This window comes from Oncorhynchus kisutch, linkage group LG10, assembly GCF_002021735.2.
Source record: "Oncorhynchus kisutch isolate 150728-3 linkage group LG10, Okis_V2, whole genome shotgun sequence".
Lineage (NCBI taxonomy): Eukaryota > Metazoa > Chordata > Actinopteri > Salmoniformes > Salmonidae > Oncorhynchus > Oncorhynchus kisutch.
The window spans coordinates 39,227,339-39,371,517 of NC_034183.2; the positions used below are offsets into that span (position 1 = coordinate 39,227,339).

Below are 144,179 nucleotides of genomic sequence, written 5' to 3' on the forward strand. Positions count from 1 at the left end.
TGACAGCCCAGCCACCTCACCCACGTCTGCTGCACACTGTAATGTCATTCCCACAGGTTCGAGGCACAGCCTGGGTCTGCGAGTAGCCTACAGGCTGCAAGAATCACATGGTGTTATTATATCATTCCACAGGTGACTAAGTCAATATACAACCAAATATAATGGTTCAGGATGGCAGCTCCTGGATCTCCTAGAACTGTCCGTCTGCAAACCCTAACCTGTTTTCTACTGCTTTTGACCAGGGAAAATAGACGAGGGACCGCGACACACATTAAATATCATTCTGCCTTCTACAGCAAGGGATAGTCTTCATTTTATTCAAAATGTACATTCTTCCATCAAATGTATACCTAGCAATAGCTTTTTCAATAGCAAATGGCACGCAATGAAAATAGATGGCACATTTTTTTACATTTCGTAACACAGTTTCAAATACAGTGCAAACAACGAAGAAAAGCTACATTCATTTTTTGAGGTTTCAGTCAGCGCAAGTGCCGATCTGAACGGCAATTCTCCACAACAGTTACGGTAAATGTTCCAAAAGCATCCAAATTCACCAGCATCATGATGATCATCATTTGTGTGCCACCAGTCAAACTATTCAGTGCTGCTTTGAGACAAGATCCTATCACGTGCTTGTATTGCGCTCTTTTTTTAATGGCGTTCCCTTCATCACAGCATAATAGTCCCTGAATGTGTGCAGCACTGGATAAAGGAGTCTCCTCTCCTCAGCTCTGATACATGATAGAGCTGGCCTTCTGTGGACTGAAGGTGCAGTGTAGCAGTGTGCCACTGTAGACAGGGAGGGAGCATGCTTATGAAATGGCACCCTATTCCTTATGATGTGGGCAGAGGCTTAGCACCTAGTAAGCCTAGCCCCCTCGGACACCTTGTCCCTGTCTTCTAAATTTCTGATACAAGTGCACTACTTTTGTCCAGGTCCCATAGGGATCTAAGTGCACTATACGATATAGGGAATAGGGTGTCATCTAAGACACAGCCAAGGTTCAGTGGCTGAACACCGGCCACGGAATATTGTCTATGTCTCTCCTGAGTGCTGTCCCTCCGGAGGGACTAAACAGCAGCATTAGAGTAAAACAACACATTAGGCACTACCAGGTCTTACAGCTTGGGGGTGCTGCCCTGTGCTTTGAGTGGCCTGGAGGGAGCAGTTCTGAACTGGGGAAGGTAGAGGGGGACAGAAATCATCCCTATCCCTACCATCGCCGCCTTGTCACTGGACTCACTAAACATAGAGTCCCGACACCCAAGTAGAGGGTTGGACTCAATGGATGAGCCCTCTCTCCGCAGAACCACCGCCTCTTTCAGCAGCATAGCCTCTGTGTTTTCCTCCCTCTTCTCCTCCTCCTCCTCTTCCTCACTCTCCTCCTGGTAGCCCATTCCCAGGTAATACAGGTCCTTCTCCTCTATCCCCCCATCCCTCTCTCCTCCCAGGGCCTCATCCTCCTGTTCCGACGTCTCAGAAAACTCCTCCACATAATTGTAAGAGCATGAACACTGTGGATCCAGATCCGACCCTCCGGCTCGGGAATGGGAATTCTCCAGCTCCCACAGGCCCCCGGGGAAGGAGCCGGAAATGTCAGAGTTGTTGGCAGAGAAGTTGCCCTCGTCGCTGGAGCGGCTGAGGCTGCCGTTCTGCTTGTAGCGCCGGCAGGGGTCGTCTGAGAGCAGGACCATAGCATAGGTCACTGTCGACTGGGATGAGCTCTCCACACTCCTGGGGAGATCTGGGGGCTGGGGGGTCTCCTCCTCCTCTGGGACCTCAGGCACCTCTAAGTCCAAGAGGGATAGGGTGGAGGCTGGGATCAGGATGCTGTCCTTGTCTGGGGCTGGGTGACAAGTCTTCTCTACGATGGTGGCCTGGGAGATAGTCTCTGAGATGAGGAGTGGTGGCCAGGCTGGCAGGCCCTCTGGTTGGCGGAACAACTGCTCCATAGTCTCAGCCTGGACAGGACCACAGAACAGTAGTTAGGAACACAGCAAGGTAAACTGGCCTGCCAACTGCCATAAGTAAGCTATAGAGTTCATGTAGTTTATAGAATAGTTGATCTAAATAGCAGCCCTATAGGGAGCCTAGTGGTTAGAGCGTGGGCCAGTAACCAAAAGGTTGCTGGATCAAATCCCTGAGTTAACAAGGCAAAGATCTGTTGTTCTAAGCAAGGCAGTCAACCCACTGTTCCCTGGGCCACGAAGAAGTGGATGTTGATTATGGCAGTCCACAGAAACTCTCTGATTCAGAGGGGTTGGGTTAAATTTTCGGAAGACACATTTCAGTTGAACGCATTCAGTTGTACAACTGAATAGGTATCCCCCTTTCCCTACAGGTGATCTTAATTGGATCACCCTGTTGCAAGAGAACTTTTAAAAGGCTTCTGAAGTTCGTCATTTCCACTTTGACATTTCAGACTTGATTTTTCCTGATGAAAAAAATGGATCAACCCCTACAAAAATCTCCATGAATTATAATTCACATTTCCTGTTGCTGCAGTATTATTTTCCTGTTGTATCCAACAAGCTCAAATTAAGGTCCTACATCTGTATGTAGAGTGTGTTGTGGTAAATGTGCTGTGTTTTTCATGGTCGCTGCTATTTAGAGATAGTATGATTATATTCAAGAGTAAATGGGTTTGTTGTCCATCTCACCTTCCTGAAGTCCACCCCCTGGGCCCAGGAACAGTTGCTTGGGTTGGGAACATCCTTCCACATGAACTTCTTCATGCTGGGATTCAGACAGAATAGGAGTTAACAACAAGGCAGGGAGCCTCTCAGTCTCCAATCCAAAACCTCTCTCTCTCTTTCATCTACCTATCTCTCCCTTTCCCCTTTCTCTCTCTGCCCCCTCTCACACCCCCTTTCTCCATGTCTCCCTCTTCGTCAGAACACATTCAGCCAATCACGACAGTAATTGAACCCTCAGGACATTCTTTCTATTGTCGAAATGTCATGTAGACTCTAATTACATTCCTGATCAGTGTGTCTGACACATTCCTCAGATCAATAATCACCACCTAGAATGACCACTTTAGTCTTCACCACCTACCCAGAGGCCAAAACCATAGGTCCTCTCTTTCTTAGTGACAGACCCACTACACATAGTATCTGTTATGTACTTATTGAGTAATGTCCTTATGTAACAGAATACACCACTGCTATTGAGCAGTAAACAAAGTGTTTGATCAATTATATGAGATATAATCTTACTGGTTTTGGGATATGACCAGGGTGACGAAGAGGACAATGGCAAGGAAAGCGATGATCATCATCAGCATGTAGGCAGCAGGCCCAGCGTTGGGCCCCCTAAAGGCTGGAGGACAGGACAACACCATGGTAAGGCTATCAATCAATCCATATTGGATCACATTCAGAGGACCGTCAATAAATACATATCCCTAAGGGATATGCTGCAATGTACATATAATGTCTTATGTCCTACTGCCCAATATACATAGACTTGAAATCACTGGCCACTTTAATAATGGAACACTGGTCAATTAAAAAAGAAATTTTTAACTAGGCAAATCAGTTAAGAACAAATTCTTATTTACAATGACAGCCTACCAGGGAACAGTGGGTTAACTGCCTAGTTCAGGGGCAGAACGACAGATTTTTACCTTGTCAGTTCAGGGATTTGATCCAGCAACCTTTCGTTTACTGGCCCAACGCGCTAACCACTAGGCAGATATTACTTGTTAGATATTACTGCACTGTTGGAGCTAGAAAAACAAGCATTTTGCTACGCCCACAATAACATCTGCTAAACATGTGTACGTTACAAATAAAATACAATTTGTAGCCTACAGAAATATTGGTGCAAGGGTGGATTGTGTTGGTTGTATTCATCCCTGAAGGTAGAGTAGAGCTTACCTTTAGTATACACTGGCTCTCCTTCTCCATCTGTAAACACTGGATACAAGATGAACACATACTCCTCAGAGCCATAGAAATCACCTGGAAAATAAAGGCAGAGAAATAGAGATGCTCAGATTAGTCCGACTGAAGCATGAATATGTACTGTCACTAGAGGGCGCCAGATATTCACAGCCAACAATCTCTCAAACTGGAACTCAAAGTGGACTGAAATATTCACCTCAATTTGACTATATCAATTGTCCTGCAGTGGTTGTGTGGGTTTATTTAGGCCATTCTAGATCCATTTAGAATGAAAATGTTAAATGGAACTGAGTGTTGCGAAAGAAAAGGAGACCCAGAGAGAGAATACAATGGCGCCGGAGGGGATGGCTGCCGTTTTACGGCTCCTAACCAACTGTGCTATTTTGTTCATTTTTTCACATTGTTTATAACTAATTTTGTACATAATGTTGCTTCTACTGTCTATTATGACCGAAAAGAGCTTCTGGACATCAGAACAGAGATTACTCACCTCGAACTGGACAATTATTTTTTCTTTAATGAGTCCAATGCAAACGATATACTGCTTTGTCAAGACAAGGCCAAAATCCTCGTCACCAACGTGAAGAAAAGGGGGAGGAGGATTGGGTACCTTGTAAGAATTCGCTAACAAGTAGGTAAACCACCACAAACTGGACGTTCTACGATTAAGACTATCCTACCAACGGCACATTAAAAACTGTAATATCTTATGTTTTACCGAGACGTGGCTGAACGACGACACCAGCATCGGCAGGACAGAGCAGCTACGTCTCGTAAGACGAGGGGCGTGGGTGTGAGTCTATTTGTCATTAACTGCTGATTTGCGATGTCTAATATTAAAGAAGTCTCGAGGTATTGCTTGCCGGACGTAGATTACCTCATGATAAGCTGTAGACCACACTATCTATATTATTCGTAGCCGTATATTTACCACCACAAACCGATGCAGGCACTAAGACCGCACTCAACAAGCTGTATAAGGCCATAAGTAAACCAGAAAATGCTCATCCAGAAGCGGCACTCCTTGTGGCCGGGGACTTTAATGCAGGCAAACTTAAATCCGTTTTACCTTATTTCCACCAACATGTCACATGTGCAACCAAAGGGGGAAAAAACTCTCGACCACCTTTACTCCACACACTGAGACGCATACAAAGCTCTCCCTCACCCTCCATTTGACAAATCTGACCGTAAATATATCCCCCTGATTCCTGCTTACAAGAAAAAACTAAAGCAGGAAGTACCAGTGACTCACTCAATACAGAAGTGGTCAGATGACACAAATGATACGCTACAGGACTGTTTTGATAGCACAGACTGGAATATGTTCTGGGATTCGTCCAATGGCATTGAGGAGTGTATACAATGGGGCAAAAAAGTATTTAGTCAGCCACCAATTGTGCAAGTTCTCCCACTTAAAAAGATGAGAGAGGCCTATAATTTTCATCATAGGTACACTTCAACTATGACAGACAAAATGAGAAAGAGAAGGAGAACTTGCACAATTGGTGGCTGACTAAATACTTTTTTGCCCCACTGTTTATATATGAGTGCATCAATGACGTCATCCCCACAATGACCGTACGTACATTTCCCAAACAGAAGCCATGGATTACAGGCAACATCCACACCGAGCTAAAGGCCAGAGTTTCCGTTTTCAAGGAGCGGGAGACTAAACATCAAACAGGCAAAGAGTCAATACAGGACTAAGATAGAATACCTACTTTTTTATTTAACCAGGCAAGTCAGTTAAGAACAAATTCTTATTTTGCAATGAAGGCCTACCCCAGCCAAACCCTCCCCTAACGACACTGGGCCAATTATGCGCCACCCTATGGGACCCGGGATCAAACCAGGGTCTGTAGTGATGCCTCTAACACTGAGATGCAGTGGCTTAGACCGCTGCGCCACACAGGAGCCTCAGCTCTACACTGGCTCTGACGCTCGTCGGATGTGGCATATATTACGGACTACAAAGGGAAGCTAAGCCGCGAGATGCCCAGTGACGTGAGCCTACCAGATTAAATAAATGCCTTTTATGCTTCGCTTCAAGGCAAGCAACACTGAATCATGCAACAACACATCTGCCATGCTGATCCTCAACACTGGGGCCCCTCAGGGGTGCGTGCTTAGGCCCCTCCTGTACTCCCTGTTCACCCATGACTGCGTGGCCAAGCACGACTCCAACACCATCATTAAGTTTTCTGACGACAGTGCAGTGGTAGGCCTAATCACCGACAACAATGAGACAGCCTATAGGGAGGTGTTCCGAGACCTGACAGTGTGGTGCCAAGACAACAACCTCTCCCTCAATGTGAGCAAGACAAAGGAGCTGATCGTGCACTATAGGAAAAGGAGGGCCGAACAGGCCCCCATTAACATCGACGGGAAGGTAGTGGAGCGGGTCGATAGTTTCAAGTTCCTTGGTGTCCACATCACCAACGGTCCAAACATGGTCCAAACACACCAAGACAGCTGTGAAGAGGGCACAACAACACCTTTCCCCCCTCAGGAGACTGAAAAGATTTGGCATGGGTCCCCAGATCCTCAAAAAGTTCTACAGCTGCACCATCAAGAGCATCCTGACCGGTTGCATCACGTCCTGGTATGGCAACTGCTCGGCATCTGACCGTAAGGCGCTACAGAGGGTAGTGCGTACTGCCCAGTACATCACTGGGTGCAAGCTTCCTGACATCCAGGACCTATATGATAGGCGGTGTCAGCGGAAGGCCCTAAACATTTTCAAAAACTCCAGTCACCCAAGTTGGGCGAGAGACTATACTCTCTGCTACCGCATTGCAATCGGTACCGGAGCCAAGTCTAGGTCCAAAAGGCTCCTTTACAGTTTCTACCCCTAAGTCATAAGATTGCTGAACAATGGCCACCTGGACTATTTACATTTACCTGCCACCCCCCCACCCTTTTTTGTTTATACGTTTTTATACTGCTGTTTACTGTCTATGCATAGTTACTTTACAAATAACCTGTACCCCCACACATCGACTCGGTACTGGTTCCCCCTGTATATAGCCTCATTATTGTTATGGAATGAGAAAGAGCGACATGAGAACGTACCATGTAGGTAGAAGACTTGGTCAGTAGGGGGGACCCTGGTCCACCTCTCCCTGCCCACTGTGGTCTGACCCTGTCTGTTCTGGTGGTTCTGACCCGACCACTCTACGACCAGGGAACATGGTACACTGCTGTTGGGCTGCAGAGACCACGACAGGACCACACAACTACTGTTCACACGGGACACACAGAACGAACGCACACACTGGCCTGGAGAGAGGGAGGAAGAGGGAAGGGAGAGAGGGAGGAAGAGGGAAGGGAGAGAGGGAGGAAGAGGGAAGGGAGAGAGGGAGGAAGAGGGAATGGAGAGAGGGAGGAAGAGGGAAGGGAGAGAGGGAGGAAGAGGGAAGCGAGAGAGGGAGGAAGAGGGAAGGGAGAGAGGGAGGAAGAGGGGAGGAAGAGGGAAGGGAGAGAGGGAGGAAGAGAGAAGGGAGAGAGGCAAAAGGAGGGAGAGTGATAGAGGGAAAAAGAAAGATAATAACATGTTTATATTTTCTGTCCGTGTCTAACATTTTCTGTTACTCTTCTTCTACTACTGTGTGTTTTCTGCTACTTCTGACATGCGAGGGAATTAGCACAATGACGAGTGTTCCCCTCATGTCCTTGACTATAAAATAAACTGATCAGCAGCTTTTTATTTTGGGCCCATTCATAGTCTGTTTTTTTTTCTTCAATAGGAAACCTAATAGAACCAGCACTACTTGTATCACAGTTAATGGTTTCCTCTCAACTAATTAGCTATTAATGAAAATATGAATAACAGGAGAACACACACACACAAAAAACACAAACATCCCGGTGTGTCACAGAGACCTGTGCTGAGAAGAGCTCCATTTTACAATTAATTCCATAACAGCTATTAGACCTCGGAAGACGACATCCCAAGCCAGAGATAATGGCTTTTAGTCCACTCTCAGGCTTTTAACTGACATTAACATGCCTGCTATGTCTCCCTGATGACTGTAATGGCAGCACACCTAGCATTTCAACTGACGTCCATGACATGAACCAAAAACACCAACTAATAAAAATAAACGTGAAAACAAACAACCAGTTCTTAAAGATTTTCAAAGAAAATTGTATTTTCAGATCCAGTGGGGAGAACAAGTATTTGATACACTGCCGATTTTGCAGGTTTTCCTACTTACAAAGCACGTAGAGGTGTATTAATTAAAGTGTATCAAATACTTGTTCTCCCCACTGTTATATGTTTCCAACTACTAACTCTTAATTGACTGACTAGTAATCTGTGTATTGGGTATAACAATTATTCAGCCCTATTCAAATACATTCCCTTACGTTTTGGGTGTCTCTCCAGGGTCATGTTGATGTTCCTAGTGGAGTATCCCTGGCTGTTCTGAGCCTTGACCGTCACAGAGTGGACCTCCTCTCGCCACTCAAAGCGGTAGGAGGACACCAGGCCTATCCGCTCCTCAGTCACAATGCCCCCAGAGGCCTGGTGCTGTACTACAAGGCCCTCCACACAGTAGGTTGGCTCCACTATGGGGAAATGCTATGGGGAAGAGTTTAGAGACTATCAAAGACTCTAATGAGGAATCATTATCCAATGTGCTACTTCCTTATACTATTTGATCAGACAAAACAAGACAAGTGTTGGGGAAAACAACTGAATAGGTTTTTCGGATTAAACTAAGGACAATAATGTAGTAGAAAGGAGAGGAGGCAACTTCACACGCCTGTTCAATTAATGTAACTATTTGATGTTGACGTTTAAACCACATATTGTGCAATCTTTAATGTGTTCTCTGTAGGCTATGGACTGTACCTTGAAGAGAAGAGTGACGTTAGTCTGGTTACTTGCTGGATCCTCCTGAAACACTCGCCAGAAATCAGGACCCTGGTCAGGAGCTGAGAGAACAGAACATAGATATTACAGCTCTGTGTGTGTGCATGTGCATGCTAGCATGCACGCCTGTGTGTGTTTATGTACCTATGTCCTGAGGCTTTCATTTTATATCAGATCTAAATATCAGAGAAGCTCATATTAAAGTGCTGGCTGTAGCACTCAATAACAGTGATTAGACAGACACCACGCAAGGTCACTGTTAGATCAGGGTCAGAAAGAGCTTATACCACACAACAAACCATGGATAATGACGGGTTTGAAATGACCCATCCATTGTGGTTGTGAGAGTTAATGTGCTCTACATACACAGTAGGTCAGACTTGATAGTTGTGGTGTGCTGGCGCAATTATAAGAGAACCTTCAAGACAGCAGCTTAATTCCCCACAAAAGTGTATTGCTGATGCGTTTTGTCAAAGCAACTTTGTCAAAACTGTTATGTACAATACATGTGTTATCTTGCTGAATAGATTTTTTTTCTTCAATGAGACTAAATTGTATAAATGCAGTTTCAATTACATAGATGAGACGGAGACATACTGTACACACCTCTGCTGTTGTGAGGGGTGGTGTATAGAGTGTGGCTCCAGTCACTCCAGGTCCCAGACCTGTTGATATGCATACAGCGGACCTGCACGTTGTACACCCTACATACATCTGGGTCAGGGACCTCAGCCCACGACTCTGCCTGAGAAGCCAGGACCTGCAGTACACATCCCAATTAAAAAGCACATGTTAAATCACATATCCCATGATAATGTGAAACATTTTCCCCTCAGGGACGTTAAAGTCTATTCTATCCTATCCGAAAATATATTTTACAGTGATTGAACTTCGATATCCGGCATAAACAGCTACATATTTATCCATCAACTCAAAAGCAAAATAATTTTAGGGAAATAGAGGTCTTAATAGATATGAATGTTATGTGACCCGAGCAAGCGAAGGAGCATTTTAAAATGGCAGGAATATTTCCAAAAAAGTGGGCACATTTAAAAAAAAAATATGTTTTAATCAGATAGGCCTATTCCTTTTCATATCCTTTTAGGCAATGATGCCACCCCCAGATTAGAGACAGACTAATTTATGCCAACCATCTGAGAAAAAATCCATAATGCAAAAAAAATATTTGTCAAGATATTTTACCTTAAAAAGGTCCAATGCAACTTAGCTCAATATCAAATAAATGTGTAACAATGAAGTACCTTACTGTGATTTGTTTTCAATTAAACCACTTAGCTAGGTCTGAGAGTGGTCTGAGTAGGGGGGACAACTGAAAACGAGCTGTTATTGTCACGCCCTGACCTTAGTTATGTTTGTTTTCTTTATCATTTGATTTGGTCAGGGTGTGACAAGGGCGGTGTGTTTTTTTTTTTTGTATTGTCTAGGGGTTTTTGTATGTCTAGATTTTTTTTGTATGTCTAGGGGTTTTTGTATGTCTAGGTGGTTTTGTATGTCTAGGGTTTTTTCTAGTCTAGTGTTTTATATGTCTATGGTTGCCTGGATTGGTTCTCAATCAGAGGCAGCTGTTTATCGTTGTCTCTAATTGGGAACCATATTTAGGTAGCCATATTCCTTGGTTTATCTGTGGGTTATTGTCTGTGTAATTGTCTGTTTCAGCACTTGTTTAAATAGCGGCACTTTTGTTTGTTTAGTGTTTCTCTGTTAATAAAAGAAGGATGTATTCAAATCATGCTGTGCCTTGGTCTCCTCGTTACGACAAACGTGACAGTTATTGGCATATATTTAGACTTGCTTAGATTTCACATTTTGCAGTGTAGGGCTCTGGTAAAAAAAACGTATGTGAAGGGAATAGGGTGCCATTTCAGACACAGCTTCAGTCTCTGTGTGGTTGCCCCTTATTTACCTGCCAGTCTGCCACCACATGTCAGAGTGTACCAATACCAGTTAGGGCAATAATGGCACTGTCAGATCAGAGATAGTAGATAACAAATAGACTCAATTAGTCCGACCAACTGATGCTCATGATGCCAGGCGATTGCACCCATTGCTCCCTCCCTGCCACTCTGGATAAGCTCAAGGCTGCATCTGAAATGGCACCCTCCCTATTCCCTACATAGCGCACTATTTTTGACCAGAGCCCTATGGCCAGAGTCTTACGTACCTGCCAGAATGGATGGGCCCTGCCAGTGGAGAGGGCATAGCGAACCTGGTACTGCATATCGTAGAGGGGCAGTTCTGGGGGCACCCACGCCAGCCTCAGGACCCCACTTGGCATGCTCACTGCCTCAAGGCCCGAGGGAGGGTGGGGCTTCACTGGAGGGGGAGATGAGATGGAGAGGACAGTCATTATCTTGCATGGTCAAGCAGACTGACCACTATACATGTATTTTTTTTAAAGGACTTATTATTATTATTGACACAATGCTGCTGTAGGTTCCTAAAAGCCACAACAGGTAAGAACATAAATGTTAGAAAGACCAGAACATCTAAAGATGGCACCCTACTGTATGGTTGCGTCTTGTGAACTCCGACCCAACTTTTCTATTTTGTGATTCTTTTGGCTTTTAAATCGTAACTTTTTTGGCACTAAATGTATCCGCTAGAATTTCTTAGGATCGACCAGAACTAACCTCAATTTCTGATTCAATTTAGACTTTGGCTTTTTGTGTACCAGGCTCCGACCAAATATTCAGGATACCCAAGACGAAACCCTGGCAAATAAGAGTCCGGAGAGAGGGCGTCCTGGTGAGACTAAGGATTAGGGAAAAGCGGCCACCACTTCCCTCCATTCTATTGGCCAACAGTCACTTGATAATAAGATGGATGACCTCCAATCGCAGATTTGCTACCAACGGGACTCACATAACTGCAAAATTCTCAGTTTTTCTGAAACATGGCTTTCAGACAAGATACCCCCCATGGCTATCCAACTCTATGGATTCTCCATTCACTGAGTGGACAGGACATTGGATTCAGGGAAATACATAGGGGAGGGGTTTCTCTTCATCAACAACAAATGGTGTGCAGACTCTACCGCAGTTCACCCATCATGGAATACCTGATGGTCAAACACCGACCCTTCTACCTCCCGAGAGATTTTTAATCTGATATCATGACTGCTGTATTTATCCCACCTTAGGACAACAACAAGCTGGCACTTGACAAACTGTTAGGAGAAACGGCCATGTCCGTTTTGGGGATGTTTTGTCCATTTGCAATAAGCAGCCATGGAATTTTCCAGTACAGTGGAAAAATGTCCCAATATTTTACATTCTATAAAACAGAAATCAAATGTCAGAGAGAATTTATTTGATGATTTCCCAGAAGACCAGGCCCTGGGGATCGACCTGAGGCCGTAGCCCTATTTTATTAAACCCCACGGACGTCTAGTAAGGGACCGTACTTTTGCAATATGGAAATCCTCATATGGGAAATGCCACTCCCTTACGTAGGCTATAAACAAGTACGAAACCATGCACTAAGACACGTGATGTCCAACTTCTATCAACACGTCTCCTTCGCCATTAGGGGCGATAAAGTCCTAGACCACTGTTACTCAATCCACAAGCATGCATACAAGGTCCTCCCTCGTCCCCCCGTTCAGCAAATCAGGTCATGACTCTATACTTCTGCTTCCCCACAGGCCCCAGAGGACTGGATGATCTTGCTCTCCGACGCGAGTAAGGCTTTTAATCTGGTCAACGCTCGCAAGGCCTCAGGCCTGGGCGGTATTCAAGCTTGGCACCATGGGATTGAACATCTCCTTCTGCAACTGGATCCTGACGGGCCGACCCAAGGTGGTGAGAGTAAGCAACAACACATCCGCCACACTGACCCTCAACACGGGGAGCCCCCCAGTGGTGTGTGCTTTGCTCCGTCCTGTACTCCCTGTTTACCCACAACTGTATGGCCACGCACGACTCCAACTCCATCATCAACTTTGCTGACAACACGACGGTGGTAGGCCTGATCAGCAACTGTGATGAAACAGCCTACAGGGGGGAGGTCAGAGACCTGGCAGTGTGGTGCCAGGGCAACAACCTTTTAAAACCTCAATGTCAGCAAGACCAAGGATCTGACCGTGGACCACAGGAAACAGGGGGGTGCACACTCATCCACATCAATGGGGCAGCAGTGGAGAGGGTCAAGTTCCTCTGTGTCCACATTACTGCTGACTTGATTGATTTTATTTGCAAGCTAAAAAAACATACTCACAGTACATACTTTTTAAAAACAACACATGGATATCACAAAAAAGTCAGACTTATTTCCATTGTGGTCCCTATTTAACATGGTACTCTCACAGCAGCACAATCATGAAGAAGGCACGGCAATGCCTCTTCCTCAGGAGGCTGAAACAATTTGGCATGGCCCCTCAGATCCTCAGGAACTTTTACAGCTGCACCATCGAGAGCAGGTTTCTTCAAACTTTATCATCCTTCTTGTGTGTTATTTTATTATATTTTCTATTATTATCTATATTATTACCGTCACTGCATTGTTGGGACAGAGCTCAAGGTAAAAATGTCACTGTAATGTTTTACACCTGTTGCATCCTGTGCACGTGGCGAATAAACTTGAAACTTGGAATTCCTATACTGCACATGTCCTAACTCACCGTGGTCCATAGGTGTGATGTACACAGGATGTGACCTCGTGCCATTGTCTGTCTTGGCCTCCATCCATAGCTTGTAGCATGATGTCACTCTGATTGGCTGCAGAGTGCAGCTCTTCACTTCTCTAGATCTGCTGGATACACACACCGCTTCCCTGACCACACCCACTGCCCCGCCCACCTCTTCCTCTGCCTCCGCCTCCTCCATGACATCGCAGGATAGGTCGGCCACCCTGGAGAATATAAACACACACACGCACGCACACGCACACACACAAACACACACGTTCATTTTACAATCCTTGTGGGGACCAAACAATTGATTCCCATTCAAAATCCTATTTTCCTAACTCCTAACCATAACCCTTTCCTAACCTTAAGCCAACCTTAACCCGAAACAAAGGATTTGAGCAGAGTAGAGTGAGGACCAGATAACATTTTTTGGGGAGTGTTGGCCTTCTCTCCCCCTCCAATTTCGCTCTGGTACCACTCAGCTCTGGGCATGCTCTGGACAGCATTTTTTTCCCCCTTTCATCGTTGTTCTTTTAATTAGGCCTATTCTGTTTTATTTAGTTAGCCCACCCCACCACTAATGTGCAGAGATGTTGATATGAGTCGATCAAGAAATAGGTCACACAGCCTGTGTAATTGATGGCAAGAACACCAATTAGCCCATGCAGCAGCACCGGAGACGTTTTGATTTCTAAATAGGCTACCGTTAAAAGAAAAGGAGTCTAAGTTTGTAACAGTGCTTAAGTTGACTAACAACTGTGAGCGCAACAGAGCACCTTACAACTGAAGTATCTGATCATCAATAGATTAGAGAAAAAGCCATTTGTTTTGTAACACAGCGGCCGCATATCATCATGAAGGTCTTGTTAAATAGCCTACTTCAAAATCAAATGGTACAGAGTCACATTAAACCTAACCCTAATCCTAAACCTAACCCTAATCCTAAACCTAACCCTAATCCTAAACCTAACCCCTAACCTAACCCCTAAACCTAATCCCTAACCCTAATCCCTAACCCTAATCACAACCCCTAACACTAATTCTAACCCTAATCCTAAACCTAACCCCTAACACTAATTCTAACCCTAATTCTAAAATAGCCTTTTTCCTTGTGGGGACCAGCAAAATGTCCCCAACTCTCCGAATGTTCATTGTTTTACTATCTTTGTGAGGACTTCTGGTCCCCACAAGGGAAGTAACACACACACACACACACACAAAGTATTTCAGGGTGAAAACGCCTTATGGGTATGGTTTCCCTATGATGCCATAGCTCTTTGTTATGCAACAAGTCTAAACTTCCGTTTACTGCCTTAGTTTTGAAATCGTGGCAATTTACCAATAATTACATACAGTCATTTGAGTTGCTTGAGGGGTCTAAATCCATTCTGTATTGTTCTACGATCTTGAACCAGTTCCTGTCCCGTATTTCTTAGGAATACAACACAGAGACACCAAGCAGAGACACCGAAAAGGTGTCAATATTGCACAGGAATCAAAAGTAATGTTGTGCTGTATTCCATGCTGGGCTTCTATTGCAAAGACTCTTTGATTGATTGGACTCATAAGATAACCAACGGTCACTGTAACAATACAGTACAAGTGTATGTGTAGGTTTTACTAGTGTATGTACAAGTATATGTGTAGGTTTTACTGGTGTATGTACATGTATACAAGTGTATGTGTAAGTTTTACTGGTGTATATACATGTATACAAGTGTATGTGTAGGTTTTTCTGGTGTATATACAAGTATACACGTGTATGTGTAGGTTGTACTGGTGTATGTACAAGTATACACGTGTATGTGTAGGTTTTACTGGTGTATGTGCAAGTATGCACAAGTATATGTACAAGTATTAAGCTATATGTGTAGGTTTTACAGGTGTATGTTTGTGTAGGTGGTCCAATGCTGTAAGTAAAAGTAGTATTGACCTGGACAGGAAGTTGATTTTAGTTTGGATGTTGTTCCACCTACAGGTCATGCTGTCCAGATCCCCATTGGTTACACAGCTGATATCTATGACCGGATCTGAAACACAGACACAAATAGAAGAGTGGAACCCTTACCCTGACATCAATATGAACCTTGAGCTTGAAACATGACCACAGCCCATTGACAGACAGACAGGGGTCATAACAAACACATGAATGTGGACTGGGTCTTTTACCAAATAGGGCTATCTTCTGTATACCACCCCTACCTTGTCACAACACAACTGATTGGCTCAAACGCATTAAGACATTCTACAAATGAACTTTTAACAAGGAACACCTGCATTACAGGTGTCTACATCATGAAACTGGTTGAGAGAATGCCAAGAGTGTGTAAAGCTGTCATCAAGGCAACGGGTGGCTACTTTGAAGAATCTAAAATATTACATCTATTTTGATTTGTTAAACACTTTTTTGGTTATTACATGATTCCATATGTGTTATTTCACAGTGTTGATTTCTTCACTCTTATTCTACAATGTTGAAATAGTAAAAATAAAGAAAAACCCTTGAATGAGTAGGTGTGTCCAAACTTTTGACTGGTACACACACACACACACACACACATATATATACACATATATATATATATATATATATATATATATATATATATATATATATATATATATATATATATATATATATATGTGTATATATATGTGTGTGTGTGTGTGTATATATATACATATATATATATATATATATATATATATATATATATACATACATACATACATACATATATACATACACATATACATATATACATATATACATACACATACATATATACATACATATATACATGTACATACATATATACATATGTGTATATATATATATACATATATACTGTATATTACTGTTGATCCCTTAATCTCATGACCCATCCTTTTCCTGAAGTCTAAGCCTAACCATTCTCCAATCCCAACCCTACAGGACTTAATCTACCCATCCATCCACCCATCCATCCATCCATCCATCCATCCATACCAGCTCACCTTTAATGTATATCGTTGCGTAGCGGTAGTTACAGCTATACTTCTCCCCTGAAGGCTGGCAGCAACGCAGGATGTCGTACAGTTTCTGCTCAGACGGTTGAACCGTTATCTTACTGACACGGTCGTTGACAGCAGTGTACTGGCTCTGTGGAAGGCGGTCAAGGTTCAGAAACCAGACTGCCGTGCTGGCGTTCACCCTGCGGTCGTTGAACACACAGTGCACAGTCACACTGTCTCCAAGGCTGGCCGCCACTCTCTCAGGGAGATATGTCACATCTGAAGCCAAGCAAAGGGAATTCAGTCAGAAAAGCAAGATCAACTGACTGGCAGTTGACAGTTGAAGTATTTTTCTGCGAGAGCATCGTGATTGACATGATACCCTGACTGAGTTGTCTAAATTTGTTGTTTCATGCAGCAACCTAATTAGTTACCATGGCAACAGGCGGCACATTTTTTGTCTTTCTTTCTGTGAGTTAAAGGACCACGGTAAGAAGAAAATCTATGTCAAAGATGTATTTTTTAAAGTAACCCGAGGAACTCAATTTCATGTAGCATTACCCAACCTCCAGACATAGTCTGAAAGAACAGAAGCAAAACGGCTTCTGGAATATGATCACAAACTTCCTTCCAGTTTAAATGATTTGCTATTCATCCATGAGCAGACATAATATATTGACTGACAGCTAAGGAGCCATAGCCTGGGTGACTAGCTGAATGTAATAGTCTTACTCAGGGCAAATGGGACCTCGGTAATAAAAGAGTGGATGAGAAATAGAAGTACACTTCATTTGTCACATGATTCATAAACAACAGGTGAAATGCTTCCTTACAGGTCCTTTCTTAACAACGCAGAATTAAAGATTTAACAAATGTAATGGTGACAAAGGGAATAAATACACAGTGGACAACAATGAGTAAAAATAACATGGCTTCAACACTGACTATACCAAACATGAGTTGTACATTTCTGCAGAATTGAAGGTCCCCAAGAACATAGTGCCTCCATCATTCTTAAATGGAAGAAGTTTGGAACCATCAAGACTCTTCCTAGAGCTGGCCACCTGGACAAATTGAGCAATCGGGGGAGAAGGACCTCGGTCAGGGAGGTGACCAAGAACCCGATGGTCACCCTGACAGAGCTCCAGAGCTCCTCTGTGGAGATGGGAGAACCTTCCAGAAGGACAACCATCTCTGCAGCACTCTACCAATCAGGCCTTTATGGCAGAGTGGCCAGATGGAATCATCTCCTCATTAAAAGCACATGACAGCCCGCTTGGAGTTTGCCAAAAGGCACCTAAAGTACTCTACGCATGAGAAACAAGTTTATCTGGTCTGATGAAACCAAGATTGAACTCTTTGGCCTGAATGTCAAGCGTCACGTCTGGAGGAAACCTGGCACCAAACCTGCTGTGGTGAAGTTTTTCAGAGGCATGAACTAGTCAGGATCGAGGGAAAAATTAACAGAGCAAAGTACAGAGAGATCTTTGATGAAAACCTGCTCCATAGGGTTCAGGACCTCAGACTGGGGCGAAGGTTCACTTTCTAACAAGACAACAACCCTAAGCACACAGCCAAGACGACGTAGGAGTGGCTTGGGGACAAGTCTCTGAATGTCCTTGAGTAGCCCAGCCAGAGCCCAGACTTAAACCCAATCAAACATTTCTGGAGAGACCTGCAAATACCTGTGCAGCGACGCTCCCCATCCAACCTGACAGAGCTTGAGAGGATCTGCAGAGACGAATGGGAGAAACTCCCCAAATACTGGTGTGCCAAGCTTGTAACGTCATATCCAAGAAGACTCAAGGCTGTAATTGCTCCCAAAGGTGCTTCGATAAAGTACCGAGTAAAGAGTCTGAATACATCTGTAAATGTGATATTTAAGTTGTTTATTTTTTGGAAATTTGCAAAAATGTCTAAAAACCAGTTTTTGCTTTGTCATTATGGGGTATTGTATGTAAATTGATGAGGGGAAAACAATTTAATACATTTTAGATTAAGGCTGTAACGTAACAAAATGTGGAAAAAGTCAAGGGGTGTGAATACTTTTCGAATGCACTGTACATACACAATCCATGTCTCAAGGCTTAAAAATCCTTCTTTAACCTGTCTCTCCCCTTCATCTACACTGATTGAAGTGGATTTTAAGAAGTGACATCAATAAGGGATCATAGCTTTCACCTGGATTCACCAGGTCAGTCTATGTCATGGAAAGAGCTCTTAATGTTTTGTAAACTCAGTGTACAGGGAGTACCAGTACTGTGTATATGTGCAAGGGTACAAGGTAATTGAGGTAGCTATGTACATATAAGTAGGTAGGGCTAAAGTGACTAAGCAACATGATAGGTAATAGACAGTGGCAGCAGAGGGTAGCCATTTGATTAGCTATTTAGTATTGTTTAGCAGTGGAGGTTTGAGGGTAGAGCGAGAGAGAGAGAGAGAGAGAGAGAGAGAGAGAGAGGAGAGAGAGGAGAGAGAGGAGAGAGAGAGAGAGAGAGAGAGAGAGAGAGAGAGAGGAGAGAAAGGGAGATTAACTACACTACACTAAAATGCAAATCAGCCCTTTGACGAAGAACTAAATAATGTCCCCTTCATTTTCATTAACTAATATTATCTTAATATTGTTGGGTTCTTATTTTTCAGAGTAAATAACTCACGGACACTAGAGAAGCTTTAACCAGGTTTATTCTTCCCACAGGTTCTGTACAGCTAAAAACAGACAGCAAAAAATGTCAGACATCACAGTTTATATACATCCTACTAAAGACACTCCTCTTCCTTACAGTTTATGGCTCCACAGGAAAGAAGGTAACCAGATAGCAACCCTGATCACTCCCTTAGGGGAACTGACCTCACCTCCTGACTCACAGATATCCATCTGTCTCCCCTATATCAACACATCGCTCTCCTCTCCTCCGTCAAACACATTCCAAAGCCCTTCTGGCTTTTTACAAACTCTTTCTATTCAGGGCTTTGTCTCTATCATTTATTTAATTAATTTATATCTCAATGTTCAAAGTTCAGCCGATTCCAACAATATAATCCATCTGGCTCCCTCATCTCCACCCTGCTCCATTCTGATCCTCATCTCCACCCTGCTCCATTCTGATCCTCATCTCCACCCTGCTCCATTCTGATCCTCATCTCCACCCTGCTCCATTCTGATCCTCATCTCCACCCTGCTCCATTCTGATCCTCATCTCCACCCTGCTCCATTCTGATCCTCATCTTCACCCTGCTCCATTCTGATCCTCATCTCCACCCTGCTCCATTCTGATCCTCATCTCCACCCTGCTCCATTCTGATCCTCATCTCCACCCTGCTCCATTCTGATCCTCATCTCCACCCTGCTCCATTCTGATCCTCATCTCCTCTCTGCTCCATTCTGATCCTCATCTCCACCCTGCTCCATTCTGATCCTCATCTCCACCCTGCTCCATTCTGATCCTCATCTCCACCCTGCTCCATTCTGATCCTCATCTCCACCCTGCTCCATTCTGATCCTCATCTCCACCCTGCTCCATTCTGATCCTCATCTCCACCCTGCTCCATTCTGATCCTCATCTCCACACCCTGCTCCATTCTGATCCTCATCTCCACCCTGCTCCATTCTGATCCTCATCTCCACCCTGCTCCTCATCTCCACCCTGCTCCATTCTGATCCTCATCTCCTCTCTGCTCCATTCTGATCCTCATCTCCACCCTGCTCCATTCTGATCCTCATCTCCACCCTGCTCCATTCTGATCCTCATCTCCACCCTGCTCCATTCTGATCCTCATCTCCACCCTGCTCCATTCTGATCCTCATCTCCACCCTGCTCCATTCTGATCCTCATCTCCACCCTGCTCCATTCTGATCCTCATCTCCACACCCTGCTCCATTCTGATCCTCATCTCCACCCTGCTCCATTCTGATCCTCATCTCCACCCTGCTCCTCATCTCCACCCTGCTCCATTCTGATCCTCATCTCCACACCCTGCTCCATTCTGATCCTCATCTCCACCCTGCTCCATTCTGATCCTCATCTCCACCCAGCTCCATTCTGATCCTCATCTCCACACCCTGCTCCATTCTGATCCTGTCCTCATATTTGACATTCCATGCGGTAACTTCACAGTTCAAACATCCAGCGTTTCCAAATCTGCTTGCTTAGTAACCCCGTTTATATTTAATTGAACCTTTATTTAACTAGGCAAGTCGGTTACGAACAAATTCTTATTTACAATGACGGCCTACTCCGGCCAAACCCTCCCCTAATCCGGACGACGCTGGGCCAATTGTGCGCCGCCCTATAGGACTCCCGATCACGGCCGGGATCGAACTCAGGTCTGTAGTGACTCCTCTAGCACTGCGATACAGTGCCTTAGACCTATGCGCCTTAGACTAGTCCCCCTATATTGAGTGCATGGAAATGCAATGCCTATCTATGAATCATTCATCGTCACTAACAGTAGAGTACGCAGCAGGTACAGACCTATCCCAGTCTTAATACTATAATAGCTAGGTGTGTTTGTGCCCACACAATCTGTCAACCACAGATGATTTATGACTTCATTGAAAAGTCTCCTCTTAAAGTGTGCTAGGGAAAAAGCGTATTATTTTGTTTCAATCATGGGTGAACAGCCACTGACCCTGGAGATAACCTCTGACCTCTAACATCTCAACTCTGTTTCCTACATACCATGAGCAGATGAGCAAGTTCAATTGGTTTGCTTTGGTGTTCAGGTTTTTGCACCCTATCTCCCCTTGGAGATAATAGAGGTCAGTAGTTGAATCACACACACACACACACACACACACACACACACACACACACACACACACACACACACACACACACACACACACACACACACACACACACACACACACACACACACACACACACACACACACACAGGACAATTGATGAGACATTTGTCCTCCACGACTCTCTCTAAAACAAATGCCATTGTATCACTAGAATAACAAAACTTGACGGACAAAGAAGCTAATTCTATTGTTTTAGTTCCCACAGGGCACAGACGTCAATTGAACGTCTATTCCACATCGATTCAACCCAAAAAAAATTAAATGACGTGGAAACAACGTTGATTCAATCGGTGTGTGCCCAGTGGGTTTACTGGAACAAATAGCACCCTATTCAATATAAAGTGCACTACGTACAGAATAGGTCCCCTTTTGGGAAGCACGCTTTTAGTTTACTGGAATAACAACTTGCTACCATCTAGAGCTGTGACACAAGTGTTGATGCCTTTGTGCCAGAGTAGCTCGCCTACAGACTCGCAGACTCTCTCACTCCTACTGCGTCAATTTCAGAAACATTCAATCAGGCTTCTGTAGATGAGTGGGAGCAGTAGAGGGAGGAAAATGGACTTGAGTGCAGGTAGTAGCTGTCCATTGAAAACAACCTCTTTCATACACCTAAGTGTCATGCTCAATACTAAACCCATGACAAAAGACAGTGAGAAAGCCAACCCTAGATGTACACTGCCTACAGCCTAGTTAGATGATCTGGAACTTAGAAAAACTTGTTTCTGCTTGCCATTAACCACGTTCTAAATAAGCTTTCTAATCACACTGGTTTGAGCGTATGCTGCAAGGACCACTGTAGAATAATCACACCCCTTTGTTGATACATGTTAAAAGGTTCAGGCAAACAGTAAAGCTAAGCATATGTGTACATTGCTGTACAGCCAGAGGTCTTACTGTGTAGTATACTGTATGTGAAGGGAATATATCTGAATATCTGTATGTTTATTGTATGTAAGTAGAGCACGGCAGAGGTGTTACTCTGCAGGTAGATGTGAGTGGAGTATGAGTGGAGTATGGCGGCAGGTAGCCTAGCTGTTAAGAGCGTTAGGCCAATAACTGAAAGGTTGCTGGTTTGAATCCCGAGCCGACTAAGTGAAACATCTGTCGATGTGCCCTTGAACTAGGCACTTAACCCTAATTGCTCCTGTAAGAAGCTATGGATAAGAGCGTCTGATAAATGACTCAAATGTACAATTATAAGTTAACTCTATGTTAAGGGTGTTTCTGTGCAGGCAGTGGTCTCACCTTCCAGGTAGATGTGGTGTGGCTGGCTCCAGTCACTCCACAGGTGGGGCAGAGCAGGGTGGTGAGAGTGGATCTGTACAATGTAGTGCAGACCTGACCTCAATCCAGTCAGAGACACCCACTGGTCTCCAGTCACCTCCACATGCTGAGCAAGAGGAATAGTGGAGAGAAACAAGATGTTACTCTACCTGCAAATGCAGAATTTGACACAAATACACAATGCCATTGGGATGACTAAGAATATGACTAATAAAATATGAGTGGTCTTAAGAATCTCACTTAACGTGTTTGCTCTTGTTCTCTGATAAATGATGTTTGTCTGTATTTGTTGTAGGACCTATACTTAGATATTGTGTTTGCTCTGAGGCCAGTGTGTTCTTACCTTCCAGTTGGGGTTAGAGGTGTTGTGGGAGGTAATGTATCGGACCTCATAGCTCAGTGGGACAGGGCTGGCATGGGGCAGTGGTTTGCTCCAGCTCAGAACTAGCTCTCCGTCTGCGGTCTGGGTGTGTGTTAGGTTCACTGGTGGGCTTGGTTTACCTGCATATAACACACACACCACAAGCAATACTTACTAGATAAATCATCATTGGTGATTGTTAGCCAGAGCATCATCACCATCCTCCAAACTATGTAACATCATCATCGTAATGCCATCCAATACGCCGACACATTGTTCCCTCTAACTGTTTTCATCACTGAGCAAATGTATTGTCTGTGGAGCGCAAACTTGAACATTTTGAAAAGTCTGTGCAACTTCCGGTGCGTGTTTACTGTGAACACTGAGGCTGTGCCAGCTTTAAGTTAGTTTTAACAGTGGTCATGTAGTGCTACCCTCTGCCTATTAGCTACTTAGCTTGTTCAAAGCCTCTCTCAAAATACAACACTGCCCCATTAAGACAACAATAAAAATCTCTTTTCAGAAATGTCTAGAAATGTACACGTTTTGTGCTCTTGTAGGAAACAATCACTCCCCCATTGCAGACTACAAATGATCTATAACTGGGCTAATTACCCACTAACTAGAAAAGGATATGAACAAATGTACAAAATGTGCACACATTGCTACATGTATCTTTCATTTTGATCTCAAAACAAGCGCTACTACTCACGAACGCTGAAACTGTAAACACAGTCCAGTTCAAAGTGAATGGCACAGATCCAAATATGCCAATGGTCTATTTGCATATAGGCCTACTGCAGTTCTTATTGGTTATGGCGCATAGGTCTGTGTAGAGTCCTGCATGTCAATGCAATAGAATCCTACTCCGATGCGTTCTGCCGACAACAGAATCTCTTGTATAGTTAGTTTTTCATAATAAGTCTTGCATACTTCATTTTGTTTTCGGTATGATGCATTAGAAGTGGCTAATATTGTATTGATTCGATCACAATTCCCACTGCAAAGGGAAATGTTGATAGTGTTAACTAAATGGGAAAAGCATGCTGACATTTCTTCTGCGTGGCAGTCCCAGGGAGCTGCAGGCCCGCACACACGAGCAGCTTAGAGGGAACATTGCTCCTACAATGATCAAATATCTCTATAATGCAGCGTCAACAATGGCCTCAGGCACATACAGTAATGTAACAGCCAATGGAGACACATTGGTTATAGAGTCCCAGAGGCTTCATACAGGGCAGCCAGATAATGAAATCAGCAGAAACATACAGTGCCAGTTGTCATAACCCCATGACTTTTTCCACATTTTGTTACATTACAGCCGCCTTATTCTGGGTAGTGAGCACCCCCCACCCGGGTTCTGTCTAAGGGGGGCACCACTGGTCATTTTGGAACGTTTTGAGAAAATGTTCCCGTAAAACGACAGAGTCCGCTCTTCTCTGTTCATTGCACTGTTTGGCTGTGCGCCTGGTGATTGAGCGGGTTACCAGGCGTAGATTTTCAAAATGCTTTTTAATCCATTTAATTCAAATGGATGGGGAAAAAAATCTTCAGTAATCTACACACAATACCCTATAATGACGAAGTGAAAATAGATAAGTATTCAGACCCTTTGCTATGAGACTCGAAATTGAGCTCAGGTGCATCCTGTTTCCATTGATCATCCTTGAGATGTTTCTACAACTTGATTGGAGTCCACCTGTGGTAAATTCAATTGATTGTACATGATTTAAATAAAGGTTAAATTACAATTTTTAAAATAAAGTCATGAGGTCAAAGGAGTTGTCCGTAGAGCTCCGATACTGGATTGTGTCGAGGCACAGATCTGGGGAAGGGTAACCAAAAACATCTGCAGCATTGAAGGCTAGAGGAAGCCAAAATACACAAGACAGCCAAGCGTCACATCTAGAGGAAACCAGCCCTACGGTGAAGCATGGTGGTGGCAGCCTCATGGTGGGGGATGTTTTTCAGTGGCAGGGAATGGGAGACTAGTTACGATCGAGGCAAAGATGAACAGAGTAAAGTACAGAGATATCCTTGTTGAAAACCTGCTCCAGAGTGCTCAGCGCCACAGACTGGGGTGAAGGTTCACCTTCCAACAGGACAACAATCCTAAGCACACAGCCAAGACAACACAGGAGTGGCCCAGCCAGAGACATCATCCCAATCAAACATCTCTGGAGAGACCTGAAAATATCTGTGCAGCAACGCTCCCTATCCAACCTGACAGAGCTTGATAGGATCTGCAGAGAAGAATGGGAGAAACTTCCCAAATACAGGTGTGCCAAGCTTGTAACGTCATATCCAAGAAGACTTGAGGCTGTAATTGCTGCCAAAGGTGCTTTGATATAGTACTCAGTAAAGGGTCTGAATACTTATGTACATTTGTATAAATTAGCAAAAATGTCTAAAAACCTGCTTTTGCTTTGTCATTATGGGGTATAATGTGTAGATTGATGATGGGAAAAAATGTATTTAATAAATTTTATGGTCTCTGGACGTATACTGATTACCGATCAATAAGGCCATGCTCATGTCAGGAAAATCAATACCTCAAAATTGATTTAGTCACTGAAATCGCAATCCATTAACAGGGCAGAGTAGAGTTATAGTTTATAGAAGAGAGCCTCTCACAATTTCTTCCTGGTATTTGAACAAATATGAAAGTATTTGACAATAAGATGTAAACTCAGCAAAACTCAGTCCTTTTTCAGGACCCTGTCTTTCAAAGATAATTCGTAAAAATCCGAATAACTTCACAGATCTTCATTGTAAAGGGTTTAAACACTTTCTCATGCTTGTTCAATGAACCATAAACAATTCATGAACATGCACCTGTGGAACAGTCATTAAGACACAAACAGCTTACAGTCGGTAGGCAATTAAGGTCACAGTTATGAAAACTTAGGACACTAAAGAGGTCTTTCTACTGACTCTGAAAAAAACCAAAAGAAAGAAGCCCGGGGTCCCTGAACAGCTGTGTGAATATGCCTTAGGCATGCTGCAAAGAGGCATGAGGACTGCAGATGTGGCCAGGGCAATAAATTGCAATGTCCGTACTGTGAGACGCCTAAGACAGCGCTACAGGGAGACAGGATGGACAGCTGATCGTCCTCGCAGTGGCAGACCACATGTAACAACACCTGCACACCTGCACAGGATCAGTACATCCGAACATCACACCTGCGGGACAGTTACAGGATGGCAACAACAACAGAGTTACACCAGGAATGCACAATCCCTCCATCAGTGCTCAGACTGTCCGCAATAGGCTGAGAGAGGCTGGACTGAGGGCTTGTAGGCCTGTTGTAAGGAAGGTCCTAAAAATCACTGGCAACAACGTCGCCTATGGTCACAAACCCATTGTCGCTGGACCAGACAGGAGAGCAAAAAGTGCTCTTCACTAATGAGTCGTAGTTGTGTCTCACCAGGGGTGATGTTCGGATTTGCGTTTATCGTCGAAGGAATGAGCGTTACACCGAGGCATGTACTCTGGAGCGGGATTTATTTGGAGGTGGAGGGTCCGTCATGGTCTGGGGCGGTGTGCCACAGACCACATCATCATTGCAGGCAATCTCAACACTGTGCGTTACAGGGAAGACATCCTCCTCCCTCATGTAGTACCCTTCCTGCAGGCTCACCCTGACATGACCCTCCAGCATGACAATGCCACCAGCCATACTGCTCGTTCTGTGCGCGATTTCCTGCAAGACAGGAATGTCAGTGTTCTGCCATGGCCAGCGAAGAGCCCAGATCTCAATCCCATTGAGCACGTCTGGGACCTGTTGGATCGGACGGTGAGGGCTAGGGCCATTCCCCCCAGAAATGTCCGGGAAGTTGCAGGTGCCTTGGTAGAAAAGTGTGGTAACATCTCACAGCAAGAACTGGCAAATCTGGTGCAGTCCATGTGGAGGAGGTGCAGTGCAGTACTTAATGCAGCTGGTGGCCCCACCTGATACTGACTTACTTTTGACCCCCCCCCCCCCTTTGTTCAGGGACACATTATTCAATTTCTGTTAGTCACATGTCTTTGGAACTTGTTCAGTTTATGTCTCAGTTTTGGAATCTTGTTATGTTCATACAAATATTTACACATGTTAAGTTTGCTGAAAATAAACGCAATTGACAGTGAGAGAACGTTTCTTTTTTTGCTGAGTTTATCTTCCTGTGGTGTTGTAGTACTCGAGACAAAGTCCCGGTCTACATATTGAGTGAGTGTCTCAGGCTCGTTTTGGTGGATACATTTTTACTTGGTCGTGACTCGGTCTTGGACAGTGGAGTAAAAACCTCCTATATTCAGGTTCCGTTCAGTCAGCGCACAAAAGGCTTCACCAGGCCAGAGACATGTGCTGCATTCTTGAAAAATGAACATCTTAACCATTTGAAACCTGGGATTACTACTTTACTCGTAACATTACTGTCCTTTACTTTCATTGAAAAATATCCTCAAACTTTGTCCGAATTTCTTTTACTTTCATTGAAAAAAATCCTCTGACTTTGTCAGAATTTCCTTGACTAGCTGGCAGGGAAGAGTGGGGGAAGTAAGGAGAGACAGGGGGAAGTTGTAACAGTCTTTATATCTATTTTAGACATGTTTGTGCAGTGGTGAACCTATTGGACCTAGGCTTTTAGTGTGACAGGCTCGTGATGCTAAAAGGATAGTAACCATAATACATTAAAGTGATGGCTTTAGGGCTCCCGAGTGGTGCAGCGGTCTAAGGCACTGCATCTCAGTGCTCAGAGGTGTCACTACAGACCCTGGTTCGATTCCAAGCTGTATCACACCCGGCCATGATTGGGAGTCCCATAGGGCAGCGCACAATTGGCCCAGCGTCGTCCTGGTTAGGGTTTGTTCTTAACTGACTTGCCTAGTTAAATCAAATAAATTAAATGTAGGAGAGTGCACTTTTTGTAAAACACTAAAGGGCCAGTGGTGTAGTAGAGGCTGTACGCAGGTGTAAGCCATATACCCAGTGGGCAATGCCTATACTCACTTAATAATCCTTTTTGTTGCATATCAAAGTAGTGTAGTGGAGGTATACAACATATTAACAATGTAGTACAATGGAGAAATCATGCACAAAGTAGGCTACACAATCACAAAGCACGTGAAATACATTCACATGCACACAGCACACATACAGTGCCTTGCGAAAGTATTCGCCCCCCTTGAACTTTGCGACCTTTTGCCACATTTCAGGCTTCAAACATAAAGATAAAAAACTTTCTTTTTTTGTGAAGAATCAACAACAAGTGGGACACAATCATGAAGTGGAACGACATTGATTGGATATTTCAAACTTTTTTAACAAATCAAAAACTGAAAAATTGGGCAAAATTATTCAGCCCCTTTACTTTCAGTGCAGCAAACTCTCTCCAGAAGTTCAGTGAGGATCTCTGAATGATCCAATGTTGACCTAAATGACTAATGATGATAAATACAATCCACCTGTGTGTAATCAAGTCTCCGTATAAATGCACCTGCACTGTGATAGTCTCAGAGGTCCGTTAAAAGCGCAGAGAGCATCATGAAGAACAAGGAACACACCAGGCAGGTCTGAGATACTGTTGTGAAGAAGTTTAAAGCCGGATTTGGATACAAAAAGATTTCCCAAGCTTTAAACATCCCAAGGAGCACTGTGCAAGCGATAATATTGAAATGGAAGGAGTATCAGACCACTGCAAATCTACCAAGACCTGGCCGTCCCTCTAAACTTTCAGCTCATACAAGGAGAAGACTGATCAGAGATGCAGCCAAGAGGCCCATGATCACTCTGGATGAACTGCAGAGATCTACAGCTGAGGTGGGAGACTCTGTCCATAGGACAACAATCAGTCGTATATTGCACAAATCTGGCCTTTATGGAAGAGTGGCAAGAAGAAAGCCATTTCTTAAAGATATCCATAAAAAGTGTTGTTTAAAGTTTGCCACAAGCCACCTGGGAGACACACCAAACATGTGGAAGAAGGTGCTCTGGTCAGATGAAACCAAAATTGAACTTTTTGGCAACAATGCAAAACGTTATGTTTGGCGTAAAAGCAACACAGCTCATCACCCTGAACACACCATCCCCACTGTCAAACATGGTGGTGGCAGCATCATGGTTTGGGCCTGCTTTTCTACAGCAGGGACAGGGAAGATGGTTAAAATTGATGGGAAGATGGATGGAGCCAAATACAGGACCATTCTGGAAGAAAACCTGATGGAGTCTGCAAAAGACCTGAGACTGGGACGGAGATTTGTCTTCCAACAAGACAATGATCCAAAACATAAAGCTAAATCTACAATGGAATGGTTCAAAAATAAACATATCCAGGTGTTAGAATGGCCAAGTCAAAGTCCAGACCTGAATCCAATCGAGAATCTGTGGAAAGAACTGAAAACTGCTGCTCACAAATGCTCTCCATCCAACCTCACTGAGCTCGAGCTGTTTTGCAAGGAGGAATGGGAAAAAAATTCAGTCTCTCGATGTGCAAAACTGATAGAGACATACCCCAAGCGACTTACAGCTGTAATCGCAGCAAAAGGTGGCATTACAAAGTATTAACTTAAGGGGGCTGAATAATTTTGCACTCCCAATTTTTCAGTTTTTGATTTGTTAAAAAGGTTTGAAATATCCAATAAATGTCATTCCACTTCATGATTGTGTCCCACTTGTTGTTGATTCTTCACAAAAAAATACAGTTTTATATCTTTATGTTTGAAGCCTGAAATGTGGCAAAAGGTCGCAAAGTTCAAGGGGGCCGAATACTTTCGCAAGGCACTGTAGCCTAGTTTCAGCAGAATATAATATTCAGGCAGCAAGAGTGCTCAGCTCTCAACTGGTTGTTGCATGGAGCAGATAGGTAGGAAAGACGTTTCAACTGATGATATTTACCAGTAAATGCTAACTAAGCCAACAATGGGTATGCAAACCAGGTATTGAAAAGGTTTTGTCTTTAGTCTTGGTTAGTAGGCTATTTGCAATCATCATGCTCTGTTTGCATGGACATTTCTAAAGGCTGTCCCAAAAAACCTTCCCAATTATATGTTGATTGCAATGTAGACCTACCTGACAGAATGATATCATGCTGATTTGTAGCAATTTGGAGGGCGGCAGGGTAGCCTAGTGGTTAGAGCGTTGGACTAATAACCGGAAGGTTGCAAGTTCAAACCCCCGAGCTGACAAGGCAGTTAACCCACTGTTCCTAGGCCGTCATTGAAAATAAGAATTTGTTCTTAACTGACTTGCCTAGTTAAATAAAGGTTAAATGAAGGTAAAATAAAAAAATAAAACATTTGCTCAATTGAATTAAAATGTAACCACATCCTCCAAAAAAAATGGAGAAAAAAAAAGGATGTTTCCTTCACACAAGACCCACTACATCACTGCATAGGGCCGATGGAAAGACAGCAGCCTGTTCACTCGGACATAATAAGCCAGTAGGCCCCAATCATAAAAATACAACAATTAGGCTAAGAATTTCTCAACTGAAATGTACAACTATTACTTCCGATAGCAAAAAACATTACACGTTTAGCACACAAAGTAACCGGTGATCTAAAGTATAAACGCAACAATGTTTTACACACACAATATATATGTATGTGGACACCCCTTCAAATGAGTAGATTTGACTATTTCAGCCACAGCCGTTGCTGACAGGTCTGTAAAATCGAGTAGACAACCAAATAATCTCCAGAGACAAACATTGGCAGTAGAATGGCATTAATGAAGAGCTCAGTAACTTTCAATGTGGCACTGTCACAGGATGCCACATTTCCAACCAGTCACATTTCCAAATTTCCACATTTCTGCCCTGCTAGAGCTGCCCCAGTCAACTGTAAGCTCTGTTATTGTGAAGTGGAAACGTTGAGGAGAAAACAATGGCTCAGCCACTAAGTGGTAGGTCACACAAGCTCACAGAACGAGACCGATGAGTGCTGAAGTGCGTAAATATCGTCTGTTCTCGGTTGCAACACTCACTACAGAGCTCTAAATTGCCTCTGGGAGCAACGCCAGTACAAGAACTGGTTGTCGGGAGCTTCATGAAATGGGTTTTCATGGCCGAGCAGCCGCACATAAGCCTAATATAACCATGCGCAATGCCAAGAGTCGGCTGGTGTGGTGTAAAGCTTGCCGCCATTGGAAACTCGTTCTCTGGAGTGAAGAATCACGCTTCACCATCTGGCAGTCCAATGGACGAATCTGGGTTTGGCAGATGCCAGGAGAACGCTACCTGCCCGAATGCGTAGTGCCAACTGTAATGTTTGGTGGAGGAGGAATAATGGTCTGGGGCTGTTTTTCCATAGTTCGGGCTAGTCCCTTTGTTCCAGTGAAGGGAAATCTTATTGTTACAGTATTCAATGACATTCTAGATGATTCTGTGCTTCAAACTTTGTGACAACAGTTTGGGGGAAGGCCCTTTCCTGTTTCAGCATGACAATGCCCCTGTGCATAAAGCGAGGTCCATACAAAAATGGTTTGTCCCTGCACTGAGCCCTGACCTCAACACCATCAAACACCTTTGGGATGAATTGGAATGCCGACTACGACTGTGAGCCAGGTCCAACAACAGTGCCCAACCTAACTAATGTTCTGGTGGCTGAATGGAAGCAAGTCCCCGCAGCAATGTTCCAACATCTAGTGGAAAGTCTTCCCAGAAGAGTGGAGACTGTTATAGCAGCAAAGGGGGGACCAACTCCATATTAATGCCCATGATTTTGGAATGAGATGTTCGACGAGCAGCTGTCCACATACTTTTGGTCATGTAGTATAAGTTATTTTGATTGGACATGTCTAATAACAGGATGCGAGCTGCAATAAAAAGCACAGTTCAACTCACCAGATGATGATCATTTGAAACTTGCTGAAAAGGGAGACGCTAACAAATTAGCAACAACATCCTCTTCGATAACACCTGATGCAGTCGCTGCAAACTAGCCTAAAACAAAATCTAGCTAGCTAGACCATGGGAAAACTACTGCTCGCTATTGCACAGTGACCTGTCGGCCTTCGAGAAGGCAGAAGTTTCCATACGTTTTTGTAAAAACGGTCACACCCATTACAAGCCAATGTGATTGGTTGATTCCACCGTTACTCCAAAATGTTGCACTAATACAGTTGAATGACACGTGCCTTCTATCAAGCTTCTGAAGGCCTAGCCAATGGCTGACTTAGTTAGCTAGATTTATCTCCCCAGAGGAAACCAAAGAAAATATCCTAATTGGATTAACTAAGATTAAATCAAAACATAATTGAAGATAAAAATTAAAATAATTATTATTTGTATTATTTTATAAATCCTTAGCCTTTCTCTAAAAGCGTAGAAGGCCCCCACTGTGTTAGGCTTAGTAAACATTTGTAGAGTGGCTCTATTTGCCCTCAGAAAGCATGTTTCCCCCATTTTGAATGTCTAAAGAATCCATATGTTGTTCTGAAATATGAACACAGAAATGCTGGACATTTTGAACTCTTATTATGGTGACAATTTGACAAAATTACAGTAATGGTTTTGAATTGGACTCGCATCTTTCTGGTATTGGTCTAGACTCAGTCTCGTAACTCTCGTCCCTCTCCCGGTCTCAGTCTTGACTCAGTCTCACCCCCCCTCCGGTCTTGGTCTTGACTCGGACCTGATTCGTTCCGGCCTTGGTCTTGAATCAGTCTCGCTTTAGGTGGTCTCGAACACAACACTGTCTTCCTGGTATTTCAACAGCATTTAAATTGACAATTAAACATATTTCTCTGCCTGGTATTTAAACAGCTTTGTTCTTTTGAGTTGCTTGTGTTTACTCCCAGTGATTGACTTGACACAGGCGTTGTTTGTAGCCCATCGAATGAAATGGAAACGAGACATGTCATCGTTATGAGACGCGTTGATGATGATTGGCAGGGGGGATAATTGAGTATTATAATGACAATGCCACTGCCTAGCCGACAGAAAGAGAGAATGGATTAATTAGCATTATCTTTTGTTATTTTCTGTTTTTTTCTGTGTTTCATTATAAAATAAATTAGCACGCTCAGACATTCATGTCTCAATAAACAGGCTGTGAATGTGAAATAACTTTTTACTGTAGATTACGGAATGAATGTCAATTACCTTCATGTTGGTTGGACAATAAGGGGACTATTCAGAATTGAGATACAGAGCTTTCGGAAAGTATTCAGGCCCCTTGACTTTTTCCACATTTTATTATGTTATAGCCTTATTCTAAAATTGATTAAATGGTTTTCCTCATCAATTGTTTTCCTGATATTTCACACAATACCCCATAATGACAGAGCAAAAAATATTTATAGAAATGTTTTCCAATTTATTACAAATAAAAAACTGAAATAACATATTTACGTAAGTATTCAGACCCTTTACTCAGTACAATGTTGAAGCACCCTTTGCAGCAATTACAGCCTCGAGTCTTCTTGGGTATGACACTACAAACTTGGCACATCTGTATTTGGGGAGTTTCTCACATTCTTCTCTGCAGATCCTCTCAAGCTCTGTCAGGTTGGATGGGGAGTGTCGCTGCACAGCTATTTTCAGGTGTCTTCAGAGATGTTCATTCGGGTTCAAGTCTGGTCTCTGGCTGGGCCAATCAAGGACATTCAGAGACTTGTCCCAAAGCCATTCCTGGACTGTCTTGGCTGTGTGCTTAGGTTTTTTTTCTTCCTGTTGGAAGGTGAACCTTTGCCCCAGTCTGAGGTCCTGTGTGTTATGGCACAGGTTTTAAATCAGGGATCTCTCTGTACTTTGCTCCATTCATCTTTCCCTCGATCCTGACTAGTCTCCCAGTTCATGCCTCTGAAAAACATCCCCACAGCATGCTGCTGCCACCACGCTTCACCGTAAGAATGGTGCCAGGTTTCCTCCAGACGTGAATCTTGGCATTCAGGCCAAAGGGTTCAATCTTGGTTTCATCAGACCAGAGAAACTTGGTTCCCATAGTTTTAGAGTCCTTTAGGCGCCTTTTGGCAAACTCCAAGCGGGAGTTAGTCAATAACTCTCTAGTTTCATTATGGTCCAAATGGCTCCCTAGATACCGCTAGCCTACATAATAAACAGTGCCAGCCTGCCAGGCAGCACGCTGGTACTTTGCAAAATGAACGCACCGATTCCACGTGTTTCTCTGTTGCTCATTAAGAAAAATTCAATTTCAGTCTTGGGGTTGTGGTTTTATTTGCCAGTTAATGATGTTTGTCCCGCATGAGACACCAAAGGGACAAAGCCACTTACTTCCTCAAAATAGTAAGAATGAATCTAAGATAACTCAAGAAATCTGTCATTCATTTGAGGTTAACATATAGCAAAGGTGTAGGGTGTAGTATTTCTCAAGTAAAAAATGTGCTGTCTTATGTGTTGTCTTATGCAAACAAAGTCAGATCCACTTGCGCTCATGGGCAGGTCTGAACGCAATAACCACAGCTTCAGATTCCGTGTTAGTGGGCAACTGAGAATTGTCGAATTCAAAACCCAATCCAATCAACCCAATCAAGTATGTCATGACGAATTCACTAACAAAAATCAGTTTTGGACAGTCCTTACAGTGAAATGCTTATTTACAAGCCCTTAAGCTCGAGACCCTGGGTCTCGACCCCGCCCTGTGCAACTGGATCCTGGACTTTGACGGGCCGCCCCTCAGGTGGTGAGGGTAGGAAACAACATCTCCACTCCGCTGATCCTCAACACTGGGGCCCCACAAGGGTGCGTTCTCAGCCCTCTCCTCTACTCCCTGTTCACCCATGACTGAGTGGCCATGCAAGCCTCCAACTCAATCATCAAGTTTGAAGATAACACTACAGTGGTAGGCTTGATTACCAACAACGACGAGACGGCCTACAGGGAGGAGGTGAGGGCCCTCGGAGTGTGGTGTCAGGAAAATAACCTCACACTTAACGTCAACAAAACAAAGGAGATGATGGTGGACTACAGGAAACAGCAGAGGGAGCAGCCCCCTACCCACATCGACGGGATAGTAGTGGAAAAGGTGGAAAGTTTTAAGTTCCTCGGGGGACACATCACGGACAAACTGAAATGGTCCACCCACACATACAGCGTGGTGAAGAAGGCGCAACAACGCCTCTTCAACCTCAGGAGGCTAAAGAAATGTGGCTTGTCACCAAAAACTTTTGCAGATGCACAATCGAGAGCATCCTGTCGGCCTGTATCACCGCCTGGTACGGCAACTGCTCCGCCCACAACCGTAAGGCTCTCCAGAGGGTAGTGAGGTCTGCACAACGCATTACCAGGGGAAAACTACCTGCCCTCCAGGACACCTACACCACCCGATGTCACAGGAAGGCCAAAAAGATCAAGGACAACAACCACCCGAGCCACTGCCTGTTCACCCCGCTTTCATCCAGAAGGCGAGGTCAGTACAGGTGCATCAAAGCTGGGACCGAGAGACTGAAAAACAGCTTCTATCTCAAGTCGCTCACGGGCAGGTCTGTGTTCTGGTCTGGTCTGTGTTCTGCGGTAGGACTGGGTAGAACGCAATAACCGCAGCATCATCGAATAACAGCCTACTTCAACTTCGCCAAACAGGTGATGATTTAAACAATAGCGCATTCGCGAAAAAAGCACATTCATTGCACAAATGTACCTAACCATAAACATCAATGCCTTCTTAAAATCAATACACAGAAGTATATATTTTTTTACTTGCATATTTAGTTCAAATAAATGCATGTTAGCAGGCAATATTAACTAGGGAAAGCAGAGTCAGGGTATATGCAACAGTTTGGGCCGCCTGGCTCGTTGCAAACTGTGTTTCTTCCTAACAAAGACTGTAATTAATTTGCCAGATTTTACATAATTATGACATACCACTGAAGGTTGTGCAATGTAACAGCAATATTTAGACTTAGGGTTGCCACCTGTTCAACACAATACCGAATGGTTCCGTATTTCACTGAAAGAATAAACAGTTTGTTTTATAAATAACAGTTTCCGGATTTGACCATATTAATGACCAAAGGATCGTACTTCTGTGTCTTTATTATAATTACGTATATGATTTGATATTTGATAAAGCAGTCTGACTGAGCGGTGGTAGGCAGCAGCAGGCTCGTAAGCATTCATTCAAACAGCACTTTACTGCGTTTGCGAGCAGCTCTTAGCAACGCTTGAAGCACAGCGCTTTTTATGACTTCAAGCCTATCAACTCCCGAGATTAGGCTGGCAATAATAAAGTGCCTATGAGCACATCCAATAGTCAAAGGTATATGAAATACAAATGGTAGAGAGAGAAATAGTCAACGCGTCATAATTCCTATAATAACTTCAACCTAAAACTTCTTAACTGGGAATACTGGAGAACTGGGAATATTGAACCACCAGCTTTCATATGTTCTCATGTTCTGAGCAAGGAACTTAAATGTTAGCTTTTAAACATGGCACATATTCCACTTTTACTTTCTTCTCCAACACTGTGTTTTTGCATTATTTAAACCAAATTGAACATGTTTCATTATTGATTTTAGACTAAATATATTTTATTCATGTATTATGTTAAGTTAAAATAAAAGGCTTCATTGTTCATTCAGTATTGTTGCAATTGTCATTATTACAAATATATATATAAAAATTGGCCGATTAATCGTATCAGCGTTTTTTGGTCCTCCAATAAATCAGTATCGTGTTGAGAAATTGTTATCGGTAGACCTCTACTTGAAACATGTTGGTATTAGACTCAGACAGGGAGAGGTTGAAAATATCAGTGAAGACACCTGCCAGTTGGTCAGCGTATGCTCGGAGTACACGTCCTGGTAATCCGTCTGGCCCTGTGGCCTTGTGAATGTTGACCTCGGCAACATCGGTTGCGGAAAGCGTGATCACACAATCGTCTGGAACAGCTGATGCTCTCATGCATGTTTCAGTGTTATTTGCCTCGAAGCGAGCATTGAAGTAATTTAGCTCGCCTGGTAGGCTCGTGTCACTGGGCAGCTCTCCGCTGTGCTTCCCTTTGTAGTCTGTAATAGTTTGCAAGCCCTACCACATCCGACGAGCGTCGGAGCCGGTGTAGTACGATTTGATCTTAGTCCTGTATTGATGCTTTGCCTGTTTGATGTATAGTCGGAGGGCATAGCGGGATTTATTTTAAGCTTCCGGGTTAGAGTCCCTCTCCTTGAAAGTGGCAGCTCTACCCTTTAGCTCAGTGCAGATGTTGCCTATAATCCATGGCTTCTGGTTAAGGTATGTAAGTACAGACACTGTGGGAACGACAACATCGATGCACTTATTGATGAAGCCAGTTACAGATGTGGTGTACTCCTCAATGCTATCGGAAGAATCCCAAAATATATTCCAGTCTGTGCTAGCAAAACAGTCCTGTAGCTTAGCATCATCTTTATCTGACCACTTTTTTATTGACCAAGTCACTAGTGCTTCCTGCTTTAATTTTTGCTTGTAAGCAGGAATCAGGAGTATGGTCAAATTTGCCAAATGGAGGGCGAGGGAGAACTTTGCATGAGTCTCTGTGTGTGGAATAAAAGTGGTCTAGAGTTTTTTCCCTCTGGTTGCACATTTAACATGCTGTTAGAAATTAGGTAAAACGGATTTAGGCTTCCCTGCATTAAAGTCCCCGGCCACTAGGAGCGCCATCTCTGGATGCCAGCATTGGTTTGTTGTGGTAAATAGACAGCTACAAGGAATGTAGATGAAAACTCTCTCGGGTAGATAGTGTGCTCTAAAACTTATCATGAGATTCTCTACCTCAGGTGAGCAAAACCTCGAGACTTCCTTAGATATCGTGCACCAGTTGTTGTTTACAAATATACATAGACCGACACCCCTTGTCTTACCAGAGGCTGCTGTTCTATCCTGCCGATACAGTGTATAACCTACCAGCTGTATGTTATTCATGTCGTCGTTTAGCCATGACTCGTTGAAACATAAGATAATACAGTTTTTAATGTCCCGTTAGTAGGATATAAGTGTTTTTAGTTCGTCCACTTTATTATCCAGTGTTTGCACGTTGGCCAATAGTACCGATGGCAAAAATATTGACCTAACACAAGCATATTTAGCTAACTTTCAGTTGACAGAAACCATAATATGAATTAGCTAATAGAAATTAGTATTTATAATTCATCACATCACAGGTGAGCTCACCATTGATCGAAATAATTGAGTCAAACACTTTCTAAAAATGTAAATTATTCCGACGATGGGTAGTTTGTATGCGCCGCCATGTTTGTTTTTTCAGGGTCAACCAAAGACAAGAGGAGACAAGATGAGTTTGGCCTTTTTTCAGTATGCATGTTGAAGGGGGTGTGTCGTCTACCATCATTCACTTCTCTAAATTCACTTCCGGATGTTTACTCCGAAAGATGAGTGAACCATCCCTCACCTCATTTGTTATAATATCTTTGGTCTGACAGACGTTTACGCGACACCCAGAATGCATTGTATGATGTCAACACACCCAGCTTGCAAATAGCTTAGCATTAGCTCATCATAATCAAGCACAACCTTCATAAAAGTATTTTACACACATCATACGTGTCCATTACAATAAAAAATTTTTTGGAATAATTGTGAATGAAACAGTAAATACATTATGCTCTATACATACATACAGTATGCTAAAGTAGAAACGACAACATACAGAAAATAAGGAACTTACTTGGACTGGAACGCACACATGTCCTAAGTTATTACTTGTAAACAACAATGAAGGCAATGCGAACATCAGCCAGGAGATGTGCCAGGGGGAAAAAGTTTGTGCTAGACTACGCAAATGTCTGCATACATGATCTGGGGAAACACTGGGGAGGTTTGTTGGGCTCTCATCGAAGAGAAAAGTTGTTGGTAAAGCCTCACACATAAATTGTCTGCAACAGTGAAATGGGCTACTTCTATGTGAAATTATGAGAAGGTGGAACACAACTCAATTAAATCCTCTAAGAAAATAATTTCAAAATGACAAGTTGAAATATAGTCTATAGATAATTGGCAGGCAGCGTGTGTCTTAGTTTGAGCACAGCGCAGGTTCTGTCCTGTTGCGTAACAATCACATTTTGGAACAGCGAGTGCATTCTGACATCACGATCATAAAGAAAAACTCACGCTGGGGCGACCGTTAGACACATTTGGAACTCATATATGAAAAGGTTAAAGGAATAATCGATTCAAAAACGATAAAAAACAAAAGCAAATTGTCACTTGCCACATCATGATGATGCATGACAATTTGCTTTTTGTAAGTTCTATATCTTGATAACTTGATTGCTGACATGCAAAACATTTTGGGATTGTATCAACAGTGGACTAATGAAAAAAAGGTTTAAGCAATATCCTTTAGCCTCTGAATTTGAGGTCCAGATAGATAAGCCACCTGGCCATTAAAACAATTAACATCCTCTATCATCTTCAGACAAGAGGGTGAAGGAGGGATCAGATGTATTTACCACTCCTTACCGAGACGCGGAGGGACGATAAGAACTATCAGGGGACCTGCTGTGGTGTTTGACACGTTGGCTGTTACAACGACGATACTGCTGACCGCGAGGATGACGATAGAACAGGTGATGGAATCCTTTCCCACACAGTCCATGCTGTCAGTCCCATGCGTGGTGTTTACCTCTCTGTCAGGCTGTGATCTGAAATAGACAGGGAACAGGTCTTACTTAAACCAGGTCTGTGTCCCAAATGGCATGGTATTTCCTACAGTTGAAGTCGGAAGTTTACATACACCTCAGCCAAATACATTTAAACTCTGTTTTTCACAATTCCTGACATTTAATCCTTGTAAAACTTCCCTCTTTTAGCTCAGTTAGGATCACCACTTTATTTTAAGAATGTGAAATGTCACAATAATAGTAGAGAATTATTTATTTCAGCTTTTATTTCTTTCATCACATTCCCAGTGGGTCCGAAATTTACATACACTCAATTAGTATTTGATAGCATTGCCTTTAAAATGGTTCAATTGGGTGAAACTTTTCCGGTAGCCTTCCGCAAGCTTCCCACAATACTTTGGGTGAATTGTTGCCCACTCCTCCTGACAGAGCTGGTGTAACCGAGTCAGGTTTGTAGGCCTCCTTGCTTGCACAAACCTTTACAGTTCTGCCCACAAATATTCTATATGATTGAGGTCAGGGCTTTGTGATGGCCACTCTAGTTTGTTGTCTTTAAGCAATTTTGCCACAACTTTGGAAGTATGCTTGGGGTCATTGTCCATTTGGAAGACCCATTTGAGACCGAGCTTTAACTTCCTGACTGATGTCTTGAGATGTTGCTTCAATATATGCACATAATTTTCTTTCCTTATCATGCCATCTATTTTGTGAAGTGCCCCAGTCCCTCCTACAGCAAAGCACCCCCACAACATGATGCTGCCACCCCCGTGCTTCAGGGTTGGGATGGTGTTCCTCGCATTGCAAGCCTCCCCCTGTCCGACCGAGGGTAGCTCCCCTTCCCGTTCGGGTGGCGCTCGGCGGTCGTCGTCACCGGCCTATTAGCTGCCACTGATTTTCTTTCCTCCCCCTCCATGATTAATTATTGTAACCTTCGTGTATGAAGTAGACGAACGTGTTTGTTCCTGGTCGTGTATTTCTGCTGTACTGTTTTCGTCCCTCGTGTTTGGGGCATTTGTTTTTGAGCACCCAGTGTTGCGTGAGTGCATTAAATAGCACAGTATTGAACTCTCTGTTTCCTGCGTCTAACTCCACACCAACGACACCCGGATCGTTACAGAATCCCGCACCTGAAAATGGAGTCAGCAGGAGCTGCGGCCAACCCTCTCCCATCGATGGAGGAATGGGTTCTCCACCACACCACCGTCCTCCATCGGATCGGATCTTGCTATGGATCAAATTATGGAGAGAATGGACCGATGGGAGAGGAGTGGTCTCCTCTCTCCACCTTCGGCACCCCCGGCTCCGGACTCCCCATCTCCCGACTCCAGCACTCTCCGTCTGACGCTCCCGAGGGCTTATGATGGAGCGGCGGCGGGGTGCCAGGGGTTTTTACTCCAACTGGAGCTATACCTGGCCACCGTCAGACCCACTCCCTCGGGAGCGGAGAGGGTGAGTGTCCTCATCTCCTGCCTCACGGGTCGTGCTCTGGAGTGGGCGAACGCAGTCTGGAATGGTCCAGACTCAGCGAAAGAGCACTACCCAGAGTTTTCCCACCGCTTCCGTGCTGTGTTTGTTCACCCTCCAGAGGGCAGAGCGGTGGGAGAACGACTATTTCATCTCAGACATGAGAAGAGGAGAGGATTACGTGCTGGAGTTCTGGACCTTGGCAGCAGGATCTGGGTGGAACGACAGGGCCCTTATTGACCACTACAGGTGTAGTCTCCGGGAGGACGTCCGCAGGGAGCTAGCATGTCGGGACACTGCTCTTTCCCTGGATGGGCTAATCGAGATGTCCATCCGATTGGACAATCTACTGGCTGCCCGCGGGCGTTCGGAGAGGGTCCTGTGTGTTCCACCACCCAGCCCCTCCGCTCCCATTCCGATGGAGTAGGGAGGGGCCGTGCCGAGGGGTACCGGAGGAGGAGTCCCCCCCGCACCAGCTATGGTCGGAGAGGACACACGGCCGATCGGTGCTGGGGGGGTCCGTCTGGGAGTAGAGATGGCGCCCAGAGCGCCCAGAGTAAGGCTCCTAGGCACCTTCCTAGAGGGAAGTTACAATCCCTCCCAGTTCCACAATGGCCATGTTCACATCTATCCGTAGATTCCTGACCGATCTTCCCCCGTCTCAGGGGAACACCACGGTTCTGGTGATTGTGGATCGGTTCTCTAAGTCCTGCCGTCTCCTCCCGTTGCCCGGTATCCCTACAGCCCTACAGACTGCGGAGGCATTATTCACCCACGTCTTTCGGCACTACGGGGTGCCGGAGGACATCGTTTCTGACCGGTCAGCCTGACCTCCGGTTATCACCACGAGAGTAATGGCAGGTGGAGAGAGTGAACCAGGATGTGGGTAGGTTTCTGCGGTCGTATTGCCAGGATCGGCCAGGGGAGTGGGCGAGATACATTCCCTGGGCTGAAATGGCCCAGAACTCACTATGCCACTCCTCTACTAATGTGTCCCCTTTTCAGTGTGTGTTGGGGTACCAGCCGGTCCTGGCACCATGGCATCCGAGGCAGACCGAGGCTCCTGCGGTGGAGGAATGGGTACTGCGCTCCAAGGAGACCTGGAGGGCTGTCCAGGAATCTCTCCAACAAGCGAGTGGACGGCAGAAGAGGAGTGCTGACCCAAAACCTGCCCCTCCGCTTGCCCTGCCCGGAAGCTGGGTCTGCAGTGTGTAGGGCCCTTTAAAGTCCTGAGGAGAATAAACGAGGTGTGTTATTGATTACAACTCCCTTCCTATTATCGTATTAACCCCTCGTTTAATTTCTCTCTCCTCAGGCCGGGGGTAGCTGGTCCCCTGCAGAACAGTGAGGTGCCGGAGGTCCCCCCCCTCTGTACATCGAGGGGTCCCCGGCGTATACGATACAGTCCATTCTGGACTGAAGACGCCGGGTGAGGGGCCTGCAGTACCTCGTGGACTGGGAGGGGTACGGTCCGGAGGAGAGGTGCTGGGTACCGGTGGGGGACATCTTGGATCCAACAATGTTGAGGGATTTCCATCGCCTCCATCTGGATCACCATGCACCTCGTCCTCCGGGTCGACCTTGATGCCGGTGTCGGTGTGCTGCCCGGAGCCGCGCGTCAGGGGGGGGGGGGGGAGTACTGACTCCACACCCACAACGCCCGGAGCGTTAAACCCCCTTTTTCCTCCAAACATATCGATGGTCATTATTGCCCAAAAGTTCAATTTTTGTTTCATCAGACCAGAGGACATTTCTCCAAAAAGTACGATCTTTGTCCCCATGTGCAGTTGCAAACCATAGTCTGGCTTTTTTATGGCGGTTTTGGAGCAGTGGCTTCTCCTTGATGAGCGGCCAATATAGGACTCGTTTTTACTGCGGATATAGATACTTTTGTACCTGTTTCCTCCAGCATCTTCACAAGGTCCTTTGCTGTTGTTCTGGGATTGATTTGCACTTTTCGCACCAAAGTACATTCATCTCTAGGAGACAGAACGCGTCTCCTTCCTGAGCTGTAAAGATGGCTGCATGGTCCCATGGTGTTTATACTTGCGTACCATTGTTTGTACAGATGAATGTGGTACCTTCAAGCGTTTGGAAATTGCTCCCAAGGATGAACCAGACTTGTGGAGGTCTACAATTATTGGCTGATTTCTTTTGATTTTCCCATGATGTCAAGTAAAGAGGCACTGAGTTTGAGGGTAGACCTTGAAATACATCCACAGGTACACCTCCAATTGACTCTAATTATGTCAATTATTCTATCAGAAGCTTCTAATGTCATGACATCATTTTCTGGAATTTTCCAAGCTGCTTAAAGGCACAGTCAACTTAGTGTATGTAAGCTTCTGACCCACTGGAATTGTGATACAGTGAATTATAAGTGAAATAATCTGTCTGGAAAACAATTGCTGGAAAAATGACTTGTGTCATGCACAAAGTAGATGTCCTAACCGACTTGCCAAAACTCGTTAACAAGAAATTTGTGGAGTGGTTGAAAAACTAGTTTTAATGACTCCAACCTAAGTGTATGTAAACTTCCGACTTCAGCTGTAGTAGTGCACTACATAGGGAATGTGGTGCCATTTGGGACGCAAACATGTTCTCATCACAAATGTCAGCCTAAATAAATGTACATTCATACAGTAAAGATAATAGGCTAGTGTAATGTGGAAATCATAGACAAATCACAGGTCAGGGTGCAACCTAGCCTGGTCCCAGATCTGTTTGTGCTATCATGTGAAATTCCTTGTCATGCCATGTTCGAAATGATTGCACAAACATCTGAGACCAGGCTATGTGCAATCCACATGAAAGCAATGAGTATGTAAAAGCACTTTGGTTGCATTTACACAGGCAGCCCGATTCTGATCTTTTGCCCAATTATAAGCAAAATATTTGATCTGATTAGCCAAAAGACCAATTATTGGCAAAATATCACAATTGGGCTACCTGTGTTAACACAGTCATTGTGACAACTGCTGATACATCTGATTGATTGACAAGTTGACATTGAACTATTCAAACATTAAAACATCAAACACAATTCATATACTGTTTGAGTATGGAACAAAATGATCCTGTTTGAATGACTGTATCATAGGCTTATTGAGTGACAACAGTAGTGTGTTCTTGTTGTCTATTTAGCCCGGTGCCAGCAATCCCAGTTTTCCTGGTGCTGGTGTGTTATCAACCAGCCGATAATTGATCTGCTACCTGCACCGCAGTAGATTCACCTACACACACATGCTTAACCCTGCTGTGGGAGATGAATAGGCTCATAGCAAGCACGCACACACGCGCACGCACACACACACACACACACACACACACACAGCTCAAACATCCACCTGTGCTCTTATCGCCTCAGGTAGGTTTTTGGGCCAAGGCCAACACTAGACAGGGATAACACAAAGTAATGAAAGAGGAGAGAGACTCTAGAGAGGAGCAGCAAGTTATAGTAACTGATCAGTGAAAATATCACTTTTAAATGTTAATATTCTGTTAACTCATACCCAAGCAATATTGTTGACTCATCTTATACTTGTATTTGAGCATACATTGAATAAAAAAACGGTTAAAAACCCCCACCTCCATCTTGTATCTCAAATGGACCGTTCCAAAAATGCTTGCTCTTTCCTCATAGAGGATGATGTCATCCTATTTCACTCATAATGTCATTAATTATAGGTCATATTTAATAGAAATCTAGTAACACTGGACTTTAAATTGAACTTGATACTCACACCAAGCGCTGCAAGCAAATTGTCACCAACCCAGGAGTGGAGGTGTCTGAAGAAGTGGCGCGGTGCTTTAGATCACATATGACATTTTCCCAGGTCTCATCGACACGACACAGGATGTCCCAACAGGTGGCTGGAGAGAGATTTAATTAGCATGTTTGCATCAAGACTGTCTGTCTGACTGTCTGTCTGGTCGCTGTAAAACCCAATATTCTCTCCATGACCAAAAGTATGTGCACACGTGCTCGTCAAACGTCTCATTCCAAAATCATGGACATTAATATGGAGTTGGTCCCCCCTTATCTGCTATAACAACCTACACTATTCTGGGATGGCTTTCCACAAGATGTTAGAACATTGCTGCGGTGACTTGCGAGGTCGAGCACTGATGTTAGGCGATTAGGCCTGGCTCGCAGTTGTCGTTCCAATTTATCCCAAAGGTGTTCGATGGGGTTGAGGTCAGGGCTCTGTGCAGGCCAGTCAAGTCCTTCCACACAGATCTCAACAAACCATTTCTGTATGGACCTCGCTTTGTGTACAGAAGCATTGTCATGCTGAAACAGGAAATGGCCTTCCCCAAACTGTTGCCACAAAGTTGGAAGCACAGAATCGTCTAGAATGTCACTGTATTCTGTAGCTAACGGGCCTAGGCCGAACCATGAAAAACAGCGCCAGACCATTGTTCCTCCTCCACCAAACTTTAAAATTGACACTTAGCATTCGGGCAGGTAGCGTTCGCCTGGCATCCACGTTACCCAGATTCATCAGTCGAACTGTCAGATGTTGAAGCGTGATTTATCACTCCAGAAAACGCGTTTCCAATGCACCAGAGTCCAAAGGCAGGGCAAGCTTTACGCCACTCCAGCAGACGCTTGGCATTGCGCATGGTGATCTTAAGCTTGTGTGCTGCTGCTCGGCCATGGAAACCCATTTCATGAAGCTCCCTACGAATAGTTATTGGAGTTACTGAAACAGCCAAATAAACTAATTTGAAGGGGTGTCCACATACTTTTGTATATTGTCCCACCAACCCACCAACCCCAAGCGCGCGCGCGCACACACACACACACACACACACACACACACACACACACACACACACACACACACCTAGTTAAAAAAATAATAAACCCACACCTAATTAGGACAGTCATAGCAAAACCACCATGGAATATATTCTGAAAAATAGTCCTTGAATCTGGCCAACGTTATCTCAGGATCCACTTTGATGAATTAAACACACAGTGAATGGGAAGATGTTATTCCTTCATTCACCCCCTCTTATCAAAATAACTCTGTCTGACGCAGGTATTGTGTACCTCCGGTATAAACTACTGTTCAAAAAGTTTGGGGTCACTTAGAAATGTCCTTGTTTTTGAAAGAAAAGCACATTTTTTGTCCATTAAAATAACATCAAATTGATCAGAAATACAGTGTAGACATTAATGTTGTAAATGACTATTGTAGCTGGAAACGGCAGATTTTTAATGGAATTTCTATGTAGGCGTACAGAGGCCAATTATCAGCAACCATCACTCCTGTGTTCCACGTTGTGTTAGCTAATCCAAGTTTACCAGGCTAATTGATCATGAGAAAACCCTTTGGAATTATGTTAGCACAGCTGAAAACTGTTGTACTGATTAAAGAAGCAATAAAACTGGCATTCTTTAGACTAGTTGAGTATCTGGAGCATCAGCATTTGTGTGTTCGATTACAGGCTGAAAATGACCAGAAACAAATTCATTTATTCTGAAACTCATCAGTCTATTCTTGTTCTGAGAAATTATGTCTATTTCATGTGAGAAATTGCCAAGAAACTGAAGATCTCGTACAACACTGTGTACTACTCCATTCACAGAACAGTGGAAACTGTCTCTAACCAGAATAGAATGAGGAGTGGGAGGCCCCGGTGCACAACTGGGCAAGAGGACAAGTACATTAGAGTGTCTAGTTTGAGAAACAGACGCCTCACAAGTCCTCAACTGACAGCTTCATTAAATAGTACCTGCAAAATACCAGTCTCAACCTCTACAGAAAAGAGGGGACTCCGGGGTGCGGGCCTTCGAGGCACAGTTCCACTGTCCAGTGTCTGTGTTCTTTTACCCATCTTAATCTTTTCTTTTTATTGGCCAGTCTGAGATATGGCTTTTTCTTTGCAACTCTGCTCAGTTGTGCACCGGGACCTCCCACTCAAATCAAATCAAATCAAATATTTATATAGCCCTTCGTACATCAGCTGATATCATCAGCTGATATCTCAAAGTGCTGTACAGAAACCCAGCCTAAAACCCCAAACAGCAAGCAATGCAGGTGTAGAAGCACGGTGGCTAGGAAAAACTCCCTAGAAAGGCCAAAACCTAGGAAGAAACCTAGAGAGGAACCAGGCTATGTGGGGTGGCCAGTCCTCTTCTGGCTGTGCCGGGTGGAGATTATAACAGAACATGGCCAAGATGTTCAAATGTTCATAAATGATCAGCATGTTCGAATAATAAGAAGGCAGAACAGTTGAAACTGGAGCAGCAGCACGGCCAGGTGGACTGTGGACAGCAAGGAGTCATCATGTCAGGTAATCCTGGGGCATGGTCCTAGGGCTCAGGTCCTCCGAGAGAGAGAAGGAGAGAATTAGAGAACGCACACTTAGATTCACACAGGACACCGAATAGGACAGGAGAAGTACTCCAGATATAACAAACTGACCCTAGCCCCCTGACACATAAACTACTGCAGCATAAATACTGGAGGCTGAGACAGGAGGGGTCAGGAGACACTGTGGACCCATCCGAGGACACCCCCGGACAGGGCCAAACAGGAAGGATATAACCCCACCCACTTTGCCAAAGCACAGCCCCCACACCACTAGAGGGATATCTTCAACCACCAACTTACCATCCTGAGACAGGGCCGAGTATAGCCCACAAAGATCTCCGCCATGGCACAACCCAAGGGGGGGCGCCAACCCAGACAGGATGACCACATCAGTGAATCAACCCACTCAGGTGACGCACCCCTTCCAGGGACGGCATGAGAGAGCCCCAGTAAGCCAGTGACTCAGCCCCTGTAATAGGGTTAGAGGCAGAGAATCCCAGTGGAAAGAGGGGAACCGGCCAGGCAGAGACAGCAAGGGCGGTTCGTTGCTCCAGAGCCTTTCCGTTCACCTTCCCACTCCTGGGCCAGACTACACTCAATCATATGACCCACTGAAGAGATGAGACTTCAGTAAAGACTTAAAGGTTGAGACCGAGTTTGCGTCTCTGACATGGGTAGGCAGACCGTTCCATAAAAATGGAGCTCTATAGGAGAAATTTATTTATTTAGTGCTTTATCCGGGTAGCCGGAAAGTAGAGCATTGCAGTAGTCTAACCTAGAAGTGACAAAAGCATGGATACATTTTTCTGCATCATTTTTGGACAGAAAGTTTCTCATTTTTGCAATGTTACGTAGATGGAAAAAAGCTGTCCTTGAAATGGTCTTGATATGTTCTTCAAAAGAGAGATCAGGGTCCAGAGTAATGCCGAGGTCCTTCACAGTTTTATTTGAGACGACTGTACAACCATTAAGATTAATTGTCAGATTCAACAGAAGATCTCTGTTGGAACACAGGAGTGATGGTTGCTGATAATGGGCCTCTGTACGGCCTACGTAGATATTCCATAAAAAATCTGCCGTTTCCAGCTACAATAGTCATTAGCAACAATGTCTACACTGTATTTCTGATCAATTTAATGTTATTTTAACGGACAAAAAATGTGATTTTCTTTCAAAAACAAAGACATTTCTAAGTGACCCCAAACTTTCTAACGGTAGTATATACAAAGCATCTCTGAGGAGGAGTGCTGATTAAGGAGCAGGTCCCCACTCCTATTCATTATTATTTAAAAGGCAGAACTGATCCTGGCTCACCACTGCTACTCTAAGATCCTTTGTGAATACGGGCCCAAGACTAGCAGAGAGAACTATCACCCAGGTAACTGTAATGTCATTAAAACAGGGCATGACTCTGACCTCCACTGGGATTTGTCTCCTGGGGAGGTATTAGTGTGCTTGTGGAGTTCCTAAACAGGCACTGGGGTGGGTGTCCCGGATCAGATGGTGCCCTCCTGGACCCCGCAGACCCCTCGTCAACTCCCTCTCCCCAATGATGATGCTGGGCTGGGGGTGATGCACAGCAGAGCTCTGTCTGCCAGGGAAGTTCTAGAACGTCTCCATGGGGGGTTTCTTGCATAGGCTCCACAGACAAAACACCTTAGGCAGAAATGGGAAGTTAACATGGTTGACAGGAAATGACATCAGACACAGGGCAGAAGCTGTGGCATGATGATGCTGGTAACACCAGAGTTGTGGGTTTGATTCTTCACATGGTATTCCATCCCCACAATATTTATTTCCAACCGTTACAATAGCATTTGTTCCTAGGCAGAATCTAAAATATTTAAATGGAGGTCATTGACGTAAATTGACAATAATGATACATTAAAAAGATCAATAATTCAAGACATGTTCATGAAGTTGGCAAAAGTATTATAAAAAGGCAATACTATTGTTCAGAGAACATCAGTAGAATAAACTCTGGTAACCTCACTCTTTACCAGAGGGATTCTATAGCTTAAGGATACAGTTGAAGTCAGAAGTTTCCATTCACTTAGGTTGGAGTCATTAAAACTCATTTTTCAACCACTCCACAAATTTCTTGCGAACAAACTATAGTTGTGGCAAGTTGGTTAGGACATCTACTTTGTGCATGACACAAGTAATTTTTCCAACAATTGTTTACAGACAGATTATTTCACTTATAATTCACTGTATCACAATTCCAGTGTGTCAGAAGTTTACATACACTAAGTTGAATGTGCCTTTAAACAGCTTGGAAAATTCCAGAAAATTATGTCATGGCTTTAGAAGCTTCTGATAGGCTAATTGACATCATTTGAGCCAATTGGAGGTGTACCTGTGGATGTATTTCAAGGTCTACCTTCAAACTCAGTGCCTCTTTGCTTGATATCATGGGAAAATCAAAAGAAATCAGCCAAGACCTCAGAAAAAAAATTGTAGACCTCCACAAGTCTGCTTCGTCCTTGGGAGCAATTCCCAAATGCCTGAAGGTACCACGTTCATCTGTACAAACAATAGTACGCAAGTATAAACACCATGGGACCACGCAGCCGTCATACTGCTCAGGAAGGAGACGCAGTCTGTCTCCTAGTAATGAACTTACTTTGGTGCGAAAAGTACAAATCAATCCCAGAACAACAGCAAAAGACCCTGGGAAAATGCTAGAGGAAACAGGTACAAAAGTATCTATGTTCACAGTAAAATGAGTCCTACATCAGCATAACCAGAAAGGCTGCTCAGCAAGGAAGAAGCCTCTGCTCCAAATCCGCCGTAAAAAAGCCAGACTACAGTTTGCAACTGCACATGGGGACAAGGAGTGTACTTTTTGGAGAAATGTCCTCTGGTCTGATGAAACAAAAATAGAACTGTTTGGCCATAATGACCATTGTTATGTTCGGAGGAAAAAGGGGGAAGCTTGCAAGCCGAAGAACACCATCCCAACCCTGAAGCACGGGGGTGGCAGCATCATGTTGTGGGGGTGCTTTTCTGCAGGACGGACTGGTGCACTTTACAAAATAGATGGCACCATGAGGGAGGAAAATCATTTGGATATATTGAAGCAACATCTCAAGACATCAGTCAGGAAGTTAAAGCTTGGTTGCAAATGGGTCTTCCAAATGGACAATGACCCCAAGCATCTGCCAAAGTTGTGGCAAAATGGCTTAAGGACAACAAAGTCAAGGTATTGGAGTGGCCATCACAAAGCCCTGACCTCAATCCTATAGAAGATTTGTGGGCATAACTCAAAAAGTGTGTGCAAGCAAGGAGGCCTACAAACCTGACTCGGTTACACTAGCTCTGTCAGGAGGAATGGACCAAAATTCACCCAACGTATTGTGGGAAGCTTGTGGAAGGCTACCTGAAATGTTTGACCCAAGTTAAACAATTTAAAGGCAATGCTACCAAATACTAATTGAGTGTATGTAAACTTCTGACCCACTGGGAATGTGATGAAAGAAATAAAAGCTGAAATAAATCATTCTCTCTACTATTATTCTGACATGTCACATTCCTAAAATAAAGTGGTGATCCTAACTGACCTAAGACAGGGAATTTTTACTAGGATTAAATGTCAGGAATTGTGAAAAACTGAGTTGAAAATGTATTTGGCTAAAGTTTGTAAACTTCCGAATTCAACTGTAAATACTGAACATGGTCCTATTTCAACAGGTGAAATAATGTGATTGACACAATATGAAGGCAAGTCATAGGGATACAATGCCTCAGGGAGACATTACAGTATTTTTGATATTTGTTTTACCTTTATTTAACTAGGCAAGTCAGTTAAGAACAAATTCTTATTTTCAATGACAGCCTAGGAACAGTGGGTTAACTGCCTTGTTCAGGGGAAGAACGACAGATTTTCACCTTGTTAGCTAGGGGATTCAAGCTTGCAACCTTTCAATTACTAGTCCAACGCTCTGACCACTAGGCTACCTGCCGCCCATGACGAAGGAAGAGAATGACAACAACTATCCTCACCATCCTCCATCCCACCAGACCCCCTCTGCCCAACAAAACCAAACCTCTGCAGGCTCCTCCAAGACCATGATTCATTCCACCCATTAGAAGGATTGTTTCCTTACACATTAGATGACGTCCAACATTAAAAGGATGGGTAACCGCAGAGAACAGCGCACTTCTACTTAGATCACACAGTGTCACACCAATGAAATGCAACACTCAATGGCCCTTTTGATTTTTGGCAATAATGGACTGTATTGTAAGTAGCTAAGGGGCGTGATAGTGTGTAATGCAGTGTTCCCAAACTATGTCTTCGGGATCCCATGGGGTGCACGTTTTGTTGTTTTGCCCTAACACTACACAGCTGATTCAAACGATCAAAGCTGGATGATTAGTTGATTATTTGAATCAGCTGTGTAGTGCCAGAGCAAAACAACTAAACGTGCACACCATGGGGTCCTGAGGACCGAGTTTAGGAAACCCTGGTGTAGTGGATGTGAAAGTATAGGAAGAGGCCCTGTGTTTCTGTGTATACGAATACAAGTACACCGTACTCTATTTGCTGACATGACAAGGCCTAGTTCTGGCGAAAAGCCGCTAGGGAACTACACGTAACATGTAACTGCATGTGGCGTTGCTTCTGAAATGTTTGCTATTCATTATTCCAGGGTAGAGTGAGTGAAATTGTACGATTACAGGCAGAACCCCCTTTGCGATCCGTGTGGGCACACGCACAAAGCACTCGAGGCAAAGCAGATTAAGCACTGCCTTCGCCATATCCGGAACTAATGCTGCTCTGATCTAAGGCATCCCATTCAGTCTTGGCAGATTCTCTCGGTCTACGCAAAGAAATCTGCCCACGGGAGGTTGTAGGGGTGGTAATGTGGATGGACGCAAGTGAGATTGTTACGATTCTTCTAATGGGGAAGGAACTCAACTCACCATGGTAGATGATGAGGATATGCACCAGGAATGTTAGCATTGCAGACAGGATCCTGCAGAGATAGAGAGAGAGAGGAGGAAGAGGGAACGAGAGCGAGCGAGGGAGGGAGGGAGAGATAAAATGTTTAAAATGTTCTGTAAGTGATGAGAGATGGTATGGGGAGGAATTTAGAGAGGGAAGGGGGATCAGGAAAGATGTACAGGTGAATAAAAAGAGAAATGGATGAATAAAGAAAGACAAGTGAGAGTACAGAGAGAGAGACAGAGAGATAGATGAAGAGAGGAAAGCAGAGAGAGTCTTGTCAACCCAATGCTAACTCAACCCAAAACTAGTTTCACAGGAGAACAGGAGTGTTTTACAGTAGGTACTAAAGTCAGCAGTGTCACCAAGCTTCATCAGGGCCTTTAGTCACAACGTTGAGTCACTGATGTGTCCTTCCTGTCCGGTTTTGCATCCCCTCGGGCTAGTGCGGTGGGAGAGATCTTTGTGGGCTATACTCGGCCTTGTCTCAGGGTCTGTTGATATCCCTTTGGCAAAGTGGGTGGGGTTATATACTGCCTGGTTGGCCCTGTCCGGGAGTATCTTTGGACGGGGCCACAGTTTCCCCGAGTACCTATGCTGCAATAGTCTATGTGCCAGGGGGCTAGGGTCAGTCTGTCCTATCTGGTGTAATTCTCCTGTCTTATCTGGTGTCCTGTGTGATCTTCGGTATGCTTCCTCTAATTCTCCCATCTCTCTCTCGCTCTCTCTCCCTTCCCGGAGGACCAGAGCCTCAGGACTACCTGGCCTGACGACTTCTGGCTGTTCCTGTCTCCAGTCCACCTGGTCGTGCTGCCTGTTGTCCTGCCTGTGGCTATAGAACCATAATCTTGTCCCGGACCTGCTGTTTCGACCCTCTTCCTCTCTCTCCCTCCAACTCTCTCGCTCTACTCTACCACTGAATACTCGGCTATGAAAAGCCAACTGACATTTACTCCTGATGTGCTGACCTGTTGCACCATCTACAACTACTGTGATTATTATTTCACCCTGCTGGTCATCTATGAACATTTGACCGGCCACCCCTCAGAGCCTCGTTCCTCTCTCTAAGTTTCTTCCTGGTTCCTGGCTTTAAAGGGAGTTTTTCCTAGCCACATTGCTTCTACATCTGCATTGCTTGCTCTTTTGGGTTTTAGTCTGGGTTTCTAAATAAAGCACTTTGTGACATCTGCTGATGTAAAAAGAGCTTTATAAATACATTTGATTGATTGATTGATTGATTGATTGACCACACCACGACCACAGTATTCCACAGTATTCTGCTGTAAAGGCCTGGGTGTTGCCCACAATCATACTTACATTGTCTTCATGAGTTAGTTGGCGAGCATGGCCTCCACTGCAGTTGTGATGACTCTCACTGAGGAGAGAGCAAAGGTAGAGAGGACCTAAGGGACTATTTGGGAAGACACAACACATTTTACATTTGAGTAATTTAGCAGACCGACTGATCAAGAGTGACTTACAGTTTGTGCATTGATCTTAAAGGAAAAATCCACACAAAAAAATCATATGATGCAAAACGCATCAAAACTTGACTGCTGACATGCAAAATGTTTTGGGACCGTATCAACAGTGGACCAATGAAAACATACCAAAGGATCGTTTTTGAGTGGATTTTTAGTCTGTACTTTAATAAATAATGTTGATTTAAAAATGACATGTCACTGCGACTCAGATAATAACAACAACAATAAGAAATAATAAAATATAATATGAATATATGAATATGAACATAAAGTAAATGGCTCAGTAGAATAGAATAAACATTTTAGCATAAGTATAATACAGGAATCACAATTAATTGTCCAATATTTACTCGTGTTTTGGGGAAGGGAAGGGAAGATTGGGCAGGAAGTGTTTGAATTGTGCAGTATTTAGCAATCATAACAAGAGTCTGGTAGCATGAATGTATGTGTCTGTGTGTGTGTGTGTGTGGATATGTGTTCGTCTGTGTGGATATGTGCGTGAGTGAGTGCATGTGTGCTATGGTAATGAGAATCAGAGCAGGTGGTCAGTCCAGTTCAAGTGTTCAGCAGTCTGATGGCTAGTACAATAGATAGAAACTGTCTCTGAGCACGTTGGTATGAGACCTCATGCTCCGAAACAGTCTGCCTGACAGTAAGTGAGTGAACAGCTCGTGGCTGGGGTGTGTGGGTTCCTTGAAGATTCTGCGGGTATTACTCAGGCACCATTTCGAGTAGACGTCCTGGATGGGCGGGAGCAAGGGCCCAGTGATGTACTGGGCTGTCTACACCACACAATGGAGGGCCTTGAGGTCGTGAACATAGAAATTCCCATATCAGGCCTTGATGCAACTGGTCAGGACACTCTCGATGGTGCAGCAAAAGTATTTGGAGATGACCCAGGGTGGCACGCCTTAGGAAGTAGAGATGCTGTTGCACCCTCTTTGTCCACGTCAAGTCCTCTGTGATGTGGACGGCGAGGAACTTAATATTGCTGACTCTCTACTAGAGGTTGACCGATTAATCGGCATGGGTGATTAATTAGGGCCGATTTTAAGGTTTCATAACAATCGGTAATCAGCCTATTTGGATGCCGATTATGGCCGATTACATTGCAATCCACGAGGAAACTGTGTGGCAGGCTGACCTCCTGTTACGTGAGTGCAGCGTCAAAAGGACCTTGTGGCTGCATGTTATACGTTATAATGTTATAAAAAACAACCAATCTTCACATAATCACCAGTTAACTACACATGGTTGATGATATTACTAGGTTAACTAGCTTGTCCTGCGTTGCATATAATCAATGCGGTGCCTGTTAATTTATCATCGAATCACAGCCTAATTCAACTTCGCCAAACGGTGTTGATTTAACAAAATCGCATTTGTGGAAAAAAGCTCATTCGTTGAACAAATGTACCCAACCATAAACATCAATGCCTTTCTTAAAATCAATACAATATACATAAGTATATTTTTTTACACCTGCATATTTAGTTAAAATAAATGCATGTTAGCAGGCAATATTAACTAGGGAAATTTTGTCACTTCTCTTGCGTTCAGTGCAAGCAGAGTCAGGGTATATGCAACAGTTTGGGCCGCCTGGCTCGTTGCAAACTGTGTTTCTTCCTAACAAAGACCGCAATTAATTTGCCAGATTTTACATACAGTGCCTTGCGAAAGTATTCGGCCCCCTTGAACTTTGTGACCTTTTGCCACATTTCAGGCTTCAAACATAAAGACAGTGGGACACAATCATGAAGTGGAACAACATTTATTGGATATTTCAAACGTTTTTAACAAATCAAAAACTGAAAAATTGGGCGTGCAAAATTATTCAGCCCCTTTACTTTCAGTGCAGCAAACTCTCTCCAGAAGTTCAGTGAGGATCTCTGAATGATCCAATGTTGACCTAAATGACTAATGATGATAAATACAATCCACCTGTGTGTAATCAAGTCTCCGTATAAATTCACCTGCACTTTGATAGTCTCAGAGGTCCGTTAAAAGCGCAGAGAGCATCATGAAGAACAAGGAACACACCAGGCAGGTCCGAGATACTGTTGTGAAGAAGTTTAAAGCCGGATTTGGATACAAAAAGATTTCCCAAGCTTTAAACATCCCAAGGAGCACTGTGCAAGCGATAATATTGAAATGGAAGGAGTATCAGACCACTGCAAATCTACCAAGACCTGGCCGTCCCTCTAAACTTTCAGCTCATACAAGGAGAAGACTGATCAGAGATGCAGCCAAGAGGCCCATGATCACTCTGGATGAACTGCAGAGATCTACAGCTGAGGTGGGAGACTCTGTCCATAGGACAACAATCAGTCGTATATTGCACAAATCTGGCCTTTATGGAAGAGTGGCAAGAAGAAAGCCATTTCTTAAAGATATCCATAAAAAGTGTCGTTTAAAGTTTGCCACAAGCCACCTGGGAGACACACCAAACATGTGGAAGAAGGTGCTCTGGTCAGATGAAACCCAAATTGAACTTTTTGGCAACAATGCAAAATGTTATGTTTGGCGTAAAAGCAACACAGCTCATCACCCTGAACACACCATCCCCACTGTCAAACATGGTGGTGGCAGCATCATGGTTTGGGCCTGCTTTTCTTCAGCAGGGACAGGGAAGATGGTTAAAATTGATGGGAAGATGGATGGAGCCAAATACAGGACCATTCTGGAAGAAAACCTGATGGAGTCTGCAAAAGACCTGAGACTGGGACGGAGATTTGTCTTCCAACAAGACAATGATCCAAAACATAAAGCAAAATCTACAATGGAATGGTTCAAAAATAAACATATCCAGGTGTTAGAATGGCCAAGTCAAAGTCCAGACCTGAATCCAATCGAGAATCTGTGGAAAGAACTGAAAACTGCTGTTCACAAATGCTCTCCATCCAACCTCACTGAGCTCGAGCTGTTTTGCAAGGAGGAATGGGAAAAAATGTCAGTCTCTCGATGTGCAAAACTGATAGAGACATACCCCAAGCGACTTACAGCTGTAATCGCAGCAAAAGGTGGCGCTACAAAGTATTAACTTAAGGGGGCTGAATAATTTTGCACGCCCAATTTTTCAGTTTTTGATTTGTTAAAAAGGTTTGAAATATCCAATAAATGTCGTTCCACTTCATGATTGTGTCCCACTTGTTGTTGATTCTTCACAAAAAAATAGTTTTAAATAGTTTTATATCTGAAATGTGGCAAAAGGTCGCAAAGTTCAAGGGGGCCGAATACTTTCGCAAGGCACTGTAATTATGACATACCACTGAAGGTTGTGCAATGTAACAGCAATATTTAGACTTAGGGTTGCCACCTGTTCAACACAATACGGAATGGTTCTGTATTTCACTGAAAGGATTTGACCATATTAATGACCAAAGGCTCGTAATTCTGTGTGTTTATTATAATTAAGTCTATGATTTGATATTTGATAGAGCAGTCTGACTGAGCGGTGGTAGGCAGCAGCAGGCTCGTAAGCATTCATTCAAACAGCACTTTACTGCGTTTGCCGAGCAGCTCTTAGCAACGCTTGAAGCACAGCGCTGTTTATGACTTCAAGCCTATCAACTCCCGAGATTAGGCTGGCAATACTAAAGTGCCTATGAGCACATCCAAAGGTATATGAAATACAAATGGTATAGAGGGAAATAGTTGACGTGTCATAATTCCTATAACTGCAACCTAAAACTTCTTAACTGGGAACATTGACGAACTGGGAATATTGAACCACCAGCTTTAATATGTTCTCGTGTTCTGGGCAAGGAACTTAAACGTTAGCTTTTTTACATGGCACATATTGCACTTTTACTTTCCAACACTGTGTTTTTAAATTATTTAAACCAAATTGAACATGTTTCATTATTTATTTGAGGTAAATAGATTTTATTTGTGTATTATATTAAGTTAAAATAAAAGGGTTCATTGTACATTCAGTATTGTTGTAATTGTCATTATTACAAATATATAAAAATTGGCCGATTAATCGGTATCAGCTTTTTTTGGGCCCTCCAATAATCGGTATCGGTGGCAATCCCGTTGATGTGGATCAGGGCATGTTCCACCCTCTGCTTCCTGAAGTCAACAATCAACTCCTTTGTTTTGCTGACATTGAGGGCGAGGTAGTTGTCCTGGCTTCACAATGCCAGTTCACTTACCTCCTCCCTATAGACTGACTCATCGTTTTTGGTTATCAGTCCTACAACCGTGGTGTCGTCATCAAACTTGATGATGGAGTTGGTGCTGTGCAAAGCAACGGAGTTGTGGGTGACAAGGGAGTACAGCAGACGGCTGAGGACACACCCCTGGGGGGCCCCTGGGAGGAGGTGTTGTTGCCAATCCTCACAGCTTATGGTCCAATATTCCCAGTTTATGGTCTGCCCGTCAGGAATTCCAGGATCCAGCTGCAGAGGGTGGAGTCAAGCTTGGTGTCACGTTTGGAGGGAACAATAGTGTTGAATGCTGAACTGAAGTCAATGAACAGCATTCTCACATAGGTGTTCCTCTTGTCCAGATGTGTTAAGGCCGTGTGAGAAGCGATGGAAATGGCATCTTCCGTGGATCTGTTGGAGAGGTAGGCAAATTGGAGTGGGTCCAATTTGCTTTGCTTCCTGCTGAGTGCCACAACAACAGTCTGAGAGGCGCCTTCCATTTAGTTTCTAGAGTTTCCATCAACGCCTGGATTGTGTTGAGGGATACTGTGTCTGAAAGCCAAGGTAGGCACAGGAGGCAAGTATTAAGAAAGGAAAACATCTCAATAAACACCATTATAAGAACAGTGGAAGTCGGTGCCATTAAAGATGAGGGAGGATGATTCTTTTTTTTATGAGCATGGCCTTATTTCTTTTACAGCATATTGGATGACTGTCATTCATATTCCATTCACCCAGCTCATTGTAACATCGACAGATTTAGGCTACTACATGATACTAAAATGTTCCCTATACCCATGATGTTGTTGCTACAACCTAGCCTATGAATAACATTTTACAACGTACTGTAGGTACAGAGGTGGAGAGAAATTTGAGTGCTCAAAGTGTCAGACATTGGAACATTCAATACCGCCTTGCACAATCTTGCCTGCATCTAGCTGATCTAGGGTGTAATCATTAGTCCAACAGTAGCAAACAAGAGTTTCTATTGGACAAATTCAGGTATGTTTATTGCCGTTTTGTTCTGTTTGCTTCCATTTAAGAAATGCTTTTCAACAGAATCAGTGGAATGAATACACCCCGGATCACACGCTTACACAGTTCCCTTTCGTAGCAGCCACATTCAAACAGCATGATCCCTTTGATCGTTGGACAATACCTTCTCGCATCTACGCACTCTCCTCCTCTCACCGTTTCCCTTTGCTTGTGGACTTAAGTGTGCACAACACATCAGCTGTCTGTGCCAGGTAAAAATAACTTTCCAAGTCAAAACGCCATATCTTAAAGGCTAACCGCTACATACAGCCTACATCAATGTCACGATATTAGCTAAGTCAACATACAGTTGAAGTCGGAAGTTTATAAACACCTTAGCCAAATGCATTTAAACTCAGTTTTTCACAATCCCTGACATTTAATCCTTGTAAAAACTACCTGTTTTAGCTCAGTTAGGATCACCACTTTATTTTAAGAATGTGAAATGTCCGAATAATAGGAGAGAGAATGATTTATTTCAGCTTTTATTTCTTTCATCACATTCCCAGTGGGTCAGAAGTTTACATACACTCAATTAGTATTTGGTAGCATTGCCTTTAAATTGTTTAACTTGGGTCAAACTTTTCGGGTAGCCTTCCACAAGCTTCCCACAATACGTTGGGTGAATTTTGGCCCATTTCTCCTCACAGAACTGGTGTAACTGAGTCAGGTTTGTAGGCCTCAAATTGTCTGTAGGATTGAGGTCAGGGCTTTGTGATGACCATTCCAATACCTTGACTTTGTTGTCCTTAAACCATTTTGACACAACTTTGGAAGTATGCTTGGGGTCATTGTCCATTTGTTACTAGCAGTTACACAGGTGGGCCCCAGTGGCAATACATTTATAAAACCAAAAGCTTACCTTGACTTGGAAGAGTTCCGGAAACTAGCTGTCCTCCGGCTACACAATGATACCTTACAGAGTGCTGTTGAGGCTAAGGTAGACAGTGTTTTTAATCAATTATTTGACATGTGACATGTGAACACATTTAGTATAGTTTTGTCTAAAAAGGGTAACTTTTTAATGTTTCACTATTTTTACTTCTCAGAAATTCACTGAGGAGGATGATCCTCCTCTTCCTCCTATGAGGAACCTCAAACTCTTCCCAAAAGTAAGCTCCCCTGTCGCTGCAGCGATGATTTATAGGCTCATTCCCAAACTATTACCAGGGGTCCCCAGCGCGCACGCACACTTTACAACCCTCCGGAGCGGACAGAGAAATACAACTTCCCTCTATCCAATCAGAGCAGCAGGATCAACGTACAGCCCGCCCTTCTCTTTACAGACAGGCAAACTAGCCAGTTTAGTTAATTAGACTGCCCATGGATGACTCAAATCATTCTGGAATGATAACTCAAGATTAATAAAACTGGGAAGAGACAGGGAAAATATAAACAAAGACATTACTGTAATGAGCTGAGCTACAGGGGATATGGCTGAGACAAGAACATGTAGCCAAATCGTGGTCTGCTTTGACAATGGACATGAATCTCTGTCATAGCATTCGCAAACTGTTTGCAGTGTTTTCGGGACCAATGCGACATACAGCCTAATAATTAGATGTTAGTGGCAACAAATGCTGTAAAACATTCAGCAGCATGTTTTCAGTATGTAGCTTGAGATAGGCTACACATTTTGTCCGACCTGTGAATTTGTATGTAGGGGAAATGGCACGCTTTTTACAGTCACGGCGCTCATGCGCAGCATATGATGAGCCCGTCATCAAACTACCTCAACAAGCACATCCAAATGGTAAATGTAAATGGATTGTTGTGTGTGGTTTACTTAATCTTTTCTGAAGTAAAGTGATAGTATGGTGATCACAGAGCTAGGCCTATTCTACCCACTTAGTAATTGAGAAGGTATCAACAGCCTCCTACCCTTAGCATGCAAGTTCATGAAAATTAATTCATGAAAATGACTCCAAACATGAACACAGATTAATGACTACATCCATTCATTCATTGGTTCTCTGGATCAAAACAATAACATCCCAGGTTACAATACAGTACGATGGACAGCTGCCCAGCTCTACCAAGTGACCACCTGCAGATGAGAGCTGAGTGGCCTAATCCTAAACCATCCATAGGAATGACTTGTGTTACTGAACGATAACAAGCAGGCCTAGGTGTTATTCAGTGAGCTATAACAACGTGTGTGTGTGTGTGTGTGTGTGTGTGTGTGTGTGTGTGTGTGTGTGTGTGTGTGTGTGTGTGTGTGTGTGTGTGTGTGTGTGTGTGTGTGTGTGTGTGTGTGTGTGTGTGTGTGTGTGTGTGTGTGTGTGTGTTATATCAAACGACTATCAGCATAATGATGAGAAGGAAGCACTGGGCACGATCATGCTCTACATTAAAAACAAAAGTGAATCCTTTCAATGACAACCCGTGCTGGTACACACAAGCCTCATGCCTCATTTTCATAGATCACATATCAAAACAAGTTGTACTCTGCAAGTGACAATAACAAGAAATGACAGTAGGCCTATCACAAATAATCAAATTACCAGAAAAGTAATGAATGTTAATCTAGATTTGTGGCCCACTTTGGAATAGGCACCTCATGCATATTTACGCATAGACCACTGGCCAAATCAAATCTCTCAAATCTAATTTTGGTTGCTGATTGAATTTCATCCAGAGCCAGAATGTCAGTGTAGATTAACCTATAAAGGTGTGAAGCCTGTTTTTTGTCACACAAATCTCAGCCTCTCGATTGCAAGCCCCTGGGAGTATAGCTTAAAAACATACTCCGCCAAGCCAGTGAGTCACAGTGTAATCTTGGTTTCTCACAAGTAAAACTCTCTGGAATTTTGCCACTTCCCAATTAGTCAAGGGGTTGAACCAGTTCCAAACTCTGTATTCTGGGGCTTGCATCACCGGGAGGAAATCCTGGTTGATTTCTCAACTAAAGCAGTTCCCTCCTCTCAAGGGACTTCCAAGACATTCTTTACGCATGGAGGAACTGACCACTGATTCCCTGTACCTCAGTGGTGTGTATTCATGGATGCCAAAACATTAAATAATGTATCTTTCGTCTCTCTGTGTTTCATAATTTCCGAACCAGGGTCTGTAGTGACACCTCTAGCACTGAGATGTAGTGCCTAACTACAATGGCCCCTTTCCTAAATTAGCAATGGATGGAGATAGGGATTTGAACTTTACTTGGCTTTACTTCATTCTCCGTGCTGGCCAATGATTATACTGCCAATTTTGACAGGGATTCTTGCCTGAGAGGATGGAAGTTCAATATGTGGCCAGATGTAGTAGATGAATGTTAACTACCTGGCTCACCGTTGCCCATGAAAGGAAGTTGGGCTAGCGAGCAAGCATTTTAGCCAGGTAACCTAGGACAACAACAAAAATTAAAGCGTGTACTGTATGACAGAGTCATTGACCGTTTTGGCAACATGAAAGAGAGGAGGACGGTATTGGCTTCTCTACAAGTAGGTTGAGTCAACATGTTTTGTCTACTTGCAAGCACACACACACAGAAATCAGTACCATGGACATATTCATCATATTTAGCTTATATTGATTGGACTCAATTCTGTTTGGTGTCTTTTAGTTATCACTGTATTAGACTAAGCAGAGGTGAGTTGATGGTGTTGAAATGTTAAAGTTGAAATGGTGCTGGAATATTGGAGGCAACTCCCGTTTTCTTTGCGACTTGCGGCAGCCTAACTCTCCATGGTTCTAAAATCAATAGTTAATTAGTAGTCTGAAAATGTCGGAAAGGTGAACTTGCTTGTAACTGTTTGTTACATGCAATATGCTTTGTGGACTTCACTGGACAGATGTTGCTCTCCGGTTTTGTGATGAAACACAGGTGTGGTTGAATTTATTCTGCCAATGTGTCTTACTTGTCTCAGCCTAAAGCCTATATATCACAGTGGCAAGGTATATGAACTAGCAGGTTATAGAGCAAACAACGCAACTATCACAACATGGGTTGTAAATAAGGCAAAAAAAAATGTATGGTTATTCAGACAGTTCAATGTAATATCAATAGGTTTAGGCTACTACATGATACTCAAATTTTCTCTACATCCATCATGAGGTTGCTACAACCTAACCTATGAATAACATTTTACAACGTAGGTGCGTGGAGAGAAATTTGAGTAATCAAGGTGACAGACAGTGACATATTCAATACCGCCTCGCACAATCTTGCCTGCATCTACTGTGGCTGATCTAGGTTGTATTCATTAGTCCAACAGTTGCAAACCAGACTTTTTGTTGGACCAATTCAGTTATGTTTATCGCCGTTTTGTTCTGTTTGCTTCCGTTTAAGGAAGGTATTTCAACCGAATCGACAGAATGAATACACCCCTGATCACACGCAGGAACAGTTCGCTTTCATATCATGATGTGCCGGATAGTCGGACAAAACGAGTATCGTCACAGATATGGGACATTTTCTGGATACGATTAAGATCCGAGTATTTTTTGTAATTATCCGTGATCTGGGGAAGAAAAGTTATTTTCGGGTGCCAGCAAGCATCTTTCTCATGTCAGTCAGTCAGTCAGTCAGAGTTTCTAAACCACGCCGTACTGTCTTTGAGTCATTCATGCACGGTCTAAATAACTAAACTGGCTAGTTTGCCTGTCTGTAAAGAGAAGGGCGGGGTGTACGTTGATCCTGCTGCTCTGATTGGATAGAGTGAAGTTGTATTTCTCTGTCCACTAAGCATCATAAATTCACCCGATCGCTTTTCCTTGCATGTTTTCAGTCTTATCATTTACAATGCTGCTTCCTGTTCCTATGATAAATCACATGGTAAGGATGTTGCTGTCAAGCTATCATCGTGCATAATATCAACAAGTGGTGCAAGGGTACCGGAAAAAATTATGTAACTAATGCGCATTCTAACTGAGTGACAGCAAACTTGTTAGCCCGCTGATTGGGACACAGACACAGACAAACACACCCACCCTTCTGCACACTGCTATGTGTGTGCGGAAAAAACAGAAGCGCTTTAATGTGCTCCAAATCTGCAAAAAAAATGCACATTAGGAGCACATTAAAGCGCTTCTATTTTTTCCGATCACGACGATCATCCGATCCGCCAATCAACTTTCAATTTACGGATACGATTATGAATACGAGTATCGCCATGTCTGCACAACCTTACTTTCATAGCAGCCACATACAAACAGCATGATCCCTGTAAGCTTGGATAATGCCTTCTCGCATCTATGCTCTCTCCTCCTCTCACCTTTTCCCTTCGCTTGTGGACTTCAGTGCACAACACATCAGCAGTCTGTGACCAGGCGGGGAAAAATGTACAAGCCAAACCTTCATATCATAACCATTACACAAGCCTACATCTTTGTCACCATATTAGCTAAAGTCAAGTCAACATAGCTACTAGAACTAACGCGTTAGTAAACCAATCATCATGCAGTACAGTTAGCAAGCAGTTTAGCAGTTACACCACAGGACCCGATGACAATAAGCATGTCAGTTCATGCTGCAAGAGCTCTGATAGGTTGGAGGATGTCCTCCGGAAGTTGTCATAATTACTGCATATGTCTATGGAAGGGAGTGAGAACCACAAGCCTCCTAGGTTTTGTATTGAAGTCAATGTATCCAAAGGAGGTCGGAAACTAGCTGTCCTCCGGGTGCCACCCTACAGAGTGCTGTTGAGGCTACTGTTGACCTTCATTGCAAAACAGTGTGTTTTAATCAATTATTTGGTGACGTGAATATATTTAGTATAGTTTTATCTAAAAAGGTTCACTTTTTTAACGTTTCACTATTACAATTTTTTTAATAAAAATGAACTTTCTTCCAAAATTAAGGAAAAGCAAGAGAGAGAGAGAGAGATTTGGTTGTATTTGTTTTTACTTTCACTTTCACTTAGCTAGCAGATGCAGCTATCTAATTTTGCCTACTCAAACACCTGGCTAAAACAGAGATGGATGCTATATTAGCTAGCTGGCTATGGCTATCCAACACTGGAACTCTTCCAAGTCAAGGTAAGCTTTTGGTTTTATTAATTTATTGCCACCGGGGCCCACCAGTGCAACTGCTAAACTGATTTCTGACCGTACACTGTAATGCATGATTGTAGCGTGTTGAACTAACACATTAGTTCAAGTAGCTATGTTGACTATGACGTTAATATGGTGACAACGATGTAGGCTATGTGTAGCAGTTAGCGGTCATGATATGGCTTAGAAAGGTTTTACAGTCTGGTTACAGACAGCTGATTTGTCGTGCACTGAAGTCCACAAGCGAAGAGAAAAAGTGAGAGGAGAGGGCGTGATCATGCTGTTTTTTTATGTGGCTGCTATGACTTTGTCCAATGGAAAGTCTCCTTTTCAACTTTTGGACTAATGATTACACCCTAAATCAGTTAGATGTGCACCTACGTTGTAAACTTTCATTCATTGGCTAGGTTGTAGCAACCTCATGATGAGTATCATGTAGTAGCCTAAACCTATCGATGTTACATTGAACTGGGTGAATGGAATATAAATGAGAGTCATCGGCAACGACTGCCACTGCCACTGACACACACACACACACACACACACACGCTACACACACATCACAACTGCTGCTACCAGTCTCTTGTTATGATCGATAAATACTGCACAATATAAACACATGTTTCCCAATCCCCCTTCCTCTAAATATGAGAGGGTGACACAACAGTAGTAGGCTTGATTACCAACAACGATGAGATAGCCTACAGGGAGGAGGTGGGGGCTCTAGGAGTGTGGTGCCAGGAAAACAACCTCTCACTCAACGTCAACAAAACTAAGGAGATGATAGTGGACTACAGGAAACAGCAGAGGGAGCACACCCCCCCCCCCCCCCCCCCCCCCATCCATATCAACGAGACCGCAGTGGAGAAGGTGGAAAGCTTCAAGTTCCTCGGCGTACATATCACTTCCAAACTGAAATGGTCCACCCACATAGACAGTGTGGTGAAGAAGGCGCAACAGCGCCTCTTCAACCTCAGGAGGCTAAAGAAATTTGGCTTAACACCTAAAACCATCACAAACGTTTACAGATGCACAATTGAGAGCATCATGTCGGGCTGTATCACCGCCTGGTACCACAAACTGCACCACCCACAACTGCAAAGCTTTCCAGTGGGTGGTGCGGTCTGCCCAACGCATTACCTGGGACAAAATTCCTGCCCTCCTGGACACCTACAGCACCCAATGCCATAGGAAAGCCAAAAAGATCATCAAGGACACCAACCACCAGAGCCACGGCCTGTTCACCCCGCTATCATCCAGAAGGCGAGGTCAGTACAGGTGCATCAAAGCTGGGACCGAGAGACTGAAAAACAGCTTCTATCTCAAGGCCATCAGACTGCTAAACAGCCATCACTAGCACATGAGAGGCTATAGGAGATGCCTATAGACATAGATTTAGAAATGGATCACTGGCCACTTTTAGAAATGGATCACTAGCCACTTTAATCATGTTTCCGTATCTAGCATTACTCATCTCATACGCATAAACTGAACTCCACAATATTCTGTTATCTTAGTCACTTTTAAATTGTGTTTACATATTGCATCACCCATCTCATATGACCAATACATTTGATTTGAAGATAAGACTAAATATTGTACATTCCTGTATTATAATTATGCTAAAAATGTTCATTCTACTGAGATATTTACTTTGTTTATATTTTATTATTTATTATTATTGTTGCATTGTCGAGAATGAACCTACAAGTAAACAATTCGTGGACGTGTATACCATGTGTATCCCGTACATACGACTAATAAAACTTCAAACTTGAAATTGCAAATGGCTATAAGAGTTTGTTTAACTTGCAATCTTTAACCAGAAATACATGTAGGCCTATGCATATATAGGCTATTGGCAAACAGCCTGGATAAATGAGAAGACTTAAACAAAGGCATTTGTTTAAACACTTTATAGATAAGCAGAAACAAATCAGCAGTAGCCTTTCTTCCCAGTTGAGAGACTTCAAGAGAGATCAAGATGAGAATCCGCTTGTGTTCTCACACCTGGACCACAAATATTCATGGGGACGCATAGTAGTCTAGGCTATATCTCACAAAAAAATGTCAAAGTGAAAAATAATTAATAGTTTTCCTTACTTGATATCTTGGTTCCTCTCTGAATCGCCACTGTCCCGCACAGTAACCGATAGTTATCCGGTCCGCGAATCACCAGGGTACAAATACCGAAGTTTGAGTCTTTATAAGTAGCCAATAGTTCTATCACAAATACAAATGAGAGATAATACGTAACTTTGTTATAGACTGTATAAAAAAGAACGGTTATAACATTGTTGGAAGGCAGCTACAGTTCCTTATCATTCAAGTCCGGTGTGTCTCACCAGAGCTGTCCCCTATACCCGATATGAAGGTTACTGAAAGGCGCCACAACGAACGCTATACTCTATTTGGAGAAGGGAGTGGCGTGAGCCAATACCGTCACCGGAACTATCCCGCACCAAATAATAACACTTGCAATACGCATTAAAAGCACTATTATAATTTTAAAAAACATGTTCAATACAACATAACATTATTAACAAATCACAATTAAGTAGAAATTTGTCTAATAAAAATACAACGTATTAATATAATTTTGCCCCATAGGCATTTACAATAACATGATCATTAAAAACGGGAACGATTATCATGAAATTGCTTATGAGTACGATGTCACATTATTAAAATGGAAAAAGGTTCATTATGTTTAGGACTATATTTACCTTACATCAATGGAGTGATCTCATCCTCAAGGTGATGTCATAGGACAATTTCATAGCTGATTCATGGAAAGTTTGTAGCCTCAGTAAACATTTCGTATTTTGTGTAGTTAATGGGTAGCTGAAAGGTATAGCCTACACGTGTAATTCATGGTAGTTGTGTAGTCTAACTGGCATATAGTAGACAGGAATAATAATTCATATTTGACCATATAGGGATGCATGCTTATGGACTAATGTTTACCACCCTGAGGTGGTAGTTATTTATCACATTATTCTATAATATGAATCATATTCACTTGAAATTCCCTTCAAATCTTCTTCTAAAAACAACCTGGGGGATAGCTATTGTAGCTATTATTGTTGGATGAAGCATAAACCGAAGGATTACATTGATGTTTGCGTCACCCAAAACAAAGATCAGGGAAGAAGAAGCAAGGACACCAGCCTCCAGGCTCTGTTGTACTGTTCTCTGCCAAATAACAAGAGACAACCCTGCCTGGAATTGAAAAATGAACCTTGCACTATGGAGGTGGATAGCTGATTGATTATATTTGAGTACACATTCCTTGCTTTCGCCAAAGTAGAATTTCAGTCCTGAGCAACCTGAACAACCCATTTAAAATCTGTCCATCCCTGACCCAGTAGTGTCACTGGATCCGAAAGTAACAGGGTGTATATCAGGGTCTCAATGCCTGGCATGAATGGACAGTCCCAGCCGTTCTGATTTAAAGTGAGGACAGAGGGTTCTGTCCCAACTCCTCTCTCAAAGAGCCACTGCAGTTGGTCAGATAGATTTCTCATCAGTGTTGAAGTCCTGAAACTAGTTTCTCTCACCATAGTAACTGGCCAAAAGCACAGTGTAGACTACAGATCAAAGGAGAGGGAAGAAGTTCCCACAGCCTAAAGTATGAAGCTTATCTCTTCAATCTCATATGATCTCCGTAGACTAATTCTTCAGATTAGAAACATATTTATTTGATCAAACAGGTGTTTGTAGATGTTCCCCTCTACAAGGGCCGCGGCTTTTGTGGAGCGATGGGTAACGATGCTTCGTGGGTGACTGTTGTCTGTGGGCAGAGAGTAGGGGTAGGGGCGAGGGGACGGACTAAAGTTATACTGTTACATAAACATGATAAATATCAGATCACATGACAAATGTACATAATAGGTCATATTCATATCAGAGTAAATTGGTATCCTACCTCTACCTGGTCCTCTGTGAGGCATTAAAGGCATTAGATACTACATGTGGATAATAATAATTGGTCTAGGATAATTCATCTCTAATTCCCTGGGTGATTCAGTATGAGAGGCACACAGCCAAAGCAGAGGTAGGTGTTTGTTCCCTTACAGAGATGACAGTCTGCTTTATCAGTGAAACACAGTGTGACACCTGGAGCCTAGACCTTGTGTAACAAAAGACTGTTTTGCATGTAAGGACACAAAACAATTTTCCCACCTTTTCACAAAATCTTCTAAATGTTTTCCTTGTCTAACAGTCAGCAGATGTGGTTGCATTGCATCTCTGTGAATGGTTTGTCCTCTGACAAATCAACTGTAAATTTCGGTGTTCCTCAAGGTTCCGTTTTAGGACCTCTATTGTTTTCACTATATATTTTACCTCTTGGGGATGTTATTCGAAAACATAATGTAAACTTTCACTGCTATGCGGATGACACACAGCTGTACATTTCAATGAAACATGGTGAAGCCCCAAAATTGCCCTCGCTAGAAGCATGTGTTTCAGACATAAGGAAGTGGATGGCTGCAAACTTTCTACTATTAAACTCGGACAAAACAGAGATGCTTGTTCTAGGTCCCAAGAAACAAAGAGATCTTCTGTTGAATCTGACAATTAATCTTAATGGTTGTACAGTCGTCTCAAATAAAACTGTGAAGGACCTCGGCGTTACTCTGGACCCTGATCTCTCTTTTGAAGAACATATCAAGACCATTTCGAGGACAGCTTTTTTCCATCTACGTAACATTGCAAAAATCAGAAACTTTCTGTCCAAAAATGATGCAGAAAAATTAATCCATGCTTTTGTCACTTCTAGGTTAGACTACTGCAATGCTCTATTTTCCGGCTACCCGGATAAAGCACTAAATAAACTTCAGTTAGTGCTAAATACGGCTGCTAGAATCCTGACTAGAACCAAAAAATTTGATCATATGTGCTAGCCTCTCTACACTGGCTTCCTGTCAAAGCAAGGGCTGATTTCAAGGTTTTACTGCTAACCTACAAAGCATTACATGGGCTTGCTCCTACCTATCTCTCTGATTTGGTCCTGCCGTACATACCTACACGTACGCTACGGTCACAAGACGCAGGCCTCCTAATTGTCCTTAGAATTTCTAAGCAAACAGCTGGAGGCAGGGCTTTCTCCTATAGAGCTCCATTTTTATGGAACGGTCTGCCTACCCATGTCAGAGACGCAAACTCGGTCTCAACCTTTAAGTCTTTACTGAAGACTCATCTCTTCAGTGGGTCATATGATTGAGTGTAGTCTGGCCCAGGAGTGGGAAGGTGAATGGAAAGGCTCTTGAGCAACGAACCGCCCTTGCTGTCTCTGCCTGGCCGGTTCCCCTCTTTCCACTGGGATTCTCTGCCTCTAACCCTATTACAGGGGCTGAGTCACTGGAGGGGGTGCGTCACCTGAGTGGGTTGATTCACTGTTGTGGTCATCCTGTCTGGGTTGGCGCCCCCCCCTTGGGTTGTGCCGTGGCGGAGATCTTTGTGGGCTATACTCAGCCTTGTCTCAGGATGGTAAGTTGGTGGTTGAAGATATCCCTCTAGTGGTGTGGGGGCTGTGCTTTGGCAAAGTGGGTGGGGTTATATCCTTCCTGTTTGGCCCTGTCCGGGGGTGTCCTCGGATGGGTCCACAGTGTCTCCTGACCCCTCCTGTCTCAGCCTCCAGTATTTATGCTGCAGTAGTTTATGTGTCGGGGGGCTGGGGTCAGTTTGTTATATCTGGAGTACTTCTCCTGTCCTATTCGGTGTCCTGTGTGAATCTAAGTGTGCGTTCTCTAATTCTCTCCTTCTCTCTCTTTCTTTCTCTCTCTCGGAGGACCTGAGCCCTAGGACCATGCCCCAGGACTACCTGACATGATGACTCCTTGCTGTCCCCAGTCCACCTGGCCATGCTGCTGTTCCAGTTTCAACTGACCTGAGCCCTAGGACCATGCCCCAGGACTACCTGACATGATGACTCCTTGCTGTCCCCAGTCCACCTGGCCATGCTGCTGCTCCAGTTTCAACTTCCACCTGACTGTGCTGCTGCTCCAGTTTCAACTGTTCTGCCTTATTATTATTCGACCATGCTGGTCATTTATGAACATTTGAACATCTTGGCCATGTTCTGTTATAATCTCCACCCGGCACAGCCAGAAGAGGACTGGCCACCCCACATAGCCTGGTTCCTCTCTAGGTTTCTTCCTAGGTATTGGCCTTTCTAGGGAGTTTTTCCTAGCCACCGTGCTTCTACACCTGCATTGCTTGCTGTTTGGGGTTTTAGGCTGGGTTTCTGTACAGCACTTTGAGATATCAGCTGATGTACGAAGGGCTATATAAATACATTTGATTTGATTTGATTGGATTGTAAAGTTTGACTTTGACAGATCTAAGTTGTCAGGTAATGTGTGTGTGTGTTTCAAGATTCTACGTTTATTCGCGACATGCACAGGATACAACAGGTGTAAAACAGTACAGTGAAATTCTTACTTGAGAGCTCTTGCAGTGATGATAATAATAATAACATAGATAATAATAAAACATCACATTTAAAAAAAAACACAGAGGAAGCACACTATAAATTGAAGAAACATGAGAATGCAAGTATATACAGATCAATGGCAGTACCTTATTCAATGTGCAGGGGTACTGGAGTGGTTTATACATACAAAGTGATTGGTAGTAGGATATACATTGCCTTCAGAAAGTATTCACACCCATTGATTTTTCACACATTTTGTTGTGTTACAGCCTGAAGTTAACATTTATTAAATGGAGATGTTGTGTCACTGGCCTATACACAATACCAAATGATGTCCAAGTAGAATGAAGTTTTTATACATTTTTTCTAATTCATTAATTATTCATGCTTACCAAGACCATATTGAATGTTCCCGAGTGTCCTAGTCATAGTTTTGACTTAAATGGGCTTAAATATCTATGGCAAGACTCGCAAATGGCTGTCTAGCAATGATCAACAACCAACTTGACAGAGCTTAAAGAATTTTTAAAAGAATAATGTACAAATATTGTACAATCCAGGTATGCAAATCTCTGTAATTTCTGCCAAAGCTGATAAACAGCTGATAAACAGCCATCACTAACATTGAGTGGCTGCTGCCAACATACAGACTCAATCTCTAGCCACTTTAATAATGAATAATTGATGTAATAAATGTATCACTAGTCACTTAAACAATGCCACTTTATATAATGTTTACATACCCTACATTACATTACTCATCTCATATGCATATACTGTACTCTATACCATCTACTGCATCTTGCCTATGCCGTTCGGCCATCGCTCATCCATATATTTATATGTACATATTCTTAATCATTCCTTTACACTAGTGTGTATAAGGTAGTTGAGAAATTGTTAAATTACTTGTTAGATATTACTGCACGGCTGGAACTAGAAGCACAAGCATTTCGCTACTCTCGCATTAACATCTGCTAACATTTGATTTGATTTGGCTGGATGTCCTTTGGGTGGTGGACCATTCTTGATACACACAGGAAACTATTGAACATGAAATACCCAGCAGCAATGCAGTTCTTCACACAAACCGGTGCGCCTGTACTTACTACCATACCCCGTTCAAAGGCACATAAATCTTTTGTCTTGCCCATTCACCCTCTGAACGGTACACAAACTCATAGCATCATCATTATCCCAGAAACCCTAGACCCACTCCAACTTGCATACCGTCCCAACAGACCAACAGATGACACAATCTCCATTGCATTCAACACTGTCCTTTCCAACCTGGACAAAAGGAACACCTACATGAGAATGCTGTTCATTGACTACAGCTCAGCGTTCACACCATAGTGCCCTCAAAGCTCATCACTAATCTAAGGACACTTGGACTAAACATCTCCCTCTGCAAAAACGGGCCGCCCCCATGTGGTAAGGGTATGCAACAACACATCTGCCACGCTGATCCTCAACACGGGGGCATCTCAGAGTGCGATCTTAGTCCCCTCTTGTACTCCCTGTTTACCCATGACTGCGTGGCCAAGACGACTCAAACACCATCATTAAGTTTGCCGAGGACATAACGGGGGTAGGCCTGATCTCCGACAACAATGAGACAGCCTATAGAGAGGAGGTCAGATACCTGGCTGTGTGGTGCAAGGACAACAACCTCTCCCTCAACGTGATCAAGACAAAGGAGATGATCGTGGACTACAGAAAAAGGAGAGCAGAGCACTCCCTCATTCTCACTGACGGAGCTGTAGTAGAGCAGGTTGAGAGCTGCAAGTTCCTAGGTGTCCACATCACCAACAAACTATCATGGTCCAAACACACCAAGACAGTTGTGAAGAAGGCCCGACAACACCTATTCTCTTCAGGAGACTGAAAAGATTTTGCATGGGTCCTCAGATCCTCAAAAGTTCTACAGCTGCACCATCGAGAGCATCCTGACTGGTTCCATCACTGCCTGGTATGGCAACTGCTTGGCCTCCGACTGCAAGGCACTACAGAGGGTAATGCATATGACCCAGTACATAACTAGGGCCAAGCTTCCTGCCATCCAGGACCTCTTTACCAGGCCGTAAAGACTCTAAGCCACTCTAGTCATGTTCTCTCTGCTTCCGCACGACAAGCGGAACCAGAGTGCCAAGTCTAGGTCCAAAAGGCTTCTTAACAGCTTCTACCACCAAGCCATAAGACTGCTGAACAGCTAATCAATTGGCTACCCGGACTATTTGCAATTTGCAATGATTGAACCCCCCCCCCCCCCCCCCCCCACCGCTGCCTTTTTTACGCTGCTGCTACTCACTTTTTATTATCTATGCATAGTCACTTTACCCCTACCTCAATTATCTGGACTAACCTGGCACATTGACTCGGCTAACCTGCACCCCCTGTATATAGCCCCCTTATTGTTATTTTATTGTTTCTCTTTTATTTTTTTGTTTAGTTTATTTAGTGATTTTTTTTTTTAAGTCTTATTTTTCTTAAAACTGCTTAGTTGGTTAAGGGCTTGTAAGTAAGCATTTCACGTTAAGTTCTACACCTGTTGTATTCGGCGCATGTGAAACATACAACCTGATTTGATGTTCAGAATCCATGTCTCAATTGTCTCAAGGCTTAAAATCCTTCTTTAACCTGTTCACCCCACCTTCATCTACACTGATTGAAGTGGATTTAACAACTGACATCAATAATGGATCACAGCTTTCACCTGGATTCACCTGGTCAGTCTATGGCATGGAAAGAGCATGTGTTCTTAATGCATAAGTGTTGCTTTACACTTTCTGGAGGACCGAGTTTTGAAATCAGTGGAAATAGAGTATGATTGCTAAGGAGATGGAGAAAACACCTGTCTCCGGATTACATCTTCAAACTAAGGGCAACCATGGCATCCATGACAAGGAGAAGCTTCCATCCATGATGTATACAGGTAAGATTGTCTAACTAGCTACATTTTCAGATATGACATGTTTCAGAAAGTTGTTTTCATTTCAAGTTAAAGTGTGCTGTTAGCTAGCGTTAGCTGGCTGGCTGGCTTACTAGCTAACCTTACATGCATGATCTTATTATGCATACGTTTTGCTTTGCTAGTTATAGCCTAATGTTAGCTAGCTAGCTAACATTGAACCTGGTTGGTTAGCTACCTGTAGATTCATGCAGGGTACTAACACCATGAGCTGGGATAATGGTTCATTGTTTACCTAGCTAGCTACATGGCTTAACAAAAGACTCCACTATGCAAGTAACCATTTCAATAGAATGTCACTGCAACAACTGATAGACGTAGCTGAGAAATTTACGATCGCTCATCACAGGTTGAATATGGCCGGTGTCAGTAAACGTTGGCAAAAAAAGCTTACATTTTTGCCAGCAGCACGGTTGCAGTCACCAACTCTCTGGATAACATAAAAACGTGCTTCACCTGTCTTGTTCTTGTCTTCACCCCCCACCAGGTGTCTCCCATTTTGTCCCATTATCCCCTCTGTATTTATACCTGCATTTTCTGTTTGTCTGTTGCTAGTTCATCTTGCCTTGTCAGGTCATTCCAGCATGTTTCTCAAGTTTTGCTTTCTAGTCTTCCCGGTTCTGACCATTATGCCTGCCCTGACCGTGAGCCTGCCTGCTGTTCTGTCCCTGATTGACTCTGACTTGGATTACTGACCTCTGCCTGCCCTTAACCTGCCATTTGCCTGCCCCCTGTTTTAAAAGACATTTCTGAGATTATAACTTTCTGCTTCCTGTGTCTGGGTCTTTTCCTGAGTCGTGATAGTACGAACTGACCATGACTGACCCGGCAGACTGGGACCAGCTCCTCCCAAGGAGCCACCGTTGGAAGATAAGGAGCTACTTCAAAACCTTATGAAAGCACTCCAGATCTTAGCGGAAAAGCCAATACCATGCTTTCAATGCATTGCTGGAGCAATTACGCCGATTATCTACTAGGCAGCAAACCACTTTGCAAACCCTCCAGACTCTCAGTAATCCCGCTACCAGTGGTGCTTCTACCCAGCCTACTCTGGCTTCCCGGGAACCACGCTTACCTCCTTTGGAGCGCCACGCTGAAGATTCCTGAACCTGCCAGGCATTTCTCTTCCAGTGCTCCCTCATCTTCGAGCTGCAGCCCTCTTTGTTTCACTCGGATCGCTAGAAGATAGCTTACCTGATAACGCTGATATCCGGGAGGGCATTCGCCTGGTCTATGGTGTGGGAGCAGCAAGTTTGTGGCAGTGGTTAGAAAGGTGTTCGATTCACCGTTGTCGGGGAGAGAGGCTGCTCGGAAGCTATTTCAACTGCGTCAAGACTTCCATAGTGTGGCCTCCCGGGTGGCGCAGTGGTCTAGGGCACTGCATCGCAGCGCAACTGCTTGGCCTCCGACTGCAAGGCACTACAGAGGGTAATGCATATGACCCAGTACATAACTAGGGCCAAGCTTCCTGCCATCCAGGACCTCTTTACCAGGCCGTAAAGACTCTAAGCCACTCTAGTCATGTTCTCTCTGCTTCCGCACGACAAGCGGAACCAGAGTGCCAAGTCTAGGTCCAAAAGGCTTCTTAACAGCTTCTACCACCAAGCCATAAGACTGCTGAACAGCTAATCAATTGGCTACCCGGACTATTTGCAATTTGCAATGATTGAACCCCCCCCCCCCCCCCCCCCCACCGCTGCCTTTTTTACGCTGCTGCTACTCACTTTTTATTATCTATGCATAGTCACTTTACCCCTACCTCAATTATCTGGACTAACCTGGCACATTGACTCGGCTAACCTGCACCCCCTGTATATAGCCCCCTTATTGTTATTTTATTGTTTCTCTTTTATTTTTTTGTTTAGTTTATTTAGTGATTTTTTTTTTTAAGTCTTATTTTTCTTAAAACTGCTTAGTTGGTTAAGGGCTTGTAAGTAAGCATTTCACGTTAAGTTCTACACCTGTTGTATTCGGCGCATGTGAAACATACAACCTGATTTGATGTTCAGAATCCATGTCTCAATTGTCTCAAGGCTTAAAATCCTTCTTTAACCTGTTCACCCCACCTTCATCTACACTGATTGAAGTGGATTTAACAACTGACATCAATAATGGATCACAGCTTTCACCTGGATTCACCTGGTCAGTCTATGGCATGGAAAGAGCATGTGTTCTTAATGCATAAGTGTTGCTTTACACTTTCTGGAGGACCGAGTTTTGAAATCAGTGGAAATAGAGTATGATTGCTAAGGAGATGGAGAAAACACCTGTCTCCGGATTACATCTTCAAACTAAGGGCAACCATGGCATCCATGACAAGGAGAAGCTTCCATCCATGATGTATACAGGTAAGATTGTCTAACTAGCTACATTTTCAGATATGACATGTTTCAGAAAGTTGTTTTCATTTCAAGTTAAAGTGTGCTGTTAGCTAGCGTTAGCTGGCTGGCTGGCTTACTAGCTAACCTTACATGCATGATCTTATTATGCATACGTTTTGCTTTGCTAGTTATAGCCTAATGTTAGCTAGCTAGCTAACATTGAACCTGGTTGGTTAGCTACCTGTAGATTCATGCAGGGTACTAACACCATGAGCTGGGATAATGGTTCATTGTTTACCTAGCTAGCTACATGGCTTAACAAAAGACTCCACTATGCAAGTAACCATTTCAATAGAATGTCACTGCAACAACTGATAGACGTAGCTGAGAAATTTACGATCGCTCATCACAGGTTGAATATGGCCGGTGTCAGTAAACGTTGGCAAAAAAAGCTTACATTTTTGCCAGCAGCACGGTTGCAGTCACCAACTCTCTGGATAACATAAAAACGTGCTTCACCTGTCTTGTTCTTGTCTTCACCCCCCACCAGGTGTCTCCCATTTTGTCCCATTATCCCCTCTGTATTTATACCTGCATTTTCTGTTTGTCTGTTGCTAGTTCATCTTGCCTTGTCAGGTCATTCCAGCATGTTTCTCAAGTTTTGCTTTCTAGTCTTCCCGGTTCTGACCATTATGCCTGCCCTGACCGTGAGCCTGCCTGCTGTTCTGTCCCTGATTGACTCTGACTTGGATTACTGACCTCTGCCTGCCCTTAACCTGCCATTTGCCTGCCCCCTGTTTTAAAAGACATTTCTGAGATTATAACTTTCTGCTTCCTGTGTCTGGGTCTTTTCCTGAGTCGTGATAGTACGAACTGACCATGACTGACCCGGCAGACTGGGACCAGCTCCTCCCAAGGAGCCACCGTTGGAAGATAAGGAGCTACTTCAAAACCTTATGAAAGCACTCCAGATCTTAGCGGAAAAGCCAATACCATGCTTTCAATGCATTGCTGGAGCAATTACGCCGATTATCTACTAGGCAGCAAACCACTTTGCAAACCCTCCAGACTCTCAGTAATCCCGCTACCAGTGGTGCTTCTACCCAGCCTACTCTGGCTTCCCGGGAACCACGCTTACCTCCTTTGGAGCGCCACGCTGAAGATTCCTGAACCTGCCAGGCATTTCTCTTCCAGTGCTCCCTCATCTTCGAGCTGCAGCCCTCTTTGTTTCACTCGGATCGCTAGAAGATAGCTTACCTGATAACGCTGATATCCGGGAGGGCATTCGCCTGGTCTATGGTGTGGGAGCAGCAAGTTTGTGGCAGTGGTTAGAAAGGTGTTCGATTCACCGTTGTCGGGGAGAGAGGCTGCTCGGAAGCTATTTCAACTGCGTCAAGACTTCCATAGTGTGGCCTCCCGGGTGGCGCAGTGGTCTAGGGCACTGCATCGCAGCGCTAGCTCTGTCGCAGCCAGCCGTGACCGGGAGGTCCGTGGGGCAACGCACAATTGGCCTAGTGTCGTAGGGATATCCTTGTCTCATCGCGCACCTGCAACTCCTGTGGTGGGCTGGGCGCAGTGCGCGCTAACCAAAGTCACCAGGTGCACGGTGTTTCCTCTGACACATTGGTGCGTATGGCTTCCGAGTTGGAGGCGCGCTGTGTTAAGAAGAAGTGCAGCTTGGTTGGGTTGTGTTTCGGAGGACGCATGGCTTTCGACCTTTGTCTCTCCTGAGCCTGTACGGGAGTTGTAGCGATGAGACAAGATAGTAATTACTAACAATTGGATACCATGAATTTGGGGGTAAAATGTACACATTTTAAAAAGACTTCCGTAGTGTGGCAGACTATGCGTTCGATTTTCGCACTTTGGCCGCAGAGAGTGCTTGGAACCTGGAATCTCAGTTCGACACATTCCTTCATGGATTATCGGAGTTGTTTAAAGATGTGCTCGCAGCCAGGGAGCTTCCCATGGACCTCAACTCTCTCATAGCCTTGACCATGCTCGATGGGCAGTAAGAGGGAGAGGAGGTCTGTTGCCGGTCAAACTCCCTCGTCAACAGCTCCCACCTCACCTCAAAGGAATCCCAGAAGTCACCCGAGTTCTCTCGGGAATCACAGAGGGCTGTCGACTCGCCTCCTCCGGAGCACATGCAACTGGGCAGGGCTAGATTGTCTCCTGCTGAACACTTACGCAGACTGAGCACCAAGAGCTGTCTGTATTGTGGAATGACAGGACATTACATTTCTACATGTCCATTAAAAGACCAGGCTCATCAGTAGGTACTAGTACGCCAGGCCAAATCTCTCATTCCCATGAACGTCAGTGCGCTGGATGATAGTACATAGAGCCGTGACTACATGGAACTCTATTCCACATCAAGTAACTAATGCAAGCAGTAAAATTAGATTTAAAAAACAGATAAAAATACACCTTATGGAACAGCGGGGACTGTAAAGCAACACAAACATGGGCACAGACACATGCATACACACACACACACGATAACATACACACTACACACACACGTGGTAGTGGTGGAGTAGGGGCCTGAGGGCACACAGTGTGTTGTGAAATCTGTTAATGTATTGTAACGCTTTTAAAATTGTATAAACTGCCATCATTTTGCCTTGGCAGCAGCTAATGGGGATCCAAAATAAAAACAAATACATTGATCCCTAATATTCTGAACCGTTTTCTCCATATATTCTAGGAAGTCTGTCGAGAAAATGTTAATTAATGAAACACCTATTTTAAAGGTATGGCTTTAGGGCTCCCGAGTGCCGCAGCGGTCTAAGTCACTGCATCTCAGTGCTAGAGGCGTCCCTGCGGACCCTGGTTCAATTCCAGGCTGTATCACAACTGGCTGTGATTGGGAGTGCCATAGGGCGGCGCACAATTGGCCCAGCGTCGTTAGGGTTTGGCCGGGGTAGGTCATCATTGTAAATAAGAATTTGTTCTTTACTGACTTGCGTAGTTAAATAAAGGTTAAATATTTAAAAAATAGATACAGTAAATGTACTGGAAACCCTATTGAACAAAAACTCCACGAGAAAATCTGTTGGCCAGCAAGTGAGAGGGTTTTCAGCAGTTCAATTACACGGCCTGTGAAGCCTGTTACGCACCTCGATAAGGTAAGTCTGAATACTAACTACAGATAATTGCGTAGGGAAGTGGTACGTTTGTCTGAATTAGGTCACACGTGCATAGTCAAATAAATAAAACACTCGAAACAAATAAACACTAGAAGACAATTCAACATGGTAGGTTTGTGTAGCCTGCAGTGTATAGTTCTCTCAATAGGCTACACACAATCACAGTGGATAAGATCATGGTTTGGATTTGATTTGACCTAGGAGGGAGACAGCTGTCAAAGAGCATGTGTGAGACAGTACTGTAGGCTACATTACCAGCCAGGTCCCCCGTGATTACAAGCTTAGATTATTGGACGTCCATCCATGTCTGAGTATGTCGGGAGATGACGTGGAAACCACCCACTGACCGCCCACTAGGGGCATCAGTGAGTGTTGAGAAACATGGATGAACATCTAATTCTGATGTGAGAAGGTCAGAGCTTGTTGACATTACAGTGTGTTAGAATGGGTGTCAGGATTATCCTTACATCCATAATAAAGGGGGTGACATCATTCTCCTCTCACCAGGTATCATCCCACTGCATGTGAGAATGATATCATCCTCCCGGGAGAGTGGTCACATGGTGCACTGCATGCGGGTTAATAATACATGAACAGATTCTTCCATTTGAAGTGCTGAGTAGACGGCCGTAGCCTATATTGGGGTCGAATATTGTCCTGGTATTTTACAAATGTTCCATCCTGAAAATAAATCACTTTTCTCCTGGGAAACTCGGTATTTCCCACCAAAACCAGAAGTGTCATTCTAAAGCATATAAATATGTCAGGATTTGATTAGAGCTTTGATGGGCATGAAAATTCAAGCCTGATGCTACCTGAGCCTGATGAGCCATAAGTTAAAGACATTTTATGAGCCCTACGTTGTAGACATTTTATGAGCCCAAGGCCAAAAAAGCCCAAATGATTGTGCCGTTATCCAATAAATAGCCTATGATAAACAGTAGGCTATATGCTACTGCACATTCCTCGCAACAGGAAAACATAAAAGCCCACACTATGCTCTCTTCGTTAAATAAATTAAACAAGCTCCAGTAGGCACATTTTTGTGGACTGAATTATTTGGACTGGAATTACTCACCTTGTTCAAACCATGAAGCTGGCAGAGAACATGCGTTGCTGGTGCAGTTGAAATATAACAGGGCCTATTTTACACTATTTTATACTTAGTAGTCTGACGCATATACTGTCATAATATTTCCCCTAGTGTTGTGCGATGTGCAATTTAGCCTCATCTCTCTATTGTTGCTTCATCCCTTCCAGCAGTTAGATGAAGTACATTCTGCTGCCTTTATACCAAATCCTGACACTCAACAGTAACCAGGATTCACCTGACCAAGTGATGTTTTTCCACTCCTCAAATGTCCAGTGTTGGTGATCACATGCCCACTGGAGCCACTTCTTGTTTTGAGCGGAAACCAGTGTGGTCGTCTACTGCAATAGCCCATCCATGACAAGGATCGACAAGTTCTGCATTGCGAGATGTCATTCTCACACACTTTACATTTGAGTCATTTAGCAGACACTCTTATCCAGACTGACATACAGTAGTGAGTGCAAACATATTCATACTTTTTTCATAATGGTTCCCCATGGGAATTAAACTCACAATCCTGGCATATGCAAGCACCATGCTCTACCAACTGAGCTACACAGGACACAAGGGACAACCTGCTGTTGTACTGCGCAGTTATTTGTCTGTTTGTGGCCCTCCTGTTAGCTTGCACAATTCTTGCCATTCTCATTCGAACCCTCATCAACAAGCGGTTTTCCTCCCACAGGACTGCAGCTGACTGTTTTTTGCTTGTCACACCGTTCTCGGTAAACCCTAGACACTGTCATGTGTGAAAAGCCCAGGAGTGCGGTCGTTTCCTGAGGGACTGGATCCAGGCATGCCTGGCACCAACGATCATAGCGCGCTCAAAGTCGCTTAGGTCACTAGTTTTGGTAATTTTAACGTTCTGTCGAACAGTAAATTAAAAATTTATGCCTCGACACTTGCCTGTATGCTTTACATAGCAAGCCAAAGCCATGTGACTCATGTGTCTTTGGGGCTATCCGTTTTTGTGAACGGGGAGATGTACCTAATAAACTGTCTGGTAAGTGTAGGTGCGTCCCAATAATGTATCCTTTCGCCTGAAGTGGGTGGAAGGAGAGATTAGCCTATGAGGCCCAGGCTGGTGTTGGAGAGGTAAACTCAGTTTAGCAGAGTCATGACTGCAAACATGGGTAGACACATCAATTCTTTGACATACTATTGATTAGTAACCTCTACAAGTCTAAGCATGGGGGTGTCTACTAAGCTAACGTATGGAATTGTTTTAAAATGCTCATACCATGGATCATAAATTTGATTTCAAATTTTAGGACCCCTGTTTGAATAAAAAAAGACAGTTGAAGTCGGACGTTTACGTACACTTAGGTTGGAGTCCTTAAAACTAGTTTTTCAACCACTCCACAAATTTCTTGTTAACAAACTATAGTTTTGGCAAGTCGGTTAGGACATCTACTTTGTGCATGACACAAGCAATTTTTCCAACGATTGTTTACAGACAGATTATTTCACTTATAATTCACTGTATCACAATTCCAGTGGGTCAGACGTTTACATACACTAAGTTGACTGTGAATTTAAACAGCTTGGAAAATTCCAGAAAAAGGATGTCATGGCTTTAGAACCTTCTGATAGGCTAATTGACATCATTTGAGTCAATTGAAGGTGTACCTGTCAATGTATTTCAAGGCCTACCTAAAATTGTAGACCTCCACAAGTCTGGTTCATCCTTAGGAGCAATTTCCAAATGCCTGAAGGTACCACGTTCATCTGTACAAACAATATTACGCATGTACAAACACCATGGGACCACGCAGCCGTCATACCACTCAGGAAGGAGACGTGTTCTATCTCCTAGAGATGAACATACTTTGGTGCGAAAAGTGCAAATCAATCCCAGAACAACAGCAAAGGACCTTGTGAAGATGCTGGAGGAAACAGGTACAAAAGTATCTATATCCACAGTAAATCGAGTCCTATATCGACATAACTTGAAAGGCCGCTCAGCAAGGAAGACGCCACTGCTCCAAAACCGCATAAAAAAGCTAGACTACAGTTTGCAACTGCACATGGGGACAAAGATCATACTTTTTGGAGAAATGTCCTCTGGTCTGATGAAACAAAAATGCAACCGTTTGGCCATAATGACCATCGTTATGTTTGGAGGATGAAGGAGGAGTCTTGCAAGCTGAAGAAGACCATCCCAACCGTGAAGCACTGGGGTGGCAGCATCATGTTGTGGGGGTGCTTTGCTGCAGGAGGGCCTGGTGCACTTCAAAATAGATGGCATCATAAGGAGGAAAAATTATGTGGATATCCCGACTCCGGGATGCTGGCCTTCTAGGCAGAGTTCCTCTGTCCAGTGTCTGTATTATTTTGCCCATCTTAATCTTTTGTTTTTATTGGCCAGTCTGAGAAATGGCTTTTTCTTTGCAACTCTGCCTAGAAGGCCAGCATCCCGGAGTCGCCTCTTCACTGTTGACGTTGAGACAGGTGTTTTGCGTGTACTATTTAATGAAGGTGTCTGTTTGGGACTTCTGAGGTGTCTGTTTCTCAAACTAGACACTCTAATGTACTTGTCCTCTTGCTCAGTTAATAGTAGTAGGAATAGTAGTAGTAGTCAAAATCACATTTTATTTGTCACATGCTTCGTAAACAACAGGTGTAGACTGACAGTAAAATGTTTCCTTACTGGCCCTTCTCAACAATTCAGAGAGAAAAAAAAGTAAATAGAAGAAAAAAATAGTAGTTGTACTGCTAAAAGTCTTTACTTCCCGTGCATAGCTTGGAGATGAAGTGTCTGGTGCGCAAGACTACTCTAGCAAGGGCTTTACAATTTTCCAATATTCCAACTAGTGCTCTGACCTGAATGAATGAATAAGAGGTTGAAACACATAACAGTAACAGTTGTTTATTACATTGGAGGGTTCAGGGAAGGAACTTTAATTATAGCATGGCTGAGATAAACACTGCTGTCTGACTGCAGACAAGAAAAACAGCTCTCATACAAAAGCAATTTAACCAAAACATCTCCCGGAACTAAACAACTTAAAGAATGGAGGCTTAAAAGACCTGTATTTAATTGCAATGCATTTGTTCCCAATTACAATCCCATAAGACTTAGTGGATATTGGTTTAAATTTACATTTCAAAAGAACACCTTGTTTAGGCTAATCTTTCCTCTAAAGTATGAATACATAATGCACTCGAGCACAATGCAATACATGTAAGCATATTGTTGGGGAATAATCAGAATTAGTTGGTAACATAGGTAAGATGTTTTATATTCATCATATGTTTGTAAGCTACTTCTCATCAGAATGTTTATTTTTGTATAATACTGTGGCCGGTTTGCAGTCATCTGTTCTCTGTCAGGACTAAGTTACTTGGGCCGCAGAGAGGGGAGAGGTCAAGCGTGTATCTCTTGGCTCCACAATGTTTGTGTGCCAGTCAATGTGTTTCTGTGATCTTGTCAAGATAGGGTGTATTTTTTTTTATTTCACCTTTATTTAACCAGGTAGGCTAGTTGAGAACAAGTTCTCATTTGCAACTGCGACCTGGCCAAGATAAAGCATAGCAGTGTGAACAGACAACACAGAGTTACACATGGAGTAAACAATTAACAAGTCAATAACACAGTAGAAAAAAAGAGGAGTCTATATACATTGTGTGCAAAAGGCATGAGGAGGAAGGCGAATAATTACAATTTTGCAGATTAACACTAGAGTGATAAATGATCAGATGGTCATGTACAGGTAGAGATATTGGTGTGTAAAAGAGCAGAAAAGTAAATAAATAAAAACAGTATGGGGATGAGGTAGGTAAAAATGGGTGGGCTATTTACCGATAGACTATGTACAGCTGCAGCGATCGGTTAGCTGCTCAGATAGCAGATGTTTAAAGTTGGTGAGGGAGATAAGTCTCCAACTTCAGCGATTTTTGCAATTCGTTCCAGTCACAGGCAGCAGAGAACTGGAACGAAAGGCAGCCAAATGAGGTGTTGGCTTTAGGTATGATCAGTGAGATACACCTGCTGGAGCGCGTGCTACGGATGGGTGTTGCCATCGTGACCAGTGAACTGAGATAAGGCGGAGCTTTACCTAGCATGGACTTGTAGATGACCTAGAGCCAGTGGGTCTGGCGACGAATATGTAGCGAGGGCCAGCCGACTAGAGCATACAAGTCGCAGTGGTGGGTGGTATAAGGTGCTTTAGTGACAAAACGAATGGCACTGTGATAAACTGCATCCAGTTTGCTGAGTAGAGTGTTGGAAGCAATTTTGTAGATGACATCGCTGAAGTCGAGGATCGGTAGGATAGTCAGTTTTACTAGGGTAAGTTTGGCGGCATGAGTGAAGGAGGCTTTGTTGCGGAATAGAAAGCCGACTCTTGATTTGATTTTCGATTGGAGATGTTTGATATGAGTCTCGAAGGAGAGTTTACAGTCTAGCCAGACACCTAGGTACTTATAGATGTCCACATATTCAAGGTCGGAACCATCCAGGGTGGTGATGCTGGTCAGGCAGCAAACGGTTGAAAAGCATGCATTTGGTTTTACTAGCATTTAAGAGCAGTTGGAGGCCACGGAAGGAGTGTTGTATGGCATTGAAGCTCGTTTGGAGGTTAGATAGCACAGTGTCCAAGGACGGGCCGGAAGTATATAGAATGGTGTCGTCTGCGTAGAGGTGGATCAGGGAATCGCCCGCAGCAAGAGCAACATCATTGATATATACAGAGAAAAGAGTCGGCCCGAGGATTGAACCCTGTGGCACCCCCATAGAGACTGCCAGAGGACCGGACAGCATGCCCTCCGAATTGACACACTGAACTCTGTCTGCAAAGTAATTGGTGCAAGGCAGTCGTCCGAAAAACCGAGGCTACTGAGTCTGCCGATAAGAATATGGTGATTGACAGAGTCGAAAGCCTTGGCAAGGTCGATGAAGACGGCTGCACAGTACTGTCTTTTATCGATGGTGGTTATGATATCATTTAGTACCTTGAGCGTGGCTGAGGTGCACCCGTGACCGGCTCGGAAACCAGATTGCACAGTGGAGAAGGTACGGTGGGATTCGAGATGGTCAGTGACCTGTTTCTTGACTTGGCTTTCGAAGACCTTAGATAGGCAGGGCAGGATGGATATAGGTCTTTAACAGTTTGGGTCCAGGGTGTCTCCCCCTTTGAAGAGGGGGATGACTGCGGCAGCTTTCCAATCCTTGGGGATCTCAGATGATATGAAAGAGAGGTTGAACAGGCTGGTAATAGGGGTTGCGACAATGGCGGCGGATAGTTTCAGAAATAGAGGGTCCAGATTGTCAAGCCCAGCTGATTTGTACGGGTCCAGGTTTTGCAGCTCTTTCAGAACATCTGCTATCTGGATTTGGGTAAAGGAGAACCTGGAGAGGCTTGGGCGAGTAGCTGCGGGGGTGGTGGAGCTGTTGGCTGAGGTTGGAGTAGCCAGGCGGAAGGCCTGGCCAGCTGTTGAGAAATGCTTGTTGAAGTTGTCGATAATCATGGATTTATCGGTGGTGACCGTGTTACCTAGCCTCAGTGCAGTGAGCAGCTGGGAGGAGGTGCTCTTGTTCTCCATGGACTTCACAGTGTCCCATAACGTTTTGTAGTTGGAGCTACAGGATGCAAACTTCTGCCTGAAGAAGCTGGCCTTAGTTTTCCTGACTGACTGCGTGTATTGGTTCCTAACTTCCCTGAACAGTTGCATATCGCGGGGACTATTCGATGCTATTGCAGTCCGCCACAGGATGTTTTTGTGCTGGTCGAGGGCAGTCAGGTCTGGAGTGAACCAAGGGCTATGTCTGTTCTTAGTTCTGCATTTTTTGAACGGAGCATGCTTATCTAAAATGGTGAGGAAGTTACTTTTAAAGAATGACCAGGCATCCTCAACCCGGGCCAGGTCGATTAGAAAGGCCTGCTCACAGAAGTGTTTTAGGGAGCGTTTGACAGTGATGAGGGGTGGTCGTTTGACTGCGGCTCCGTAGCGGATACAGGCAATGAGGCAGTGATCGCTGAGATCCTAGTTGAAGACAGCGGAGGTGTATTTGGAGGGCCAGTTGGTCAGGATGACATCTATGAGGGTGCCCTTGTTTACAGATTTAGGGTTGTACCTGGTGGGTTCCTTGATAATTTGTGTGAGATTGAGGGCATCTAGCTTAGATTGTAGGACTGCCGGGGTGTTAAGCATATCCCAGTTTAGGTCACCTAACAGAACAAACTCTGAAGCTAGATGGGAGGCGATCAATTCACAAATGGTGTCCAGGGCACAGCTGGGAGCTGAGGGGGGTCGGTAGCAGGCGGCAACAGTGAGAGACTTATTTCTGGAGAGAGTAATTTTCAAAATTAGTAGTTCGAACTGTTTGGGTATGGACCTGGAAAGTATGACATTACTTTGCAGGCTCTCTCTGCAGTAAACTGCATCTCCTCCCCCTTTGGCAGTTCTATCTTGACGAAAAATGTTACAGTTGGGTATGGAAATCTCAGAATTTTTGGTGGCCTTCCTGAGCCAGGATTCAGACACGGCAAGGACATCAGTCCTTGCAGTCTCCAAGGTGGCATAGCAGTTCAGACGTCTTTTGTCCTCGTCTTGTCGTGTCCTGTATATATATATATTTACAACTTTTTCACATACATTTTATTTTTATTTTCCATCAACTCATCTTCAAAACACTCTCCTGCAACCCGCCTCACCAATGTATATTTATAAAAAAGTATTATTTACCTCAGATCTGTAATCCTCCAAGAAGCTAGCCAGAAACTCCAAGAAGCTAGCCAGAAACTAGCCAGAAGCTAATCCAGAAGCTAGTTCAGAAGCTAGTTAGCTCCTTTACTGGCAAATCGTTAATATTCAGCTAACCACGGTTTGTGGTCATCAGCTATCCTTTAGCTCGAAAATCTATCGCCAGTTCTGTACGGCGCAGCGCGGCTCGGAACGGAACATACCGGACCAATTTTTCTCTCCATGTCCCTGGACATTCATACCCGGATCTCACAGCTAGCTAGCTGCTATCCGTGTGACCATCGGAGCTAGCAAGCTCCGTCAATCACTCCTGAGTTCCATCAATCACACCTGGGCTGCAGTCACCTATCCGGACCCGTTTTACTGCCTTCGCGGAGCCCCACCGGGCCTTCACAACTGGACTGCCGACGTTATCTACCCGAAGGAGTTATTCGGCCGGCTCCTCCGTCGCGACGTTGCCTGAACGCCCATCTGCGGCCTGCTAACCGTTAGCTGTCTTACCGGCTGCTATCTGAATAGACAATCGGACAATTTTTTTATTATTATTTTTTTTAAATTATTTTTTTAATTATTATTATTATATTTTCTTCTTGGGCCTCTATAACTATATCTATTGTTTTTATTTTTGTTGTTGTTGTGTGATTTGGATTAATCCCCTCTACCACACGGAACCCCACTAATCTACTGACGGAACGTAAGGGGTGGCTAACAGACCTCCATCCTATGCTAGCTTGCTACCGATGCCCTGGCTAGCTGTCTAAATCACCAACCAACCTCTCCACTCACCGGACCCTTTTGATCACTCGACTAAGCATGCCTATCCTTAATGTCAATATGTCTTGTCCATTTCTGTTCTGGTTAGTGTTTATTGGCTTATTTCACTGTAGAGCCTCTAGTCCTGCTCACTATACCTTATCCAACCTATTAGTTCCACCACCCACACATGCAATGACATCTCCTGGTTTCAACGATGTTTCTAGAGACAATATCTCTCTCTTCATCACTCAATACCTAGGTTTACCTCCACTGTATTCACATCCTGCCATACATTTGTCTGTACATTATACCTTGATGCTATTTTATCGCCCCCAGAAACCTCCTTTTACTCTATGTTCCAGACGTTCTAGACGACCAATTCTCATAGCTTTTAGCCGTACCCTTATTCTACTCCTCCTATGTTCCTCTGGCGATGTAGAGGTGAATCCAGGCCCTGCAGTGCCTAGCTCCACTCCTATTCCCCAGGCGCTCTCTTTTGACGACTTCTGTAACCGTAATAGCCTTGGTTTCATGCATGTTAACATTAGAAGCCTCCTCCCTAAGTTTGTTCTATTCACTGCTTTAGCACACTCTGCCAACCCGGATGTTCTAGCTGTGTCTGAATCCTGGCTTAGGAAGACCACCAAAAATTCTGAAGTTTTAATTCCAAACTACAACATTTTCAGACAAGATAGAACTGCCAAAGGGGGCGGTGTTGCAATCTACTGCAAAGATAGCCTGCAGAGTTCTGTCCTACTATCCAGGTCTGTACCCAAACAATTTGAACTTCTACTTTTAAAAATCCACCTCTCTAAAAACAAGTCTCTCACCGTTGCCGCCTGCTATAGACCACCCTCTGCCCCCAGCTGTGCTCTGGACACCATATGTGAACTGATTGCCCCCCATCTATCTTCAGAGTTCGTGCTGCTAGGCGACCTAAACTGGAACATGCTTAACACCCCAGCCATCCTACAATCTAAACTTGATGCCCTCAATCTCACACAAATAATCAATGAACCTACCAGGTACCTCCCCAAAACCTTAAACACGGGCACCCTCATAGATATCATCCTAACCAACTTCCCCTCTAAATACACCTCTGCTGTCTTCAACCAAGATCTCAGCGATCACTGCCTCATTGCCTGCATCCGTAATGGGTCAGCGGTCAAACGACCTCCACTCATCACTGTAAAACGCTCCCTGAAACACTTCTGCGAGCAGGCCTTTCTAATCGACCTGGCCGGGGTATCCTGGAAGGATATTGATCTCATCCCGTCAGTAGAGGATGCCTGGATATTTTTTAAAAATGCCTTCCTAACCATCTTAAATAAACATGCCCCATTCAAGAAATTTAGAACCAGGAACAGATATAGCCCTTGGTTCTCCCCAGACCTGACTGCCCTTAACCAACACAAAAACATCCTATGGCGTTCTGCATTAGCATCGAACAGCCCCCGTGATATGCAGCTGTTCAGGGAAGCTAGAAATCATTATACACAGGCAGTTAGAAAAGCCAAGGCTAGCTTTTTCAAGCAGAAATTTGCTTCCTGCAACACTAACTCAAAAAAGTTCTGGGACACTGTAAAGTCCATGGAGAATAAGAACACCTCCTCCCAGCTGCCCACTGCACTGAAGATAGGAAACACTGTCACCACTGATAAATCCACCATAATTGAGAATTTCAATAAGCATTTTTCTACGGCTGGCCATGCTTTCCACCTGGCTACTCCTACCCCGGACAACAGCACTGCACCCCCAACAGCAACTCGCCCAAGCCTTCCCCATTTCTCCTTCTCCCAAATCCATTCAGCTGATGTTCTGAAAGAGCTGCAAAATCTGGACCCCTACAAATCAGCCGGGCTAGACAATCTGGACCCTTTCTTTCTAAAATTATCTGCTGAAATTGTTGCCACCCCTATTACTAGCCTGTTCAACCTCTCTTTCGTGTCGTCTGAGATTCCCAAAGATTGGAAAGCAGCTGCGGTCATCCCCCTCTTCAAAGGGGGGGACACTCTTGACCCAAACTGCTACAGACCTATATCTATCCTACCGTGCCTTTCTAAGGTCTTCGAAAGCCAAGTCAACAAACAGATTACCGACCATTTCGAATCTCACCATACCTTCTCTGCTATGCAATCTGGTTTCAGAGCTGGTCATGGGTGCACCTCAGCCACGCTCAAGGTCCTAAACGATATCTTAACCGCCATCGATAAGAAACATTACTGTGCAGCCGTATTCATTGATCTGGCCAAGGCTTTCGACTCTGTCAATCACCATATCCTCATCGGCAGACTCGACAGCCTTGGTTTCTCAAATGATTGCCTCGCCTGGTTCACCAACTACTTCTCTGATAGAGTTCAGTGTGTCAAGTCGGAGGGTCTGCTGTCCGGACCTCTGGCAGTCTCTATGGGGGTGCCACAGGGTTCAATTCTTGGACCGACTCTCTTCTCTGTATACATCAATGAGGTCGCTCTTGCTGCTGGTGAGTCCCTGATCCACCTCTACGCAGACGACACCATTCTGTATACTTCCGGCCCTTCTTTGGACACTGTGTTAACAACCCTCCAGGCAAGCTTCAATGCCATACAACTCTCCTTCCGTGGCCTCCAATTGCTCTTAAATACAAGTAAAACTAAATGCATGCTCTTCAACCGATCGCTACCTGCACCTACCCGCCTGTCCAACATCACTACTCTGGACGGCTCTGACTTAGAATACGTGGACAACTACAAATACTTAGGTGTCTGGTTAGACTGTAAACTCTCCTTCCAGACCCATATCAAACATCTCCAATCCAAAGTTAAATCTAGAATTGGCTTCCTATTTCGCAACAAAGCATCCTTCACTCATGCTGCCAAACATACCCTTGTAAAACTGACCATCCTACCAATCCTCGACTTTGGCGATGTCATTTACAAAATAGCCTCCAATACCCTACTCAACAAATTGGATGCAGTCTATCACAGTGCAATCCGTTTTATCACCAAAGCCCCATATACTACCCACCATTGCGACCTGTACGCTCTCGTTGGCTGGCCCTCGCTTCATACTCGTCGCCAAACCCACTGGCTCCATGTCATCTACAAGACCCTGCTAGGTAAAGTCCCCCCTTATCTCAGCTCGCTGGTCACCATAGCATCTCCCACCTGTAGCACACGCTCCAGCAGGTATATCTCTCTAGTCACCCCCAAGACCAATTCTTTCTTTGGCCGCCTCTCCTTCCAGTTCTCTGCTGCCAATGACTGGAACGAACTACAAAAATCTCTGAAACTGGAAACACTTATCTCCCTCACTAGCTTTAAGCACCAACTGTCAGAGCAGCTCACAGATTACTGCACCTGTACATAGCCCACCTAAAATTTAGCCCAAACAACTACCTCTTTCCCAACTGTATTTAATTTTTATTTATTTATTTATTTTGCTCCTTTGCACCCCATTATTTTTTTATTTCTACTTTGCACATTCTTCCATTGCAAAACTACCATTCCAGTATTTTACTTGCTATATTGTATTTACTTTGCCATCATGGCCTTTTTTTGCCTTTACCTCCCTTCTCACCTCATTTGCTCACATTGTATATAGACTTGTTTATACTGCATTATTGACTGTATGTTTGTTTTTACTCCATGTGTAACTCTGTGTCGTTTTATCTGTCGAACTGCTTTGCTTTATCTTGGCCAGGTCGCAATTGTAAATGAGAACTTGTTCTCAACTTGCCTACCTGGTTAAATAAAGGTAAAATAAAATAAATAAAATAAAAAAATCAGGGTTAGCAGAGTGTGCTAAAGCAGTGAGTAAAACAAACTTAGGGAGGAGGCTTCTGATGTTGACATGCATGAAACCAAGGCTTTTTCGATCACAGAAGTCAACAAATGAGGGTGCCTGGGGACATGCAGGGCCTGGATATATGCCTATTGATATGAGGATTTGTTTTATGGTTCTGAGTTTGAGAAAGGACATAGTTTAGGAGACAAAGCTGAACGATAAATTATGTCCAATGCTGTCTGTCTATGTGTGTCTTTGCGATAAAGGATCTCAGTTGCAATGTGTAAAGACTCTCAGAGAATTCATTTATAGACACTGAATTGATCTGAGAGTCACAGGGTTGTGATGGAGCTCATATAATTAAAGATGGACTTTATGATAACTCTGACTTGTGTGCGGTTTGCTCTCATGATTTGGTAAATTGAGGACATTTCCACGACACTATACATACAGTATGTCCTAAAATACTAGGCTACATTACTGAGAATTTGGGGCGTTCCTGCATGTGGGCATTCCTGCATCTGCTGGAACCCCTCTTTGTACTTCTATTGGTCAATTTTGAAGGTAGTACTCCGGTGCACAGGCGGGAGCACTCATGGACAGTATGTGGCGGCGATGCACCATAACGTTGGATGCCAACCACTGATAAACCCAACAGAAAAAGAAGGACACTGTTGACTAGCTAGCTACGACTCCAGTACACAGCAGGCAGGAGTGACACCGTTGGCTATCTAGCTAGGACACTGGTAGACAGCGTCCTTCACCCCTGCCTGTCGGGCACTGCTTTCCCGCAGTTCTGTTAACGATGGCGAGGGCAGGTGGGAGTGAAGGACTCTGTGTGCTAGCTAGCTAGGTGTGACTCTGGTAAACAGCAGGCAGGAGGTGGGGTGACACCAATAGCTAGCTAGCTAGGACATCGGTAGACAGTGGTAATTTCAGATTTTTAGTTTTGTTTTATAGTATGTGACATTTCAAAAATGGAGTATACTTTGCCCGGATATCATACTCATTTCGGCTTTGACAACAGCTGATAATCAGGTATGGGGATGTGCTACCGAAATTAACCGATAACGCTAAACAACGCATTCTCAGTATGCGAAAATATGTTTCATAGTACGTGAATTTTCGAAAATTGAGTATGGTTTAAATGCCAGGATGTTACTCATTTCGGTCTCTTCATCTAGTAGAATTCAATGTACACTTCCCACAATACGTTGGAAGATGTGGGGCCTAGTTATCTTCAAGGAACCTAACAACAAAACTACAGCACTTTGGTTTCACTAATAAATACAGTATGTTGAAATGGAACCTAATTATCCTGTTTCTATAACGACACAGGGCAAAACTCAGATGCAGACACAGGAGGCAGATGGTTTGAGTCTCTGATATTTATTAAAATACAAGGTGTAGGCAATAGGCAGGTCGAGGACAGGCAGAGGTTCATTAACCAAGTCAGTCTGAAAGGTAAAAGTCTGAATGGTCAGGCAGGCAGGCAGAACAGGTCAGAACCCGGGAGGGCTGGAAAACAGAGACCAGGAAAAACATGCTGGTAGGTTTGACAAGGCGAACTGGCAACTGAAAAACAAACAGGTATAAATACACTAGGGATAATGGGGATGATGGAGGACACCTGGAGGGGGGTGGAGCCAAGCACAAAGACAGGTGAAACAGATCAGGGTGTGATAGTATCTGTCTTTAGTCCTTTGTAAATAGCATATATGGGCTACGATACAGGTCAAATGGGATATTCTGCCTATAACCAGTGTCGTGTCTTTGGCTATGCCGGATTAAGTGATATTACATGCTATTCTATAAAATAATTTCTCTGTAATTAATATTACCTGATTAAGCTAATCAGGTAATTGTAATTAACTAGAAAGTTGGGGCACCAACTGTTTTCTTCCGAATAAACTCTTAAAGACCTAGTAATCTTTTACATCAGTAGCAGTCACTATTTAATCGTCACTTTATTCAGTCTCATCTGAAAGTTGTAAATTCTTGGTTATCTTCACGAACCCTGGCTAACAAGTTGAATCAGCAATACAAAATTTGGTTTAATTATTTATTTAATCACACAGAATTACATATACACAGAATGGATCATACATTGATTACAAATGATGTCATAAAGGAAAACATCCCTAGCAGACGGAACAGATATGACGGCTGGTTACACAAAAAAGGGGGTTGGGTTTTGAATGAAAGAGCGGGAAGACTGAGGAACAAAGAGATTTTGTGTCTCTATCGGGCCATAAGCAGCTATGCTATCGTATATACAGTATCTTAAGCATTCTAAATAACCGCACATTTGAAAAAGGAAAATGCAATAAATGTTTACTCAGAGCTGCGCTTCGGTAGATTAGTTAAAGATAGACGGCAGGGTTGTCCAGCATGGATCTCTTGTCCACTGAAGAATGTCTAGTGGTGAACTGGAGTGTGGTAGAATGGATACACTTCTTTAGTGAATAAGAGTTCAAAGTTCATACCAAGTTGCCATGCTATATGCTCATGCTATATTCTGGCTGGTATAGTCAAAATGTATCCTTCCGGTGTGTAGGTCGTGTAGACCTTCACGTTGAGATTGGAGTCTAATTTTGTTAGGTTCCTGTCGTTCAACCAGAGCTCACGCTGAGATTGGCTTAGTTCTGTAGGTGACCTTGTCCTTTTAACGCAAGGACTGCAAGTCCTCACGTCCTTGGAACAGGAAGTTGAATTTTCATCAACAGAGTTTATATTGTGGTGAAAGAAGGGCGTGTTTCATAGTTTACAACCAAAGTCTGTTCACTTGGGCGGGGCCTCTGAGTGAGCAGAGTTTCTCTTTGACAAACCATTCTCGCATTTCATAAGCTAAAATTACCTTTCATCTTTTCACTAATAGTTTCATATTTCATCATTTTAATTGCACAACAACTCCATGTGAATCTGATAACTAGAATGTGTCGACTTTCCAAGATACAGTTTATGTCGTCCTATCATCAGCAATCATGTCTCAGACGCCAACTGATCTGACATCATATTCACTAAGTACCAATACATGGGGCGCTAGAGAGCATGCTATGGAGTAGACGTGCTTTGCTAGAGCTCTGCTCTATTTTGAAACAAATTTGTATTTATCTTAACCTCTCACGACCCATAACTTCAAACAAATATGACAAAGGGAAAAGGCATCAAAAAAGGCGACGCTAAACAAGATAATTTGAATGAGAGACAACGAACCAATTTCAACGTCGCCGACCCACGGGGAGTTAGCTGAAGAGGCTAGCTTCCAAGAGTTCCCCACAGAGCCTACTCAAAGTGACATACTGGCTGCCATAAACTCACTAAGCAAGAAGGTGGACACAAGGTTTGGCTGATATCTCAAAGAGTATTGGTACTTTGGCCGAAACTGTGAAGGCAACTCAGTGAAGGGTGCATGAGGTTGAGCAGACGACAGTCGATCACGAGGCCAGGCCAAGGGCGGGCCACCAAGGCCATTCATTGTACGGCTGCACTATCCCCAGACCATGGATCTCATCCTCAAGCTGGCTAGTCAAAAGTTCCCCCTTAACATCAACGGAGCCAGGGTCTCTTTCTACCCAGATCTTACCTTGGAGGTGAAGAACCAACGGAAAGAGTACGATGAGGTACGCAAAAAAATGCAGGGCGGCCAACATCTGATATGTATTCCTCTTCCCAGCCCGGTTTAAGGTGACAGTCGAAGGATCAACACGTACGTTTGACAACCTAAAAGAGGCCGATCTGTTCTTGACAAGCAAGCTCCCTGGCTGAAGATACAGAACGGCTGTGTCAGCCGGCTAAATGACCAAATACAGGGTTTGAATTTCCGGCCTATGTCTTTTCGATTAGAAGATAAGAATTTGGGACTTATATGATAGATGAGATGTTGTGGCTAATATAGCATATCATGTTTTAGCGCCACTCACCCCCTAATGTGAGAGTTAAGTGTTAAGTAATATTAGTTTATATGCGGAGCATCTATAGACGACGAGTTAGTTCAAGCTGTATGTCCAGACACCCTAAGGTTTGTGTGTTAGCCAAGGAGTGCTTCGTTTGGGGAAGTCACTCAGTAAAGGGACGGGAGGGGGGACGGGGGATGTGTTTTATGTTCACGTTTATTATTAGTACAGGTGGCATGACAAGCTCCAGCACGGTGGGACCTTTTTCTTCAGGGTTTTGTATGACAGCAACAATTTGCTCTAAAATAAGAAATGCCACATAGTGACAGAGCAGAGTAGACCAGGTCGAATAAAGTTAGTCAGCTGGAACTGTAATGGCTTAGGGCATGTGGTGAAACGAGCTAAGGTTTTTTTCTCATCTTAAATCACTGGGTGCCGACATAGTGCTTCTTCAAGAAACTCATATTAAACGCTCCGCTCAGGCCAAGCTACGGGTCGTCTGGATCGGTCAGATATACCAGTCTAACTTTGATGCAAAAGCGAGAGGGGTAGCAATCCTGATAAGGAAAAATATTCCTTTTGTTTACTCATCCTCGATTTCAGATCCTAATGGTCGGTATATTATTGTGGCTGGTACACTGAATTCGAAACCAGTAACCTTGGTCAATTTATATGGACCCAACTTCGATGATCCTTTAATTTTTCAAAGGGTATTTAAGGACATACCAAATATTTTGGATACAAATGTTATTGTTGGAGGGGACTTTAACTGTACGTTAGATCCTCTTTTAGATAAACAGCTATCAAGGTCACTTCAACAATCAAATGCCAGTGTCTGTCTAAATACTTTGATGACTGTGCTGCCATCCTGTTAGAAGGTAACAGATTATTTTATTACAATGGTTAAATTGGATTTTCATTGTGTTCAATTGTGTTATTTGCCCCCTAGTGGCGCTTTCTGGTACTTAGAAAGACGACGCAAACAGGAAGTACAGAATTAGTTTTGCACGCATAGAAGCAGCTACAAACAACGCTACGGTGCAGGTCTTTCGGTTATTTCTTGTCACGCTTCAGCCTTGGAAATATTTGTTTGTAAGTTCGATTCAAGCATTTAGCTAATGATGATAATCTTGTTATTGATAGAGTTGCTTACATATCAATATTGGTTGCATTTACTCACAAATTGCAATGCCTTTAAGTGTATGTCGTTAGCTGTATTACTTTGCTCGTGCGTCATGCAAACGAATTGTAAAATCTACAATACTGTAGTTTTGTTACTGTTCCTAGTGTAATATGCTTTGTTATTCTACATAAATGGTTGTACATTATTAGAGTAATGAAAGGAGCCAATTACCATATGAGTAACAATTAGCTATATGGTTTGGCATCATGCCAGATGCATGGTACCTTAGCATGTGCTTTGTATTTATGCAACTTCAAATGTTTAATGTACAGCTACAGTATGTCGGTGTGAATTGAATACTAAAGTATATTCTTTTCTGTATTTTGCAGTTTCACAACATAAACGTTTTCAATATATTCATTCAAGAAAAGTCACGCCTTGGGAGTTTTATTGAAGACTTAGTTGTTAGCTATCTGTCTAGTTTTGCATGGGAACGCAACTCAAGGGCAGAATAATGACAAACCTTAACATTGTCGATATTTGGAGACTGACGCACCCAACAGACAGGGATTATTCTTTCTTTTCATCAGTTCATAAATCATATTCCAGAATTGACTATTTTTTGTTGGACTCCAAACTAATTTCAGCAGCTGAGTCGGTTACCTATCACCCTATTCTAATTATGGACCACTCTCCTGTGTCCATGGTGCTGAAACTCGACAATATGTCGACAGGTCGGCGACCGTGGCGCTTAGACGCATACCTGCTGAAAGATGAGGCTTTTTGACAGTATTTGAAGGAGCAGATTGCCTTTTTCCTCTGAACTAACGACATGGGGGATGTTGACGACTCCACCCTTTGGGAATCTCTAAAGGCTGTGATTAGAGGTTACATTATTTCTGAAACATCAGAGAGGAAGAAATGCGCCAATACTAGACTGAGAGAAATTGAAAGAGAGTTAGGGGAACAGGAGAACGTTTTTAGGACAGATTCCTCGTATACAGTCCTTGAGAAGATCACAAAGTTAAAATATGAATATAATACCATCCTTTCCAAACAGGTGCGCTCTTTACTTGCTAGAATGCAAAAAAGTTATTTTGAACTGGGTGACAAACCACATCAATTATTAGCAAGACAGCTAAGGCATGTACAGGCATCTAGAGCTATTCACAAAATAAAAGACAAGAAGGGTAAAATAGTAACAGATCTGCAGGATATTAATAAATGCTTTGCGCAGTTTTACTCAGAGCTATATCAATCAAAATGCGATGCTACTGATCCACAAACTATGGAACGCTTTCTCGCTGAATGTGAACTGCCTAAACTAGACAGGGGGGCAGCTGCTGCACTCGATGCAGGGATAACTTTAGAGGAAATTAACACAGCGATAGCACAATTTCCAAACGGCAAGGCCCCTGGGCCCGATGGATATGTAATAGAATTCTATAAGAAGTACTGCGCCAGTCTATCTCCACTTATGTTGCGAATGTTTAAACAATCCAAAGAAAATGCCAAACTCCCGCAAACACTGTATGAGGCTACAATAGCACTGATCTTGAAAAAAGATAGATTCCATGGAGATGTCGTCTTATCGCCCCGTGTCGTTACTCCCCATAGAAAACAAGGTGTTGACAAAGATATTGGCAAACCGATTGAAAACATACATTTCCGACATCATACACCCTGACCAGACAGGTTTTTATCCCGGGCTGACATATATACTACAATTTGAGACGCCTTTTCAACGTAATGTATCACGATCATAAGGTTGAGGCCGTGGTAATAGCTCTTGATGCAGAAAAGGCATTTGATCGGATTGAGTGGAAGTATATGATGTCGGTTCTGGAGCACTTTGGGTTTGGAAAGGAATTTATTAATTGGATAAGAATTATTTATGCACACCCAATGGCGTTCGTGGTAACCAATCAAGAAATGTCGCAGTCATTCCGCTTGTTCAAGGGGTGCCGACAGGGGTGCCCTATTTCACCTGCTCTCTTCGCTATAGCCATGGAACCCCTTGCTACTCGCATTCGGGCTTGTGCCCATATAGCTTCTGTTAAAATAAAGGACACACAGCACAACATTTCCCTATATGCAGACGATGTTCTTTTGTTTTTGTCCAAGCCTAAAACTTCTATTCCACCCTTACTTAACTTGATAAACACATTTGGCTCCTCTGGCTACAAGATAAACTGGCAAAAAAGTGAGTTGATGCCAATATTACAGCCTGTGGATATGCAATTTCTGCAATCTACCCCGTTTAGAACAGTGATGGACAAGTTCACAAGCCTTGGCATTGTAGTGACAAGAGACCTTGATCAGCTATTGAAAGCGAATTGGGACATGAAAATATATCAGCTTAAACAAAATATAGATTTTTGGAAACTGCCTCTTTGGTTGGTCGTATAAACGCTATTAAAATGGTTGTCCTACCCAGGTTTCTTTACCTCTTCCAAACTCTATCCAATTTCATACCACAAAGATATTTTAAGAAACTGGATTCAATAGTAACTCCATTTTTATGCGATAACAAGGCAGCCAGAATTTCAAAGAAGCATTTATGCAAGTACAAGATAGAGGGGGGCTTTGGCCTTCCTCACTTTAAACTGTATTATTGGGCTGCTAATCTGAACATTGTGTCTTTCTGGAGGGAAAGTTTACCTGCGATGAGACAGAAGGATATGCCTTCATGGCTTTTGATTGAGCAGGCCTCCTGTCAACGTTCCTCACTCCCTGCACTTGTTAATAGCCCATCATATGTGAAAAAATCCTCTTATGACTCGAACCCAGTCATTTGTCAAACGCTTAAGTATTTTCTTAACATACCCACTGTATACATTGACAGCCCAATTTGCCTGAATCATGCTTTCCACCCCGCATTGGATGATATGGTGTTTTCACAGTGGAGGGAGAAGGGGCTCACAACAATTGGTAATCTATACATAGATGGTCAGTTAGCTTCATTTCAACAATTACAGGGAAAGTTCAACATAAGGACACATATCCCACAGTATGGCATGAAGCAAAATAGTCCTACATTAGATAGCTTGATCCTTGTCAAACCCCATTCAAAAGGGTCGGTCTCTAGACTGTATGATGTGCTACAGGCCCAAATAGAGGTATCCACAGACACCATTAAAAGGGCTTGTGAACAAGAACTTGGTTCAGAAATCTCAGATGAGGACTGGGTAGAAGCTCTCAGGAATATAAACCACAGCTCAGTGAATGCCAGACACAACCTTGTACAGTTTAAGGTGATACACAGGTTACATTACTCAAAAGTGAAACTGCATAAAATATTCCCGGACACCTCACCACTGTGTGAGAGGTGCAAGCAGGATGAGGGGACGTTAAACCCACTTATTCTGGACATGTCTACTGGGCTCTCATTTTTTATTACTTATCTAGAGCCTTTGATAGAGTTCTAGCCCCAGACCCATTGATCGCTCTGTTTGGTACAGTTGATGGGAATAACCAGGAGGAGAAGCTGTCTCTCTGTGTACTCTATTAGCCAAAAGGCTCATATTGCAATTTTGGAAACTGGAGACTCTACCTACTTTGAAATGTGGTTACGGGATTTAGGGAATGTAATACATATGGAAAATATTCGATACAATACCTCCAATAGAAGTCCAATGTTTTACAAAATATGGCAGCCGATACTGGATAAATGGTCTAGTCCCGCTTCATAACTGGGTTGACGATCTGCTGCTACTCTGTGCTGTACTCCACTCAATATTTATTTTTGGCTTAACTACACTGCTTGTAATGACTATATGCTGTCTTCTTATACATGTACCACCTAATAGGATGTTGTTTTATTTTGTGTATGTGTTAAGGGATTTTTTTATCAATAATGACTAATTATGTATACATTTCCATCAGGACTGACTAATCAGAATACTATTATGTTACTGTATATGTATGAATTTTCTTTTAATTCTAGTACTGAATATAATGTGTGTAAATATAATCAAGAATTAGAACAATGACTGTCTGTTCCTTGGTAGAAATGAATGAACTTATCGCTAGACTGGCTAGAATGCTTATCTACACAGGCAGGCCTTGGCTCGGGTCATAAATGATCTAAATTAGGAGAGACGATGTGGGAAGGCTTGAGAACTATACAGCCTTTGTACCAGGGTGAAGAAGAGACGGGACAGTTCAAAAACTAATAACGTCATGGGGGGACAAAATGGCGCCGTAGAGAGCTCTCGTGGCATTCGTAAATTTATATTTTTACATTAATCGCCTAGCTTGAAAAAGTGGTAGAATTGGTTAAATAAGTTATCATATAATGAGTCTTGACGGCTATTTCGCAAAAATCTCCGACAACATGCCCAACAGAACTACTAAGAAGTTGACCAAAACCACCACCCCTGTGGATGTGCATGAGGAGCTAGCTAACGATAGCGAAGCTAACACCATTGCGGATCCAGGCACAATGGACCTGGTGATTCAAAAGATGACTGAAAACATTACTAAAGTGATCGATGCTAAGATAAGAACGGTCTTGGAAGCAATAGCAGGCCATTCAGCTGAACTACAGAGGGTTGTGAAACGTGTTGTTGAGGCGGAAGAAAAAAATGCTGCAGTGGAAACTTCAACTACATCTATGGACGCTAAGATAAAAGCACTTGAGAAACAGGTGCGCGAAATGGCGGAGCACATTGACAACTTGGATAATCAAGGACGAAGATGCAATATTCGTGTTGTGGGACACGTTTAGTAAAGGGACACGTTCAGTAAAGTTCTTTGAGGAATGGATCCCTGGCTACCTACAAATGGACACTAAGGCTGGTCGTGTGAAGCTGGACAGGGCCCATCGCTCTCAAGCACCGATACCCGGTCCCAATCAGCGCCCACGGCCGGTGGTTATAAAGTTCCACAACTTCACCGATAAGCAGCGCGTCATGGACGCGGCTAGAAACATCGGCTCTGATGGTAGTCAACGTAAAAGTCCAAAGGTCTCATTCTTCAATGATTATTCCACTGCGGTTGTACGAAGACGCAAAGCGTTTGATGAGGCGAAAGCTCGACTCAGGAGAATGAAGATGGACTACGCACTGTTGTACCCGGCCACATTGAAGATTATGGTCAACGGATCACCTAAAAAGCTCTACACACCTGAAGAGGCTGCTGCGTTTATTGACTTTCTCGGGTAAATAACTTTAAGCTGCACCTCCGCAGCATTGGATAACTTTGTTTATTTTTGGTTGAATCTGATCATGAAACAGTGGTGTGAGTCCTCACGTACTCTGGGCTCAGTAATATTTGTATCTTTATTATTTTTCTTGCTAAAGTAATAGCCACTATAGCTCAGGCTGAGATATGTGTGAATCCATATTGGTGCCCAGGCTTGGTTTTAGGTGGAAGAGCCTCAATCTTCTTCTATTGTTTTTCTTTTCCATACATATAAATGATGAGGCTATTGAGCGGCAATGCGGACTTAAGAGTCTACATTGGAGAGTTGAAATCCCCTGCATGTTAGCTAGTGGGAAAACCCCCTTTTGGATCTTTACATGTTTCATTTTTGGGTTTAGTATAGTTCGAGTTCAGGGTTCATATCGTTTGTTTATGCTCGGTGAGATAGAAGAGAGTTCAACACATGGAAAAAGGTACCACCCCACTTTTACAGTAGGATCCAGTCTGGATATTGAATGGTCAAGATACAATGGCAGGTAAAGGACTGCGTGTATGTACATGGAACATTAGAGGGAGCCATAACCCCATTAAAAGGAAGAAGGTACCGTCTTTTTTGAAAAAAGAAAATATTGATATTGCCCTGTTGCAAGAAACACATTTGGATGATAAGGAGCACCTGAAATTACAACAAGGGGGGTTTGGTCAAGTGTTTTTCTCATCATTTACATCCATAAGTAGAGGTGTAGCAATTCTGGTGAAAAATAACTTACCACTTAAGGTCTTGAATTGTGTGAAAGATACATTTGGTCACTTTGTTATAATTAATGGTACTTTACAAGGGCAGAACATTTCCATAATGAATATTTACTTCCCCCCTGCTCACCCCCCGGATTTCCTCACTAAGGTATTTCTAGACTTTTCAGAATTAAACTCGGACACTGCAGTGGTTGGAGGAGATTTTAACTGCTTGTTGAACCCCCTTATTGATAAGTTTCCCAGCGGTATAGCTTCACTCTCTCCTCAAGCTATGTCACTTAAAGCTATTAGTGATGATCTGGGGTATGCGGATGTCTGGAGAGCTTTTCATCCCTCCAACAGAGAGTTCACTTTTTTCTCTGCACCTCATGGATGTCAGATTAGAATATATATTTTTTATGCCCAGGACGTCTTTGCAGTCTGTTTTATCTGCTAGGAGAGAAAGCATAGTCATATCTGATCATGCTGAGGTGATCCTGGACATTCAATCGGTCAAGACATTGGAGATTGAACACAACCATTCTTAAAGACCATACATTCACATCATATTTTGTTACAGAGTTTAAAGCATTTTTCTCTATTAACTCTCAATCAACAGATAACCCCTCGCTCCTTTGGGAGACCTGTGAAGCGTATGCCAGGGGTCTGATTATGTCATACACAGCTACTAAGAGACGGAAAAAGTGTGAAAAGCAAAAAATGTTAGAGGGTGAATTAGGAACTAAAGAGAAGGACTACATTAAAACGCCCACTCCTGCCCTATTAAAGGAAATATCAGTCATTAGATCAACGTTAGACTCTCTCCTAACACAGGACGCTGAAAAGAAAATGAGATTTGGCAGGCAAAAGCTATATGAACATGGCGATAAGCCAGGAAAGTACTTGGCATACCTAGCTAAAAAGAGAGCTGACTCTCAGTCAATTGCTACTATTACTGATTCTGATGGTAATCATTTACATGAAAATAAATTGATAAGTGACTAATTTAAGAAATTTTATACAAACCTTTATGCCTCAGAACTGCCAAAGGATGCACCCAAATTAATGGAGAACTTATTTTGTAAGATTGAGCTCCCTACTATCTCCGAAGAGCAGAGGTCCCTCCTTAATGCCCCTATTACCAAGGAAGAGATAATGTTTACAATTAAGAATCTGCTAAATGGTAAGGCCCCAGGACCAGACGGGTTTTGTAGTGAGTTCTATAAAGAGTTCCATGGCCTGATCCTTGAGCCATTGCGTGATATGTTTAACCACTCATTTTCAAATGACCAAGTCCCTCAAACGCTGATAGAAGCCAACATTTCACTTATTCTCAAAAAGGGAAAATGTCCAGAGTCTTGTTCCTCGTACAGACCAATTTCCCCTCTGAATGTGGATAGAAAATTGCTTTCTAAAATTCTAGCCACAAGATTAGAGGACTCACTGCCATTAATTGTGAAAGGAGACCAAACTGGCTTCATTAAGGGTCGTAAGTCATGCAACAATGTCAGGCGGCTTCTTAATGTAATTCAAGCCTACCAACAAAGTGCTGTGGATGGTCTTGTGCTCTCCCTAGATGCTGAGAAAGCATTTGATTGTGTGGAGTCGTCTTACCTATTATTTGCTCTAAATAAATTTGGTCTGGGGGCAACTTTATAAAATGGGTGAAAGTTTTATATGATGATCCTCAGGCTGCTGTCCTTACTAATGGGCTAAGGTCAAATAGCTTCTCTATACACAGAGGTACCAGACAGGGCTGTCCTTTATCCCCCCTCCTCTTTACACTCGTTATGGAACCACTTGCCGAGGCCATCAGGTTAATGCCTGCTATACAGGGGCTGCTCATTGGTGATGTTCACCATAAAATAAGCTTGTATGCTGATGATGTCCTGATATTCATCTCTAGTCCCGAGACTTCAATTACATCTCTTATTAATATTATTGAATTATTCAGCGAATTCTCAGGCTACAAGATTAACCTAACTAAGTCAGAGGCTATGCCACTCGGTAGCCTACACTCTGTACCTAATACTTCTCCCCCTTCCCTTTAAAATGGTCTCCCTCAGGTTTCATATATCTGGGTATATTTGTAACTCCTAAATTCCAGCAAATGTACAAAGCCAATTTTGTTCCCTTGTTCGATACAATAAGACAGGATCTGGAGCGCTGGAACTCTCTCCCGATTTCTTGGTTGGGTAAAATATCCCTCTTGAAAATGAACATTTTACCTAGACTACTTTACCCAATCCAAATGATCCCAGTATTACTCTCCAATAAGGTAATAAAGGATGTAAATGGATGGCTAAGTTCCTTTATATGGAGTAAACGCAAGCCAAGACTTAAGATTGCAATATTGCAGTTGCCAAGTTCTATGGGCGGACAGCCCTGTCTGGTACCTGCCCAATATCAGGTTCTATCAATGGTGTGCCCACCTTTGTTATATTTCTGACTGGATCACAAATGATGACTCCTCTATTTGGTTAGACATTGAGACTTCTCTTTCAAAATACCCCTTATAGGATCTTTTATTTTTCAGAAGTTTCAAGTCTGTAGAAGATCACTGCAATAATCCCGTTACACTTAACACACTCAAAGTATGGAGGTCAGTTCAACGCTTCCTGGGAAGGTCCAAACTAACCTCTGCTCTTACCCCAATTCTTAACAACCCAGATTTCAGTCCAGGATTGCTGGATGCTGGCTTTAACTTATGGCTTAATAAGGGCATACGCAGGCTAAATGACTTATTTGCTGATAAGATTTTGTTGTCATTTGAGCAGATGGTCGAGAAATATTGACTCCCAAAGCAGGACTTTTTCCGCTTCCTACAAGTAAGACATTATATTCTGAAGAGCACCACCTTAATTGGTAACCCTGATGTGTCTGTCATTGAAAGAATGCTTTTTTTCCCACAAAGGAAAATGTCTGTAAGTCTGTTTTATGATACTTTAAGGTCCTTTTCTGCTGTCAACACACAGAGGGTGAAACAAGTGTGGGAGAAAGTATTGTCTGTTACTATTGACGAAGAGATGTGGGAGGACATTTGGAGATATGCAAAAACAATATTTATATGTAATCGTACCTAGAGCAATCCAATTAAGAATAATATACAGATTGCATATATCCCCAAATCGCAGACATGCTTTTAGCCCCACTTCCTCTTCCCCTCAGTGTCTTAAATGCAAAACTGATACAGGCACCCTAACACATTGTTTATGGTCATGTACCACAATACCAAAATACAAAGATACTGGTCTGGTGTTCTGCAAGAAATTGAAAAGATCCTAGGGGTTGATCTAGAATTGGACCCAGTTTCTTTACTGTTGGGTCTCCCTAGTAGTAGGCATGTTACTTCTGTGGGTAAAAGGAGGCCTTACAACATCCTTACCTTCGCAGCGAGGAAAAACATCCTTTTACATTGGATTAGTGATAAGGTTCCTTCTATTAAAGATGGCATAAGATACTATTTGAATGGGTGCCTCTGGAATATCTGACATGTACATTGCATTCTAAAACAGACCAGTTCTACAAAGTATGGGAACCTTATCTAAATTACCTAGAACCTGAGGTATCAGCTATTATGCTGCAAGGATTCTCTTAGAATGGCGGGGATCTATGTATTTCAGAACTACACTGTACACGTTCCATGTGTGGAACCTAACCTCTTGGTTTAAACTGAGCTTTTTTGTTTAATTTCTGTTTGTAAGTTTGTTTAAGATGTATGTATTGAGAGAGGCAATGATGGGGATGGGGTGAGAGAAGCACCGAGCGGGAAGGGAAAATGGTGTACGTATGTATGGGTGTGTATGTGTGTGTGCGTACGCGTATATATGTGTAAATGCATGAGTGTATGTATGTACATGTATGTGTGTGTATGTATATATACAGTGGGGCAAAAAAGTATTTAGTCAGCCACCAATTGTGCATGTTCTCCCACTTAAAAAGATGAGAGGCCTGTAATTTTCTGTAAAATCCAGAAAATCACATTGTAGGATTTTTAATGAATTTATTTGCAAATTTTGGTGGAAAATAAGTATTTTATTTCTGTGTGCTTTGTCTCTGTTGTTGTCTCTCTTAATATGGGTGAAAATTGTGAAATTCCAATAAAAATACTGTTACAAACTAATGACGTCATTTTCAGTTTATAACCTGTGGTAAACTGTATCATGTTCAGTACTCTCGAGAATAAACACTGCTGACTGATTTTGAGACTGGTCTCTGTCCATTTTATGCAAATAAGAGTCTTACAAATTCTTAGGAATTGACAGAGTGTTTAATTTTAATTGGGTATTTAAACATAGAGGAATTTAATTCCAGTAACAGTAAGTGTGAGTTAAGTTTTGTTTTGTCCTCTAAATTGTTAGTATTGCTGTCTTTTTTATTAGATTTTTTATTGGAAAATAATAAACATATTATTAAAAAATAAATAAATAGCCAATCAGCGTTGAGCTAAAATGAGTAAGCTCAACTGTTAATGGTCCTGGCGCACCAAAATAAATCACATCACATCACACTAATCACATCACGCAAAACATGTCAAACCAATATTAGGAGTGATGTCAGATATACTGTACTGTTTGCTGTGATATTAGAGGTCCATCCTTGCCAACCCCTGCCAAGAGATCTCTTTGACCTGTCTTTCAGCATGAGGTACATCATTTATTTAAGTGCTCCATCAGAGTAAGAATGACAAGATAAAGAACCCCTGGCAGAAGTGTAAGGTTGTGCATCCTGATTCAATTCTGTGCAAATAATTTACATTATAGTTAAATAATGTTTTCTTTTACTTGTACTGGCCAACCACTTGTTTTCTTTCTTGTTCTACACAAATACATTTTAGTAATTTAGCAGACGGTCTTACCTAGAGCGACTTAGTGCATACATTTTCACACCGATATCATCAGTACGGTAAAGCATGGTGGTGGCAGCATCATGCTGTGGGGATGTTTTTCAGCGGCAGGGACTGGGAGACTAGTCAGCATCGAGGGAAAGATGAACGGAGAAAAGTACAGAGAGATCTTTGATGAAAACCTGCTCCAGAGCGCTAAAGACCTCAGACTGGGGCGAAGGTTCACCATCCAACAGGACAATGACCTTAAGCACACAGCCAAGACAATGTAGGAGTGGCTTTGGGACAAGTCTCTGAATGTCCTTGAGTGACCCAGCCAGAGCCCAGACTTGAACCCGATCAAACCTATTTGAGACCTGAAAATAGCTGTGCAGCAACGCTCCCCATCCAACCTGACAGAGCTTGAGAGTATCTGCAGAGAAGAATGAGAGAAAGTCCACAAATACAGGTGTGCCATGCTTGTGGCATCACACCCAATAAGAATCGAGGCAGTAATCGCTGGCAAAGGTGCTTCAACAAAGTATTGAGTAAAGGGTCTGAATACTTATTTAAAAAATATATGCAGTAGCAGTCAAAGGTTTGGACACACCTACTCATTCAAGGGTTTTTCTTTATTTTTTACTATTTTCTATATTGTAGAAAAATAGTGAAGACATCAAAACTATGAAATAACACATGGAATCATGTAGTAAACAAAAAAGCGTTAAACAAATCAAGATATATTTTATATTAGGCCGCCCGGGTGGCGCAGTGGTCTAGGACACTGCATCGCAGTGCTGGCTGTGCAACTAGAGACTCTGGGTTAGCGCCCAGGCTCTGTCGCAGCTGGGAGGTCCATGAGGCGACACATAATTGGCCTAGCGTCGAAAGGGAGGGTTTGGCCGGTAGGGATATCCTTGTCTCATCGCGCACTAGCGGCTCCTGTGGCGGGGAGGGCGCAGTGCACGCTAACCAGGTCGCCAGGTGCACGGTGGTCCCCCCATTGGTGTGGCTGGCTTCCGGGTTGGATGCTCGCTGTGTTAAGAAGCAGTGCGGCTTGGTTGGGTTGTGTTTCGGAGGACGCATGGCTTTCGACCTTCGTCTCTCCCGAGCCCGTACGGGAGTTGTAGCGATGAGACAAGATAGTAACTACTAACAATTGGATACCACGAAATTGGGGAGAAAAGGGGGTAAAATTCAAAAAATATATATATATATTTTATATTTGAGGTTCTTCAAAGTCTTGGCATTCTCTCAACCAGCTTCACGAGGTAGTCACCTGGAATGCATTTCAATTAACTGGTGTTCCATGTTAAAAGTACATTTGTGGAATTTCTTTCCTCAATGTGTTTGAGCCAATCAGTTGTGTTGTGACAAGGTAGGGGTGTACATGGTATACAGAACATAGCCCTGTTTGGTTAAAGACCAAGTCCATATTATGGCAAGAACAGCTCAAATAAGCAAAGAGAAAAGAAACGACAGTCCATCATTACTTTAAGACATGAAGGTCAGTCTATCTGGAAAATGTCAAGAACTTTGAAAGTTTCTTGAAGTGCAGTTGCAAAAACCATCAAGTGCTATGATGAAACTGGCTCTCATGAGGACCGCCACAGGAAAGGAAGAACCAGAGTTACCTCTGCTGCAGAAGATAAGTTCATTAGAGTTACCAGCCTCAGAAATCGGCAATTAACTGCACCTCAGATTGCAGCCCAAATAAATGCTTCACAGAGTTCAAATAACAGACACATCTTAACACCAACTGTTCAGAAGAGACTGTGTGAATCAGGCCTCCATGGTCAAATTGCTGAAAAGGAACCACTACTAAAGGACAATAAAAGAAGAGACTTTGGTCTGTCCAAATGTGAGATTTTGGCTTCCGAGCGCCATGTCTTTGTGAGACGCAGAGCAGGTGAACGGATGATCTCTGCATGTATGGTTCCCACCGTGAAGCATGGAGGAGGAGGTGTGATGGTGCTTTGCTGGTGACACTGTCTGTGATTTATTTAGAATTCAAGGCACACTTAACCAGCACAGCTACCACAGCATTCTGCAGCGATACACCATCCCATGTGATTTGTGTTGTCATCAAGGCAAAGGGTGGCTACTTTGAAGAATCTAAAATAACACTTTTTTTGGATACTATATGATGTGTTATTTCATAGTTTTGATGCCTTCATTACTATTCTACAATGTAGAAAATAGTCCAAACAAAGAAAAACCCTTGAATGAGTAGGTATGTCCATACTTTAGACTGGTACTGTATGTAAATGTGATATTTCAGTTTTTCGTTTTTTAATAAATGTGCAAATGTAAATGTGCAAATGTCTAAAAACCTGTTTTTGCTTTGCCATTATGGGGTATTGTGTGTAGATTGATGATGATTATTTTTTTAAGTCCATTTTAGTATAATGCTGCAGCAAAATGTGGAAAAATTCAAGGGGTCTGATTACTTCCAAATGCACTGCATATTTGCTGTTTACTTATTTCACTCACCTCGACATCGTCTCTTTCTAAGTGCAAGTACATGTTCGAATCCGTCTCACCAACCAGCATAGATACACAGCCTCTTCCACTTTGGCGCCATCATGTTGAGTAATTAAGTGTTTTTTTTCTGTTAAAAGTCAAATGACAGCGAATACGACAACAGGTTTGTTTGCAAGATAATTTTGCAACATTGACAAAGATATTGTTATAAAAACAAATCCACTATAGTAACTTAAAGAAAGTCAGTTGCAGCCTCTATGGCTTCTAAAGAGTAATTAATATTGTTTTTTAATTCCGATTTCTCAGGTGTTGCAGCACCCTCAGCACCCCTACTTCCTGCGGCTATGCTTACTAGCTAGTATCTTTTACTAATAGTTCTGGCTTTAAGTCTGAAATGGGTCATTTAATTAGAATGGTTTGAATATTAATCTTTGTCAAATCCATTAAAGAAAAGTCTAACATATCTCCTTATTTCTCCTGGTTAGCAACGGCTGTTACATTGTAACTACAAAGTAATTTAAACAGTCACTTCACATTAAGTTGCTTATAATTGCAGTATATCCCATGTAAATACATTGTTCTTACGTTACACTTGATTCGGTATAGCCTTTGAGCCAGGTCATATCATAGAACTTAACTACTTGAAAATGACTGGTAGTTAATGACAGGTGTGACTTGTTACAGTTGTTGTTTCTAGGTCCTAGACGAATTATCAACCCTGGTATTACCTGTAGATTTGATGGTAGTGGCACCCTGTAGTTATATAACAATGTCACATGTTGGAGTCGTTAACATGAAAATTCACATGTGACTTGTGATTAAAAACCTGTGATTACAAATCATTAGTTACATACTGGAACAAGAAAATGTGTACTAACATCAGTAATTGCACATGCGGAATAACCGTCAGCAAGTGGATGTGTAATTATACATTCCTTTTTGCAATTATGTAATATCTGATAGCGCTAAACCCTATTACCATGCAATTACATAGTAATACCTATGTAACTACTATGTTGTTACTACAGTTATTACTGTGTAGTTACATAGTAATAGAGGCAACTTAATGTAAAGCGTTAGCCTATTTCCTTTGGGACAGTGATGAGGACGGGTCTGGATTTGGTTTATAGCACACAGAAATCTCACCTATCCATTCATCTCAGATCAGATCTCACAAATTAAAGAGAGAGACATGATAGGAGGTAGAGTAGTAACATAAAATGCAATGTGCCTGAGCCCATAGCAGCTCAATACCATACATTTCTAGCATCATCCACGTAAACATGTTTTCACATCATTGATCAGTCATAAGGCAGGACGAGCAGACGGAGGACACTCTAAATTGGCCAACCACTGTCCTCTAGTGGTCAACATGAATTACTAAAATGTGGTTCCAGATGTGATCACTGTAATTAATAATCTACTGTGATCTTAAAGTACATTTTCACAAATACAATTAACATGGATATATCAATATATGTCTAATTTATGCATAATAACAATCCTGACAAAGATTGAGTCTCACAAAAGTCTGTGAAAGGGGCCGTGAACACTGTAGCTGCAGAATGCATTTGTGGGGAAATAATGAAAACAGACACATTTGATTGGTCTGTTGTTTCTCACTCCATGTTCTACTTCTCTATTTATTTGTGCATTGCACCTCATCACGTCATCACTATGTACATCCTGTGAGGGTAAACAGAACCCACAAAGAGAAACACAGAAACAGAAGTTAACACTTTTAGTAGTAATGCTTTTACAGCAGACAAGCAAACACGTACAGTAGTTGTATTCAAATCGTATCACATCCTCATGTACGTGCAGCGGTTTCAACAACACACATCCACTATATAGAGAGGTTTAGCGTTTTAACATTGCCTTAAGATTGCAGGTAGACAGAGATTTCAATCAGCAAGGGAGCATATAGGGCTTATCTCACAAACACACACACACAACCTCAGTGTACATACATACTGTACATACATACATACATACTACACAGCCACAACTCCTGCCATTGGTATAGTCACCAGAAAAAGCATCATAGCCTACAGCGGACAGACAGTCTCTTTAGTTCTGCACTGCTCAGTGGTCAGTCAGTGCACACGTTAGTCCACAACCCAGGCGGTGCCATTTCACAAAGGATGGAACCCAGGAAAGGGTTGACAGTGTCAGTATACAAGCAGAGAGAAAAAAAAAACAAGTGAGTGGTTGTATCAGATGAAATAGATGTGCAGTGTCTCTCTTGTTCTCGTTTAGCGAAATGGTCCACATAGATAAGAGAGAACAAGCCTTGCTGAAACATTGATATACAGCTTTCGGTATGTTAAGACATGGTTGTACATGTCAGGTATTGTATGTTTTCATGAAATCCTTTCAGAGTGCTGACACACAGATGAGGGATAGATGGCTCCATGTTAGGGTCTGGATAGTAGTCAAACAAAACGCCAGTATCATGAGCATGTATTATGAAATGATGTGCCACCATATGCAGTAAGATAAAGTCCAAGTCCTTCAATAAGTGGTCCCAGTCAGTGCATGCAGTAAATATATGCTTCAAACAAAGAAGGGGGGGGGGGGGGGGGCTCTTACTGAAGCAGATGCAGATGCACATGAACATAAAATTGCTTGATGGGTTATTTGTCCTACACCAGATACCGTATTTTGAAACACCCATCTGCAAACGACATCAGTGACATGTGCCCTTGGATTAAAACGTCATTTCACTCGTGGGTCAATTAGCAAAGGCTTCCGAGAGAGACAGCAGAGGGACAGGAAAAAGACCCCCACTGTATTTCACTGAAACATTCTCCAAAATAAAACACCAGTTCTTCTTTGGGAGGGATCAACATAGACATGAGCGTCACAGTATGACACAAACATCCGATAGTACAAGTGAATAAGTTAACATCATTAAAAGTAAATACACGACTAATGGCGTTGATGAGCCCGATGGAAACACTAGCAGCAGCAGTTTGGTTCTTAGATAAGTACAGTAGTGTGATATGGAATTATTCTATGATATATTTTACACCTTGGTTCCTATGAGACTGTAGACACCGGACAGAGGCTGTAAAGACACGAATGAGTTCCTTTAGAGTGACTATAGGCTGCAAACGAGTCACCAGACTAACCTAATGACGTACTGCACCTTTCTAAACACAAGAACCAGCCAGTTGTGCTTTTTTGAAACACTGAGTCTCTTTTGTTGTTATTTGACAGTAAAACATTGATAGAACATCTTCCTTGGCGATTATAGTTCATACAGTCATATCCTGGCTGTTACACAGCACCTGTGACTAACCACACTGTGACCACAGGTGTCACTATCACCTGTGACTAACCACACTGTGACCACAGGCGTATCGTTATCACCTGTGACTAACCACACTGTGACTACAGGTGTGTCATTATCACCTGTGACTAACCACACTGTGACTACAGGTGTGTCATTATCACCTGTGTCCGGGTGTATTAGGTGGACAGTATCATTATTTGGTGATGTGTCTCCATAGACAGCTGGATGACTCTGCGTTGCTTGGTTCAGGACTAGGACACGTAGGGACAGCATTGAACAGTTCTTGTTGGACAGTGCTGCCACCAGATACATAAGATAGGTGGGTGGGCAGATATTTTTTCTGACACGGTTACACTGTTAGTCTGGCTATTGGAGGTCTCTATGGAGTCCACGGGACAGTAAAGAGAAGAGAAGGCGACGGGAGTCACAGATCTGGTGGGAGCTTGATTATTGTTCACGGAGGGGTCAGGGGTGGGTGGGCATGAACCCTGTCTCGCTTTCTCTCTCTCTCTCTTTTTCTATCAACTCAGTAGAGTGCTTTCTGTCCTTGGCTGTCAAATTCTGACCAGGCGTCATTCAGTTCCATAAAAATCATCTTGGCATATTGTTCATAGGGCTGTCCCGTGGCCTGGGAGAGGGGAAGATGGGAAGAAAAAAAAACATCAATCAGTAGGCAGGTTCCTATTGACCCAGGTTTATACGCCAAAAGAGAAACACAGAAACACAGAATGTATTGCGATGTGTAATGAAAAACGGCAGCTATAGAAGAAATGTTCTAAAGATTGAAAAAAATGTGGATCCGTTCAACAGGGGTGGATTTCTTTTGTCAACCTTTCTTTGTTGCGAAAAATGGTGATGGAAATGTTGACTGAATATTTTTCAAATAAATGATGGTTGCCGAATCGTTTGGAAGGTACGTGATATCCTCACGTAACCATAGTATAAAGCTCCACTCCACATTTAATTCGAAATGCCTACTGCTTACTAAAGCAATAGATAGAATGCAATGAAGTATATTTTGGTGAGCATTTGACAACTGTGTTTTTCCACTAATTGCATTATGGAACGAACCTACTGTCTTGTGTGCATTGCTGAGCTTATAATGTGAAGAAAGAATAAACTCAGCAAAATAAAGAAACGTCCCTTTTTCAGGACTCTGTCTTTCAAAGATCATTCGTAAATATCCAAATAACGTCACAGACCTTGTAAAGGGTTTAAATGTAAAAGGTTTAAAGGGTTTAAACACTTTCCCATGCTTGTTTAATGAACGGCAGGTAGTCTAGTGGCAACAGATAGCCTAGTGGTTAGAGCATTGGGCCAGTAACCAAACATGTTGCTAGATCGAATCCCAGAGTTGACAAGGTTAAAATCTGTCGTTCTTAATTTGTTCTTAACTGATTTGCCTAGTTAAATAGAGGTTAAATAAATAAAATGAACCATAAACAATTAATGAACATGCACCTGCGCTTACAGATGTTAGACAATTAAGGTCACAATTATGAAAACTTAGGACACAAAAGAGGCCTTTCTACTGACTCTGAAAAACACCAAAAGAAAGATGCCCAAGGTCCCTGCTCAGCTGTGTGAACGTGCCTTAGGCACGCTGCAAGGAGGTATGAGGACTGCAGTTGTGGCCAGGGCGATAAATTGCAATGTCTGTACTGTGAGATGCCTAAGACAGCACTACAGGGACAGTTGATCGTCCTCGCAGTGGCAGACCACGTGTAACAACACCTGTACAGGATCGGTACATCCGAACATCACACTTGTGGGACAGGTACAGGATGACAACAACTGCCCGAGTTACACCAGGAACACACAATCCCTCCATCAGTGCTCAGACTGTCCACAATAGGCTGAGAGAGGCTGGACTGAGGGCTTGAAGGCCTGTTGTTAGGCAGGTCCTCACCAGACATCACCGGCAACAACGACGCCTATGGGCACAAACCCACTGTCGCTGGACCAGACAGGACAGGCAAAAAGTGCTCTTCACTGACAACTTGTGGTTTTGTCTCAATGAGTGTTACACCGAGGCCTGTACTCTGGAGGTGGAGGGTCCCTGTAACGCACAGCATGGTCTGGGGCGGTTTGTCACAGCATCATCGGACTGAGCTTGTTGTCATTGAAGGCAATCTCAACGCTGTGCGTTGCAGGGAAGACATCCTCCTCCCTCATGTGGTACCCTTCCTGCAGGCTCATCCTGACATGACCCTCCAGCATGACAATGCCACCAGCCATATTGCTCGTTCTGTGCGTGATTTCCTGCAAGACAGGAATGTCAGTGTTCTGCCATAGCCAGCGAAGAGCCTGGATCTCAATCCCATTGAGCACGTCTGGGACCTGTTGGATCGGTGGGTGAGGGCTAGGGCCATTCCCCCCAGAAATGTCCGGGAACTTGCAGGTGTCTTGGTGGAAAAGTGGGGTAACATCTCACAGCAAGAACTGGCAAATCTGGTGCAGTCGATGAGGAGGAGATGCAGTCCAGTACTTAATGCAGCTGGTGGCCACACCCAGATACTGACTGTTATTTTAGATTTTGACCCCTCCTTTGTTCAGGGACACATTATTCAATTTCTGTTAGTCACATGTCTGTGGAACCTGTGCACTTTGTCTCAGTTGTTGAATCTTGTTATAATCATACAAATATTTACACATGTTAAGTTTGCTGAAAATAAACGCAGTTGACAGTGAGAAGACGTTTCTTTTTTTGCTGAGTTTAGTTTATCAACATTTTAAGCTAAAGGTTCTGATCTGTTGCATCAGCCTCATAGCTTTAAACACAGAATAAGTCAACCTTTCTACTATGGGGAATAGTAGTTACTCATCTTGTTGGCTGAGGAAAAGTAAATGTTGACAGTTATTTTAACATCTTCAATGTGCGTATCGGAATTCGGTAAGAAGGTCTCCCCAAGTTGCATGTTCTGTTAAGATGAACTAGCATCATCTAAATGTGATATCTACCATTCTGAACACTGTGGGTGGACACCATAATCAGGTTACACACCCAATGCATATGAGTCTGGTAAATTTCTCAAATGTCCAGTAAATTAAAATGTTGCCGATCAAATGTCCGGAGACACATTTTCCTAACGGAAAGCGTGGAAACGTGTGAATGTATGCGTGTGTGCTTACTTGCGTACGTGTGGGTTACAATGTAAACCTCTCCCTTCCATCTCACCTTGTCCGGATGGACGACCAGCACGGCTTTGCGGTAAACCTTCTTGACCTGCTCTGGGGTCACCAGGTCAGCCATGCCTACAGGCTTCCAGCGGGTCTCCCCCTCCCAGAGCACTGTGTGCATGGTGGACAGCAAGGCCCGGATGTTACGCTCCTTCCCCTCGATCCAATCCAGAATCTGGGGGTAGAGAGGGGAAAACCAAGGTCAGATAAACAGGAGACTCACCGATACAACAAAGATCTCACAAGCCTTCTTACAAATCCTCAGCTTATTTTTCTCTGGCTGTCCAAAGAGGCTCTAATAATATATTACATGTTTATGTAAATCAACTTACAGTGATGCATGCATACATTTTACATGTGGGTGGTCCTGGGAATCGAACCCACGATCCTGGCATTGTAAGCGTCATGCTCTACCAACTAAGCTACAGAGGACCAACATTTGACTCCCTTCCCCCCCTGTAGTCCTACTGTATCTTCACGGAACTCTCCAACTCTTGGTCCAAGGCTAGTGATTGGCCACTGTAAGACTACCTTGAGTTTCTCGGGGTCCATCTCTTTAGCCATCTCCTCCTTCCTCATCTCTGCTATTGTCCTGGGACCTTCCTTCTTTTTGGCTCCAGCAAAACCTTGGCCAGACAGCAGGTCATCGAAGTTAGCCGTTGCAACTTTGGGCTTGGTACCTGGGAGGGAGAACATCTTCTCTCATCTCGCTTACAAAACAGTATATGTGCAGTCTTATGATGAATGACTACCAGCACAAATCACATGCATACAGGTCAGTTTCAGGTGGCACATTTGTCCATTAATCAAGAGCAACACAAGTTATTTTGGGGGAAAAACAACCCAACAGTCTATCCATCCCAATATGATTATAACCAGCCTCCCAGTCTCCCATTGACTCACCCATGTTGGGCTGTGGTTTCCCGGCTGCATTGGGAGCAGCCCCTCCTCCCATGGCAGAGAAACTGATGTTGTAGTTGGGTCTGTTGGAGGGGGAAGTGTGCGGCATGGAGTGGCTGGGGCTGGGTTTGGGCTGGGAGGGTGGGCCACCCTGACCCTGGGGTTGGGGCTGCCACCCTGCCTGCCCTCCACCACCGCCACCACCGGGCTGCCACGAGGGGAAGCCTGTGTTAGCCTGCCAGCCCCCACCGTGCTGGGGCGAGGGAGGAGGCCGTGAGGGGGAGCCCATGGGTGGAAAGGCAGGGGTGGTGCCTGTAGGGGTGGTAGGCTTACTGGAGAAGCCAGAGCCTCCTATAGACAGAGATATAAGGAGGAATGTTCACAGAAAGTTCAACACAGAGAATGAAGTTAGCTATCTATAACATAACTGTCATAACACAACTAGCATAACATAACGTAACATGACATGACATATTTTATAGCATCTGTTAGTACAGTATTGGAAGCCTTCACTGACCTCCCAGACTGCCCCCCAGGTTTCCAATATCAGCAAATGGGTCCAGGGTCTTGGGTTTGACCTGGTGTGTGGGGGTGCTGTGGACTGATCCGGTAGGACTGGTGCTGGCTGACCTACTGCCCATACCAAAACCCCCTCCTAACACAGAATTCACAACAACACAGTTGAAATACTGTACAATACAGTGGGCACTGCCGTTCTATGAATGTGATTCTCATGAGCACCAGTAGAGGGCACTATTAAGTAGGGAGCCTTCTGACGTGAACACATGCTTGCTTCCTTATTTTGGCACAGTACGCTGGATGATCGATAGCATGCCATAGTTCTCTGTTGTTCGTGGCAGATGGTAGTTCCTATGTTCTCAGACCAGTGCCTCTGCAGATGTCGTCCGTAAATGTGGCACATCAGTAGAGCTTACCTGGAGCTGCAGACTTGTTCCAGTCCCATCCTCCCATGGCGTTGGGAGGCTGCTGAATGGTGACCACAGGGGTGGTGGGCGGGACTGGGGAGCTCCGTCCTATCAGAGCACAGAAACATCAGTGACAGGCACGCCTAACAGACAATCGGAGGAAAGAGATGAGGTCATGCTACCATCACAAACAGACATATAACCATACCACAAATCCTAACCACATTATTACCATTGCTGTTAGGCTACCCAACTAAGAGTGGAACCATACCAATATCAATAGCAATCACTGTAACAATACAATAGCCATTCCATTCAGATCTCCCTCAAAACCTGCAGCTTAAATTCCCATTGATCAACACACATTATGTGCATGCATATGCAGCAGTACATTACCCAACACAAACGTTTGGCTAAAGCAACAGAGTATCAGTGTAAAGAAGTGAATAGTGGATAGTGAGAAATGTTAGTGGATAGATGGTGCCTCTACAGATGCAGTGTAGTCATGCCATCACCCTTGCCAGTGTTCTGCATAGTGGGGGACGGAGAGCGAGCTGCATGCAGGAGGGGGGCAGGCAGCCCCAGGTTACCAAGGTTACCTGCTGGACCCCGGAAGGAACCCATCAGCTCCTGGGGCTTGGGCATCGGACCCGCCCCAAATGGGTCGAATGCTGGGTGGGCAGAGAGAAAAGCATAAACCATACTTTACTATTCGATTCAATTCAATACATTTTATTTATCTTGGACTGGCATTTATTTCTGGATGGCATAGGAAACAGATAGTATGTTAATCTATGTACACATCTGTGAGAAAATAAAATAAACAGATGAATAAACTTGAATTCCCTGCGTGGTCACCCACGACTCCAACACCATCGTCATTAAGTTTGCAGATGGCACAGCGGTGGTAGGCCTGATAACTGACAACGATGAGACAGCCTATAGGGAGGAGGTCTGACAACAACCTCTCCCTCAATGTGAGTAAGACAAAAGAGCGTGGACCACAGGAAAAGGAGAGCCAAGCATACCCCCATTCACATTGACAGGGCTTTAGTGGAATGGGTCGAGAGCTTCAAGTTCCTTGGTGTCCACATCACCAACAAACTATTATGGTCCAAACACAACAAGACAGTCGTGAAGAGGGCACGACAACGCCTATTCCCCCTCAGGAGACTGAAAAGATCCTCAAAAAGTTCTACAGCTGCACCATCGAGAGCATCCTGACTGGTTGCAACACCACTTAGTATGGCAACTGCTCAGCATCCGACCATAAGGTGCTACAGAGGGTAGCGCTTACGGCCGAGTACATCACTGCAGCAAAGCTTTCTGCCATCCAGGACCTCTATACCAGGCGGTGTCAGAGGAAGACCCTAAAAATAGTCAAAGACAATAGCCACCCTAGTCATAGACTATCTCTGCTACCACACAGCAAGTGGTACCAGAGCACCAAGTCTAGGTCCAAAAGGCTCCTTAACAGCATCTACCTGTAAGCCATAAAACTGCTAAGCAGTTAATCAAATGGCTACACAGACTATTTGTATAAACCCCCTTTTTTGCACTGCTGCTACTTGCTATTTACCCCTACCTACAGTATATGTACACATTACCTCAACTAACCTGTACCGGTACCCCCTGTATACAGCCTCGTTATTATTATTTTGTTATTTTTTTGTGTTATTTGTGTTATTTTTTTCTTACTTTATTTTATATTAATTATTTTCTTAATACCTTTAAAAAAATCTGCATTGTTGGTTAAAGGCCTGTAAGTAAGGATTTCACGGTAAGGTCTACACCTGTTTTATTCAGTGCAGGTGACAAATACAATTTGATTTGATTTGAATTGAGTTGATCAGCAACTAAGTACAGTTGAAGTCGGAAGTTTACATACACCTTAGCCATTTACATTTGAACTCAGTTCAAGAATATGAAATGTCAGAATAATAGTAGAGAGAATGATTTATTTCAGCTTTTATTTCTTTCATCATATTCCCAGTGGGTCAGAAGTTTACATACACTCAATTAATATTTGGTAGCATTGCCTTTAAATTGTTTAACTTGGGTCAAATGTTTCGGGTAGCCTTCCACAACCTTCCCACAATAAGTTTGGTGAATTTTGGCCCATTCCTCCTGACAGAGCTGGTGTAACTGAGTCAGATTTGTAGGCCTCTTTGCTCACACACGCTTTTTCAGTTCTGTCCACAAATTTTCTGTAGGGTTGAGGTCAGGGCTTTGTGATGGCCACTCCAATAACTTGACTTGTTGTCCTTAAGCCATTTTGCCACAACTTTGGAAGTATGCTTGGGGACCTTGTCCATTTGAAAGACCCATTTGCGACCAAGCTTCAACTTCCTGACTGATGTCTTGAGATATATATCCACATCCTTTTCCTTCCTCATGAGGCCATCTATTTTGTGAAGTGCACCAGTCCCTCCTGCAGCAAAGCACAACCCCAACATGATGCTGCCGTGCTGCTACACGGTTGGATGGTGTTCGTCGGCTTGCAAGCCTCCCCCTTTTTCTTCCAAACATAACGATGGTCATTATGGCCAAAAAGTAATATTTTTGTTTCATCAGAACAGAGGACATTTCTCCAAAAAGTACAATCTTTGTCAAATGTGCAGTTGCAAACCGTAGTCTGGCTTTTTTTATAGCTGTTTTGGAGCAGTGGCTTCTTCCTTGCTGAGCTGCCTTTCAGGTTATGTCGATATAGGACTCGTTTTACTGTGGATATAGATACTTTTTTACCTGTTTCCTCCTGCATCTTTACATGGTCCTTTGATGTTATTCTGGGATTGCACTTTTTTTTCAACCTCTTATTCATGCATTCAGGTCAGAGCACTAGTTGGAATATTGGAAAATTGTAAAGCCCTTGCTAGAGTAGTCTTGCGCACCAGACACTTCATCTCCAAGCTATGCACAGGAAGTAAAGACTTTTAGCAGTACAACTACTATTTTTTTTCTTCTATTTACTTTTTTTTCTCTCTGAATTGTTGAGAAGGGCCAGTAAGGAAACATTTTACTGTCAGTCTACACCTGTTGTTTACGAAGCATGTGACAAATAAAATGTGATTTTGACTACTACTACTATTCCTACTACTATTAACTGAGCAAGAGGACAAGCACATTAGAGTGTCTAGTTTGAGAAACAGACACCTCAGAAGTCCCAAACAGACACCTTCATTAAATAGTACATGCAAAACACCTGTCTCAACGTCAACAGTGAAGAGGCGACTCCGGGATGCTGGCCTTCTAGGCAGAGTTGCAAAGAAAAAGCCATTTCTCAGACTGGCCAATAAAAACAAAAGATTAAGATGGGCAAAATAATACAGACACTGGACAGAGGAACTCTGCCTAGAAGGCCAGCATCCCGGAGTCGGGAAATCCACATAATTTTTCCTCCTTATGATGCCATCTATTTTGTGAAGTGCACCAGGCCCTCCTGCAGCAAAGCACCCCCACAACATGATGCTGCCACTCCAGTGCTTCACGGTTGGGATGGTCTTCTTCAGCTTGCAAGACACCCCTTTCATCCTCCAAACATAACGATGGTCATTATGGCCAAACAGTTCTATTTTTGTTTCATCAGACCAGAGGACATTTCTCCAAAAAGTATGATCTTTGTCCCCATGTGCAGTTGCAAACTGTAGTCAAGCTTTTTTATGCGGTTTTGGAGCAGTGGCGTCTTCCCTGCTGAGCGGCCTTTCAGGTTATGTCGATATAGGACTCGATTTACTGTGGATATAGATACTTTTGTACCTGTTTCCTCCAGCATCTTCACAAGGTCCTTTGCTGTTGTTCTGGGATTGATTTGCACTTTTCGCACCAAAGTACGTTCATCTCTCGGAGACAGAACACGTCTCGTTCCTGAGCGGGATGACGGCTGCATGGTCCCATGGTGTTTATACTTGCGTGCTATTGTTTGTACAGATGAACGTGGTACCTTCAGGCGTTTGGAAATTGCTCCCAAGAATGAACCAGACTTCTGGAGGTCTCCAATGTTTTTTCTGAGGTCTTGGCTGATTTCTTTTGATTTTCCCATGATGTCAAGCAAAGAGGCACTGAGTTTGAAGGTAGGCCTTGAAATACATCCACAGGTACACCTCCAATTGACTCAAATGATGTCAATTAGCCTATCAGAAGCTTCTAAAGCCATGACATCCTTTTTCTGGAATTTTTCAAGATGTTTTAAGGCACAGTCAACTTACTGTATGTAAACGTCTGACCCACAGGAATTGTGATACAGTGAATTATAAGTGAAATAATCTGTCTGTAAACAATTGTTGGAAAAATTACTTGTGTCATGCACAAAGTAGATGTCCTAACTGACTTGCCAAAACTATAGTTTGTTATTAACAAGAAAATTGTGAAGTGGTTGAAAAACAAGTTTTAATAACTCCAACCTAAGTGTATGTAAACTTCCGGCTTCAACTGTATGTTATAATATCCATTGACTAAGTACCTGGGGAGGGGCAAGGGGAGGTGGAGGGAGGGGCTATTTTCTGGGGGGTGGACTGGGCCGACGCGGGCCCACTCCCAGGCGGGGGCTGGGGGGAGGCTCCAAACAGATCCCCCAGGAGGTCCGTGGTGGTGTTGGTGGTGGGGGGCTGGGGTTTGGGGCAGGGGGGGTTCACAGCAGCCCCATCCAGGCCCAGGAGGTCAATTTCTTCTGGGGGAGGAGGAGCAGTGGCGAGGGCCTGAGGCTGCTCTGGTCTCTTGGGGCCCCTGGGGCCAGCCTGAGCCCCTCCGTGTCGCTCTCCGCTAGCGTTGCTCTGCTGGCTGGACAGGGACAGCATCTCATCATCAGACGGCTCACTGTCCTCCCCGTGAGGGCGACTGTCTGAACCACTGTGGGACCGGCTTGGCTCTGCACAGGTCAGAGGGCGGAGAGAGGGGAGGGGGAGAGGAGAGATATAAGAGGTAGGTCACATCAGGAAAACGTGGTCTTCCTTTAATACATGGGTTTGCTTCCCACAAAGTATTCTACAGGAGAACAGGAAATACAACTTTGCTATAGGTATGCATATTGCTAGCCACCACAGCAGAGTGACAAAGCTTATCTAACTTCACCCAGGGGAGCTGATTTCCTATAACTACAATAGCTAGCATCTCTACAATAGTATCTCTTTCCTCTCTGGAAAGGGTTCTACATTGAACTCAAAAGGGTTCTACCTGGAACCAAAAAGTAAAAAAAAAAAGGGTTCTCCTATGGGGACAGCTGAAGAACCCTTTTAGGTTCTAGATAACACCTTTTTAATGAGAGTGTTTTGTGGTCTCCTCTACTCTAGACCTTACCCTCCAAGTCCAGTCCCTCCATCTCATCTTGGAAGGAGAGAATGAAACCAATGTTAGGTTGAGAAATAACGTCAACAGCAGCTCTCAGTTAGCGGTGGCCATATGAGTGTCTGCCTATGTTTAGCTATCTGTGTCAGCGTGCATAGTTTCCATTTGCGTGTGTGTGTCTTGGAGCACACAGTATCTACAGGCCTCTGTGTGTACCTCTGTGTCAGCGCTTGTATCAATGCCGTGCTCGTCTGTGTCAGGTTGTATGTGTATGTTGTATGTTTGCATGCGTGCGTGTCAGGGTTTCCTTTAGACAACGTGACCGGGAAGATTCAAATTTACCGCCCATTTGAGAAATTTGCCGGATCCATATGCATTGGGTGTATAACCCATTAGTGTCCACCCACGGTGCTCAGAATGGTAGAAATCACATTTAGATTGTGGTAATTCATCTTATCAGAACATGCAACTCCTGTAATGAAGCAACCAATAAACATTTTCCAAAATATAATTTGTGGGAAAACACCATTCTAAAACAGTGCACCTGGGGAAACACCATTCTAAACAGTACACCTGGGAAAACACCATTCTAAACAGTACACCTGGGAAAACACCATTCTAAACAGTACACCTGGGAAAACACCATTCTAAAACAGTGCACCTGGGAAAACACCATTCTAAACAGTGCACCTGGGAAAACACCATTCTAAACAGTGCACCTGGGAAAACACCATTCTAAAACAGTGCACCTGGGAAAACACCATTCTAAACAGTACACCTGGGAAAACACCATTCTAAACAGTGTACCTGGGAAAACACCATTCTAAACAGTACACTTGGGAAAACACCATTCTAAACAGTGCACTTGGGAAAACACCATTCTATACTGTGCACCTTATGGCGGTTCCACACTGTACGTTAGAAACTTGGAAAGAGGGGGAACCTAAAGATGCAACAACTAGGATGGGTTGCTAATATGACTAGGATTGTGCCTTTGGCTTCTGGACAACGAAATAAAGTTGATTATGGAAATCAATACAACAGGAGAGAAATGGCATAGTGGTTCCAATAGGGAAGTAAAGGGAAATACAAAAACAAACAAAAAATACTTCAAAATACTTCACCAGAAAGCAGAGATTTAACCACAGAGGAATTGAGGATCATCAGCTTCTGATAAAAGAAAACTGCTGTGGATTGTTTCAAACCACAAGCTCATAAGCCTATGCCCGTTTGGGAAACCCGCAATTTGGGCAGCGCGCTTGGCAATATGCCTAGCTGATTATTGAGTTGGGGCTGTCAGCGGAAAGCATCTCAAATATGTGAAGTTAATGTGTCTTGAGTATAATTTAAAATGTTGAACAAGAAGGGGATAATGTGTGGCAAAGATACAGTGCATTTGGAAAGTATTCAGACCCCTTCACTTTTTACACATTTTGCAACGTTACAGCCTCAATTCTAAAATGTATTAGAAAATTGTTTTTCCTCATCAATCTACACACAATACCCCATAATTACAATGCGAAAAAAGTTTTTCGACATTTTTGCACATTTATAAAAAAGTAACATAAGAAATACTATTTATTTACCTAAGTTTTCAGACCCTTTGCTATGAGACTCGAAATTAAGCTTGATTGGACATGATTTGGAAAGGCACACACCTGTCTATATAAAGTCCCACAGTTGACAGTGCATATCAAGAGGAAAAACCAAGCAATGAGGTTGGAGGAATTGTGGGTAGATCTACGAGCAAGGATTGTGTCAAGGCACAAATCTGGGGAAGGGTACAAAAAAAAAGAACACAGTGGCATCCATCATTCTTAAATGGAAGTATGGAACCACCAAGACTGTTCCTAGAGCTGGGCGCCCGCCCAAAATGAGCAATCAGGGGAGAAGGGCCTTGGTCAGGGAGGTGACCAAGAACCCGATGGTCACTCTGACAGAGTTCCAGAGTTCATCTGTGGAAGTGGGAGAACCTTCCAGAAGGACAACCATCTCTGCAGCACTCCACCAATCAGGCCATTATAGTAAAGTGGCCAGACGGAAGACACTCCGCAGTAAAAGGCACATCACAGCCCGCTTGAAGTTTGCCAAAAGGCACCAAAAGGACTCTCAGACCCTGAGAAACAAGATTCTCTGGTCTGATGAAACCAAGATGGAAGTTTTTGGCCTGAATGCCAAGTGTCACGTCTGGAGGAAACCTGGTACCATCTCTACGGTAAAGCATGGTGGTGGCAGCATCATGCTGTGGGGATGTTTTTCAGTGGCAAGGACTGGGAGACTAGTCAGGATCGAGGGAAATATGAACAAAGCAAAGTACAGAAAGATCCTTGATGAAAATCTTCTCCAGAGCGCTCAGGACCTCAGACTGGGGCGAAGGTTCACCTTCCAACAGGACAATGACCCTAAGCACACAGCCAAGACAACGCAGGAGTCTCTGAATGTCCTCTGGCCCAGCCTGAGCCCGGACTTGAACCCGAACTAACATCTCTGGAGGATTTACATTTTTTGGATCGGCCAAAAGCCGGCAATTGCAGGCTAACGAAAACCCTGGTGTGTGTATCTGTGTGAACATCTTTGCCTGTGTGTGTGTGTTTCCATCTGGACTCACACAGTGTATCTGTGACTGCCACTATATGTGTGCGTCCATCTGTCCTGTGCGCCTCTGCCTGTGTGTCTGCGTGTTGTCCACCCCTCAACCCTACCTGCGATGGCGAGGGCGTCCTGGTGCTCTTGGTGACATGAGAACAGTACGTTGGGGATCAGGTCTTTATTAGGGAACTGTTCCCAGGGAGGGGTCAGGTCCTTCTGCTTGTCTGTACCCTCCACCTCAATGTCCACCAACACATGGAACAGTTGTGGGTACTTCTCTGGAGAGTCACACGCATCCAGCTCCGGCCTAGACAGGTGTGTGTGTGTGTGTGTGGTGTGTGTCAAGATAGAGAGTTAGTTAGTTCTTCGTTCACTGTTTCAAGCAAGAGCCATGTCCATATCATGACATATGCTGACATTTGAAACAATATCAAGTATTTCACATATTAATATTCACATGTACAGATGACAGAGGAGAGAGTCGCTCACTTTGTAAACTTTAACACGCTTGTCCCTGGAGCGATGAAGCCTGTGTGGAACTGGATCTGGAGTATCTGGGTGTTGGACACCTGCAAATACCAACCAGCAAATAACATAGTTAGTTTCAGGAAGTAGAATTCTTCTCAAACAATGCCACTGTGGAGACTTCTTAATTGAGTCTGAACGCATTAGTGCTTTGTTTATGTTCCTTCAGGGCACACAATCTGTCCGATTAGATGGTAATCCGTCCTTGTGTGCCAACGTGTCAGCGTGTGGCGATATCTTCCGGAGCGTAATCTCGGTCTGTAAAGGCCAATGTATCAGGATATGGTCTCATAAAATCAGAGCTCACAGAAACTCCCATAGTATAGCATATCATCATCTGTGAGTGTCAGTCTGTTCATATATATATATATACAGTGCCTTCGGAAAGCATTCAAACCCCTTGACTTTTTCCAAATGTTGTTACGTTACAGCCTTATTCTGAAATTGAGTAAATTGTTCCCCCCTCCCCTTTAATCTATACACAATACCCCATAATGACAAAAACAGATTTTTTAGAAGTGTTTGCAAATGTATTATAAATAAAAACCTGAAATATCACATTTACATAAATATTCAGACCCTGTATTTTGTTTTAAGCACCTTTGGCGGCGATTACAGCCTTGAGTCTTCTCAGGGATGACACTACAAGCTTGGCACACCTGTATTTGGGGAGTTTATCCCATTCTTCTCTGAAGATCCTCTCAAGCTCCTTCATGTTGGATGGGGAGCGTCGCTGCACAGCTATTTTTAGGTCTCTCCAGAGAGGTTAGATCGGGTTCAAGTCCAGGCTCTGGCCGGACCACTCAAGGACATTCAGAGACTTGACCCGAAGCCACTCCTGCATTGTCTTGGCCGTGTGCTTAGAAATGTTTTGTTACCCTTCCACAGATCTGTGCCTTGACACAGTCCTGTCTCAGAACTCTATGGACAATTCCTTCGACCTTATGGCTCTGACATGCACTGTCAACTGTGGGACCTTATATAGACAGTTGTGTGCCTTTTCAAATGATGTCCATTCAATTGAATTTACCACAGGTGGACTCCAATAAAGTTGTAGAAATATCTCAAGGATGATCAATGGAAACAGGATGCACCTGAGCTCGATTTAGTCTCATAGCAAAGAGTCTGAATACTAATGTAAATGAGGTATTTATGTTTTACTTTTTTTTAAAGTATATTTGTCATAATCTGCTATTGTGTGTAGAGAGGATTTGTATTTATTTCATCCATTTTAGAATAAGGCTGTAACGTAACAAAATGTGGAAGAAGTCAAGGGGTCTGAATACTTTCCAAAGGCAGTGTATATGTATATACAGTTGAAGTTGGAAGTTTACATACACTTAGTTTGGAGTTATTAAAACTTGTTTTTCAACCACTCCACAAATTTCTTGTTAACAAACTATAGTTTTGGCAAGTCGGTTAGGACATCTACTTTGTGCATGACACAAGAACATTTTCCAACAATTGTTTACAGACAAATTTACAGACAGACAAAAGCCTCCCTCTTTTTCCTCCAAACATAACGATGGTCGTTACGGCCAAACAGTTTCATCAGCCAAGAGGAAATTTCTCCAAAAAGTACAATCTTTGTCCCCATGTGCAGTTGCAAACCGTAGTCTAACTTTTTTATGGCGATTTTGGAGCAGTGGCTTCTTCCTTGCTGAGCGGCCTTTCAGGTTATGTAATCTGTTGTTGGAAAAATGACTTGTGTCATGCACAAAGTAGATGTCCTAACCGACTTGCCAAAACTATAGTTTGTTAACAAGAAATATGTGGATAGGTTGAAAAACGAGTCTGAAAGACTCTAACCTAAGTGTTTGTAACTTCGAACTTCAACTGTATATATATTTAAAACATACAATCTACCTGCATTGAAGCTGCACAACATTACATTACATTCAGTCATCCAGCAGACACGACCCACAGAGCGCCCCATCCAGAGCGACCCACAGGAGCAACCAGAGTCAAGCACCCCGCCCAAGGGCACAAGACAGATCCCCCACCCAGTCGAATTGGGGAACCGAACCAGTGACCTCTTGGACACCAGCCCAAGCTCCCAACCACCAGGCCACCAACCATCCAAGATCACCCCACAGTCCCCCCTGAAAAACCTCCCCTCCACTCCCCAACCCTCCCCCCAATCCACCATCCCCATTCAACCCAACCAAAACCATCACCCACCCAATGCGGGTAATAACCAACAAGAAAAGTGAGAAAAGCAAAGGAAAACAACTATGCTAAAACAAAAGCCATCAAGGATAACAAAAATTGAAACAGTAAGGCCAACTGTATGCATTTCTGTGTGTATGTGGCACTATTTACATGTGTGTATGTGTGTGTGTGTCCTTGTGTGTGCACATCTGTGCGTTTGAATGCGAGTGTGTGTGTGTGTGTATGCAGGTGTACAAGCGCTTGTGTGGCATCAGCCTCAGGCAAACAGTGTGTCAGTGTTGTTAGCGTGCTAGGCCTTATACTGTACCTTGGCCTGCAGTCGTCCTCCTATGGTGTTTCTCATATGATAGACAGAGATGACCACATCACCCTGGACATTCACACCTAGAGGGAAGACCACCTTCCCATCCTGGACCCTGTGCTCTCTGAGAAAAAGGGAGGGGGGGTGAGAGAGAGACAGAGAAAAAGAGAGAGGTAGTCAGAGATGGTGTGTGTGTGTGTGTGTGTGTGTGGGCGTCTCCGTGCACTAGATAATCCAGTCATGAGGATCCAGGATTAACAAAAATCAGGTGACAACCCAGGTCTCTGTGTGTCCGTCTGTCTTTATCTGTGTCTGCATCTGTGCCTACCGCATCCTCTCATAGTCCTGTGCCGTAGAGAAGATCTTCGTCTCCCCTATGAGGACCTCACAGAAAGGTCTGCAGCCGATGCGTTGTTTGTTGAAGCAGGGTACTGGACTCATGGTGACCGCCTTGACCACCAGGGGCTTTGAGTGGGGCAGGGAGGGCTTCTCTGATACCATACTGCACACATAGCCTATGTACCTGGAGAAGTGCGAGAGAAAGAGTATGCAAGGTCACACACATGAACCTCCCCTAAGCACTGAGTACGGCCTGTAAACAAACATAGTCTATTTACATTAATACAGGGGGTAAGATCATTTTTGTGCTCGAAAATCACAAAGCTATCCATCTTAAAGTTTTATACTTGAAATCGCTCCAATGTGCGGATGTTCTTGCATAAAAAGCATTCCCAGCGTCAAAACACAACGTCAAATCCCCAACAAAAGATGATGTTTGGTTTCCACTGTCCTTATACACCAGCCTCTCTCTTTTTGCACTGAAGGATGAAGGAGTCTTTGTTATTGAGAAGCAGCTGTGTGGTCAAGCGGCATGCTGTGTGGGTGTTAGGTCACCAAGGAGGGGTGTGTGTGTCGCGGCGACTCAGCCAATCGGAAAATAAATAGGCTCGTAAAGGATTTAGGAGAGCAATGGAGGGGGAGGAGGAAGGAGGCTTTTATGTTCATCCATCTAAACATGACCAAACTCAAAGTCGGGGAGGAGAAGACTGTTTACAGTGCCTCATTTTATTTTACTTCACTAATCGTGTGTTTTCACACACAGGCACACACTGTGTGTTCCCACACAGGCACACACACACACACAGGCACACACACACACACACACACCCTCTCTGTTGCCCTACCTCCGGTGCGAGGGCCAGAGGCCTGAGCCGGGTCTCTTGGCGCTGAGTAGCTGCATGGCGGGCACTGGGTTGCTGAAGAGGTGGCAAAAGCAGAACATGGCACAGACCAGCACACCCGAGGGAGCACGCCCATCCTGAAGAGGGTGAGTGAGAGAGCAATAGATGAAAAAGAGTTGCAGCAAGCTTACAGTGGATCACTTCACACAACTCAATGCATGATTCCTAGAAACTAGGAGGGCCGTTCCATGTTTCCTGTGCATGGCCAATATCTGTAGACTGGTCCCTGATCTGTTTTTGCTATCACTCTTGACAATGAGTGACAAGGAGTTGGGACGACGGTATCTGTGTTTTCAGCCCCACATCTACTTATTCCTCCACTAGCACTAAACAGGGACTCCACACACAGAGTTTATCACGTATCTGCTGCCACTGTGAGTGTTAGTAAACAGACGGCATGTAAATATATTTCCTGTCTCTTTTTGTTTAATGAACATATCCAGAGTTATAAATACATCCAGCATTCTTGCTTCAGCGCAACATTCGAGTTTTAGGAAGAGATTTTGAAGAACTCTCATAAATACTCAAAGTGACTGCTCGACACCGATAAACTTGCCAAGCACAATAAAATCACATACAGCACGGTGGAAAGCATTCCATTCCAGAGTCATAGTGTACTGTAGTACTTAAGTCAAATATGTACAGCGCACCTCTAAATATGTATATTTTCTCGACCCATAATGATTTTGCTGCAGCAAACGGACAATCAGGTTTTTGTCATTGCATCCTGCTGCAGTCCACAATTGTTCTATTCTCTCTTGAATACAGAGCTCATCTGTCTTTGCTAAAGGTCTGCAGTGCCAGTGAAAGAGCTCAGTGGGAACTGAAGCTGAAACAGAAACAGCAGCCTGAGATCTCCAAGCTGTGTTTCCCTTGGACCTCAGGCAGTCCCGATAACCCAAAACAAACCCAGGACAAACCCAGGACGGGAGGGAGGAAACAATAGAAGGAGGAGGATGAGGATGAGGAGACGGAAGAGATGGGGAGAGAGAGAGAGAGAGAGAGAGAGAGAGGGAGAAATGGTGTGTAAACAAGAAAGAAATGAGGACGGAGCGTGAATGAGATTCACTTTTGTATATTGTCTACTTCACTTGCTTTGGCAATGTTAACATATGTTTCCCGATGCCAATAAAGCACCTTGAATTGTATTGAATTGAATGATGGTTCTCAGGACAGAGGCGACGAGAAGAAGGGAAGGAGGAGGGTGTAGGAGATGGAGGTAGGAAGGTGGAGAGGAAGGAATGGCGTTTAAGCAAGGGAAGAGGAAAAAGGACAGAGTGAAGAAGATGAAAGTGAATCTGAATAACAACTCTGGGTCTGGTCTTACCGAGCAGGTGATGACACACACATTCTTGGGGTTCTGTTTGAGCCAGTTGTGCATATTCTTACACACCGCAAACAGGTTGTGCAGGCTGGGAGCCTGGCGGGGCGGCCAGTTACACTCCGAGACCTGGGGGGGGACAGAGAGAAAGGGGGGGGGGGGGGGGGAGAGGGAGGAGAGAAGGGGTTGTCGAGAAAGAGTGGGGAGAGAAGGGGGTGAAGAGAGACAGAGAGAAATAGAGAAATAGAGATTATCTGTGACACCCTTGCGGTGGCAGCAACATGTGCCCAAATCACAAGTTACCACGATGAGTCACGTAATTACAATGACATTACCAGAGAGCGAGAAAGAGAGCCATTTTGAATTCACACTTTCCCCCAATACACTAATATCTGCATGAGCAGAGGAAACTGCAGACTGCACAGCCATTTCAGCTGCATTGTACCAGTGAATGAGCAGAGTCTGAGCTCAGGAGGCTAGTCGTGACTTTAGACTTGAAAGTTACAATCCTTCATTGAAACAACAAACGCTCCCCACCTCTGTTTTGGTAACAAACAAAAAAACTGAAGTGGAGAAATGTAATCCCTCTTGAATTCATAGACCGAGGTATGAATGCAAGGACTAACCATCAATGACACAGTATCAAATATATAGAATTAAACTATGTTTTGAGGCTATACAATGTTTGTTTCCATTTACATGGTTCACAAACATTGGAGTCAAACAAGCTAATGCTATGGGTTCTGATGGGCTACGACAATTGAACTAATAAGCCCATTAGGCATTTTATAAATTATACTCTTCAAGAATCAATGGGTATCTATCATTAATTTATGTAGCAGCTAAGGATTTCACGAGGCCTATTTCAATGATTTCACGAGGCCTATTTCAATGATTTCACATGAAGCCTATTTCAATGGTTTCACATGAGGCCTATTTCAATGATTTCACATGATACTGTATGCCTAAATAATAACCACTACGCTAATAAATAAACACATTTTTCTTTGGATTATTTAATTACCTACAGCGTGTTATTTCAAGTTATCCTTTTGGAGTGAAACATCACATTGTTAAAAAAGATTAGTTGGGCAACTGAAGGCATCTAGGGCTTATGTTAACATTGATTGGGTTCGATGAAAATGATAGACCTTTCAAATGTTGTACACAAAGTTGCATGCAACATTATCAGCAAGTGACTTGATGTACTGTGCCAAAGCGATTTAGAGTTGTCAAACAGGAGTGTCACAATAATGGTAATATTGTCAAAATTCAGTTGTCAAAAATTCCTTTTAACAACCACAAAACAACTGCATGCCAACATGTTAGACAATAATTAAGAGTAGGCAAAGTGATGTACAGCCACATTCACCGTGGTTGTCTGAAGCGGGCTATAGAGTTCACAGCTGGCGATGCCTCATTGCGATTGGTTATTCCCCATCATTTGCAACAATGTCAATGAGTGTCATCACATTCTTTCCTTTGCAGTACCTCAAACTGTCAAGATTACCATCTTATAAAAACTCAGTTTGTCCTGGGAAGTGTTTTAAAGGCCCCCTGATGTCAAAAACTTGATTTTTCTATGTTTTATATATATTTCCACACTATGAGGTTAGAATAATACTGTGAAAATGCTGATAACTCCCTTTTAGTGTAAGAGTTGTTTGAAAAGACCACCTGAAATATCATCCTTTGTTGGGATGGAGTTTTGGCCTTCCATGGTGATATCATGCGATAAATTAGTTATTAGACCAATAAGAAAGAGAGTTCCAAACCTCTCTGCCAATTACAGCTAAGACCACTCCCAGATAGTAAGAGCTAAATTATTGTTTTGAGAAATTGCTCTTTGCTAAGAAGCTATTTTTGTTTCTTTTTTTTACCATTTTAATTTAAAACAATCACAGTAAGTTACTTAATTGTTACCCAGAGATGATTTGATATTGAGATAAAAACAGCTCTGTTTGACCTTTGACATTATCTTAAAACCTACTTTGAGCTAGGAGTTTTATTTTGTCTTGTATGTGTGTGTGTGTGTGTATGTGAGTGCGTGCCTGCCTGCCTGCCTGCATTATGAGAGAGGGGTGATGATGGTTGAAGGCTGGTGCCTCGTTGACACATAACTGGATGGAGCGATCTAGCTAGATAGAATCCAAGCATAACATCTCGTCACTGAAAAGTAAAGAAGCTGAAGTGGGGACCAGGGCCCATATCCACAAAGCATCTCAGAAAAGGTGCTAAGAATCTAGACAAACTCTGAGCCAGAAGTAAAATCAACTCATAAAAGTTTATCTCAGCTGGAAATCACAACAGTTTGAGGCAACTCAAAGGAAAGATAGTAAAAAAAACTCTAATTGACATTGTTGCAAATGATGGGGAATAACCAGTCGCGATGACGCATTGCCAGACAACATAAACGGTTGTAATGAGAAAACGTTTGAAATCATTGAATTTTGATGATATTATTGTTATATCAACACACTCATCCCTCCCGTTCAACAACTAAATCGCTTTGGCACAGTAGGCATCAAGTCGCTTGCCGATAATGTTGCATATATTTTTTTAAAGGTCTATCATTTTCACCGAACACAATCAAAGTGAACATATATTTTTAACAACGTGATATTGCGCTCCAAAGGAATAACTTGAAAGAATATGATAATGAAATAATCGAAAGAAAAATATGTGACTATGTGTTAGCGTAGTGGTTAGTATTTAGGCATGTAATGTGAATTAGGCCTAGAGAAATCATTGTCAAAAGCACAAGAGCTACTGTGGCATGTAGGTCGAGATTACTTACGGGTTGATTATATAGAAATATCAACAACAAACATGTAAACAACTGCAAAGCAATTGTTTGTCTATGCTGCATGAATCACTGACCTGCTACCTTTTTCGATTATCAAGACATCTGCTGGTACTCTTAACTAGTTAGGACAGCTCATGGAGGCTCCTAAATATATGTAGACTAGGTAGGACTCTTATGACTAAAGAGGCTTCATGCAGAGCTTTTATTTCGACCCATAAGAGTAGGCGTGAAATGTCTCTATTATTTTTAAATGTAACTCGGCAAGTCAGTTAAGAACACATTCTTATTTTCAATGACAGCCTAGGAACAGTGGGTTAACTGCCTTGTTCAGGGGCAGAACGACAGATTTTTTACCTTGTCAGCTCAGGGATTTGATCTTCCAACCTTTTCGATTACTAGTCCAACACTAGGCTACCTGCCGCCCCCCAATTCTCAGCACTATTCTCGACTCCGAGACGCTTTGTGGACATGGCTCCTGATCTAGGAGTCATTGGAGTCCTATTTAGACGACTTCATTTCTGCCTCACTGTGAGACAAACTTTCCAGGTTCAGTCTTTCATCCTGATCTAGTTCTATGCATTGTCCTATCTCCTTCTACAGTTTACAGTGAGTATTCTATGTCAATAATATTATGTAACATGTTTGACATGAAACAATGCTGAGTGCCTATGGGTAATGTATTATAAAACATTGCTTGCACCAGATAATGTATGTCTGAACTGAGGCAGTCTCCCATGTGTATCGCTGTGTGTTGATCTTGGTAGGCCTGGGTAGACTTTTCTCTCTCTCTCTCTCTCTCTCTCAAACTTGTTACATAATATTATTGACATAGCATAGGAAACTGTGAAAGAGGTTAGGACAATATATATATATATATACACATACAGTTGAAGTCGCAAGTTTACATACAAGCTAAGCCAAATACATTTAAACTCAGTTTTTCACAATTCCTGCCATTTAATCCTAGTAAAATGTCTTAGGTCAGTTAGGATCACCACTTTTTTTTAAGAATGTCAAATAATCAGAATAATAGTAGAGCGAACTGTAGTAGAGAGAACTATTATAGTAGAGAGAACTAGTAGAGAGAACTATTTATTTCAGCTTTGATTTATTTCATCACATTCCCAGTGGGTCAGAAGCTTACATACACCCAATTAGTATATGGTATCATTCGGGTAGCGTTCCACAAGATTCCCACAATACGTTAGGTGAATTTTGGCCCATCCCTCCTGACAGAGCTGGTGTAACTGAGTCAGGTTTGTAGGCCTCCTTGCTCGCACACGCTTTCTCAGTTCTGCCCACAAATTGTCTATAGGATCTAGGTCAGGGCTTTGTGATGGCCACTCCAATACCTTGATTTGGTTGTCCATAAGCCATTTTGCCACAACTTTGGGAGAATGCTTGGGGTCATTGGTCATTTGGAAGACCCATTTTCGACCAAGCTTCAATTTCCTGACTGATGTCTTGAGATGTTGCTTCAATATATATATATAATTTTCCTCCCTCATGAAGCCATCTATTTTGTGAAGTGCACCAGACCCTCCTGCAGCAAAGCACCCCCACAACATGATGCTGCCACCCCTGTGCTTCAAGGTTGGGATGGTGTTCTTCGGCTTGCAAGTCTCCCCCTTTTCCCTCCCAACATAATGATGGTCATTATGGCCAAACAGTTATATTTTTGTTTCATCAGACCAGAGGACACTTCTCCAAAAGGTACGATCTGGCTTTTTTATGCCGGTTTTGGAGCAGTGGCTTCTTCCTTGCTGAGCAGCGCTTCAGGTTATGTCGATATAGGACTCATTTTACTGTGGATATTTATACTTTTGTACCTGTTTCCTCCAGCATCTTCACAAGGTCCTTTGATGTTGTTCTTGGATTGATTTGCACTTTTCGCACCAAAGTACATTCATCTCTAGGAGACAGAACGCGTCTCCATATTGAGTGGTATGACGGCTGCGTTGTCCCATGGTGTTTACAATTGCGTATTATTGTTTATACAGATAAACATGGTACCTTCAGGCATTTGGAAATTGCTCCCAAGGATGAACCAGGCAATTTTTTTCTGAGTTCTTGGCTGTATTCTTTTGATTTTCCCATGATGTCAAGCAAAGAGGCACTGAGTTTGAAGGTAGGCCTTGAAATACATCCACAGGTACACCTCCAATTGACTCAAATTATGTCAATTAGCCTATCAGAAGCTTCTAAAGCCATGACATCATTTTCTGGAATTTTCCAAGCTGTTTAAAGGCACAGTCAACTTACTGTATGTAAACTTCTGACCCACAGGAATTGTGATACAGTGAATTATAAGTGAAATAATCTGTCTGTAAACAATTGTTGGAAAAATTACTTGTGTCATGCACAAAGTAGATGTCCTAACTGACTTGCCACAACTATAGTTTGTTCGCAAGAAATTTGTGGAGTGGTTGAAAAACGAGTTTTAATGACTCCACCCTAAGTGTACGTAAACTTCCAACTTCAACTATATACTGTAGTTGACCACCACAGGAAAGGAAGACCCAGAGTTACCTCTGCTGCAGAGGATAAGTTCATTGGAGTTACCAGCCTCAGAAAATGCAGCCCAAATAAATGCTTCACAGAGTTCAAGTAACAGACATATCTCAACACCAACTACTCAGAGGAGTGCGTGAATCAGGCCTTCATGGTCGAATTGCTGCAAAGAAACCACTACTAAAGGACACCAATAAGAAGAAGAGACTTGCTTGAGCCAAGAAACACAAGCAATGGACATTAGACCGATGGAAATCTGTGCTTTGGTCTGATGAGTCCAAATTTGCGATTTTTGGTTACAACCGCCGTAAATTTGTGAGACGCAGAGTAGGTGAACGGATGATCTCTGCATGTTTCCCACCGTGTAGCATGGAGGAGGAGGAGGTGTGATGGTGCTTTGCTGGTGACACTGTCTGTGATTTATTTAGAATCCAAGGCACACTTAATCAGCATTCTGCAGCGATATGCCATTCCATCTGGTTTACGCTTAGTGGGACTATCATTTGTTTTTCAACAGGACAATGACCCAACACACCTCCAGGCTGTGTAAGGGCTATTTGACCAAGGAGAGTCACCAATCACCAGACCTCAACCCAATTGAGATGGTTTGGGATGGGTTAGACAGCAGAGTGAAGGAAAAGCAGCCAACAAGTGATCAACATATGTGGGAACTCCTTCAAGACGGTTGGAAAAGCATTCCAGGTGAAGATGGTTGAGAGAATGCAAAGAGTGTGTAAAGCTGTCATCAAGGCAAAGGGTGGCTACTTTGAAGAATCTAAAATCTAAAATCTATTTAGATTTGTTTCACACTTTTTTGGTTGTTACTCCATAATTACATGTGTTATTTCATAGTTGACATCTTCACTATTATTCTACTATGTAGAAAATAGTAAAATAAAGAAAAACCCTTGAATGAGTAGGTGTGTCCAAACATTTGACTGGTACTGTATACAAACACACACATATATATATATATATATATATATATATATATATAATATATATATATATATATATATATATATATATATATATATTATATATATACTGAGTATAGAAAACATTAAGAACACCTGCTCTTTCCATGACATCGATCAACCAGGTGAATCCAGGTGAAAGCCATGATCCCTTATTGATGTCACTTGTTAAATCCACTTCAATCAGTATAGATGAAGGGGAGGAGACAGGTTAAAGAAAGATTTCTAAGTCTTGAGACATGGATTGTGTATGTGTGGCATTCAGAGAGTGGATAGGCAAGACAAAACATTTAAGTGCCTTTGAACGGGGTAGCAGGTGGCTGGGCGCAGCGGTTTGTGTCAAGAGCTGCAACACTGCTGGGTTTTTCCACGCTCAACAGTTTCACATGTGTATCAAGAACGGTCCACCATCCAAAGGACATCCAGACAACTTGACACAACTGTGGGAAGCATTGGAGTCAACATGGGCCAGCATCCCTGTGGAACGCTTCGACACTGACAAATTGAGGCTGTTCTGAGGGCAAAAGGGGGGAGGTGTTAGGAAGGTATTAGGAAGGTGTTCTCATGTTTGGTAAACTCAGTGTATATCTGTCTCACCCGGTTGGAGAACTTGGCGCCGCGATAGTTGCGCTGTGACAGGTTGAAGACGGTGTAGTGGTCAGCGTGCCGTGAGTCCAGGAAAGAGCGGATGTCCTCCACATGGTTCTGGTTGCCGATCTGCAACGCCTCCGCAGGATATGACATCACTGGCAGGGGACAGAGAGGGAGACATATGTTCAATCCCAATGACCATAGAGGTGATGATGAGGCATGCCAGGACATACAGTCTAGTACTATTATTACACACTGTCATGGGGTTCCACTTTCATTCCATCTGCACTGTGCAGTATGGAAACGCCTCCAGGGTGATGGACCTGTGGCCACAGGGGTTTACAAACACAAACCAGGCAGGGAATCATACTAATCATTTAAAAGATGAGAGTATTGTACTGTATGTGGTTTATGTAGTTAAAGTTACATTCATCTGGTTAAAAGTGGGTTGAAAGTAATTTAACCACAGGCAGGGTGTGAATTACAAAGCAGCAATGGGGGGGGGGGGGGGGGGCAGCTGAGTGAAATGTTAGCTCCCCTAAATAAATGCAACAAAAGTCAAACTTGGGTAGGGTCTCTAAATAAGGCTAATATAACCATTTTCCTATTTGTTTAAAATGCTGTGGTAAATATGTTTTACAGTGGTAAATATGAAATATGTTTTACAGTGGTAAATATGTTTTACAGTGGTAAATATGAAAATAAAAGCTTCCAAATGAAACGAACACCCCCACCTCTCTGTCATGGTTTAAACCATTTCTTTCTAGTTGGCTGCATAAACCGTCTCCCTGTCTACGGGATGGTCCACTCAGTGAGTTTGGCCTCAGCTTGAGCTCCTTTTAACGCATAGATTTACCTTTGTATTTCATTTTTGCCATTTTACCATATGTCCTTAATTTTTTTTTTAAAGAGCCTTTCTTCCAATGCATTCGATTTGTCTGTTGATTTTTATCATTGTTTGCTTTTGTCCGTCAGCTGTTTCGAGCGATTTGTGTGCCCATGAGAACTGTTTTCACGGTGAAACACAATGAAATGTTACGAAGGCATAGTTACACTTACAGGGCATTTTCAGAGATCTCCAATATCCAGGATTTTTTTTTTACAGGGTTTATGTTCTAATTCAATTGTTATGAGCTTAATAATGACAAATAACACCGTCATAAATGTCATTCATGTAAGGAAAGACAGGTCGTGTTTTATGTCACGCCATCTGAGAAGACTGATGAATTATGGACATCTCATGAACGAGGGTGTAAACATGTTTGGATTCAACTCATGTATTATATTGAATGTAGGCTGCCTGTTCTGCGCGTGTTCATGTGTGTAAAATTGCCTCGGCTGAGAGGTTAGGCTGCCAGCAGTGGTATAAGCCTAGTGGAGGGTGGGCGCAACTAAATGCAGTTTACCATCTTTTTTTCAAAACATTTTACTTATCAGAGGTGACCCAACAATTTTCTTTTACCACTACATCACTGGCTGCCGGTAGGCCAATTTGAAGTTCATGGTAATAGGCCTACACGTTGTAGCCTGGACTAGTAAACTGACCGTGTGTGTTAGGATGACCATCCCGTTTTACTCGGGACAGTTTCAGCCCCATTTCAGGTGTCTCGACTTTTCAGGTTACAAAAAAGGGGTCCATTTGTCAGCAAGATGCATCAATTAATGTAGGCCTAATCAATGGCAATCGCCGAATGTCATTAGCCACACTTTTTGGTGTTTTGTAAATAGATGTGTCATTTGATGAATGGAGTTCATGCAGTTTGGATTATTTGGAGTGGACAAAAGTGCACAGGTAGCCTACGTTTTTGAAGTGATTTGTTAGACAATCAGATGAAAGCATCATGCCTGTTCATGCCACATAAAATGGCAATTCATTTTTACCGGTAAATGACGTCTTTATTATTAGGCCCATAAAAGAAATAGAGCTCTGAATTCACGGGCCAGAGCGCATTCTGACACTCGAGTTGATTTTACAAACGCACCCATAAATGAGTGTTCAGTAAGAGGAGGGATCTAAGGTGACACACTATGCATTATGAGATAGGGGCCCTCAGGTGTCAGAGGAAGGCCCTTCAAATTGTCAAAACACTCCAGCCACCCAAGTCATAGACTGTTCTCTCTGCTATCGCACGGCAAGCGGTATCAATGCACCAAGTCTGGAACCAACAGGACCCTGAACAGCTTCTACCCCCAAGCCATAAGACTGTTAAAGAGTTAGTTAAATAGTTAACCAAATAGTTAACCAAATAGTTAACCAAATAGTTAACCAAATAGCTACCCGGACTATCTGCTTTGACCCTTTTTGGGTCACAGCAACTACTGTTAATCATCTATCCTGTTGCCTTGTCACTTTATCCCTACTTACGTATATATGTACATATCTACCTCAATTACCTCGTACCCCTGCACAAGGACTCGATACTGGTACCTCGTGTATATAGCCAAGTTATCCGTTATTTATTCATTGTGTTATTATTCTATTATTTCTATTATTTTCCCTCTGCATTGTTGGGAAGGGTCCATAAGTAAGCATTTCACTGTTAGTCTACGCCTGTTGTTTACAAAGCAGGTGACGAATAACATTTTATTTCATTTAATTTGAGTGACTGTGTCCTCATCATCTGGAGGACAGACTGCTGTTACATGCAGCGTGCGTGCATGTGTGTATGGATGTGTGTGTCTTTGTGTGCGCTTGTATGTGTTAGCATATACACTACATGGACAAAAGTATGTGGACACACCTTCAAATTAGTGGATTTGGCTATTTCAGCCATACCCTTTGCTGACATGTGTATAAATTCGAGCACACAGCCAAGCAACCTACATAGACAAACATTAGCAGTAAAATGGCCGGTACTGAAGAGCTCAGTGACTTTCAACGTGACACCGTCATAGGATGCCACCTTTCCAACAAGTCAGTTCGTAAAATTTCTGCCCTGCTAGAGCTGCCCCGGTCAATTGTAAGTGCTGTTATTGTGAAGTGGAAACGTCGAAGAGCAACAACGGCTCAGCCGTGAAGTGGTAGGCCACACAAGCTCATAGAACAGGACCGCGAGTGCTGAAGCGCTAATCGTCTGTCCTTGATTGCAACACTCAATACCGAGTTCCAAACTGCCTATGGAAGCAATGTCAACACAAGATCTGTTTGTCGGGAGCTTCATGAAATGGACTTCCATAGCCACACATAAACCTAAGATCACCATGCGCAATGCCAAGCGTCGGCTGGAGTGGTGTAAAGCTAGCCGCCATTGGACTCTGGAGCAGTGGAAATGCGTCCTCTAGAGTGATGAATCACGCTTCACCATCTGGCAGTTCAATGGACGAATCTGGTTTTGGTGGATGCCAGGAGAACGCTACCTGCCCGAATGCATAGTGCCAACTGTAAAGTTTGGTGAAGGAGGAATAATGGTCTGGGGCTGTTGAAGGGAAATCTTAATGCTACAGCATACAATGACATTCTAGACGATTGTGCGCTTCCAACTTCGAGGCAACAGTTTGGGGAAGGCCCTTTCCTGTTTCAGCATGACAATGTCACCGTGCACAAAGAGATATCCATACAAAAATGGCTTGTCGAGATCAGTGTGGAAGAACTCGACTGGCCTGCACAGAGCCCTAACCTCAACCCCACCGAACACCTTAGGGATAAATTGGAATGCTGACTGTGAGCCAGGTCTAATCGCACAACGTCGATGCCCAACCTCACTAATACCCTTGTGGCTGAATAGATGCAAGTCCCTGCAGAAATGTTCCAACATCTAGTGGAAAGTCTTCCCTAAGAGTGGAGGCTGATATTGCAGCAAAGGAGGGACCAACTCCATATTCATGCCCATGGTTTTGGAATGAGATGTTCGACGAGCAGGAGTCCACATACTTTTGTGTATCATAATATCACCCTACCCCCATCCCAACCGACCCTAAAAGCTTTCCTAGGCCCGAAAAACCAAGAGCAAATCCTCTCTTATTGAAATCACACCCTCTGTCACCTATAGATTTACAGTAGATGTTGTGTAGGGAGGGAGTGAGGCAAAGTTTACAGGAGGCTAGAGACTGAGAGATCTAGAAGTCTAACAATTGGGTGGAGAAGAAACCTGTGAAGCCCAAATACAGGCTTTATTAGCCTCCGTAATGATCAAATAATGCTACCGTTAGAGAACGATGGATGGCCTTTTAGCTAGAGAGAAAAGCCATTGCCAGTTAGAAGAAGACGAGAGTCTGGTACGCTTCATGAATGGAATGGTGCTAAAGCTAGAACAGCCCAACACCGCAGGCACCCATGCAGTAAATTAACACAGCTGACAGAATTCATACACAGGCACACGCCCTTTCTTTTCATTCCATTTCATACCGTTGATCTAGAACATACAGTATGATTTGACAATAATGTGTACTCACCTATGATTCGTGATGTGATGTAGGCAATGTCCAGCTCTCCTTTTGTGTACCTGCGACAGAAATCATATTTTCTCAATTCATAGAATATGAATAATTCAGATTCTTAAACGTATATGACGCTGCATTGTCTAGATCACTGAGATTTGTCTACAGTTTTTTTAAGACGTGATTGTTTTTGTCTAATTTGTATTTGAATGATCCACACACATTGTAGCAAGCTGCTGAAGTGAACATACACAGACAGGGCTCTGTGGGTGGGGGGGATCCTTTGGGGGGGGTCCAGGGATCCTTTGGGCCTGTAGCCTAGTCGTCTCGCTGGTATAAAGGATTTGGAGACAGGCGCAGGAATACACAATAGGGATTTTTAATACACCCAAAACAAACACGTATACAAAAACACAGGGCTGTACCCAAATAAAAGAGTGAGAATAAACCTGGTTGAACGACACAGGGCGATACCCGTAATACACAATATATAAAGCACGCAGCATAACAGCTGCACCAACGCATAGGTACTCACATGACCAACGGACATGGGAACAATAATCGACAGGACACTGGTAAACCAAGGCCAACCGTGCTATTTTGTTTGTTTTTTCGCATTGTTTGTAACTTATTTTGAACATAATGTTGCTGCAACTGTCTCTTATGACCAAAATATCAGAACAGCGATTACCAACCTCGAATTGGACAAATCATTTTTCTTTAATGAGTTGGATGGGAAGGATATGCTCCAAACACCCAAACAGGTCCCCTCTCCTCGTCATTCGCTGGAGAAAGAAACAGAGATTTTGCAAAGATCGGGGTGCCTTGGGAGCATCAGGCGACGAGTGGCTAATCTGCCTTTGCCATCCATACTGCTAGCTAACGTTCAATCGCTGGAAAATAAATGGGACGA

General features: G+C 43.3%; 2 protein-coding genes across 13 annotated transcripts in view; both read right to left on the reverse strand.

Moving 5' to 3' along the window:
• Nucleotides 1-276: 276 nt before the first annotated feature.
• LOC109898128 (leptin receptor) lies at nucleotides 277-67,240 on the reverse strand. 6 transcript variants are annotated; one of them, XM_031833642.1, is made up of 20 exons: nucleotides 66,965-67,240; nucleotides 53,515-53,572; nucleotides 52,176-52,228; nucleotides 48,663-48,902; nucleotides 44,664-44,793; nucleotides 39,296-39,477; nucleotides 22,877-23,034; nucleotides 22,495-22,639; nucleotides 16,437-16,712; nucleotides 15,373-15,469; nucleotides 13,431-13,660; nucleotides 10,974-11,125; nucleotides 9,398-9,551; nucleotides 8,771-8,853; nucleotides 8,284-8,497; nucleotides 6,988-7,194; nucleotides 3,886-3,969; nucleotides 3,223-3,325; nucleotides 2,665-2,740; nucleotides 277-1,965 (listed from the first exon to the last, which is right to left on the reverse strand). In XM_031833642.1, exons 2-20 carry the CDS (start codon nucleotides 53,523-53,525, stop codon nucleotides 1,123-1,125), a joined length of 3,438 nt encoding a protein of 1,145 aa, XP_031689502.1. In that variant the 5' UTR covers nucleotides 53,526-53,572; nucleotides 66,965-67,240; the 3' UTR covers nucleotides 277-1,122. The 6 variants fall into 6 exon arrangements, with proteins under 6 accessions (XP_031689502.1, XP_031689504.1, XP_031689503.1 ...); XM_031833644.1 differs by having other exon boundaries at nucleotides 52,176-52,310; XM_031833643.1 differs by having other exon boundaries at nucleotides 53,515-53,608.
• Nucleotides 67,241-111,875: 44,635 nt separating this feature from the next.
• The window catches only part of dnajc6 (DnaJ (Hsp40) homolog, subfamily C, member 6), a 57,495-nt gene continuing 25,191 nt past the window's right edge, over nucleotides 111,876-144,179 (reverse strand). For 3 of the 7 annotated variants that reach the window (XM_031833654.1, XM_031833653.1, XM_031833649.1), the window contains 16 exons: nucleotides 143,282-143,331; nucleotides 138,896-139,044; nucleotides 132,011-132,133; nucleotides 130,627-130,760; nucleotides 129,771-129,965; nucleotides 129,449-129,566; nucleotides 126,934-127,013; nucleotides 126,558-126,751; nucleotides 123,035-123,439; nucleotides 119,091-119,246; nucleotides 118,585-118,683; nucleotides 118,167-118,304; nucleotides 117,653-118,000; nucleotides 117,281-117,429; nucleotides 116,748-116,924; nucleotides 111,876-114,197 (listed from right to left, as the gene is read on the reverse strand). In XM_031833654.1, the coding sequence (XP_031689514.1) occupies nucleotides 114,096-114,197; nucleotides 116,748-116,924; nucleotides 117,281-117,429; nucleotides 117,653-118,000; nucleotides 118,167-118,304; nucleotides 118,585-118,683; nucleotides 119,091-119,246; nucleotides 123,035-123,439; nucleotides 126,558-126,751; nucleotides 126,934-127,013; nucleotides 129,449-129,566; nucleotides 129,771-129,965; nucleotides 130,627-130,760; nucleotides 132,011-132,133; nucleotides 138,896-139,044; nucleotides 143,282-143,331 (2,617 nt within the window). In that variant the 3' untranslated portion in view covers nucleotides 111,876-114,095. The remainder of the gene's footprint in view (nucleotides 114,198-116,747; nucleotides 116,925-117,280; nucleotides 117,430-117,652; nucleotides 118,001-118,166; nucleotides 118,305-118,584; nucleotides 118,684-119,090; nucleotides 119,247-123,034; nucleotides 123,440-126,557; nucleotides 126,752-126,933; nucleotides 127,014-129,448; nucleotides 129,567-129,770; nucleotides 129,966-130,626; nucleotides 130,761-132,010; nucleotides 132,134-138,895; nucleotides 139,045-143,281; nucleotides 143,332-144,179) is intronic. The other 4 variants (XM_031833655.1, XM_031833652.1, XM_031833651.1 and 1 more) reach the window with 2 other exon arrangements.

Excerpts from the sequence above, each read along its gene's own strand:
- LOC109898128 (XM_031833642.1), bottom strand. Across the intron at positions 3,970-6,987 it reads CCAAGTCTTCTACCTACATG|GTGATTTCTATGGCTCTGAG; the intron begins GTACGTTCTCAT and ends TTTATTTTCCAG. Across the intron at positions 2,741-3,222 it reads CTGGTCATATCCCAAAACCA|CATGAAGAAGTTCATGTGGA; the intron begins GTAAGATTATAT and ends TCTGAATCCCAG.